This window comes from Nomascus leucogenys, chromosome 22a (genome assembly GCF_006542625.1).
Source record: "Nomascus leucogenys isolate Asia chromosome 22a, Asia_NLE_v1, whole genome shotgun sequence".
In the NCBI taxonomy this organism is placed as follows: Eukaryota; Metazoa; Chordata; class Mammalia; order Primates; family Hylobatidae; genus Nomascus; species Nomascus leucogenys.
In genome coordinates this window covers 100,888,391-101,006,992 of record NC_044402.1, presented here as the reverse complement: position 1 = coordinate 101,006,992, position 118,602 = coordinate 100,888,391, and the positions used below count along the sequence as shown (strand labels likewise).

At 41.1% G+C, this 118,602-nt stretch overlaps 1 protein-coding gene across 1 annotated transcript; it reads right to left on the bottom strand.

Moving 5' to 3' along the window:
- Positions 1 to 28,774: 28,774 nt before the first annotated feature.
- Positions 28,775 to 113,455, bottom strand: AOX1 (aldehyde oxidase 1). The gene is given in 35 exon segments (NM_001280098.1): positions 28,775 to 28,825; positions 29,713 to 29,880; positions 30,646 to 30,834; positions 32,721 to 32,786; positions 36,497 to 36,611; positions 37,834 to 37,886; positions 39,404 to 39,478; positions 40,154 to 40,282; positions 42,452 to 42,547; positions 48,190 to 48,417; positions 56,596 to 56,787; positions 58,238 to 58,324; positions 61,111 to 61,198; positions 62,365 to 62,498; positions 64,484 to 64,608; positions 71,823 to 71,919; positions 75,278 to 75,400; positions 78,006 to 78,132; positions 78,433 to 78,602; positions 83,152 to 83,244; positions 85,294 to 85,456; positions 86,451 to 86,635; positions 87,751 to 87,860; positions 89,829 to 89,922; positions 90,113 to 90,264; positions 93,617 to 93,709; positions 94,401 to 94,545; positions 95,144 to 95,224; positions 96,198 to 96,287; positions 97,209 to 97,270; positions 99,782 to 99,908; positions 102,028 to 102,136; positions 104,157 to 104,253; positions 106,308 to 106,365; positions 113,411 to 113,455. Coding segments are annotated over 35 exon segments (4,017 nt in total).
- Positions 113,456 to 118,602: the final 5,147 nt, after the last annotated feature.

Sequence of the window (118,602 nt, the reverse complement as noted above, 5' to 3'; positions counted from 1 at the left end):
CATGCTCGTTTCCTTGTCTAACTTCACCAAATCCTTCCCGTCTTTATGGTTGAGCTTGAATTTCATACCTCTTTCACCATACGTCCATTGGCTCTCTTATCTCTATCATTTCCCACTAAATTTGTATCTAGTTCCATGTGATTGGCACTGAATCATTCTCTAGTTGAACCATAATCCCAAGTGACACTATAGGTATATGCTAACCTGCCTGCCTGCTTTTCTGCCTCCCTCAATTCATAAAACAAATCTGAGCACCTACTGTGTGTCAGGCATGTTCTAGGGGCTGAAAGTGCAGACACGTTGTCCACTGTCAGGAAGTCAACATTCTCCTAGGGGAAGACAGTCATAACCAGACAATTGAATACATAAGTTATAATTTCCGACACAATAAGTGCAATGAAGAACCAAAGCTGGGCAATAGGGTGATTGTGAGAACGGCTGCTTGCAAGCACCCCCTGGTAACTCATCATGGTGATTACAAAGCATCGCCGTACCAGCAGCTGTTGCTCAGGACCCTTGTTATGAAACTGAAAAGCCTCAGCTAATGAATCTCTACCTTGTGAATTACTTTTCTTTACCTTTCCATCCCATTCTGTACCATGAGGTTGAAAAAAAGAAAATATAAGTATATTTTATATTTATAATTGCTTATGTTTACAAGAACACAATGGTTCAATAGGTAATATACAAATGTTTTTGGATTCTGTTTCATCAGCAAATGTGAATTCACTCAGCAGAGGGAGCTCATGCTTTAATTTTGGGAAGTTGGACAGCAAAGGCTCCTGTAAAAAGAACCTGAAGTAGGCTTCGTGGCTCTCATTTTAAATAAGACTTGTTTACAGTACTTCTTGAAGCTGAGACCATTTGCTTAAGGATGGTTTGATTTTCATTTGCATAAACAGATGCGACATTTTGGGACAGAGTTTTCTTCAATAAGGTTCTGTTTTGCTTACCAGATAGACCAACTTAGACCAGGCATCCCAGCTCAGGAATCTAAGGATTCATCTAGAAAGAAGGTAACTGTCCATAAGTTACCTACGTCTCTATGGCTTTTCCTATTACACCGTGAACTCAGAACATACACTTATTTGACCTGTTTTAACATGGCTGTGATTTGGCATTGAAAACTTACAAATAGAGGTTTTTGCCCTTTGAGATTATAAAACAGATATTTATTGAGACTTCAAAGGATGTTCGAAGGATATTTACAACAAGGTGATTTAGGTTCAAAGGCAAAGACTGAAAGAATGAATCAATTTTTCGGATAAAGAGCCAGCACCATGAAGTTGAGCCAGCACCATGAAGTTGACTCAGCAGTGTTGAAACCACAGGTAAAATCAGCAACACAAACCTACGGGGTGTGTGTGTGTGTGTGTGTGTGTGTGTGTGTGTATAAACTACAATTTTCCAGTTATTCAGAGGACTACAAAATGATGGAAAAGGCTGTTTTAGGTCAAAGTTTTTCTAGCATTAGGTATGCTCTTATTGTGCATTTCTACAAGAAAAAAAGCAACGTTTAAAAAAACCTACTTTTTATTATCAAAGAAATTCGTTTGTAGAAAATACAGGGAAAAGTGTTAAGAGGAGCATAACACAAGTTATTTTACAAGTTATTTACTAGTTATATATAGGTTTAAAATTAGTGTATGTAGCATTTAAGCAGGTATTTTTGTCTTTTCCTTTCTTAAAAATCCCAGATTTTCCTCAATCAAAATTTAAAAGTCACTAAAACTGAGCTAACCCAAAAAAAGTCAACTTTGAATGTATTCCATAGATTGTAGAGAAATATTCCACTAATGATAAAGGAAAATATTTATGTCAAATACACTTATTGCATCACTCTGTAATTATTCCTTTATATAACTACATTTCCCACAATACTATTAGTTCCTAGGGAAGAATTCATGTTTTTTTCAGGGAGATTAATTTACCAGCAGGTAGCCCAGTGCCTGGTGCCTGGTAAAAGCCTAATTAACTATAAAATTAATAAACAAATGCGTATTTAAAAATAGTTTTATTCCACCGGTACTTTTCACCAAAAAATGCTGATCTAAAGAATTGAGTCCTAAACTGTGGGGAAAATACCCATGCCTCTCCTTGTTGGGTAGCTTTGAGACAATTGTTAAAATTGGTTCTTCTGAGTTAGATGAAGGGAAAACTGAAGGAATACCTGGCGAAGTACTGTGGCCTGTGAAAACGGTGCTTGCTATTTTCCAGGGAATGTGGTAGCTGTTCTCATCTGCTACTGGAGGGAAGAAAAAGGCTAAGTACGCCCTGAATCGTGGAGGTAGTTAGAGACAGCTGAAAGACTTCTGGGTGAACAACAAACATTTGTTGAGCCCCAGCTCTGTGTGGAAAATTGAATCTCAACAGAGGATGTACAGTCTTTACCAGGATTTTCTAAATCTAGCAGACATTCTAAAGATCCTATGTGGTTCAGCATTACAATGTCAAATATGATTTCCTCCAGCCACATGATCTCATGATTTGCTTAGTGTCAAATAGCCTGAGCTTGCTTTACCAGAACCATCTGCAACATCAGGATCTTGTTACAGTAAATGAGAACGCACGTTCTTTTACGTTAATCACCATAAATAATTCCAAAATCCTTGCAAGATGGACAATAACTGGATGGAAAACTTTTTTGAATTTCATATCAGGCCCTAAAAGACAGAAGGATTATCACTGGCGGGAAATAAGTCAGCTAGATTTCATTTTGCAAATCACACTATGATTCAGAAGTGATAATTACAGATCCTAACAAAGTGAAATAAAACTATTACAACTGTGCCTTGTTTCCCTCCTCCGTAATTTCCCCTGTATTGGAACTGAGTTTGATCCAAGCAGTAAATCATCTGTGGATTTTTTCACTCTAGAACCCAATAAAAGAAACATCCATTTTATTATTTACTGATGTTTTAAAAGAATGGAAATTTTAACCTCAGAAAATTTAATTGCATTCTAGAGTTGGAATGAGAGGCCAGACTGCTCTTTATGAGCCAGATGTATTAATTACATAACGAGTTGGGCACGGGGGGTGAATTTTAATCACCCTGGAATGCATTTTGATTTATGAGTAGATGCTGCAACTTACATCTCCTTTCGCTAATCTATGTTTTCTGTATACAAAGTGAAAACAGGGGCCTCCTGCTTCCCCATGAACTAAGGTTTCCCATCATAAGAGGAGGGTGCTGGGGTACCTAAGTTTCAGCCTCAGAAGATCTTTCTGGGTTCCTGGAGTGATCCAGGTAGTTCTCTCCCCATGGAAAGTCAGAGACCCCAAAAGAAAATGGGGTCTCAAATGGAGACCCCAAAAGTAAATTCTCTGCCATTCTCTGCAGTAGACAAATGCAGACTTAATGCTGATGTCAATGACAAAACACATAGACTTTATTACAGCTCACAAACTGAACAAGAATGAATGAAACCCACCATGGATAACAAAACACATAGAATAGTGGCCTAATTGATTCATAATAGAATCCATTGCTTTGCATATTTATTTTTCCATCTCTTATAGCTTAAAAAGAACAAAATGGATTTTAACTAAATCTTGACTTATAAGAATCCTATGTATCAGTGATGAGATGTCTAATGTCAAATTTCCAACTGAAGAAATAATTATTGACTAAGTTATGAATGAATATAGTGCATTACTAGAGAATTAACTATATGTGCATTTATTGTCAGGCAAGCATGTAGGATTGAAAAACACAGAGTACACCAGGAGACCCAGGTTCTAACCATGGCCTGGCTACTAAGTAGCTAGGTGAGTTTAGGAAAATCCTGGAACCTCTCTAGGCCCGGCTTGCTTTATCTGAAAATTAGGTATTTGACTAGATGATATAGAAAGTGCTTTTGGCTCTCAGAGGCCATTGAAGTATGGGCCACTGTGGCTCTTCAGCCCCATTGAAGTGTGGAGTAAGGCTAACTATTGTTGAACAGCAGAAATACAGTAAAAACATAGAACATTAGATTAACTAAAGCCGATGGGGACCTTCCTCTCACAGGCCATTATTTTTTCCCAAGCAAGATTGAGGAGTCTCACAGCTACAGTGGAAAACTGGACTTTTCTCAATTAGCAGAAGTAGTTAATGGGCAGAATTTCTTCAAAGTTTTCCTCTTCTCTATTTCTCTAAAACCAATGGCTGTGATAGCTGGCAATAAAATGAAATGAACAAGTATAAAATAAATATTTATGAGGGCAATTTGCAAATAGTTGACCATGCTTAATTGGATCGCCTTTTTCTTTTTTTTCTTTTCTCTTCTTTTCTTTTTTAATGAGCTCTGTGCTCCCAGTTTTGATTCCGTACAGGATCATCTATTAAGGTAATATTTTCTAAGTCTAAAATTGTTACTATTCCACAAGGTCTAATTAAATTTGCCACTATTTTTATAGTGCTCAACAAAAAATATGGCATTCAAGGAAAAGCCCTTGACTTCTGATCACTCCTTCACACTTATTACATGAGTAAAACTGAGAACCACTGATCTAGCTTTACAGAAGAAAAAAACAATGAGGCCCAAAGAGGGAAAGTGAACTGGCCAAGGTGACACAAACGGTTAATGTGAACAGGACCATGAACCCAAGGGCACCAGGCTTCTTGGTCGGAGTCCTCTGAAACTGAAATAGTCCCATGCACCTGGAAGAAGAATGGTTTAAATAATTTCTGCAAGTTACTAATGAACAAGGGAACCATTTCTCAAGTAGGAATTGAATTGCTTAATTCATCTGAAATTAACTTTGATGATACCCTTGCAAAAATACTTTATGCAAAATTTTTTCGTTCATTGTGGGAGCCATTGAGAGGGCAGATCTTTTGGTGGAATTTTCCAGTTTCATAGATCATTTCAGTTCGAATGATTTCAACACTGAACAAAAATCATGGTGGAGAGGCTGCTGGAAATTGAGCAATAATTAAAGGCAGATTAGCTACATGAGAATTGCTTTATCATAAGGTTCTGTAAATGTTGCTGTAAGTTATGTGCTTTGCTGGAAAGATGACAGAGAGATGGGAGCCCCTGGGAATGGATTACAATTCTGATTAATGAAATAATGCATGTGTTCCTCTCATCAGGGGAGGCCAGCGCTTCTCGAAGTGTAGTCTAGGGATTTCTTTGAGGTCCCCATAAAATCTCCAGGGGCCCCAAAGTCAAAATTATTTTGTAATGAAAGACATTATTTGCCTTCATCCTTCTCATTCTCCCATGAGTGTACAGTGGAGCTTTACAAAGGGTGCTTAATATGTGTCATCACAACTGGCTGAATGTACAAGCAGATAACACGATTCCAGCTGCCTTCTTTTAAGCCTGTATCACAGAGATTTACAAAAATGTAAAACAATGCCACTCTTCTCACTGGTTTTCCTATGGAAAAATATAGTTACTCTTCATGAACAATGTTATTTACGCTAATGTGCAATGGGTTTACTCTTGTTACTTTTAAATAAATTAACGAATGAATAAATGTTTAAAAGCTTTTCCAGTTTTAATATCAAATACAAATGTCAATATTTAAAATCCACATAAACAAGGCTCTTTGGGGTCCTTAATAATTTTAAGGGTGTAAGCAGCCTGAGACAAAAACGTTGAGAATCACTGTGTTAGGCATTGGTGACACAATGGTGAACACAGCACTCAACAGTGCCCTCGTGGAGCTGGCTTGAGTTCACAACCTAGGGAGTAAATAGGCAGTCAACTGGGAATGGAAATAGCCTATAGGGGAAGGACAGAGTTCTGTGGGAGCACAGGGTGATCCTCTTGAATCGGAAGGACTGTTTCAGTGAAAGAAATGAAGAAGGCATTCCTTAATCATTGCTTTAGACTTCATCTCTTCCATCTCTTAAACATTCAGCCCCTGCCTTTTAATTGTATTCTCCCCCATCAACATTAATTTATTTATTTTAATTTAATTTAACTTAATTTTATTTTTTGAGACAAGGTCTGGCTCTATTGCCCAGGCTGGAGTGCAGTGGCACGATCTCGGTTCACTGCAACCTTGACCATCCCAGGCTCCAGAAATCCTCCCATCTCAGCCTCCTGAGTAGCTGGGACTACAGATGTGTGCCACTATGCCAGGCTAATTTATGTACTTTTTGTAGAGATGGGATTTCACCATGTTGCCCAGGCTGGTCTCAAACTCCTGAGCTCTAGTGATCTGTCTGTCTCCGCCTCCCAAAGTGCTGGGATTACAGGTATGAGCCACCGTGCTTGGCTTACCAACAACATTTAAAAGTACACAAGCTCCTTCCACTAATAAAGAAGGCCAAAACCCCAAACTTCATCCTCAGTTCCCCTCCATCTACTGCCCTTTCCATTGCCTTTCCCTCAGCAAAATTTGCAAAGATTTTGCAAAATTCTTTTTGCATCACTGTCTCCATTTCTTTCCTTCTCTATCTTCAACACACTCCTACTGCTTTTGTGAAGGTTAACAGTGACATCTGCATCACTACTTTCAGTTCTCATCCCACTTGGTCTCTCAGCACTTGCTGTATTTGACCAATCTCCTTCTCTTTTCTTGAGATGAAGTCTTACTCTGTTGCCCAGGCTGGAGTGCAGTGGCGCAATCTTGGCTCACTGCAACCTCCGCCTCCTGGGTTCAAGTGATTCTCCTGCCTCAGCCTGTAACTCCAGGCAGTTATATTTGATGTCCACTGGGTAAACAGCCTATACCAGTCTTTAAAGTTCCCCCTCCCCTTTCAAATATAACTAGGAATCAAGCAAATTTGGATTCTAGAGGGAATTGTATTTCTGCTGTAATTACTGTACCATCCATAGGAATTTCTTTTTGTTTAAACAACTTTTTGCATATGATTATAAAATTAATGCATGTTCATGTAAAAACATCATGTAGAATTGCTGAAAAATCTACAGAAGGGAATAAAATTACTTCATAATACAACTGTATTATGAAGTAGAGATAACCACTATCAATGTTATGTGTATTTCCGTCCACTCTTTATGATTGCTCTGTATGTATGTGATTATATTATGTTTACATGTTTTTTCTATAAATCTGGTATCAGAGTGCTCAATTTTTAAATTTTTTTCACTTCAAACCATTTTTATTTTCAAATTCTTTTTTTTTTATTATACTTTAGGTTTTAGGGTACATGTGCACAATGTGCAGGTTTGTTACATATGTATCCATGTGCCATGTTGATTTCCTGCACCCATTAACTCGTCATTTAGCATTAGGTATATCTCCTAATGCTGTCCCTCCCCCCTCCCCCCACCCCACAACAGTCCCTGGAATGTGATGTTCCCCTTCCTGTGTCCATGAGTTCTCATTGTTCAATTCCCACCTATGAGTGAGAACATGCGGTGTTTGGTTTTTTGTCCTTGCGATAGTTTACTGAGAATGATGTTTTCCAGTTTCATCCATGTCCCTACAAAGGACACGAACTCATCATTTTTTATGGCTGCATAGTATTCCATGGTGTATATGTGCCACATTTTCTTAATCCAGTCTATCGTTGTTGGACATTTGGGTTGGTTCCAACTCTTTGCTATTGTGAATAGTGCCGCAATAAACATATGTGTGCATGTGTCTTTATAGCAGCATGATTTATAGTCCTTTGGGTATATACCCAGTAATGGGATGGCTGGGTCAAATGGTATTTCTAGTTCTAGATCCCTGAGGAATCGCCACACTGACTTCCACAATGGTTGAACTAGTTTACAGTCCCACCAACAGTGTAAAAGTGTTCCTATTTCTCCACATCCTCTCCAGCACCTGTTGTTTCCTGTTTTTTTAATGATGGCCATTCTAACTGGTGTGAGATGGTATCTCACTGTGGTTTTGATTTGCATTTCTCTGATGGCCAGTGATGATGAGCATTTCTTCATGTGTTTTTTGGCTGCATAAATGTCTTCTTTCGAGAAGTGTCTGTTCATGTCCTTTGCCCACTTTTTGATGGGGTTGTTTGTTTTTTTCTTGTAAATTTGTTTGAGTTCATTGTAGATTCTGGATATTAGCCCTTTGTCAGATGAGTAGGTCGCAAAAATTTTCTCCCATTCTGTAGGTTGCCTGTTCACTCTGATGGTAGTTTCTTTTGCTGTGCAGAAGCTCTTTAGTTTAATTAGATCCCATTTGTCAATTTTGGCTTTTGTTGCCATTGCTTTTGGTGTTTTAGACATGAAGTCCTTGCCCACGCCTATGTCCTGAATGGTATTTAAATATTGCACAAAAGAGATTTTCCAAGATAGTATAAATTCCAATCATATGGTTATGCCATGAAATACTTGAGCAATCCCCTGTTGTTGGACATTTAGTTTATCTCTAATTTTTTTGTAATTATAAGTAACATTGTGACAAATATCTATGTATATAATAAATATTTGACTTACCTTCAATTACTCCCCTAGAGTAGATTCCTGGTGGTGAAATTACTGGGTCAAAGAATGTATACACAGAAATTTTAAATTCCTTGGACATTTTCTAATTTCTACAGCTTTTGTGAGCCATCTCTTGCCGAAATTGGCTCTAAGGGCAATTCTGAACATCAGTTACCAGGAAAAACTGGCACTCAATAAGCAATTACTATGTGCAGTCACTGTACTTGGAACTTTAAGCACCTCATTTATGTCTATGATTTAGCTTTCCCAACAACTTCCTTGAAATATTATCCCAGTTATACCAAGGAGGAAATTAAACTGGAGCTGGAAAGTTACAGAGCTAGGATTCAAGCTAGGTTCCATCTTGCCAAGGCTGGTGTCACCATGCTGGTGCCATGTTTGAATAATTACTATATCCTGCAGGCCTTGTATGTGGGGTCCTTTTCTCCCAGGTAGACTTGGGTTTGCAGCGATTGGGGGAAAATGGAAGGAAAGGAATAGAAGGACTGAGAGAAAGATAATTGTTTTTAGAACTCCAAAAGCCTCTTGCACCAACACCTCAAGCCCCAATAGTCAGGGGTTCATCATAATAGATCAAAGGGCTGCACGGAGGCCAGACAGTATGTGGTCAGCATGATATTTTATGTTTTACAGACATGATATATTTACACTTTATAGTCATAATCCCATTTTACAGATAAAGAAACAAAGGTTTAAAATAAAGCCAAGGTTTAAAACAAAGGTTTAAAGGTTTCCATGATAGTGGAATCAGAATTTGAGGCTATGCATTCTGATAATGGAGTTCATGGTCATAAAACAGGTAAAAGAGGGCAGAAAAAGAAAGACTTATACTTGCTTTGTTCTCAGGGCCTGCTTTTTTCTTGATCCATGCAACATTTACTTTCCCCATTCATTTGGCAGCAAAATGAACTCTATAGAAGAAAACAAGAATGGAAAAATCAGAGAATCCTGGAGTTGTAAAATATCACTAGAGGTGATGATGATGATGATGGCGGCGGTGGTGGTGGCGGCAGTGGTGGTGTGCTATGGTTCAGAGGCTAGGGAGGAGCAGGAAGCAGGTTGCCCCAGGGAGGACTGAAAACCCTGGTGCCCCTGGTGCCTCCTAAGTTAGAACAGTATCCACTGAGTTGCCACCAAGTCACAGAGATTTGGCTCCACTGAAGAATTCTTCCTTCTGCTGAAGCTATGGCCCCTCCATTTATTTCAGTCTGGGAATCTGGCATTGGTCTTTTCTCCATGCTTATCTGACCCAGTGATCTAGCCAATTAAATAGATTCAAATAATCTTTAAATCCACAGGGAAACTGGAAATGAAATGCAATCATTCCTCAGTATCTGTGGGGAATTGGTTCCAGGAGCACTCACAGATACCAAAATCTGCAGATGCTCAAGTCTCCTATATAAAATGGAACAGTATTTTCATGTAACCTACACACATCCTCCTGAATACTTTAATAATTTCTAGATTCCTTTTACTACCTAATACAATGGAAATGCTATGTAAACAGTTGTTATACTGTATTATTTTACTGTTGTTTTTTTTTTTTTGACAGAATCTTACTCTGTTGCCCAGGCTGGAGGGCAGTGGCATGATCACAGCTCACTGCAACCTCCGCCTCTGGCTGAAGCAATTGTCCCACCTCAACCTCACAAGTAACTGGGACTACAGGTGCATGCCACCATGCCTGGCTATTTTTTTGTAGAGATGGGGTTTCACCATGTTGCCCAGGCTGCTCTCGAACTCCTGAGCTCAAGTGAACCACTTGCCAAGACCTCCCAGAACACTAGAATTACAGGTGTGAGCCACTGCGCCTGGCCTTGTATTGTTATTGTTATTTTTTTCTTAAATATGTTGGATCTGTGGCTGGTTGAATCCAAGGATGTGGAACCCACAGATAAGAAGGGCTGACTGTATAGGTGATGATGGAAGGTCCCAAATAATTTCAAATAACGAATGAATGAATTGAATTGAATTGAAAAATAATCAAATAAACGAATAGATCTCATTGTAATTTGTCTTACTTCTCCAGCTCAGGTAGATAGTAGTCATAATATTTACAACTGCTATGCAGAATAATAATTATTTGACATCAATTATTCATGTCAATTTTGTTTACATAGCTCTCTAGTCTCCATTCTTTAACTTTTCTTTTAGATGTACAGTCATGTGTTGCTTCAGGATAGGGATATGTTCAGAGAAATGTGTTAGGTGATTTTGTCATTGTGGGGTCATGGAGTGTACTTATGCAAACTTACATGGTAGAGCCTACTACACAGCGAGGCTGGTTGGTACAGCCTATTGTTCCTAGGCTGCAAACCTGTACAGCATGGTACTATCCTGAATACTGTAGGCAATCGTAATGTGACAGTAAGTATTTGTATATTTAAACATAGAAAAGGCACAGTAAAAATACAGTATTATAATCTTATGGGACCACCATCATATATGCTGCCTGTCATTGGCCAAAATGTCTTACGGAGCACATAGCTGTATTATTTGCATGTCCCCTTTGTTATTCTCTTTCTCACTTTTCCACATTCTTTTAACAATATAGGAATCTAAACATCTCTGGGTATATAATCTCTGCAGTTTATAACGTATCTTTTCAATAAAAAGTTTGTATTTTTAAAATTAATGATTCCATATAGTCTTTCTTAGCTACTTCCTGTAGGGTTGGTTTTTTTTTTCAGTTGAGTATAATAAAAAAAATTTGGTCTTTGTCCCCAGTTGGTTCTTGGCACGGAGCTTTCAAAACACTTGGAATTTTCTGAGTTACAGGGGTGTCTTTTGTTATTCATGACAAGTCTCTGGATCACATCTGAGTTTATGCTAATGAGACATCTTAGGATAGGGCCCCTACATGGATGGCCTTAGGATGGCTCTGGTGAGCAGAGAGACCAAGTGATTGGAGGGTCTTCCACCCACCTGTCTCTCAGGGAACAGCAGGGATGGAGATAAAGCTCTATACAAACCCTTGAACAAGGAGATTTATGACTTTCTGGGTTGGCGAATGCATCTGCATGCCAGGAGGCTGGTGCACCTCAACTCCACCGAGACAGGAGCTCCTGCACCCAGGACCCTTCTGGACCTTGCTTTATGTGCCTTTCCTAGTGCTATTCTTCTGTGTCCTTGACAATATCTTTATAATAAACCAGTAAATGTAAGTAAAGTGTTTACCTGAGTTCTGTGAGCCATTCTAGCAAATTACCAAACCCAAGGAGGAGTTCGTGGGAACCTCCAATTTATAGCTGGTAGGTGAGAAATATTGGAGGCCCAGACTTGTGATTGGCATGTGATGTAGGGGATCTTGTGAGACAGCCCTTAACTTGTGCGAGCTGCCACTAACTCCTGGTAGATAGGGTCAGAATTGGATTAAACGGTAGGATACCAACTGATGTCTGGAGATTGGAGAATTGGTTGGTGTGGAAAAAAAACCCCACACATCTGGTGTCAGAAGTGTTTGTGTGAGAGTGTGGAGAAATTATGTGTTTTTCAGAGCGTGGGATGTGGAGGAAGTGGGCAGAGGAAGGTCTGAATCTAATGCTCTATGATTGCTGTGCATTGCTGAATGGCTACTGATTCCACGCAGCATAAAAGATGAAAATGTTCCTTCTCTCTTCCCCATCTACCATGAGTACTAATCAAAGATGGAAGCACATTCCAAGAGGACATAGGGATTTATTTCACAAAAATGTTTAACTTTGGCTGTGACTCAACAAAAAGTGCTGCTGAAATGACAGTGTGAGAAATAGACTGTTTTCCTATCAACAAAACAAGATGTAAGGAAGATGGCCTAATTCGTTTTCACTTGAAATATGCTATGTTATAAACTTCAGTTTCAAAAAGCCATTGAGGTGCCACCTGTCTGTGTTTCTGAGAAAAATACCTAGTTACCATCACTGCGTTGGGTAAAATGTGAACAATTTTTCTCTAAGACACAATATTGTGCTTTCCTTGAAAACCAATCTTGCATAATGCACATGATGATTTGCGACTTAATATAGAACTGTTGGCTCTGCAGCTATCAGTTGTTTCATACTCACAGGACTGAAACTTTTTCCACTCTCCATAATTGGTCTCTGTCCAGTACAGCAGCATAAATTACCTGGGAAGAAGGAAATATACAATGTTTTGACCCAAAGACCCCCGACATCTCTGCCCTGACATGTCTCCCTTGTTTATAGGTAGGCCTCGCATCACTCCTTCCCCCTAATTATTAAAAATCTCAGTTGTTTTTCAAGACTGAATTAGTGTTATCAGATGGCATTTAGGATTCAGTTCTTGGCAAGGGTGAGGAGAAAGGACAAAGACAGAGGGATTACCACAGTGGGTACAAGTCACATGCTAGAGATGTGTACACCTTGTGACCAGAGGCACTGACTGCTTTTGTTCCAGATTATCTTTTCAAGGATGCTTGTATAACAAACAGTGTCAGAAGATAAAGACAGTGTCTCCCTGCAGAAGAATAAGCAAGAATGCTTACTGTCTAGTAGAATAAATAATGTCACCTTCTGGGAGGCTTACCACCCATTATGAAAGATTTGAGATCTCTAAGTTCAGGGTTCCTCTCCTGTAATGAAACTCATTGCATGAGTGGGCGTCAGCTGGTCCTCTTCACATTGCCTTGTGGGAATTGGGGATCAGGGAGCTGATGCAATCTACTGTTCTAGCTATGTTGTTGCTGAGAGTAATTAAGTCTTTTGTCTCTGACCCAGGAGCTTTGTGTCTTCTGTTGGCATCCATCAAACTGTGACAGGCTAAGTTGTTAGCTTGTAAGTAGGATAAAATCTCAGGCCTTTTCCAGTTTTTGATAGCAGTGGATGGTATTGAAATATCTTATAATATTGAAAAGACTGACCCTGACACAGATGTAGTATTTCTTAGAAAGATTGAAAAAGCATGTTTGGAAGCACGGCTCCTGGGTCTAATCAGGATGTCATTGTATCATCATTATTTCTGTATCTTTTTAGGCCATCGGTTCTCACACAGGCCCTCAAAGTCATAAATGAATATATACACAACACTTCGCACAACACTTTGTGGGTACATGGACCCCTTAAAGATATGAATTAGACCTGAATCAGAACCCCTGGTCAGGACTGATTCTCCTTAAAGTTAAGGACCACACGCCTACTGCTAATAACACAATAGGCACTCAATTAATATTTATAGAGTGGTGCATGAATACATTAAAGAAAGAAAGAAGTTAGGATACTAAAAATGTACATAGATGAAACTAAAATATGAAACCAAAGAGGACGTTAGTTATATTGGAGAAAAAAGAATAACAATAAAGGAGGTCTCGGTAATTCTCCAGAGAAAATGACAAGAAAAACGGTCTTGGGAAAATAACTAGTTTTGATGAGGTGGTTAAGAACATGAATTCTATGACCAAATTACCAGGGTTCAGCTTCTGACTCTTCCACTTGCCTGTTGTACGACATTGGGCTGTAACTTCACCATTTTGTGCTTCAGTTTCTTCATCTACACAATTAGCATATAGTACTTAACAGAGAATAGTGTCTGGTACATGGAAAATACTCAATAAAATTAGCTGTCATTGTGGTGTCTAGATACCAAGCATAGGCTATAGTTGATAAAAGAGGAGGATTTGCAATTTTGGTGCAATGAAGCTACTCATGTCTAATACTCACCACCAACACCTAGAGAGATGAGATTCAATATCGGAATCTGGCAATGAAGAAAGAAGGAAGGGAAGAAAGAAAGAAGGAAAAGGAAGGAAGGAAGGAAGGAAGGGAGGGAGGGAAGGAGGGAGGGAGGAAGGAAGGAAAGGAAGGAAGGAAGGAAGGAAAATCAACACAGGAGGCAGGAACTAGATGATCATAAAACATACACTTGCCAGGTTTATTTACTTACTTGTTTAATTTTTTTAACTTTTATTTTGAATTCAGCATACATGTGCAGGTTTGTTACATAGGTAAAGTTGTGTCATGGGGGTTTGTTGTACAGATTATTTCATCACTCATGTATTAAGCCCAGTACCCATTAGTTATTTCTTCTGATCCTCTCCCTCCACCCTCCAATAGGCCCCATTGTGTGTTGTTCCCCTCTATGTGTCCATGTGTTCTCATCATTTAGCTTCCACTTGTAAGTAAGAACCTGTGGTATTTGCTTTTCTGTTCCTGCATTAGTTTGCTAAGGATAACGGCCTCCAGCTCCGTCCATGTTCCTGCAAAGGACATGATCTTCTTTTTTATGGCTGCATAGCTTTCCATGGTGTAAAAATACACACTTTTATTTATAAGTGGAAATCCAGGAAATTTACAGAAAAAAAGGAGGTAGAGATTATTTGGGTAAGAGCTTAAAGAGAAACAAACAGCCAGAAATTTGCCTAAGGCTCTCTTGTTCACACATTCTGGGCCATAATGCTTGCTGAAGGTAATTGTCCAGACGTACTATTCCTTTTCTAACTTTTTTTTTTTTTTGAGACAGAGTATTGCTCTGTCACCCAGGCTGGTGTGCAGTGGTGTGATCTCAGCTCACCGCAACCTCTGCCTCCCAGGTTCAAGTTATTCTCATGCCTCAGCCTTCCAAGTAGCTGGGATTACAGGTGTGCACCGCCATGCCTGGCTCATTTTTGTATTTTTTGTATAGATGGAGTTTCACCATGTTGGCTAGGCTGGTGGTCTTGAATTCCTGATCTCAAGCAATCTGCCTGCCTTGGCCTCCAAAGCGCTGGGGTTAGAGGCGTGAGCCACAGTGCCCAGCCTTCTTTGGCTTTTGATATCTGCCTCAGTTTTCAGCAAAATGCTGAGACTTTTCTTCTTGTTTATTGAACCCAGCTTCCTCTTTGACTCTTGGATCTGTTTGAACACCTAGTTTCAAAGCATCTCCTGCAGCCCTAGTGTGGGACTCCTTCATACTTCCATCTCCATCCTACCCATTGAACCAATCTTTAATTCCCAGTGGGGGTTGGACAACACAGTCCCTCAGGTCCAATGAAAGGTATGGGTGGGATGTCTCTGAAGCAAATTACAAAATTGGAACAGAAGGATACAGCTGGAAAAGGATCCTTCAACCACCCTTCTTAAAAAAGAGGGGCTAGGCCGGGCGCGGTGGCTCACGCTTGTAATCCCAGCACTTTGGGAGGCCGAGGCGGGCGGATCACGAGGTCAGGAGATTGAGACCACGGTGAAACCCCGTCTCTACTAAAAATACAAAAAAATTAGCCAGGCATTGTGGCGGGTGCCTGTAGTCCCAGCTACTTGGAGAGGCTGAGGCAGGAGAATGGCGTGAACCTGGGAGGTGGAGCTTGCAGTGAGCCGAGATTGCGCCACTGCACTCCAGCCTGGGTGACAGAGCGAGACTGTCTCAAAAAAAAAAAAAAAAAAAGAGGGGCTAAAAAATTCTCTTATGTCTCAAAAGTCAGGGGAATCAATGAGAGGAATGGCTGCCAAGTTAACCACAAACTCTGTGATGTGAAAGTGAAAGAAAGTTGGGGGACAGCATCTTGGGTTTTACTCTACAGGGCTGTGGGCTGTGAAAAGCTAATTTTAGAAGGTACAGAGCAGCAATGGGACCTCTCCCATTGGCCAGAAACTACAAAAAGAGAATATAGCACAAAAGGCATAAGAAGCACTCAGAAATGAAATTTGGAGGATACAAGTGTAAATGAAGAAGAAATAAGAAGGCTATACTCAGATTGGTCTCTGATTAGTAAAAACAAAGAAAGAAGATGAACAAATGATGAAAGCCATGGGACAAAACTGGAGATGAAGGGAAACATGTGACACAGAGCAGTGTCAAGAGGCTAAATATCAAATTGAGATAGATTTTGTGGAAGATACTATCAACAAAAAAATGCATCAAACAGAGAACACATACACAGCTCAAAGAAGATGGAATAATGTTAATAGATGTCAGAGGGAAGGCAAAACTCATTCCTATTTTTGCCTCCGTATTTCTCACAAATGAATGCTTGGTGAACCTAAAGCATCAGACAAGCACAGTTAAAAGAGACTTGAAGCCCAAGATATGTGGAGATTTTAAGAGAGCGTTTAGCCTCTTTAAATTTGCTCAAGGGATCAGAGTAACAAGATGAATTATGTCCTATGACTGTGAAATAATTTGTAAGTGAGACTGTTAAACCATGGTCAATAAGCTTTTTGAGATATCATGATAAACCAAAGTGGTGCTAGAACACTGGAGACAGGCAACCATTGATCCTGGTTTTCAAAAAGATGGGTTATAAGCGAGGTTGACTTCATTCTCAAGCAATTTTCTGAATCTATTCTGGAATGGATTATTGACAACAGGGCCTAGGAATGATGGCTCCTAAAAGGAGATTGGGTACCTCAAGAACATTAGTCTCATTCCCTTTTGGGATTAAAATTCTAGACTGAGACTCTGATCAATGTCATAGACACAGTGCATGGGGATTCAAGGGGCGTTTGACTCACCTGTGGTCCTCTGTGGAAAGGATATAGGAACGTAAATGCATATCACAGAAAGGCCTGTACTTAATTAAACAACAGTTCAATGTTAAGTGTTGATTTTCTCATAGTTCTCTGCTTGGCTTATTCTGTTCAATATTTTAGTCAATAATATATAAAAACAGCAGGCAGTGTTTATCAGATTTGTAAATAGCAGCATAAAAATTTAAAAGTATCTTGATAGGATAGAATGCATATGTGAAATTTAATCAGAATAAAAAAGTTTCTGAAAGGACAAAACAGTGGAAATGTAATTTTTAAAGTCTTAAGGCATTTTAATTACATGCAAGTTTATGAGTCATAGTGTTTTTTCCCAATTCCTATGAGTCTATGATTTCATAAGTGTTAATAACACTTCAGTAACCATTGCAGCAACAACCACAACAAATAATAAAAAAAACCCCAAAGGGTCGCTGCTTCTTTTGGCTAGCTCTAAATACATAATTAAAAGATTTTAGAGTCTTAATATTTCCAAATACCATTCCAGTAACATTGCAATTGCATCAAAGACACCCACACAAAGGCTGTTTCAATAAGCATATGCTACCAAACATATATTACATTAAAATTACCAGAAACAACTGATATGGTGCCAAGAATGTAACAGTCATATGGAAAATTGACTTTACTTTCTGGCTGACTGCCTCAGTTTCCCTTCCTGCTAAGTAGGAATGGATAATTCTTGCCCACACTACTCAAGAGGTGTGAATCATAAAGATCAATCAATAAATCTTTGTTGAGCCTTTTGGTCTGATCCCTTGGATGAAAATGCTCTAGCATCTCTGCTCCTCTTGGAAGGACAATACTCTTCTACAGTTGAAGAGGTTAGTGACTTACCACTCAAGATTTCCATTAATTGCTCTATGGAGGGTTCTGGGCAGCTCCTCAGGACAGTGTAGATGGTCATCACCTTTTCCAGGGTGTAGAACCCATACTGGGGTCTGTGGGCTTTAGCAATTCCTTCCTAAAAGCAAAGGACACAAGGCTCCAGGTGGAAAGTTTAGGGGTAAGAGGCTCTCAGAAATGAAACAGAGGCCTCTGATTGGTACAATTACAGGTAGATCCAGAGCCTGTCAGGTAGCAGCTGGAAGTGCCATGGTTGTTTACATTTCGGATGCCAATGGAGGCTTTCTGGGAAAAAATTCCATTGAGGTAGTTGGGAAAGGAAGTCCTCAATGTCAGCCTAGTGCATCACTTCAAGGGCAGAGTTTAGATTTAACCAAGACCACAGACATAGGGATTACCTACTTTTATTGTGTTCTCTCCTCATTCTGCTCCCACTTGCCCCTCCTCCTGAAAGGAAGTTAAATTGGAGGGACTTATTTCCAAGGCTTCTCTCCATAAAGAGAGCTCCAGCTTTTCCACTTCACACTTTTTGTTCTGACCTGGGAGGGTAACTGGTGTTTTATTCACTTTAGGGCGTTTTTACTAATATCTTCAGTATATGAGTTTAAAAATCTTATAAAAACTTGGCCCTGGCCGGGTGTGGTGGCTCACGCCTGTAATCCCAGCATTTTGGGAGGCTGAGGCAGTCGGATCACCTGATGTCAGGAATTTGAGACCAGCCTGGCTAACATGGCAAAACTCCATCTCTAATAAAAATACAAAAATAAGCTGGGCATGGTTGCACACACCGGTAATCCCAGCTACTCATGAGGCTGAGGCAGGAGAATTGCTTGAACCCGGGAGACGGAGGTTGCAGTGAGCCAAGATCACACCACTGCACTCCAGCCTGGGCAACAGAGCAAGATTCTGCCTCAAAAGAAAAAAAAAAAGAAAGCCTTGGCCCTGAGACAAAGACACATCCGTGCCTCTGATGTAGTGAGGGCATTCCTGGGGGCCAAAGAACCAACAGGCTAGTGACCTTCCTCCCCTGTGACCTTTGACTCAGTGATTTGCCAACAACCTTTATGGAACACCAATTCCTTGTGATGGGAGAGGGTATTTTTAGAATAAGACATAATCTTTATATCCAAAGGTTTATAACTTGGTTTGGTGTGGGGTACTCAACATATATTGTCATTTTTTCTTCTTATTTTCTTTATTTTCTGGCTCCTGTATCAACATCTATAGTCTTGACCAAAGACTGTTACACAGCAACATGCCAAATTAAACATTCAGGTCACAAAATTATTCTTTCTGGCTAGAATTATCAGCATGACTATTTACACAGACCAAACATAGAATATGCATCCTTGTTTTTCTCATTTTATTTTATTATTTTAATTTTTATTTATTTTTAGAGATGAAGTCTTGCTCTGTCACTCAGGCTGGAGTATGGTGACCTGATCATAGCTCACTGCAGCCTCAAACTCTTGGGCTTGTGATCCTCCCGTCTCAGCCTCCCCTGTAGCTAGGATTACAGGCACACACCACTATGCCCAGCTGAGTTGTTTATTTTTTTATAGATGGGGCCTTGCTATGTTGCCAAGGCTGGTCTTGAACTCCTCGGCTCAAGCGATCCTCCCACCTCGGCCTCCCAAAGTGCCAGGATTACAGGTGTGCACCATTGTGCCCAATCCTTTTTCTTATTTTATTATAGGAACCATAATAGATGTGAATCATCCCTTTTTTATGTCTCTGTGGCAGGACCCAAAGCATTCCTAGGGAGAAATTCCTCCCTGAGGCAATGAGATGGTCTGAAGTGACAGGCTTGTGGGGGGGGGTCGCTACCTCGTCACCACTTCCTCCACATTTTTATGGAAGTGTAATAAGCCTCAAATAGTAATCAATAAAGCTGCAGAAGGAAAAAGGAAATTAAGAATGGGTAATATTTCTTCTTGTAAAGGAGACAGAGACCTTCACCTGCCATCTGTGTCCTCTAAAACCATAAGCGATCACTCAGACAATGAAAGAAGCTACCTAAACCCATTGTTATCCTCAAATGTGCTCTTACCTGAACTGGGTGAATCCTGGGTTAGGTGTTTCCTACACCTTCTCTGGTGGTGACGGCAGCTCTACAGAAAAAGTAGGCGGGCACCAGGCAAGCGGTGACAGAGAAGTGACTTCAGAGTTTACACAGTAAAGCCAAAAAGAATTGGCCCAGTGACAGCAGCAGTGTTAAAAAAGAAAAAGAAAATATGTATTTAGATGATAATAATAGTAATTACTTTGATATGAATATAATTAATTGAGTGAGTGTTAGAGCTGGGCCATGACATAAATGATTTTGAATGTATAGTAGTATGGCTACCTAAAAATAAAGAGTCTACTACTTGGAATTAAGAAAGCCATTTTTCTTTCCAAACTATTTTGTTAAAATTAAAAATCTCAGAAGTTGAAATGGTTTCTGTTTGTTCCTATGCCCATTTCAGTTTGTTGGTTGTGATGGTTGGTCAGATAATTAACACATTACCCTTCAAATAATCTCTAGTGTGATTTTATAAAGAGTCTGGAAGGTGTGGGGAAGAAGTTAAATGAGACCAACTGGAAGGCAAGTCGTTCAATAACTTCACCAGAGTGTAAGCTGTATGAGGGCAGGTAATTATTTGACCAGCCATCACACTGACAAACTGAAATGATGCATGACCAGAAGGAAAATGTTCTATAAATGCAAGAGAAATTGCAGTATCCAGAGGTTTTTTTTTTTTTTTAAATTTGCTTTGCTTTCTTAAACAAATAAAAAGATATGATATTTTCTTAGAAAAAAACAGTAAATTTACTTCAGGGTCTGAATTTCTCTCAATGACCTGCACAGAGGAATTGATTATATAGATTGAGTCAGTTTTCCTGTGGCCCATTATTTCTGAATAGTAAGAATCATTTAGAATAGGTTGGTTGGTCTTATTTGCCTGGCTTGATTAAACATCTCTTTAGCAATTATAGAGTTACATGATGCTGTACTGTATTTGACTTTCTTTTGGCAGGACAAATATTTGGCTTTGTTTCAGAGGATAACCAACAAGAATTTGCATTGTAACACAACCCTGGCTTGAAGAAAATAATAAAAATTTATGAAATATTGGGTAGCTATACACTTTTAAAATTCTTGCATTCACAGTTCAGTAAAAGAATGGAGACTTGAACTAAGGGTTTTAATTCTCATCACCACTTGCAAAACATACTCTTTGTTCTTTGATCAAATTTGAAAAGTTAAGTAAGCAAGACCTTGGCAGCAGTAGACAAATAGCATTCTTTTGGTATCCACAGGAAAACATTCATACAATCCACTAGCACCTCCCTTTAACAAAGAAATTCTAGAAGAGTTGCCATCTCCCTAGTGGAGAAAACATGAAGCAGTAGAAAAAAACCAAACTTTGGGAGAAGTCAGATGAAAGCCAGGGTCCCTCTAGTGCTTGTTAATCGAGGGACTTTTGGGAGATTCTTTGGGAGCAGTTGAATGAAAGCCAGGGTCCCTCTAGTGCTTGCTAATTGAGGGATCTTGGGCATGTTACATAACCACTCTGAGCCTCTGCTTCTTTTCACAGCCGCATGTGGAGTGTGTGACACGCAGGGCATGTATGCTCGGTTTCAACTTTACCTCTTCCTCTTGGCCAATGGTACTCAAAACAAGGATATTGGGCTGCACATCAGGCACAGTGTCAAGGACAGTGAAAAACAAGGAGCACCAATTCTAGTTATAGATGATGCCTTAGCTAAATCTCAAGCACTCGGAGCAAAGTGGGCCCAGACAATTGTTTGGCCCACTCACTTAAATGATTTAAGAATCCCTGCATAAAGGAGAACATGTTAAAATGTCAATGAACTGTGAAGTTTATTCCTGGCTTTCTGGATGACTTCTTTTCCATTCTTGCTAGTCAAAAGTTTTGTAATTATTTGCAAATGATGGGAAGATTTGGGATCCTTAATTTGTGTGTGTGTGTGGTGGCAATGGTGGTGGTGGGACAAGAGTTTAAGGAGGCAGAGCTGTGGGAGGAAGTGGGGAGGAAGAGAGAGATGCAGAAAATCCTAGCAAAGAGAAGTCGGTGCCTGATGGCTTGGATACAGGTGCAATTACAAAATATGGTCTGAAGTTATCAACACAAACGCTTTGCATCTGGTAATCCTGACACCTTTACATGCATTACAGAGATTCTGTCTCTTTCTCCATCTCTCTCTCTCCTTTACTCCTTTTTCCGTCCCTCCTTCTCTCCTCCCCTTCCCCTAAGAACCCTAAGAACTACAGATACAGATTGATATAGGTTTGTCACAGTCACACAGCAAATCAGCAACTCACACAAGAGTCACCTGAACCTAGGATCCTCTTGGCAAACATTAATAATAGATTGCTTCTATCATGGTTTCTTTCTTTATATGAATTTATTAATAATGTAGAAAACTTACTTTTCTTCCATTCACACAAAAACAAACCAAGTTCATCTGATGCCTTGGAATGTGACATTATGCCACCATTATTGGCTGAATCTTGTGAAGTTGTATCAAAAGTACCAGTTCCTGTGTCTGCCTGACAGGCTTGCCATGTGCTCCCTGGAGGAGGATGAATAGTGGATGAAGCAGCTCCAGGGGCCATTTGTATGTGCTTCCTGACTGTGTTCCTCCAACCAACTCCTGTCGGTCTATGTTCCCAACGCTTTTGTCTCCCCGCCTTGCTCTGTTACCTCCACTTTCCTCCTCCTTTAAGCCAACCTGGAATTTTAATTGCAATTCAGCCCTTAAACAATGTATATTTCTCCTTGCCGTGGGGACAACCCACTGAAATAAGCTTTCTTCTTCTTCTTTCTTCTTTCTTCTTCTTCTCCTTCTCCTTCTTCTTTCTTCTTCTTCTCCTTCTCCTTCTCCTCTTCTTCTCTCCTTCTTCTTCTTCTTCTTCTCCTCCTTCTCCTTCTCCTTCCTTCTCCTTCCTCTTCCTCTTCTCCTTCTTCCTTCTTCCTTCTTCTTCTTCTTCTTCTTCTTCTTCTTCTTCTTCTTCTTCTTCTTCTTCTTCTTCTTCTTTCTTCTTTCTTCTTCTTCTTCTTCTTCTTCTTCTTTCTTCCTCCTCCTCCTCCTCCTTTCTTCTTCTTCTTCTTTCTTCTTTCTTCTTCTTCCACTTCCTCCCCTTCCTCCCCCCCTTCCTCCTCCCCTTCTTCCTCTTCTTCTTTTTTTTTTTTTTTGAGATGTAGTCTCACTCTGTCGCCCACACTGGAATGCAATGGTGTGATCTCGGTTCACTGCAACCTCTGCCTCCCAGGTTCAAGCGATTCTCCTGCCTCAGCCTCCCCAGTAGCTGGGATTACAGGCGCGCCACCAGGCCCGACTAATTTTTGTATTTTTAGTAGAGACGGGGTTTCACCATGTTAGCCAGGCTGGTCTCAAACTCCTGGCCTGAAGAGATCTGCCCACCTCGGCCTCCCAAACTGTTGGGATTACAGGCGTGAGCCACCACACCCAGCCTTAAACCATCTTCTTAAAGCAGCAACAAGAAGCTGCTTTAGTCAGTGACATGGAGCTAAATCGTGCTATATTTGCAAATGAACTACATTCAGGGGAGTTTCTTGATGATAAGTGTACTTTTTTTCATAATTTGTTTTTAAATTACAAATAGAAGGCTTATTTAAAAAAAATAAAAGTATATAAAGCAAAAAGTGAAAATCCTCTATCCCAGTGTTTACTTTGCAAAAGCAACTATTTTCAGATTCCTTTGCATCTGTACAGAATTTTCCCATGCACATATACATAGATACATACATGCATACATTATTTTTGAAAGTTTCTAAAAAGTGAACGCAAACTATTCATGCTATTTTAAAATTTTCTTTTTTTCAAGTTATAGGTTGGTGCAAAAGTAATTGCAGTATTTGCCGTTACTTTCAATGGCAAAAAGTGCAATTACCTTTGCTAATAATTAGGCTCTCCATGCCTCAATTGCTTTCTGTAAAATAGTCAAAATAATAGTATCTCCCTTGGGGTTGTTGTGAAGTAAAGTGCTTAAAACAGTGCCTGGCACATAGGAAGGTAAGCTGTCAGTAAATGTTAACTATTTGTATTATTGCCATAAATTATTAAATAGTCATCTGTTGATTTACATTACATTGTTTTTAATTTTTTACTATTATAAATAATGCTGCACTGAAAATCCTTGGACTTCATCTTTGGACATTTGAGCAAGTATTTCTGTTGGACAAATTCCTAGAGTTGGAATTCCTGGGTTGGTGGCTACGCATATTGCTGAATCCAACTAAATCGCCTTCTAAAATGTGTTCCTTAATATAACAAATCATGTACACAGCCTTCTCCAGCTCTGAGCATTACCCCTACTGTCCAGTTTTCCAGGATGTGGGAGAAATGACAGTTCATAGTAGGCATTTGTCTTGTTTGATGAGGTTATCCATCTTGCTACACATTTAGTGGGTATTTGTATTTATTCTTCTCTCCTTTGATTATTTTCTCTTAGTAGGTTTTTTATTTATCTGAAGAATTTTATTATATACAATAGGTACTAACCATCCTCTGTTATAAATGCCCAACTATCCTCTGCCAGTTTGAACCATCCACTGGGGACACAACATCATACAGAGTGCTCATTTTCAAGCATCCTGCATCCTGGAGGAGGGAACCCATCCTCTAGCTAGCATTCCAGCTGTGCCTGCGCGAGGTTGTTTCATTGCTCTGTCAGAACAGCTGTTCCAAGAAGGATAGCGTCTGATGTGACCAGCAGGTTCCACAGTCATGCACTCACTCCCAGGCTGCTGTAAAGCAGATCCCCTTACTTTGCTGTAGATTGGCCCGGTGTGATGTTACATGGGATCTTATGATGATTAATCTAATACTGTGTAAGCCCTTAGATAGTGGTGATGGCTAAGATCTTGCAGGCAGGAAATGCAAACCTTTACCCAGAAAATGTTAAAGTGAATCATTGCCCCTTCCAGAATGGAAAGGGTTCATTGTGGTCAGTTTGCCACCAAATGGCCAGTTGGTCTCCTGGAGGGATGGTGTCAAATTGAGGACCAGCTTTGGTCTGTGTTGGGAGCAGATTGGATGTTCAGCATCAGCATCAGCTACATGGCAAGTGGGAGCCCATGCTGTTGGGTCCGTGCACGGCCTCCATCCCTGACACCATTGGGTGAGCACTGACTGGGGTGATGGATGACAGAGTTGGCTAATGTCACATGGCCATGTCATTTGGTCCACTTAATTGTTTAGCAAATCTTTTGCAGTGGGAGCTTCCTGCTGGGTGTTAACCTGTGATACAAAAATCTTCACACATCATGCCCACTTCCATATGCCCATTCATATGCCATCTTGTGCCCAGTCTTGTAATATCAGCTCCCCCCACACAGGCCCTTGACCAGCTGGCCAAACCATTTGTTCCATGTATATCCTAACCTTGGGTTGTGCCACTCCTGTTTTCCACATAATGTGGATAATCAGTGTGCTCCCCAAAGCCCCGCCCATTGGGAAAATTTCCCCTTGCCACCTCTAAGAGGGGCTATACTGCCAACACTGCATATCTGGATTGTACCCAGGTATGCAGCCAACCCTCTTGTGAACCCAGCTCTGTCTTTTTCCTTCTGCATCAGCTTAAGGACCCCTCCACCCTGCCTAGCAGCTCTAGGTGTGAGTGGAGGGAGAGATGCTGAAGCACTGGCGTGGGTCACTGTGTCTGGGGTACCTGTTCCTGCTGCTGGCTTGTTCCCCTCACTCCTGCTCCTGCTTGGTTCTGGATGTTCTGCTTCCTTCTTACTGTATAACTTCTGCTTGCTTGATCTTATGACTTGTGTTTTCACAAGATCCTCAAGTTACTTTTGTGCCTGTAACTGCTGAGCAGTACTGGATAGCGGCAGTCAGACCCAAGGAGGGGTAAAAGTGATAGAACCCTCCAGACAGAGGACACAGGCAAAGGCTCCAGAGTGAGAGCTACAACAGGAAACCCAGACGGGAAAAGGGAAGGGATCATGAGCCAATGCTGGAGAGACAGGCTGGGGCTAGATAACCTAGGGTGCAGGTGCCATCTTAGGGATTTGGGACATTGTTCTGCTGAGATGAATAGGAAGCAATTGAAGGGTTTTAGGCAAGAGTGTAACATGATGATTTTGTGTGCACATGTGCATGTGTGCATGCCCATAAATTCATGTGTATCTTTGGCTTCAATGTGAGAATGGTTGGAAGGGAAGCAAAATGAATGCAGGGAAATCAGGAGGAGATTATTGCAATAGTCAGGGGAGAAATGAAGGTGGCTTGGAGTAACGTAGTGGCTATGGAAATAAAGAGAGGGAGAGGCAGATTCAGGAACTGTCTTTGATGTGGGATTGACAGGATTTCGTGCCTGAATAGATGTGTGCGCAAAGAGAACAGAGCACGTCAGATCATTTCCCGTTTCCGGCCTAGCAACCTGTGGACAGCTGTACAGACAAGGAGATCTGCTTGGGACACATTTGAGGTGCCTTTGAGACATCCAAGTGGCAATGAAAAGCAAGAGTTGGGTTTACAGAGCCAGAGCTTAAGCAAGAGAGTCACCTGCAGCCATGGGAGTAAAGGAGGCTACCCACCAGGGAGAGAGCTTGGGAAAGAGGGCCTGTGGCTCTCTCGAGAATTCCAAATTTACAGAGGTGGGCTGGAGGGGGAGGAGTTGGCAAAGGGACAGAAAGGAGGCATCTACCCTCGACCTTTGCCCTCCCATGACCTGCATCAGCACAGCATCCAAGGCAATCCTTTGCAACAGAAGCAAGTCCATGTCACTTTTCTGCTCTGCAGCCACTTAGATTAAAAGCTCAAGTCCTTATAACGGCCCCCAGGTTCTACATGACTGCCCCCATCCCTGGCTCTGTGCTAGCCACATGGGCCCCACTGCTGCTCCACAAACGGACCAGGCGCACTTGCTTGCAAGAGACTCTGCTCTAATGCCCTGTCTCCCCAGTAATGGTCTTCCTCCAGATACCTGCTTAGCTCACAGCCTCCATTCTCATTTCCTCAGGAGGGCTTACTCTTACCTATTCTAACCGCAACCTGCCACCTGCTCCATCACTCTCCACTGGCCTTAACCTGTTCCACTTCTACTTCTTCCCTTAGCACTCAAGCATCAACCATACTCCTGTAATTTACTTATTATTTAAAAAATTTTTCTGTCTGCCCTTACCAGAATAGGATCTTCTCAAGGACACAGATCTCTATTTTGTTTGCTGATAAATCCCAAGTGCCTAGTACAGTGCCTGGCACAGAGTAAAATGTTCTGTACATACTTGTGGTATAAATGAGAAAATCTGCTCTTAAGGGGAGAGATCCATGTGACTTCTCTCTGCTATTAACGGAAATGGCATTTTTCCTTGACTATGCCTTGCTATTTAGCCTCCCTTTGAGGCTTCCATGTTTTTGGAAAGCCATTGATTGGGATAGGCTTCTTGATTCTCACAACTTCTCAATCTTTCCCACATTTTCTGTTTCTCTCCACAGATACTTTTTTAAAAACTGAGGTATAATTCACATACCATAAAACTCACCTTTATAAAATTACAATTCAGTGGTTTTTAGTATATTCACATGTTGTAAAATTATCACCACTCATTCTAGAACATTTTTCTCACCCCAAAAAGGAATCTCATACCCATTAGCAGTCTGTGGTCCCAGCAGCCTCTGGCAGCCATTAATCTACTTTGTGTCTGTGAATTTGCCTGTTCTGGACATTTTGTATAGATGGAATCATATAATATGCAGCCTTTTGTGCCTGGCTTCTTTCATTTAGACAATGTTTTCAAGGTTCATCCATGTTGTCACATGTAATAGTGCTTTATTTCTTTATATGGCCAAATAAAACTCTCTTGTGTGGATATACCACATTTTATTAGTTGATGGAAATTTGAGTTGTTTCCACTTCTGGGATACTATGAATAATGCTATGAACAGTTATGTATACATTTTTGGGTGAATATATGTTTTAAATTCTCTTGGGTATATACCTAAGATTATGGTAATTCTATGTTTAACTTCTATGTTAACTATGTTTAACTCCTTGAGGAAATGCTAAACTGTTTTCCACAGTATCTACACCATTCTACACTGCCCCCTGCAATGGATAAGTGTTCCCACTTCTCCCTATCCTAGCCAATACTTAACTGCTCTCCATCATTTTGATTACAACCATCCTAGTGCATACAAAATGGTGGCTCATTGTGGTTTTGATTTGCATTTCCTTAATGACTAATGAGTTTGAGCATATTTTTATACGCTTACTAGCCATTTATATATCTTCTTTGGAGAGATGTCTACCCAAATCCTTTGCCCATTAAAAAATTTTATTCATACATAATATTTATGCATGTGACATTTTGTTAGATACATAGAATGTTAAATGATCAAGTCAGAATAGTTAGGGTAAAAACTAAAAATGGAACTACCATACCATCCAGGAATTCTTTTGCCTATTTGTAAATTACTTGCCTTTTATTGAGTTGTAAGAGCTCCTCATGTATCTGGTTACAAGACCTTTATCAAATAGATGATTTACAAATATTTTATCCTATTCTGTGGGTTTCCTTTCAATTTCTTGATAGTAACTTTTAAAGCTTTTGGGTTTTCATGAAAACTTTGGTGAAAGTTTGCTATCTTTTCTTTGGTCCCACTTAGATACAGTGTCTATATTCATTCTGACAAGAGGAAGGTGATAGCAGAAAGGGACAAATGAAAAAATGACAACTTCACAGTTCATATTAGTAATGAAATTATTTAGAAAATTGCCTTTCACTATATGGTATAATTTCTGTTGGTGGACACAAGCCAAGTATGAGTCACATGCAAGTCATCACCCATTCCATTTAGCTGGATAGATCGAAGAGACAGAGTAATGGCGAATATCACCCTAGAGGAAACCAATTAGTGTTTATAACATTGAAAATGATTTATAGATTGCTTAAGCATATCTATCAAATCTAAATGGAATACTTTAAATCAGCTCCATAGAAAACCAACACTGTGAGATTATTTCTGAACTGTGGAAACTCTGTCTTTCAGATCTAGCATCTTCCAGCACAGAGATAGGACAGATTGCCATCTGGGAAGAGGCACTCCATTTTCTCCAGAAGTTTGCATTTGATTCAGATAGGTACATTCCAAGGAACACAGGATCCAGGTTCATCTCTCGGAATCTAGAATAAAAACAAATTTGGATGTTCAAACCTGGGAACTGTTTGTGACTTAGGTGAAAAATAGCAGAACATAAAGTAGGTTAAACACCAGCAGAGGGCAACCAGGGCCATGACAGGTCAGGGAACAACAGCCTGTGAAGTGCAGAGGAAGCCAGGGGAGGACTGGGGAGCTCCTGGGGTTATCATCTCACGCTTGAAGACCACCCAGTGAAAAGTGGAGTGGGTCTCTGTTTCTCCAGAGTAGAAAAAGCAACATGGCGGGGGCTTAGGGAAAACCATGAAGGATACCACAAAGAGCCAGTGTGAGTGGAGGATGGGAGGGGCTTTCCCTTCAGTCAAAGTCAGGGTGGTAACTGTGAACAGCATGACTTTCTTCCACAATTAAAAACCCTGTCCCTGAAAATATCCAAGGAGGGTAGAGATGTCTGCTCAGCATGGGCGCTGTTGCCAGAGGGGAGGGGTTCCTGCTAGCACACTTTCCTGGTGCCCGTTTGGGGTTGGGGTGGAGGCAGACTGTCAGAGGGGCCTATATTCCTGGCCTGGGTGTCCTAGGTTCAGAACACAGTTTCTGAACTTCTATTCCTGACCAAGATGTCCTAGGAAGGGAGCAAAACAGGAGAGGAACATAAAACTAATGGGAATGAACCTTCTTTTGTCAAACAGTATAGAATGGAGCCAAGCAGGGCCAGGCTGATGAAAAAATGCAACCCAAGGGGTACAAGTTCAAAGACCCCTCTGCACATCTGCTCAAATGCCCCCCGGTTTCCCGTCACCTTTTCTGGCAAGAAAAGCCACAGCAGTGGGTTCATGAAAACTTACCAAAAGAACAGAGGCCAAAAATTCAGAATTTTATGATCACTATTTTTTTTCTACTATGCAGAACGTACCATTTTTGTGAACTTGTCTTCACAGGCCATCCTAATCTTCTCCGGGGTCAGTGGACTATTAAGGCTCAAGGGTCCATGCAGGCCTCTCTCCTGTCGTGCTGCACTCACTGCGTCATGGATAGCGAAAAACACGGAACACCCCAGGAACACCCCCGACTCTCCCAGACCCTTGAAGGGAAGCATGTCAACTAGATTATACCTCTCTCACTATGTATATATGTGCATATTTATAGCATATGTGCATATATAAAAATATTACATACTACATATGTAAATTTTTTTTTTTTGAGACAGAGTCTGGCTCTGTTGCCCAAGCATGACACTGGAGTGTAGTGATGCAATCTCAGCTCACTGCAACCTCCGCCTCTCAGGTTTGAGCCATTCTCCTGCCTCAGCCTCCAAGTAGCTGGGATTATAGATGTGCACCGCCACACCTGGCTATTTTTTTGTATTTTTAGCAGAGATGGGGTTTCACCAGGTTGGCCAGGCTGGTCTCGAACTCTTGGACTCAGGTGATCTGCCCGTCTCGGCCTCCCAAAGTGCTGGGATTACAGGTATGAGCCACTGTGCCTGGCCTATGTAAATTTTTTGTTTCAAAAAGTAATTTAATCTTTTGATCCAATATTCCCATTCTTAGAATTCTAGCCTAAGGAAATGACCTACATACAGAAGATGATTAATAGGCATGAAGATGATTATTGCAAGGTGAAAAATTAGATAGAACCTGATGGCAATAGTAGTTGATGTTAAGTTCTAAGATTTGGAATACTAAAAATTTTTATCATAATGTTAGATTAGAATTAAAATGTTTAATAAGAGTTTTTCTTCTGCAATCCTGGTAAAAATCCCGAACAGCCAAGAGACGAATGTAGCCCTCCTGTCACCCAACAGGTATCATATAAACATGCATATTACCCATAGAGCATCACTTACCTTAGATGAATAAAGAGTATTTGAGTTTTGAGAAGGAGGCAACAAAGCAATGTGCAACTCTGTGGGCATGTCACAGATGGCAGGGATTTTATATTGGTCTGGACCACGAGTGTGCAGAATGCCCTGGGGAGAATAATTCAGTTCCTCTATTGTATAAAGTCCCATGCCTTGAATAAATGCACCTTCAATCTAAGGCAAGAACAAAAAAAGAATTTCCACGTATGAGAAAACACAGTCAACACTAAGTAGCATTTCAACTTCATGCTGTTTGCTTGAATTTTAAAATTACAGTTTAAGAGCGTTTTCAGTGTGTCTTGGAGCATGTTGCTGAAAGTTTACCTAAAAGCCATTTAAACATCTTGTTCAGCATTAAGTTAAAAGAAGTTCAAAGTCAGCCAGGCGTGGTGGCCAACACCTGTAATCCCAGCACTTTGGGAGGCCGAGGTGGGTGGATCACCTGAGGTTGGGAGTTTGGGTGAGACCAGCCTGACTAACATGGAGAAATCCCGTCTCTACTAAAAATACAAAAAAAATTAGCTGGGTGTGATGGTGCACGCCTATAATTCCAGCTACTTGGGAGGCTGAGGCAGGAGAATTGCTTGAACCTGGGAGGCGGAGGTTGCGGTGAGCCGAGATTGCACCATTGCACTCCAGCCCGGGCAACAAGAGCAAAACTTAGTCTCAAAAAATAAATAAATAAATAAATAAATAAATAAATAAATAAATAAATAAATAAAAATCATGAAAAAAAGGAGTTCAAAGACAAAGGACTTGGGTTCTAATTTTGGTTTGGCCATTGAAATGAGTGCTCAGGAAGAGTCTTCACAGAGCCTGGAGGCCAAGCACCCTCTTTTTTTGCTTTTTGCCCATGAGGCAGACAAACCCCCCTGACTGATGTGTCCAGAGACCCCAGGGTGCTAGTGAAAGCTACAATCCCATTGTCTCATCCCACCTCCTTGCCCACGAAGTGGCTAGCCTCACATCTCTGGACTGATTTTAGATCAGTCTTCCAAAAACTTTGGTCCATCCCCACTAAGTGAAGTCTTGTCTCTAAAAGCCCTCCACCCACCCCTGGCAGTCCCCAGCCCTCTTCTGCTCTCTGACTGCCTCCTCATGGCCCACCCCTCCCACACAGGCCTTCCCCATAGTCATCTGCCCTGGCCTGATCAGCAGCCATGAACAGGCATGCTAAATTCCATGTGTTTCTGTAGGGTGACTTCCTCCACTCTTCTTTCACCCCAAATGTCATTTCTCATTCTTTCCTTGACAACCTGGTTCACACCCACTTCCTCCCTAAGCCTCCTTTGACTTCTCCACACCACAGATTCTTCCCATTCGCCAATAACACAATGTCATGATGGTGGGGGTGGGGGGGTGGGGAGGGAGGTGACACAAGATGGTGCCTTAGATCAGAGGTAATGAGCTGAATTGCCTCCAGGTTCGAGACACGTAAACCCAGTATATGAAGATTCCAGGTGGGTCCTGTGTCATTGGAGAGTGTGGGACTCTAAAGGTATAACCCACCGACTTCACTCATGGAAATAAGGATCCAGTGTGGGCAAACTTTCTGTTTTCAAGAGAAACTAGATATTTATGACTTTCCAATCTTTTCAACTATTTCAAATTTAAATTTGAAAATGTCTGTGGGTGGAATCCAGCACTACAGGCTGCCTACAAATAGCTACTGCTCTAATGACTTGAGGCTTGTTATCCCAACACGCCTTCAAACTCCTCGCAGCTGAAGCCCATTGTGTGGCTAAGGCTCAGCACTGGGTACTAACTCTACTTATGTCCCAGAAGTTTGGAGCTCATCAGTCACCTGTAGGCTTGGTCTTGCCTCATTCAAGCTCCTTAGTCACAGATTGTATGTTTCTTCAAAAACTACCTAAAACACCTTTATTTCCTTCCCCATTTTAAACAGTAAAACATTTGAGCTCTGCAGTTGGTCTGAATAGAGTTGACTAAAGGGTTAGAAAAATAAGATGATGAATAAGCCTGATGGAATGCTCCCCTGCAGACCCCACTGCACTTTTGGCTTTTACAAACAGAAAGTGAGACACATCAGTTACACATACCTGGCCTATGTCAATGGCTGGATTTATACTGCAGCCAACATCCATGACGATGTCTGTTCTGATGTTCTAGTAATAAAAAAAAAGTTAAAATGTTTATTTTAATGAGGATAAATTAGGGAGAAGAAGCTGAGGAACACTTCCTGCTAGGCTGACTTTGGTATAAAGCCTTTCTTTGAGCCATGTCATTTCAAAAGAAGCAACAAAGATTTTATTATATGACAAAGTTTATTATGTAAAACTTTCAAAATTATACAAATACTCTTAGCCAGCTGAAGCACTTTTTTTCTTTGAAATAATAGGAGAAAAAAATTTTACTTCATTCTGATTCAAGCTGTATGATGCAACAGATTGAGTTTAATTCACCACAACAGATATAATATGTGACACAACAAAAGAAAACATCTATGGCCCTCATGATCCTAGTTGCAAAGCTTAATGGCTGGCATACAACCCAACATACAGGTACAACTGGTGGAGGAATGTTTACTGAACCACAGAGTTCAGGGTGCATCAACAAAAAAGTCTTTGAATTGTCATCTGCTGTTCTAGACTTTTCATTTTTGGAGCAGAGAAGAGAATAAAGTTGACACTACAACTTGCTACTGATAACCTACAAATGAGGAGAAGTACAGCAGGCCCAGCCAGAGTGTTAGTAACATCTTTGCTTTCCAGCAAGTCTGTACATTTTTTTTTAATGTGATGTAATGGTCTCTGCCATGACTAACAGATTGTACGTATAATTACTAATTGAACAAAAGAAATCCAAGAGTTTCCTTATCTGATCTGGGACTTTCATCTAACATTTGAAAATTAGATAATGATCTGGAATGTTTGACAATAATAAAACTTCAGGAACTCACATTTCTTATTTAAAAACACAGTAAAATGTAAAGTCCTCTTTGACATCAGTCAGCAAGACTGGCCTTCTAGGAGATAAGTGGCCTCAGTTGAAGGTGAAAGGAGGAGCTCTAAAGTCTTCAGTGTTAGTGAAGATTCTGCTTTCAAAGCTGTGGGCTTAGGCTGGTGGGGCTGGCTCATGCCTGTAATCCCAGCACTTTGGGAGGCCGAGGCGGGCAGATCACTTGAGGCCAGGAGTTTGAGACCAGCCTGGCCAACCTGGTGAAATGCTGTCACTACTAAAAATACAAAAATTAGTCAGGGGTGATGGCATGTGCCTGTAGTCCCAGCTACTCAGGAGGCTGAGGCACGAGAATCACTTGAACCCAGGAGACAGAGGCTGCAGTGAACTGAGTACGTGCCACTGCACTCCAGCCTGGGCAACAGAGCAAGACTCCACCTCAAAACAGAAAAAAACAACCCACAAAGCTGTAGGCTTAGTGCTGTCTGTCGTGTCTTTTGTTAGGACTGGAGAGAGTGGATCTAGGTTGTGGTAAGCTGCCTCAAAGATGGCTCTGGATAATCCTCACCTCCTGGTATTCACATCCATATGTAGTCTCCTCCTATACTCTACCAGGCCAGCCTGTATGACCAATAGGCTATGGCAGAGATGACAGTTGTCACTCTGAGATTAGGTTATAAAGCTGGGCTTCTGTCTCGGGTACTCTCTCGCTTGCTCACGCTCTCTCTTTTTCTCTTGGGCTGGTCTCTCTGGAGGAAGCCAGTTGTCATGTCCTAAGGACACTCAGGGCCTACAGAGAGGTATCCACATGACAAAGAATGGAGGCCTCTGGCCAACAGCCAGTGAGAAGCTGAGGCCTCCTGTCAACAACGCTATGATGGAGGGAGGTGGAACAGGATTCTCCTGTCCCCATTGAGCCTTGAGATGACTGTTGCCCCAGCCACAGCTTGACTGAAGCCTCATGCAGAATCACCCAGATAAGCCACTCCCAGAGGCCATCCCCTCAGAAGTGGCGTGAGCTAATGAGCATCGACTGTTTTCAGCACTAAGTTTGGGGGTAATTTGTTGTACAGGAACAGATAACTGATATTTAGATGTAGGTTCAAAGTGAGGAAAATTTTGCTGGAATAAGGGCAATTCTATCAACAGGAGAATGGCTGAGAAACAGGCCTTTGGGGAAGGCCCCTGGTAGAATGTCACATTCTGGCCCTTTGCCTAGCAGTGACACTAACCTGAGCTGAGATTTAGCTTTTATGAAGGCACCTGACGAGACTATATGGCACATCTCCTAAGATCATTCAAATAAGTTATAGGAACATGCCTTAAAATTTCATACTAGGCTAATTATTACCTTGTTCTTGGATCTTAACAAGGACAAGGCATATATAGGAATATAAGAAAATCCACATGACTAAGTTGTCACCAACTTTTGCTTTGAGGGATAAGGGATTTAGAAATCAGTTATATGGGCAGGACACAGTAGCTCACGCCTATAATCCCAGCACTTTGGGAGGCCAAGGTGGGCAGATCACTTGAAGGCCAGGAGTTTGAGACCAGCCTGGGCAACATGGTGAAACCATGTCTCTACTAAAAATACAAAAATTAGCTGGGTGTGGTGGCGCAGCCTGTAATCCCAGCTACTTGGGAGGCTGAGGCACGAGAATCACTTAAACCCAGGAGGCAGAGATTGCAGTAAGCCGAGATCAAGCCACTGCACTCCAGCCTGGGTGACAGAGTGAAATTCTGTCTCAAAAACAAACAAACAAACAAACACACAAACAGAAATCAGTTATATGCAAGAACCCGCTCCCTAGTAGTGTAGGGCTGCTAGTCTAACACAAAAACCATGCTCAAAGTGATCATTGTTTTGCCCTAGTCTGAGGTTACCCTATAGAGATCCAGTCTGAATTAGAACCAGACAGGTCAGATACTTCAAAGGGCAGGTTCAATAAAGGTGACCATAGTTTCAGAGATTAGGTTGACTATAGTTTTAAAAAATACATGCTGGAGACTTATTAAATGAAAACTTAAATCTGATCACAATCCAAGAACGCAGGCATAGAGGATATTTGCAAATATCAAGAACTAGAGCTTGCTTCTAGGTACATTTTGGAAGAGATTATCACTAAACTGGTAGCTTGGTCACATGACAGTTGTTAGGGTATCACAGTCCCATTTAATGTATCAATGATCTTTCATTAGTATTGACAGTGACCAGTAAGTGGCTTCTTTTACTCCCAAAGGCTCTGGTACAAGCGGAGAAATTCTATGAGTCTTTGAAGCAAGAGAGACAGAAAGAGGGAGTGTGTGTGTGTGTGTGTGTGTGTGTGGTGTGTGTGTGTGCAAGTGTGTGTGTGTGTATCTCTTCAGAGCATCCCTTGAAAGCATATGGATGCTCTTAAACTATCTAAAAAGCAAGACCAAGCCAGCTCTGTGGCACAATGGATAGCACACTGGACTTCTAAAAGGCAAGACCTAGCTGAGTAAAAGACATAAAAAAGTGGCCACTACCTGCCCTGGGCTGGCTTGGTTCTTGTTAGCAGATTACAGATGTCTATGAAATCCTTCAAGAATGTCATATCTTGGCATTTCTCATAAGAAGTCAGAATTGCTGGTTGTGCCAGCAGTCTACATGAAATCCCCCTTTAGGGCATGTTTCTTTCTTCAAGTAGTTTCTTTCCTGATTCCATTTAAAAGGGCCAGGGAAATAAAGACAAGCCACCATTGTTTTCCATGGCAGCAACCAGACCACCAAGGCAATTGTGTGGATTCTATTTTCTTCTGATAATCCAGGGAAATCACCCTTAGGCCAAATGCACGGTGCTACCACTTACTCAGCTCTCCTCAGATAGATGGCATCTGTGGAATTTAGGTGCATCCTAAGTGCAACTTGAAGACCTTTCCAACCGGTACTGACCTTATGATCCCCTGTCAGGCAGTCTATTTCAACCTCGGAACAGGCAGCTCCATAAACGAAGTATTCAAAGGGATGGCCTTCGCCTTTCTCCCAGTTCATGTCTGACTCATAACCTCTGGAGGAAACAGTGAGTGTTGTTAAGTGATCACGTCCCCTAACTGCAGTCCATGATGACTAAACAGACCCATGAGGATTTATGCAAGCCACAGGAATATACCTGTACAATGATATGCCAGCACGTAATGTATGTGTGATAAATGTGTTGAATAAATAAGTATTTAGTTTTTTCTTTTAAAACTTGCTTTGTCTGATAAAAACATCTAACTACTCCTGACTGGTGCCTCCTTACTCCTGGAGGTTAGCTTCTTACTTCATGAATGTCCATCTTACTGCTTTTGGCTAATATTGGATCATCAGATTTGGGGAACTCAACCTTCATTTTACACCAAACGCTATTTCAAAGGTGCATGCTTGCCTGCTTTGTCTATCTTTCTGGCTCCAGAATTTGCCCCCCTGTGTGAAGGATCAGGTCCCGTGGCTCCCATTCTTTGTCTCTACTCTGGTCTCTCACCACCAAGCTCCATGGCCTGCTCCGTTCCTAACTAATCTTTAAGAACATCAAATAAACATTAATGGTAAAACAGAAGCATGGGTCAGCAGCTTGCAGAACTCTCTACTCTCTCTCCTCTGCTGCCCTGCAACCTGGAGGTGGCCATTAACAATGCTTCCAATGCCTGTTCCTGACAGGCAGTCAGTGCCCATGTCCCACACCAATGGCAAAGTGATCAAACCAGGTAAGGCTGTACATCACCCTGCTCTCAGACAGCTTTCACTCTCCGTTAAAATAATTTAATAAATTGTTTTCCAGATTCAGTGAGTTCCTGTTGTTTCACATCTTAATGTAACATGATTATGGTCCAGTTTTTTTTTGCCAATCCTGAAGGTGTAAAATGGTACCCATCTTATGGGTTTAATTTGCATTCCCCTACCTTTGTTTCTTAAGAGATAGATTGTGTTTTCAACAAAAAGTCAACCACTGCCGAGTATTCCAAGTATGAACCACAGACAGCCTTATAATACCACCCACTATGATTAGAATCATCAGTTCAGCTGAATTTTGTGTGCCTATTTTTCCTAACAGAAGTATTTCTGGATACTAGTAGTTAAATGTCCTTTATAACCACAACCACGGATTAACTAGGAGTTAAATGTTCTTTATAACCATAGGTAAACAGAAGGTAGAAAGTCAACGTTTGCCAAAATTGCAAGGGAACTGAAACTCTTCCTCAAGATATCACTGTTCTTCTCCAAAGCATGTGATCAGAGGGAGTATTTACCTGAAGTATCCAACAGCTGAAAGGCTAATGCTTTCATCAAAAGCAGTCTGTGCCTGTGAAGGAAGAGCATAGCATGATGCAACAAGGATGCCCAAAGAAAGAATCACTCAAGACTTCAATTTTAATTTTACCCTGTGTGTTAAATAAAACTATCAGCAATAGTAACTAGGAAGGACCCAGATTAATCCATTCCTTTTGGCATTCTCCATTTCCACAGGCATTCATGGTTCACAGCTTGTAGCTGTTTGTTCAGCACCTATGATCGTAATAAATGCCCGCTGCGGTATGCTACAGGCTGGACTAAAGTCATCGACATATGTTCCACTTAGGAAGAAATTCACTCAGTCATCTGTAGAAAATTTCAAATTAAGATGGGACATTTTAGAAAACAATGGTTGGTTGGCTGCTTAATTTTAATATCAGGTTCCTGCTAGTCTATAGAGTAAGGGTTCATTTTATAATTCATATTTATGGGAACTGTCAATCCTTTCTGGGCACATTTGTGTCAGGTGAGGGTAATAATTTTGCTAAATGGTACCATTTACACCAAAACTCTGCAGTGCAGAGTTGACTACTATGCAAAAAAATCAGGGTTAGGTCCAAGTCCCTAAGTCTAAGAATGAAGGTCAGAAGCACATCAATCATTAGCGAAGAAAGTGGGCTGAATGGCTGCATCTCATGGTGGTGGAGGGCTACTCCCCATGCTGCACCTCTCTCCAGCTTTCTCCAGCCACACTGACTCATCCTTTCCGGGCTCAGGCAGCACGGGGCAGAGGGCAGAAACAAATATGCCCAGGAAGTATAGATAGATCCCATAAATATGAATTATAAAATGAGTCCTTACTCCATGGAATAGCAGAAACCATTTCTAAGTGGGATCCTCAAATGTTATTTCCCCCAGACCTGTATTCGTAAGGTTGCAAAAACTGACATTCTAGAATAGCCAGCGTGACACACACTCCCAGCTTTTACGGATATTTGTTCCACAACATCTGGTAGTCGATAACCTATTACTTTGAAAAGTTTGTTTGTTGACTTTAGAATGTGTCTTCTTTTCCAACTAGATTATAAGCAGATCAAAGTAGGCAGTTGAATATTTCCATTCCATTGAGTACCTATTACTGGATGAACATATACCCACCGGCTTGGTTCCCTATTTCTAAATGAATGCTTATATGATTTTTACTTTTACAGAGTGGTTCTACTATTGTTTTTCTATTTTAGGAACAGTAGAACCCAAAGAAGGAGAAAAAGCAGATGTACCGTTATTATCCAGACAACCCCTAGGCTCCATAGGATGAAACATTAATTAATTCTGGATTAAAACAGGAGTTCTGGCAGAAGAACCATCTTTTTCTCTAACAGAAAATTTTCCCAGATGCAAGAGCTCCTCCACCACATTGTGGTAGGATTTCCACATGCTAAGAGCCAAAGGGCCTTTTATTGATCATTACTCAATGGTGGTACCTTTGCAAATGCCCTTTCTACAGATTTTAATTAATGCATATTGCTCTTGCTCTCCTCCCACTCCTTTTTTTCTAAAATAAAATAGAGAACCATTGATTCTCACCCAGTCTTTCCAAGTTCCTTTAGGATTCTTGCTGATGATGGGTTCGAGGCGTTTTAGAAGAGTTTGACAGGCATCCTAGAGATTATTTTTAAATTAAAATTATGCTCCTAATTTCATGCAAACACCAAATTCAAAACAACACAATATGTACCATTCTGTAGGCTTATCTAAGAGGGAACATGGAAAAATAAGACACCAACCCTGTATGAAGGTGATATGAAAGGTTTCATACGAGTGGGTGCATGTGTGTGTGTGTGTGTGTGTGAACTGGCCTTGTAAGCCAGGCTAAAAAGTCAGGACTTAATAAAAAACCTCTTGGAAAACCACCAGCCATTGCTTTCAGACATGGCATGGCCACATTTATTTTGTGAGAAAATTCACTCCGGCAGCAGAAAGCTAGAGCAAAAGGCGATGAAGTTGTGGTGGAGAGACAGAAGTCCTGCATCGGCCCTGGGGAGAGGCGGGAGTCTGTCTTAAAGTGATACTAACATAATATGGAAGCAGAAAGACGGAGACATTTTTTAGTAGACTTGAAAGGACTTGCTGATTAGAAAAATGTCAGGAGTGAGGGAGAAAAAGAGGTGGCATTTCCAGCACAGGAGAACCACTGGGTGCTGTACCAGTGACTGAGGCCAAGATGGGGAAGGAGATATGAGTCGGATTAACTCTCAGCATCTTTGGAGCTCCACCCACCCATATATTTGGCCCTGAGGGAGTTAATGATTTGGATGCCACTGCAGTGACTGTTACCTTTACTGCCAACCCGTTGAGATCTGCCACCACAGAACCTCCAGAGATATTTGCATTAGGGACGGTTTCTGTGCTTGTTCCACGCAGGTGGACATTCGACATTGGCATTCTTAATTCACGGCTGACCACCTGGATTTTAAGAGAGAGTTTCCTTTTAAACACTTTTGATTAGTCACAGACCTGTGCACATGCCCACGTGGTAACACATGTGGGATACCCTCATACTCATGACAGGGACAAGGGAGCAGAACCACAAATTCCTCCAGCCACGAAATGTTTCTCATTTCTAAAAATCCTATAGCTAGTCTGGTGGTAGTGTCAGAAAGAGGAGGTAAGGCCCGAGGCCAAGGCAGGAAGAAATGCTTCATTCTTGTTTTTATAATCATGATATTGACATCTTTGAGGCTTCTCCTGCAACCGCACTCTGCAAAATTCTAGCAGAACCTTATCAATGATAGGAGATGTCTGTCTCCTATCCACATTTCTGGAGTTGCCCCAGGAAAAGAATGCTTCTTATGAGAAAGGACAATGGCCTTGGAAAAGCAGCGGCATGAACTTGTGGGTCACAGGAGATGGCGCCAGTGCCATGTGCCAACACAAGGACTTAGCTGGCTGCTTTATTCTTTATTTTTAGTGCTAGAGAGCAAAATCATATTGCTAACTTTAGTTGATCCCAAACTCGCCTCTCTCCTGCTAGCAGCATGGCTTGAAAGTGCTTGCCCACAGCTTCTACAAGGACACAGGCATATGGAGCCCTTCCATGAGGTCTGGCTCTCAGATCATCCACACAGAGTGCAATAGGCTTAGAATATCAAAGTCTCTGGTGATCCATTAAGGAAAACACTGAAATCTTACCCTCCAATGGGGAAAGTCAATTCTCAAGTGACTGAGAGAAAATATGTATTTAACATCTTTATACTCAGAAAAATGTAAATGAAAGCAATAATGAGACACTTTCATTCACTTATCAAATTATCTACAAATTTTCAACAACCCATAATATTCACTGTTGGTTAGGGGTGTCATGAGAGGGATACTTTCTGGAAAACAATTTGATAATATGTGTCAAACAATTTAAAATAGTCACACCTGTGACCCAGAAATTCTACTCCCAGAAGTCTATTTTAAGAAACAATCAATGATTTGATCACAGGTTAGTGTACAAAAATATTCACTGAAGTATTCAAACAACTGGGGGATGGTTAAATAAATCACATATATATCCATATACAGCCATGAAAATTCATGATTGTAAAGACTGCTTAATGACAGGAGAAAGTGTTCACGCTATATAAAATGGGTGGAAAAACAGAATACAAAATTAAACAAAAGCCTGTTGGTGAGTTTTTGCAAAAGAAAAAAAGACAAGATGTAAAGACCCTCAAATAATCATTATTCTTTGTAGTGAAACTGTGTAGGGTCTTTGTTTTTTAAAATGTTCTGCTGCTTCCAAATGTTTTATAATCTATAATGTTACTATTATGATTAACAAAAGAGAAACAGTAGCTTAAAATTAATCTAAAATAAGACAGCCAAAAGCAAACAGATGAAGTTTGACTATAAACATCAAAGGTGATTTATATTAGCAATTGTTTGGAGCCCATAATACAAAAAGGGCATGAAATATTCCAAATACATCAGAATTTACACATTATCTTATTGCCCAAGAAAAATTCAAAAAGGACAACTCAACTGTCACTATATCCAAAGGAAAGCAGCAAATAAGCATATAATTTTCTTTAGCAATAAAACAACTTGAGACTCTTCTGCCACATTCTTTTAGGGGTTTAGTTGCAAAATTGGTTTGTTTACCCAGTTTCTGCTAATCATTTAACAGCATAAACTGTCAAAGCTCAAATCTCCTATCCTTTATTTTTTATTTTTATTTATTTTTACTTTTTGAGACAGGGTCTTGCTCTGCCACCCAGGCTGGAGTACATTAGTGCAATTGGCTCACTGCAACTTTGACCTCCCAGGCTCAAGCAGTCCTCCCACCTCAGCCTCCCAAGTAGGTGGGAAAACAGGCTCATGCCACCATGCCCTGCTAATTTAAAAATCTATATATATATATTTTTGTAGAGATGGAATCTCCCTATGTTCCCTGGACTGGTCTCGAACTTCTTCACTTAAGCAATCCTCTCGCCCCAGCCTCCCAAAATGCTGGGATTACAGGCATGAGCCACCTCACCCAGCTTCCTATCCTGTATTTTGTAACAGAAAATATCCATTCATAGTTTTTCTCTCATGAACAGATCTATAAGCATACACCCAATTCAATCTAGTTATTCGTGTTCTTACCTGAATCATTTTAGTGTGGACCCCCTGCCCCATTTCAATTCCACCGTGAGTGACCAGCACAGAGCCATCAAGATAAATGTGAACCAAGGCGGCAGCCTGAGCAGAAAAGACGAAAACTGTTTCTATGATCTTTTTGATATTATCACATATCGTGTCAATTAAAACATTTTCCTTGGAAATATTTCCCTCCAAGAATCCCGCACCCCCCAGGGTGGAGCAACATTTTAGGTTTCTTTTTGGGGTGGGGAAAACTTGGGTGGGGACTCTATTTTAAAATGCAAAGCAAAGTATAGACAGGTAGAGGGAGAGGGTGAATAATTGTGTGCACACATATTCTCATAGTTGTAGGCATGTCACAGAAAAATGAAAACGGAAATCCATTTTCTTATAATCCCATATAAGATGAGATAGACATTAAAATTTTTTTGCTGCAAAATGACTAAGCTCACCCTAAATCATCTTGGCACAGAACTACAGAGCTTTGGAGTTAGACAAGAACTTGGAAGTAATCTTATCTAACTGTATAGCTCCCCACAAGGATCCAGAAGGAACCAGACTGCTAACAGCATTAAAGGCTCTTATAATCAGAAACATCCAGTCTCTAAGCTAAACATGTTTTTATAATTAACAAGAATGTGCCTTCTTGCATATCTGCCTGTGCTAAACTAGAATATGGGGATATCCCAGAAAATCACAGCAGGAAACAAGGATGGCTTCTTCCCTTTGGCTCTCCAATGTAAGAGCAACATCAGCAGCAATGGTCCTAGAGCAGATGTCCCTCAGCGGTTCCACTGTGGTCCAGGAAAGCCTGCAAGGCAACCTTTACAGCTTTTCAGCAGGGAAGTGCTGACCACATGGGTGTGGTCTGGGTCAGCAAGGTTTCTTAACATCTAAGTTTCTATGCAGAGTAACATAATAATCTAGGATTTATAATGTCAAGGTCTTCAGAAAATTCTGGTAATAAGCCAATGTCAACTTAATAAACCAAAAATTTTCCTAAGCCTTAGTTGCTCACTTAGATTATTTGTAAGCAACCCTGGTCATAAGTGAAAGTTGATGGAACTGCATGTTAATCACCAGATAAACCCAAGAAAAAGACAAGATTTCCAGATCAATTCTCTGCCCATCAGAAGGGCTTTCCAAGCTGCGTGGGGACTGTGGACCACACTTGGAGAACTGTCTCTTTATTTGTATCCAAAGGTTCACATTACCCCTGTGAATGACAACCAGAAACCTCTATCATTCCAAATATGGCAAGTTTGACAGTGAAAATGCACTCCATTTATTTGGTCAGCAGGTGTAAACTAGGGATGTATTGGGCAAATGGGGACGTCAGGATACCCTTTCTCTGAGGACAAAGGCACATATATCCACAGTCCAAAGGAGAACCTTAGACTCTTGAGGAAGGCATAGTAGACATGATAATGACACCCAAGGACCTTGGGAAGATGCAATAGTGTTTTTTACTGTTTATTGACTCGTGACTCCTGGAAACACCATCTTTTGCTCCTGGACATTCATCCTCAAAATAATAAAGGTAAGGAATTGTTTTCCTCTACAGAGAGCCCAGGGCTGGCTGCCTGGGGGCCATGCATCAGATGTCAGGTGATGCCAGCTGCAACAATAGCTCCTAGGCCCCATTCCATGGCACTTCATTGTGCTTTTCCTGAATATGAGCCCCCTGAAAGGAAGGATCACGTCCTAAGGAATCTCTTGGAAGGCAACATAGCAACACACATGCGGTAGGTGCTCAGTAAATGTTTGGTAAGTAAATGTGCAGTAGCATAGCCATGCAATCTGTTTCTTAATCTTGTAGACTCCATATTTGGCCTTCTTGGCTCTGCAAAGTGTGCATGTAATACGTAGTTGGACTTGGCCCATGTGATTAAGCTACAATTATAGTGGACTGTACTTTTCCTACATTGTGTGACCCTGCTGGTGATAGCATTCAGCCTGTATGTCCAAGACAGCATGTCTATCAGATATCACTCAGTCATTTGTTCCATGTGGTGCTGCAATCTCCTTGGGCCATTTAAAATGTCAAATTTGGTTTAGTTAAGTGGCACCACTGTACAGCTCATTGTTAGTGCCACAAAAGATAATTCTGCAAAGCTTCATCTATAAAACAGGCACAACTGGAGAGCTGGAGCACATGGTCCTCCAATATAAGTAGAGGACCTAGTCGGGGAAATTTAAATCTTCAAACAACTACTACTGGTATCAATGAGAAGTTAGCTTCAAACCTGCAGATTCCCCAAATGTTTCAGCCATTCAGACATTTGAGTTCCTACTCTACTCTGTGCCAAGTGCCATAGTAAGGCATTGGACACACAGAGGTTGGTTAGGTCCTGCCTGTGCCATTCAGTGTTCACACTGCAGGAAGTAAGTACACTGATACTGCAGGTTCAGCTCCAAACCACAGCAATAAAGCAAATCACACAATTTTCATTGTTTCGCAGTGCATATAAGTGATGTGTATGCCACACTGTACTCTATTAAGTGTACAATAGCATTATGTCTAAAAAGATTGTACACACTTTAGTTTCAAAATACTCTGTTAGAAAATGCTAACAATCATCCGAGCCTTCAGAGAGTCAGAATCTTTTTGCTGGTGGAGGGTCTTGTCTCAATGTTAATGGCTGCTGACTAACCAGGGTGGTGGTTGCTGAAGATTGAGGTAGTTGTAACATTTCTTTTCTGTTTTTTTTTTTTTTTTTTTTTTTTTGGGACAGGGTCTTATTCTGTCACCCAGGCTGGAGTGCAGTGCCTTCCTTACTAAGCTTAATCATTTCTAGCATTTGATTTCAAGTGAGACTTGTGAATCTTTTTTTCACTTGAACACTTAGAGGCCATTGCAGGGTTATTAAATGACCTAATTTCAATATCACTGTGTCTCAGGGAATAGGGAGGCCTGAGGAGAGGGAGAGAAATGGGGGAAGAATGCTCCTCTGTTTGTGGAGCAGTCAGAACACACAAAACATTTATTAAGTTCGCTGTCTATATGGATGTGGTTCATGGTGCTCCAAAACAATTACAACAGTAAAATCAAAGATAACTGATCACAGATCACCATAATTATGAAAAAGGTTGAAACACTGTGAGAATTACCAAAACGTGACAGAGAGACAAAGAGTGAGCACATACTGTTGGGAAAATGGAACCAATAGACTTGCTTGAAGCAAGGTTGCCACAAACTTTCAATTTGTAAAAAATGCAGCATCTAGGAAGTGCAATAAAGCAGAGTGCAGTAAAACAAGGTATGCCTGCATAACACAGGTGGGGCACATTTGACCCCCTCAGCTGCTGGGCAGGGACTACCTCTGCTCAGGGAGGCACTGTGGGACGATGAAGGCAGTGCTAAAGTTGAATCCTTGTTCTGCCATTTATTGGCTGGATGTCCTTGGGCAACAGAGGGAATCCCTATGGGCTTCAGTTTCCCCTTCTATGAAATAGAGAGATTCATACCTATCTGATAGAGATGAGTTAGGGAATAATCAAGTGGAGATTATAAATTCCCCAGTCCAGGTCCTTCCATGGAGAAGGCACTCAAATATCATGTCTAGTTTCCTCCTCTATTTAGTTTGTTCCAGAATGGAGTCTCTTAGCATGTGCCTTCCAAGGAGTTTGGTCTCAAACTCCTTCATTCAGCCCTAAGGAAATATTTTCAGCACAGAAGTTGGTCAGTTTCCCAGGTGGCCTTCAAGAATGAATTTGTACCGCTGGCTGTTGCCTAGTTTGTTTTCAGCTGAGCTGAATCCCACTTCAGTTCCTATCAAAAGGTGTTTTGGGGAGACCATGTGGTGCAACTAGAAAACCCAGCTTTCAGAGCCACTCAGGCCTGAGTTCTAGCCCTAGCCCTACCTCTACCAGCTGCAGGACCTTGAGCCAGTTATTTAAACCCTCTAAGCCTAGATTTTTTTTTATCCCTAAAATGAGGATACAAATCTTCTAGGTTGTCCCAAGATTAAATGAAACACCTAAAAGTACTTACAACATCGTAGTGCTCAGTAATTGTCACTATTATTACTTTTTCTTTTTTGTAGAGATGGGGCCTCACTATGTTGCTCAGGCTGGTTTCAAACTTCTGGCCTCAAGCAATCCTCCTGTCTTGGCCTCCCAAAGTGTTGGGATTACAGGCATGAGCCACTGCACCTCGCCATATTTTTTAAATCTATTTTTGAGAAAATTCTGATGAGGAAAATGGGTGAGACCTGGTCTATGGTGGAGGCCAGATGTAAAGTAAAGGCAGCCATCAAATAGAGGCAGTGCGCCATGTTTACCCACGGCCAAACGTGAGAGGATTTCCAGAGGATCCATGAACAATGGAGGCTGTTTTTCCTGATGATCCTGACTGGTCTGCTCAAGGACAGACGGCCCCAACTGACCTCTTTGGTAGCTGCCAGCTAATCAGTTTACCCCAAAATTCTATACCAAGACTCAATGCTTACAAATCCTTTTCCCAGTGGTAGTTTTCTTCTCTCTTCTTTTGTAATAACCTCGTTTTTGCTTTTATTTCACAACCACAGTATCTTGACTGTCTCCCACATCTGAGTAAATTGCATGCAGATGACTACATGGCTCTGTGTTATTTTTTGTCATCATAAACAGGCAAGGAATGAGAAGGCTGCAATAAGATCATCATTTGTTATAACACTTCTCTGACCTACCACCTGCCTACAATCAAAGCTGCATGCAAATGTTTTAAGGATGACACCAAAGCTCAACTAGGGCAGTTAGGTGAATGCATGGATATGGGATGGAGGAAAGGATCTTCCTACCCACTTTTCCTGGCCTCATCTGATCCCTTAACACACAACATCCACACTAATGCCCCTCTCAAAGCTCCTCTACCCTGCCATTTATTCCTATTTTGTGATCGCTCAACACAGCTGCCATGCCTTCTTCGTGGCTCCAACCAAGGAGTGAATTCTGCAAAGAGGAGTGACAATTGTGAGGGTCCTGCCAGCTTATCTGTATATACATGGATGTGCGTATGTAATAAAATAGATAATAGGGGTTCCTGACTGCCATACAATGAGCTAGAATGTTGCAGTCTTTCACCAGCCATTAGGGGTAAGTTTTATTCATTCTTAAGAATGAATGAAGTCAAGAATGAAGAGGTGGAAACCGTAACCAAGCAAGGGGATTTCTTTAATCAATGAAAGAAATTAAACTGCAAGAGCAGATTCCCAGTCCTCCCTTTCACAGTTTTAAAAGGTACAAGGTGAATAAACTTCAAAAATTCTATTTAAAAAGTGATTAATTTTTCTGAATTTAATTTATTCCAACCCACCTAGAAGGAGTCGAGCACCCAAAACCTTGCAGCTCCTCGTTCCTATTTCACGGTCCAGCGACACTGAATTGTGGACACTGGAAGAGGAGTCTTGGAGGTCATCGGTCCCACTCTCCTGCTTTCCACATGAGCAGTCTGAGCCCACAGCAAATGGACTCAGCTGCCATTTGCCAACTCCTGTTGCCAGGGCCAGGAGTAAACCTCAGTCTCCCAATTTCCAGCAAGAATGTTTTTGACCAACCATGGGCATGTGAGCAGAGGAGCTCTGGTCTCCTCTGGAGTAAAGCTAGCTTAATTACTTTGACTTTGGTGGCTTTTGTGAAATTTAACAACTGGGCATTGCAACCATATGGCTAATATGACTTAAGGAGAAGTTTCCTCCACACCTCTTGCTTTGTCAGGGCTGCTTCCGGGCAGCATCCTCATGTGTGTTTGGAGAACTCACCTGACCAGCAGCGCGTGAGCCAAGGCCAACAGGATACTTCAGGGGGACCATTGCCAGTCCTTTCTTCTTCCAATAATTCTCTGCATTGAATTTTTCCACAACAACTTTCCTCAAGGAGTAGGAAGACATGGCCATACATTCTCTCCAACACTGGGTCAGGTTCTTGGCATTGATCTCTTGTTTGTAGGGTGTTTGATCAATTTCCTTGTACATGTTTATCATTCGCACCTACGAAAGAAAAGGAGATTAAAGCGGGGAGCGGAAACCCAGCAGACATAGGTTCATCCATTCACCATCCTCCTGGTCAAACTCTGCCCATCCTATAAGGTCCAAGCCAAGTTCTACTTAGTCCTTGTGGAAGCCTTTCCTAATGCACAACATTGTCCTCTTCCTCTACTCACAGCTTCTATCAAACATGCTAGCAATTACTTATGTGCTTTCTATGCTACTCTTGTGCAAGTTTAAAGGATGGAACCTTTCCCTTATGTTCCAGTATAACCCAACACAGTCCATGTACACTGTAGACTCTTAATTCTAGTTGCATTTGGATATCTGCTGAAAGATCATCTAGGCCACATGATTTGGATTACTCCCATGCTATTTTGCAAGATAAGACTACTCACCTCCAAAACAGGCAAACATGAAAGTTTGTTTAAATATAACAAATATCTAGGATGAAGAACAAATTAAAAGATTCTATCCCAGGATGTCTGAAGCACTGAGTAGAATTCTTCCTGCATTCCCAGAATTGGTGACTAAGACCCTAAGCTGAGAATAAAAGGTGCCAGGTATGTCACATTCTCAGCTGAGAAAACTCTTAGCACTTGTGGCCAGCCCCCTCCATAAGCTGACAGAGCCATCACAGACACACTCTCCCCACTCTCCTAAGCAAATTATTAGATCATTGTAAGAGAAACACTAGAAATTAATAAGCCATCCCATTTGGGGGAAACGGGTATTTTTAAGAGGCTGTTCCCTGCTCTAACTTCCCTGGGGATGAAGGGAAGGATGTAATTCTCCTCCATAGTGCTACCAAATGTGGCAGGACATCAGGAGAAAGTCTAGTGGGATGGCCAGGAAGGGAGGGGCAAGGCCTCCCACATGTTCAAGAGAAGCAAAGAAAGTGGCTATTGTTGGGTGAAAGCTGGTAGATGAATTGGGACCTGGGGCCTTCTAAAGACTGCTGGGGCATGAGCAGAGAGGTGTGGTCACCAGTGGAATGCTGTGCCAGCCACCCGCTGAAGGTCCAAGGACTGCCAATTTCTGGAAGAGGTGGCAGAAATGGAGCCATAGACAATGTGCTTGAAAAGTTACATCTGTCCAAAGAGAGGACTGTGATCTTGCTGGGAGAAGTCACAGAGGGAGAAACTGGCTGTTTTCCCTGGTCCTTCTTCTCTTCCTCCTTGCACCAGCATCACAGCAGAAGGCACAGGGGAGGAGAAGGGGCTGAGAGAGAGCTCACCCCATCTCTCCACACTAATTCCACTCCAGGATCTGGGAAGAGGAGCCAGGGAGGGGAAGGTCCTTGTCAATAAACGAAGTTGGGGCTGAGACTGAAGAACCGAAAGGAGAAATTGGATCATCATGGCGGATGGGAGGCAGGACTAGATTGCAGCTCTGGATAGAGCAGCTTGTGGAAGTTCGCCTTGTGAATTTTAGCTCCAGATCAAATGCAAGAACAAAGCAGTAATCCTGAGAGGACCCACAAACCCTCTGAAGTAAGCGGACTACTCCTGCAGGACCCAGGAGATACCCCAAATACTGTGAGTGCCCCAGCTGTGGAAGGGGGAAGGGAGATCCTCCTCTCCCGGACACATACCCCCACTGGAGAAGCTGAAGGTCTGTTTGCAGGAGAAGATTCCAACTTTACCTGGAGCTGAGCCAATTTAGAGAGCTCAGCAAAATGCAGGGGTAGAGGAAGCAGCAGAAAGGCCCTAGGAGCTTGCTGTGTCCCCTAGCAGGCCATTCCTGCCTAACAACACAGGGATCCATGGTGGGGGCGGTGGGAGCAGGGGAGCAGACCAGAGGAGGAGGGGGTGAAACTCCACAGGGAGAAAGAAATCTCTAGCTGAACTTTGTAACAGTTTGAATGGGGCAGAACTCCTGGTCAGAGTTCGGTGGGTGGGAGGGCACAAATCTGGTGTGCAGACTCCACAGGCTGGGGAAGAGCCAAGCCCTTTTCTCTCGCAGCTAGGGGTGTAATACAGGGCAAGTTTTCAAGCCCATCACACCCTCTGCCTGGAAACAGACTCAGGGTTGTTGGGGGGTGCACAATGGGAGTGAGACCAACCCTTCAGTTTGTATGGGAGCTGGGTGAGGCCTATGACTGCTGGCTTTCCTCCACTTCCCTAACAACCTGCATGACTCAGCAGAGGCAGCCATAATCCTCCTAGGTACACAACTCCAGTGACCTGGGAATCTCACACCCATCCCCCACAGCAGCCACAGAAAGACCCACCCAAGAAGAGTCTGAGCTCAGACACACCTAGCCCTGCTCCTACCTGATGGTCCTTCCCTACTCACCCTGGTAGTGGAAGACAAACGGCATTTAATCTTGGGAGTTCTAGGGCCCCATCCACCACCAATCCCTCTCCACACTGCTACAGCTGATGCTTTCTGGAAAGCGCCACCTCCTGGTAGGAGGCCAACCAGCACAAAAATAGAGCATAAACCACCAAAGCTAAGGACCCTCATGGAGTCCACTGCACCCTCCCTCACCTCCACCAGAACAGGCACTGGTATCCATGGCTGAGAGACCCATAGACAGTTCACATCACAGGACTCTGTGCAGACAACTCTCAGTACCAGCCCGGAGCTGGGTAGACTTGCTGGGTGGCTAGACCCAGAAGAAAGACAACAATCACTGCAGTTCAGCTCACAGGAAGCCACATCCATAGGGAAAGGGAGAGAGTACTACATCAAGGGAACATTCCATGGGACAAAAGAATCTGAACAACAGCCTTCAGCACCAAACTTTCCCTCTGACAGAGCCTACCCAAATGAGATGGAACCAGAAAACCAATCCTAGTAACATGACAAAACAAGGCTCTTCAACGCCCCCAAAAAATCACACTAGTTCACCAGCAATGGATCCAAACCAAGAAGAAATTTCTGACTTACCTGAAAAAGAATTTAGGAGGTTAGTTATTAACTAATCAGGGAGGAACAAGAGAAAGGCAAAGCTCAATTCAAAGAAATTTTAAAAAAGTTACAAGAAGTGAGGGAGAAATATTCAAGGAAATGGATAGCTTAAAGAAAAAACAATAAAAGATTCAGGAAACTTTGGACACACTTTTAGAAATGCAAAATGCTCTGTCTGGAAAGTCTCAGTAATAGAATTGAACAAATAGAAGAAAGAAATTCAGAGCTCGAAGACAAGGTCTTTGAATTAACCCAATCCAACAAAGACAAGGAGAAAAGAACAGGAAAATATGAACACAGTCTCCAAGAAGTCTGGGATTATGTTAAACAACCAAACTTAAGAATAATCAGTGTTGCTGAGGAAGAAGACAATTCTAAAAGCTTGGAAAACATCTTCAGGGGGATAATCAAGGAAAACTTCCCCAGCCTTGCTAGAGACCTAGACATCAAATACAAGAAGCACAAAGAACACCTGGAAAATTCATTGCAAAAAGATCTTCACCTAGGCACATTGTCATTAGGTTATCCAAAGTTAAGACGAAGGAAAGAATCTTAAGAGCTGTGAGACAGAAAAACCAGGTAACCTGTAAAGGAAAACTTACGTGATTAACAGCAGATTTCTCAGCAGAAACCCTACAAGCTGGAAAGGATTGTTCCCTATCTTCAGCCTCCTCAAACAAGACAATTATCAGCCAAGAATTTTGTATCCAGTGAAACTAAGCATCACATATGAAGGAAAGATACAGTTGCTTTCAGACAAACAAATGCTGAGAGAATTCACCATTATCAAGCCACCACTACAAGAATTGCTAAAAGGAGCTCTAAATCTTGAAACAAATCCTGGAAACACATCAAAACAGAACTTCTTTAAGGCATAAATTGCACAGGACCTATAAAACATAAATACATGTTAAAAAGCAAAAACAAAACAAAACAAAAAACAAAGTACACAGGCAACAAAAAGCATGGCAAATGCAATAGTACCTCACATTTCAATACTAACATTGAATATAAATGGTCTAAATTCTCCACTTAAAAGATACAGAACCACAGAATAGATAAGAACTCACCAACCAATTATCTGTTGCCTTCAGAAGACTCACCTAACACATAAGGATTCATATAAACTTAAAGAAGTAGAAAAAGGCAATTCATGCAAATGGACACCAAAAGTGGGCAGGAGTAGCTATTTTTATATCAGACAAAACAAATTTTAAAGCAACAGAGTTAAAAGAGACAAAGAGGGACATTATATAATGGTAAAAGGCCTTGTCCAACAGGAAAATATCACAATCTTAAACATGTACACACCTAACACTGGAGCTCCCAAATTTATAAAACAATTACTAATAGACCTAAGAAATGAGATAGACAGCAACACAATAGTGGGGAACTTCAATACTCCACTGACAGGACTAGATAGGTCATCAAGACAGAAAGTCAATAAGGAAAAATGGATTTAAACTATACCTTGGAACACATGGACTAAACAGATATATACAGAACATTTCATCTAACAACGGCAGAATACACATTCTATTCAACAGCACGTGGAACTTTCTCCAAGATAGACCATATGATAGGCCATAAGACAAGCTCAATACATTTAAGAAAACTGAAATTATATCAAGCACTCTCTCAGACCACAGTGGAATAAAACTGGAAATCGGTTCCAAAAGGAACCTTCAGAACCATGCAAATACATGGAAATTAAATAACCTGCTCCTGAATGAGCATTGGGTCAAAAGTGAAATCAAATGGAAATTAAAATATTCTTCGAACTGAATGACAATAATGACACAACCTATCAAAATCTCTGGGATACAGCAAAGGCGGTGCTAAGAGGAAAGTTCATAGCCCTAAGTGCCTACATCAAAAAGACTGACAGTGCACAGACTGACATTCTAAGGTCACGCCTCAAGGAACTAGAGAAATAAGAACAAACCAAATGCAAACCTAGCAGAAGAAAGGAAATTACCGAGATCAGAGCAGAACTAAATGAAACTGGAAAAAAAAATACAAAAGATAAATGAAACAAAAAGCTGGTTCTTTGAAAAGATAAATAAAATTGATAGACCATTAGCAAGATTAAGAAAAGAAGAGTAAAAATCCAAATAACCTCACTAAGAAACGAAACAGGAGATATTACAACTGACAACACTGAAATACAAAAGATCATTCACAGCTACTATGAGCACCTTTGCACACATAAACTAGAAAACCTAGAAGAGATAGATAAATTCCTGGAAAAATACACCCTTCTAGATTAAATCAGGAAGAATTAGATACCCTTAACAGACCAATAACAAGAGCGAGATTGAAATGGTAATTTAAAAATTACCAACAATAAAAAGTCCAGGACCAGAAGGATTCACAGCGGAATTCCACCAGACATTCAAAGAAGAATTGGTACTAATCCTTTTGACACTATTCCACAAGATAGAGAAAGAAAGAACCTTAACTAAATTCATTTTATGAAGCCAGCATCACCCTAATAACAAAACCAGGAAAGGACATAACCAAAAAAGAAAACTACAGACCAATATCCTTGATGAACATTGATGCTAAAATCTTTAACAAAATACTAGCTAACCGACTCCAACAACATATCAAAAAGATAATCCACCATGATCAAGAGGGATTCATACCAGGGCTACAGGGATGGTTTAACACACACAAGTCAATAAATTTGATGCACTACATAAACAGAGTTAAAAACAAATATCACATGATCATGTCAGTGCAGAAAAAGCATTTGACAAAATCCAGCATGTCTTTATGATTAAAACTCTCAGTAAAATCAACATACAAAGGACATACCTTAATGTAATAAAAGCTATCTATGACAAACACACAGCCAACATAATATTGAATGGGGAAAAGTTGAAGGCATTCAACATAATACTGAATGGGGAAAAGCTGAAGGCATTCAACGGGAACAAGACAAGGATGCCCACTCTCACCACTCTTCTTCAATATAGTACTGGAAGTCCTAGCTAGAGCAATCAGATAACAGAAAGAAATAAAGGGCATCCAAACCAGTAAAGAAAAGTCAAACCATCACTGTTTGCTGATGATATAATTGTTTACCTTGAAAACCCTAAGAACTCCTCCACAAAGCTCCTAGAACTGATAAAAGAATTCGGCAAAGTTTCCGGATACAAGACTAATGTACACAAATCAGTAGTTCTTCTATACACCAATGGCGACCAAGCAGAGAATCAAATCAAGAACTCAACTCCTTTTACAATAGTTGCAAATAATAATAATAATAATAATAATAATAATAATAATAATAATACACTTAGGAATATACCTAATCAAGGAGTTGAAAGACCTCTACAAGGAAAACTACAAAACACTGCTAAAAGAATCATAGATAACACAAACAAATGGAAACACATCCCATGCTCATGGATGGGTAGAATCAACATTGTGAAAATGGCTATACTGCCAAGAGCAATCTACAAATTCAGTGCAATCCCCATCAAAATACCACCATCGTTCTTCACAGAATTAGAAAAAACAATTCTAAAGTTCATATGAAACCAAAAAAGAGCCTGCATAGCCAAAGCAAGAGTAAGCAAAGTGAACAAATCTGGAGGCATCACACTACCTGATTTCAAACTATACTATAAGGCCATAGTCACCAAAACAGTGTAGTAGTGGTATAAAAACAGGCACATAGAAACCTGTGGAACAGAATAGAGAACCCAGAAATAAACCCAAATACTTACACTCAACTGATCTTCGACAAAGCGAACAAAAACATAAAGTGGGGAAATGACAACCTTTTCAACAAATGGTGCTAGGATGGCTAGCCACATGTAATGAGAAGGAAACTGGATCCTCATCTCTGACCTTATACAAAAATTAACTCAAGATGGATTAAGGACTTAAACCTAAGACCTGAAACTATTAAAATTCTAGAAGATAACATTGGAAAACCCCTTCTAGACATTGGCTTAGGCAAGGATTTCATGACCAAGAACTCAAAAGCAAATGCAATAAAAACAAAGATAAATAGCTGGGAGCTAATTAAACTAAAGAGCTTTTGCACGGCAAAAGGTACAGTCAGCAGAGTAAACAGATAACCCACAGAGTGGGAGAAAATCTTCACAATCTATACATCTGACAAAGGACTAATATCCAGAATCTACAAGAAACTCAAACAAATCTGTAAGAAAAAAACAAATGATCCCATCAAAAAGTGGGCTAAGGACATGAATAGACAATTCACAAAAGAAGATACACAAATGGCCAACAAAAATATGAAAAAAATGTTCAACATCATTAATGATCAGGGAAATGCAAACTGAAACCACCTTACTCTCGCAAGAATGGCCATAATCAAACAATCAAAAAACTGTACGTGTTGGCGTGGATGCGGTGAACAGGGAACACACTTCTACGCTGCTGGTGGGAATGTAAACTAGTACAGCCACTATGGAAAACAGTGGGGAGATTCCTTAAAGAACTAAAAGTGGAACTACCATTTGATCCAGCAATCCCACTACTGGGTATCTACCCAGAGGAAAAGAAGCTGTTATTCAAAAAAGATACTTGCACATGCATGTTTATAGTAGCACAATTCACAATAACAAAATCTCGGAACCAACCCAAATGCCCACCAATCAATGAGTGGATAAAGAAATTGTGTGTGTATGTATGTATATATATATATATATATGTGTGTGTGTGTGTGTATATATATATATACACATATGTATATACATACACCCATCAGGTAATGGGTGCACCAAAATCTCACAATTCACCACCAAAGAACTTACTCATGTAACCAAATACTACCTGTACCCCAATAATTTATGGAAATAATAAAAATAAAAGCCAACCTATTAATGTTACAAAAAAAAAAAGAACCAAAAGGAGATCAGTTTAGCAACTGAAATGACCAACTTTTTGACAGCTGGCTGAGATGTTCGGGAAGTGGAGAATGAGGGCCTTGATGGAATTGTGGGTAGCAGTTATACCCCCAGTCAATGGAAGCTTCTCATCAGCCAGGGGAGAATGCAGTGCTCACTCCTCGGGATCTTCTGCTTCGGGATTTTGGAGCAGGAGTCTGAGTACGGTGAGGATTGCTGAACTTTGGAGGCTGGGCTCTGCATTAACCAGTTAGCTGGGGGACTTGGCACAAATCATTTGCCCCTCTGGGTCTCAAATTCCTCAACCTGAATGGCCCCCAAAGGCCCTCCCGTCTCTGACATTCCACATGTTTTGTCTGTGGAGCTAATTTAGTATTACCTTCTCAGGGGATAGTCCACATTTGGCTGCAACTTCTGTGATACAAGATTCGGTGATCAGCCCTGCCTGAGGAAAGCCAAACCCACGAAAAGCCGTGTTGGATGGAAGGTTGGTTCTGCATGCCCAACCCCGGCAGCGGAGGTTGGGAAACTTGTAAGCATTGTCCATTTTCAGAAGTCCCATTTCTACCACCTGGAGAAATCCAGAGTTGATGTGATTAAGATCTTCTGAACCTGTTTCACCATCCTACGACCTCAGACCAAAACCAGGCCGGAAATGGCAGCTCTCTTTTCATCTAATCTAACATGCTAAAATATTCCCATGCCCCCAATTAAACACATTTTTGCTGTAAAATAATTTTTAAGTATTTGAATAATTTTTCCTTTGAGAGCATTAATTTTATTTTTGTATTTTGGAGTTAATGCATTTTTTAAGATCTCAAACACATACAAATACATCCATTATCTGATTGATATCTGAACGTATCAAAGGCCCTGAGCACTGGGTTTATAGAATGTAATGAATATGATATCCTGGAAGACAGTGAAAACAGAAAAAAATGTTTTGGCATTGGGTCTAATGTATTTGGTTCTCAATGGGGAGCAATCCTTTCCCTGCTCCTGGGGACATTTGGCAATGTCTGGAGACATTTTTCATTGTTAACATTTTGGTTGAAACTCTTTTTTTGAGACAGTTTCACTTTTGTTGCCCAGGCTGGAGTACAATGGCGCAAACTCGGCTCACTGCAACCTCTGCCTCCGGGGTTCAAGTGATTCTCCTGCCTCAGCCTCCCAAATAGCTGGGATTACAGCCGGGTGTGCCACCACACCTGGCTAATTTTGTATTTTTAATAGAAACAGGATTTCACCACATGGTCAGGCTGGTCTCGAACTCCTGGCCTCAAGTGATCCACCCACCTCAGCCTCCCAAAGTGCTGGGATTACAGGCATGAGCCACCACGCCCGGCCTGGTTGAAACATTTTTGTTTGGGGTTGGGCTGGACACGGTGGCTCACGCCTGTAATCTCAGCACTTTGGGAGGCTAAGATGGGAGGATTGCTTGAGCCTAGTAGTTTGAGATCAGCTCTGGCAACATACTGAGACCCCATCTCTACAAAATAATAATAAAAAAATTAGCTAGGCATGGCGGCATGTGCCTGCAGTCCCAGCTACCTGGGAGGCTGAGGTGGGAGGATCGCTTGAGCCACTGCACTACAGCCTGGGCACAGAGTGAGTGTCTGTCTCAAAAAATAAAAATAAAAAATAAAAAGACTAGAGAGTGGTAATGCCACTGACATCTACTAAGTAGAGGCCAAAGATGGTACAATGAGCAGGATGGTCCTCACCATAAAGAGCTACACACTCCAAAATGTCAATAGGGCCAAAGGTGAGAAAGCTTGGTCTCATGTGTGCATCTGGGAAAAGAGGTCTAAGTATGGGAAGCCAGGGGGTAACACACAGATGCAACTCAGCCAGCATCTCTGGGCTCATACTTTGGGCACCAGGAAGTAACACATGGCTATCCCTGCAAGGATGGTCATTATGCCTTTATAATCAAATATTACTTTACTATTGGACATTTTCTAAGTTAAATCATTTTATGTAACACTCAGGAATGTGAACTTGCTCCTTAAAACACTTACGAATAATGATTCATCCAAGGAGGCGCCTGCATTGCTATAATGCTCCATGTCCAGGGCCAAGATTCTGCCATCATTCATGAATCCAGCCTGGGGAAGAGAACCGACATCGAATGCTGGAACAGGGGCCAAGTCTCTCTAAATTTTGTCATTTGCGAACCCTCCACACATAGGGGAAAGGCATCATGACATTGGATTTGGCAGTGATTTCTCGGATAATATATAACTAGCTCTGTGATCTTAGGCAAGCTATGTAACCACTCAGACTATCTGTGAAATGGAAGTAAATAAGGCAACACATAGAAAATTATAGGCAAGTGCCTGAAACATAGCAAGTACTCTAAATATAACTAATATTACTATCGTAAATAGTATTCATATCACCTTTCCTCACACTACTCTCCATCAGAAAACATTATTTTCTCATAGTTTTAGTCACCATTATGACAATGGCTTCTGTCACTATAATCCAGTCCTTTCAACAAAGTCCTATGGTGGTGAAGGACATTTCTGCTTCAGGGTCCTGTTGTCACTTCTTCCCTCAGCATTTACACAAACAAGCTCTTCATTGTTCTTCCAGATCGGTTCCTCCTTCTAAATTGTCTCTTTCTTTTAAAACCCTCCAAGTCATGTTTGCGGTTTTATTCTTCATTGCATTTTGCCAAGATTTTCACCAATCCTGTTTTATTTTACACTATATTGGCTCTTGGACTTATCTCTTCTACATCTTACTATCATATCTCAGACCCCAATTATTTCATGTCTGAATGCATCAGCTGCCTCCTGCTGGTCTACCAGCTTCCATCCTCTCTCCTCTCCAGACCATCCTGTTAGCCTTCCCAAAGCACCCGTGTTTAATTACGGCACTGAGCCATTCAAAGATCCACTCAGTCTCACTCTTTCTTTTAAGATCAAGTTTAAACTTCCCACTCTGGGACTGTAGGCCCATCTCAGTCAGGTATCACCTAAACCCATCAATCTTGTTTTTTACTACCTTCCAGGAAGTGCTCTGTGTTCTAATTCCCCATCTCCCCTTACTCTTGCCTCTATCAAACATGCCATGTTTATTATACCTCTGTAGTTTTGCTCTTACTATTCCCACACCTGGCTTGCCTTCTTTCTGCTTTCTGTCTATCCATTCTTTTTTTTTTTTTTTTTTGAGATGGAGTCTCACTCTGTCACCCAGGCTGAAGTGCAGTGGCGTGATCTTGGCTCACTGCAACCTCTGACTCCCAGGTTCAAGCAATTCTCCTGCCTCAGTCTCCCAAGTAGCTGGGATTACAGGTGCCTGCCACCATGCCTGGTTAATTTTTTTGTATATTTAGTAGAGACAGGGTTTCACCGTGTTGCCTAGGTTGGTCTCAAACTCCTGAGCTCGGGCAATCCACCCGCCTCCGCCTCCCAAAGTGCTAGGATTACAGGCGTGAGCCACTGCGCCTGGCTTCCATTCTTGAAGACCTATCTTTTACCTTCTCTAAGATGGTGCCTATATATACTCCAACTCATATTCATCTCTACATCTTTTAACCTGAGATTGTTATGTTTTCATAATGACTTCATATATGTCTTATTAAAAAAATCTCCTTCAGGATAAAGTTTACTGTAACAACTCTTTCTCAGCTAAATCAAATTCAAAATACAGCTTAGAGTGAGTGTGATTTGAAATGGAAACATTCATTATCTCCTAAAAAACATGTATTAGTTATGCAGTTTTGTGATGGAGACAATGCTATGCATCTAACAAATCCTATTGTCTTTCATTCTGGGCACACAGGAAGATGACGGTTCCCAGCCTCCCTTACAGTTAGGTGACAGAGGTCTTGCCAATGACATCTGGATACAAGTGAGGTCCAAAACTTACAGGTCTGGTGCCTAAAACCTAAAACACCTACCAGGTGACACTCCATGCTCTCTTCTCTCTCTCTTCCCTGTCTGCTGCCCTCGGCAAAAGATCCCCTTGAAGACTCAGAGTTTGTAGGGCAGTGATACCCAATAAAACTTTCTGTGATGATGGCAATGTTCTGCGTCTGCACTGTCTAGTATGGCAGACACTAACCACATGTGGTTACTGAGCACTTGGAATATAGCTAATACAACTATGGAGCTAACTTTCTCATTGTATTTAATTTGGGTAATTTAAATTTAAATAGCCATATGCTCCTAGTGACCACTATATTGGATGATGCAGTCCAAGGGCACAGTGGCACCAATAAATGGAAACAGCTCCAGTCCCTGAATGATTTTAGAAAGCAGAATCCTCCCCTTTCCCCCCTCAATGATTATATTGAGCTGTTACTTGAGCAAGAAATGACATAGTGAAAGTTTAAGAGCTTTTAAGTTGTTTCTTAGAGCAGTTAGCCCACTCTGACAAGCAAAATTTTTCTTATAAAGCAAAAGAATCACTATTTTCTACTATAAATTTTTTTCTATGAATTTCTGGAACCCCATTTTACAAAAATATCCTTGATATATTGAAGAATGAGGTACCCATTTACAAATAATTGCAATTTCACATAACACAGCTGTTATGAGAATTATTCTACTTTTACCTCTCTTATATGTGGGAATAAGTATGGTAATCAGATGTACTTCAATGGCATACACACGTTTTCTAGTTATTTGCTCTGTACAGCCAATACCAGCTAGCACTAAGTGTTTTATTTCTGAAACTGACATCTTTGAGCTAAGCAGAGAAGCCTCATTGAACCAGCTAGTAATTAAAAGTCAGTGCAACGAATAGAAAGTTAAATAGATGCTCTGTTTGTTGATTTGCTCATTGTTACCCCCAACTAGAGAGTAGCCAAAGGCTGCCCTGTGCACTGATAGGATGTTATATCTACAACATAAATCCTTCCTCCACACCTTCTTGTACTCACTTTGTACTTTCCAAGGTAAGGATGGCGGCCTCCAGTTATTAACATGTCTTCTCCTCGTTCCAGAACACAGCGAACTGCACGGCCATGTCTAAAACAGAAAAAAAGCAAGTGAGGCAAACTCTCTTACCTAGTAGGCATCCTCTGGGGTTTATATAACTCCTAGCAAGAGCCTGAGTGGAGCCTACACGCATCACAGAACAACACAACTATTTCGCGTGCCTATCCTCTGCTGATCTTAGGCATACACAGTGGGCTTTCCTCCCGTTAGGTCAGGCAATAATACCAGGCATTTGCAACTTGTGGGATGGAGGCTTTTGGGTGCCAGGGGCTCCAGGGCATTGCTTTGGGGACATTTTGCATTGTAATAACAACCTTTATTATAGGCAAATGGTCCCAAGGTCTTATTTTAGACGGGCCACAAATGGAAGAATGCAGGTCTAACTACCAAGTGCTCCCTGATAGGAGAGACCTGGAATCAAGGTCTTTTTGCTTCCTGGGATGGAGGAACTGACCCATATTACTCAGCAAACGAATTAAGCCTTCTAGGTGTGCCTTATCCAGAGACAATTTTCCATGAGAATGTTTTGAGATCCTCAAAGGAAAATGGCGATATAAATGAATGTAAGCATAACAAAAGCGAAGTCTCTATTTAAATCAATAAAATATACATATACACACATATACATATATACACATACATATATGTACATATATGTACATATGTGTATATACGTGTGTGTATATGGGACCCCATTTTACAAAAATATCTTTGATATATTAAAGAATGTACATATATACCCAAAAACATCCACATATATGTTTATGTGTATGTATATAAACACATATGTGTGAATATGTATATGTGTGTATGTATATATAGGTACATGGTTCAAAAAGTCATATATATGACCTCTACATATATAGCTCAATCCAACAGGTGCTGAGGACAAGTAACTCCCACTCATTCAGGACCTGTTTTCTGCCCATTTTCTAGGTATTATAATATTTTTTTTCTGTGGCTTTTATTATTTTCAGTAATTGATTCTTATTTTGGTTTCCATAGGACAATATAAGACAAGTAAGTGTAATAAGCTGGCAGCTTGTTTGTGTGTTTGTATAGTATATGTGATACTAAATAATCTTGGCCCAGTTTGTCCCTCATTGATTCTGACAGTGAGAACTTTCAGTGTGACTTCATTTTATTTTTAGCAGATTTTCTCCACTTAACTTGTTTAGCAGAATTTCTCCACTTACTTGTTTGCGGCAAATGCGGTGACAGCTGCAATGATTCCGGTTTTTAACACCTTCCCTCCAAACGCTCCACCAACACGCCTTACATGGCACATGACCTTGTTAGCTGGGAGCTTCAAGGTCGAGGCAACAATGTCCTGTGAACAATAATAGTTCTGATTAATCTGATCCATCTTCAGCAAGGACTTAATTGTGACTGTCATTGCCACATCTATGATCTTAACAAAAAAAAAAACTGTCCCCTGAAATGGGAGCGTGAGTGTGACAGTCACTAGACGTTTTGATTCTTTAATGTTGCACATGATACCCGTACTGTGTGGTTATGCTAAATAATGGGATGATGTCCAACAACCCTGGCACACAGCCCCAACTGATCTCAGCAATACTTGGCTATAATGACATTGCCAAAACTAATTAGTAGTGTTTTCATTACCAGTGAGATATTTTTGTGCTCATACTTTTTTGTATTTTCCCCATGAAAATCCCTAAAGTATTCTATTCACACTAATCCCTAGGCATACGTTTCTTGAAGCTGTGAGATTTTGCAATCTTCTAAGCCTCACTCAGCATGGGTCTTTCCCCTGCATTCTACTGTCTCTACTGGAAAATAAGCACTTCTCAGCCAGGTGTGGTGGCTCATTCCTGTAATCCCAGCACTTTGGGAGTCCAAGGCAGGTGGATCACCTGAGGTCAGGAGTTCGAGACCAGCCTGGCCAACATGATGAAACCCCATCTCTACCAAAAATACAAAAAGTAGCCGGGCATGGTGGTGCGTGCCTATAATTCCAGCTACTCAGGAGGCTGAAGCAGGAGAATCGCTTGAACCTGAAAGGCAGAGGTTGCAGTGAGCTGAGATTGCACCACTGCACTCCAGCCTGGGTGACTGAGCGAGACTCTGTCTCAAAAAAAAAAAAAAAGCACTTCTCACTTCTTGCTTGGATTGCTGCTGAAGTTGACCAGTTCGTCTTTCTTGGATGCAGATTTCACTCGTTTCTGCCATCTTAATGATTAGGGGTCATTTAGTCTTAACAATTGATTCTTACAGATGGGAAGCCTGAGATGGATGAGGTTACGGAACCAATATCCCATGGGGAGTGAAGAGCAAAGCAGGCCTGAAATGGAGTTCCTCTGACCCTCCTTAGGATCCTGCCTTTTACGAGGCCTCATTCTCCGTAGTCTCACATTCCTACTCCTCTGCTAAGAGCACTGGCTCCTTATGACCAGAATCAAGAGCCCCTCCTGCCTCATTTCCCTTATTCTCACCCTGATGCTTAAACCTAGCCTTCCTAAAGCCACCCCTCCATTCCAGCTGGGGCGGTCATTGTGCTATTCCACCTTCCTTCCATGCATGCTGTCTGAGGTACAGGACACAGGCAACAAATGTTTACAGAAGAGGTGAGAAAATAAATTAATGGGTGTCATTTGATCTTGCTGTGGAATTGCCTGGAAGTGACCTCGCTTGTCTTACCATCTAGACAAACCTCACTCTCACTCTGAATCCAAACTTAAGGCTTCTTTGTGGGACTTCCTGGATGATTCCAGCCCTCAGCAAACTCTCCTTTTTCCTAATTTCTCCACCCATGTAAATTTTGCCTTTGCTGATTTAGCACCTGGTTGCATCCTTTTCAATATTGTTTCTTAACTGTTTCATGTGAGTTAGGCACCATAGGCTTTGGAGAGCGGGTCTTCCTCTGTCTTCTCTTGTGTTCTTAACAGTGGTGCCAAGAGCTGAGCAAGAGACCTGCTGATTCCATAACTGGTTTTAAAGCTACAATCCACAAACAAAAGGCTCCCACTTTAATAACACTCTTTTAAAAGTACTGAACTCATATGGCTATTAATACCCAAATCAATATGGCTATTAATACTCAATATTTCTTCAGTCCCTGAAGAAATAATATTTTTTGTTTTGTTTGTTTTGTGTTAGAGACAGGGTCTCACTCTATCTTCCAGGCTGGAGAGCAGTGGTGTGATCATAGCTCACTGAAGCCTTGAGCTCCTGGGTTCAAGCAATACCCCCACCTCAACTTCCCAAATATACTTTTACCTCTAATTGCTCTTGATGTATTTCACTGACCAGAAATCATTTAGCCATGTCCTCTCCACAATGGCCCCATGTTACCTGTATATATTTGGGAAACTGTGTAGACACATAGACATCCATTTCTTGATCCTCTCCCTTGGGAACAACAAGCATGCTTTGGGTTTCCATATAAAAATGTTCTTGACCTCCCATATGTATTTCACCTGTTACAGGAAAATACATAAAAGTCAAGGAAGCAGTCAGAAGAAACAAGTAGTGTCCCCCAGGTGTTATCCCATTATGCAGAAATTCCACTGACAGCGCTTCTGCTGGGGCAGCAGGCTACACAGTGAAGTATAACAAACAACGTTTAGCTTTCAGTCTACTTGCAGATTTGAAGTAAAGTTCTATAGGAGAATCTTTTGTGTCTGCCAATATCTAGGTCACAGAGTCTTAGGGAAAGGTGTATGACTTTCTAGAGCCAAAAGCAGAGGGGTCTTGATTCAGTAGGTCATAAGGAGCCAGTGCTGTTAGCAGAGAAGTAGGAATGTGAGAATGTGGAGGCTTCCAGCTCTAGGACAAGCAGGAGTAGATGTACTGTTCCCTGTCCCTCTTGTTAAGTACAGATAACAACCCTGAGCATTATTTATAAAACAAACATAAGAAGACTCTGAAAGGTGGAGAGAAGGCAGACCAGCTAGGGATTTCAGGACCTAAGGAAAGACACAGCAGTGAGTTCAGTGGGTTTTGTTGTTGTTTGCCTCAGATATCCCAGACTTTGTTCCAGAGGAGCCAGCAATCTAAAAACTCCAACAGGCAAAGAAATAAAAAAAAAAATCCTCAAGAAAAGCCCACTCTCCCTAGCCAAAGGACCAGAAAAGGGGAAGACTAGAAAGACAAAAAAGTTTAGACAATAAGCACTCTACTCCAGGCAAACACCATGGAAAAAAACTGCAGCCCCATCCCTACTGTGAAGGTTGAGTAGGAAATCTATAGTTCCACTCTCATCAGGCTGCAATGAGGTGTCCCAGCCTCTCTATTGCGGTGCTGTCAGTGGATGCCACATGGGGAACCTGGACTTACAACCCCCACCTAGCAGTAACAAGGCATCACCCCCTTCTTCTCCATCAGCAAAAGGTTAAAGTAATCTAGTGAAACAGAATATTCTAATAAAATAGAAGATTCAAATAAGATCTGAAGTCTTATTACATAATATCTAAAATGTCTAGGATACAATCAAATATCATTCATACCAGGAACCAAGAAAATCCCAACTTCAATGAGAAAAGACAATCAACAGATGCCAACACTGAGATGACACAGATGTTGGAATTATCTGACAAGGATTTTAAAACAGCTGTAATAAAAATGCTTTAATAAGCAATTACACAAACACATGAAACAAATGAAAAAATAGAAACCTCAGCAAAGAAATAGAAAGTATAAAAAGAAAAAACAAATAGACATTTTAGAGTTAAGAAACACAGCAAAAATTTAAAAAGTTCAAGGGATGGACTCAGCGACAGAATAGGGAGAACAGAGGAAATGATTAATGTACAAAAATATAGAACAATAGAAATTGGCCAATCTGAAACGCAGAAAAAAATAGACTGGAAAAAAAATGAACAGCACCTCAGGAACCCATTGGCTATAACAAAAGATCTAACATGTGTGCCGTTGAAGTAAACTATTTGAAAAATAATGGCTAAAAATGTCCCCAAATTTGCAAAAGACACAAATCTACAGATTCAAGAAGCTGAGTGATCCCAAATAGAATAAATCCAAAGAAATACACTCCAAGATACATTATAGTCAAACTTCAGAAAACTAAGGACAAAAGCACCATGTTGAAAGCTATGAGAAAGAAACACTACTTCCTCTATAGGAGAAAAGTGCTTTCGTGGTGAAACCCTGTCCCTACTAAACATAGCAAAATTAGCCAGGCATGCTGGTGGGTTCCTGTAATCCCAGCTACTCAGGAGGCTGAGACAGGAGAGTAGCTTGAACCTGGGAGGCAGAGGTTGCAGTGAGCTGATATTGTGCCACTGCACTCCAGCCTGGGAGACAGAGTGAGACTCCATCTCAAAAAAAAGAAAGAAAAATAAAAGCACTTTTAAAGACAGCAGATTTCTCTTTAGGAACAATGGAGGCCAGAAGAAGTGGTAAAAATTTTTCTAGTGTGAAAATACCTGTCAACTCAGAGTTCTATATCCAGCAAAAATATCTTTCAACAATGAAAAGGAAATCAAGACATTTTCAGATGAAGGAAAACTAAGAGTTTGTTTTAAACGGATTTACCCTGAAATAATGGCTGAGGGAAGTTTTTAAAACAGACAGAAAATGATTTTTTTAAATGAATAAATCTTAAAATATCAGGGAGGAAGAAAGAACAACAGAAATAATAAAAATACTAGTAAATACAATAGACTTTCTTTCTCCTCTTGGGTTTCCTAAATTGTGTCTGAAGCAAAATTATAACATTGCTTCATGTGATTATCAATGTATGTAGAATAAATAAATAAAATTATCAATTATATTATAAAAAGGAAAGGGATGTAAAGGGAGGTAAAGCTTCTACACTTGACTTGAACTTGTAAAATGTTGAAACCAGACTGTGATATTTTATATATGTAAATATTTTATATGTATATAAATTTTATTTTATATATATGTATGTGTATATGTGTGTGTGAACTAGAGCTACCACTGAAAAAAATTGTACAAGGAGATATACTAAAAAATACTATAGATTAATCAAAATGAAATTCTAAGCAAATATTCAGGCAACCCACAGGAAGGTGGGGAAAAGAATAAAAAGCAGAGGGAACAAACAGAATACAATTATTACTGGCAGTCATGTTAATGGAAGGCAGAACTTTTAAAAATTAAAAATTTACTCAGTAATAGTGATTTACAAATTGTTTGAGGATTCCCAATGAGATGATTTAAATTGCAATACGGACTTCCTATCTTATTGAAAATCTGAGTTTAAAAAAAGAGCACAGAAAAATGAATAGATTCTGCTTCACTTATAAAAATATAAACATTAAAATTCCACAAGCTCAGATCTTAACTTCAATTTAAGCTTTTATCAAATAGTCTAAAGATCCATGTCATTGTCACTGGCTCAAATTCAAGCTTGCAGTATTATTGATTCTGCCTATCCACTTAGAATTTATTTTGTTAAGTATTCATTTTATTTAAAATATATAGAGTTAAAAAAATTAGAGCTGTTCCTGTTTAAATCTGTAAAGAAGGCAAAGTTTTAGAAACCTGTTATATTGCACTGCCTACCCCTCAGCCCCCACCCATAGTGCCCCCTCTTCACCTTAGGGTATTGCTCTCAACTCTCTAGGTTGGAAACCAATTTGATCAACTAATCCCTGAGATAAAATGTTATCCCAGTATGGGTTTAGGAGTGATTCCTCCAGGCATATTTACATTTTAATAAGAGGCCCTTAAAGTCCCAAATCTACTAAGATGTGAATGTGTCTATCTGTACCATGCCCAGTAGGATAGGTTGTGGGGAAAATCGTCTCAGTTTCAGGGCTCCCTGGGTCTCTCGCAAATCCTTCTATACAGATTGTTCTCTGTGCTCTCCAGTATAAAGAACATCCCAGCTAACAGAATTTTAATGAGATAAATGAGAAGCAGGATAATGTAGAGGAAAGAATACTAACTTTGGAGTTGGGAAAACTCTTAGATTTGATCCTGGTCAATCAGGTAGCCTCTCTAGCCTCAGCTGGCTCATTTGAAAATGGTAATCTTTAGCATCCTCCGGTGCTATGACACCGGGATTAGATAGAGTTGAAATATATCTTCGCAGCAGATAAGTGCAAACAATAATAGTACTCCCTCCAAGAATGCATTCTAAGACCTGATATAATGCTCCACATATTTTATCTTTTAAATATTTTTTTTCTTGGAACACCTATCTTCTTTTTTTCCTTTAACTTTTAAGTTCTGGGGTACATGTGCAGGTTTGCTTCATAGGTAAACGTATGCCATGGTGGTTTACTGCACAGATGAACCCATCACTTAGGTATTAAACCTAGCATGCATTAGCTATTCTTCCTGATGCTCTCCCTCCCCTTACGCCCACTCCTACAGGCCCCAGTGTGGGACACTTATTTTCTTAGAAGACAGATAAAGTGTTGCTATGATAATTAATTCCAATTATCTCACATTGAAATATCATGAGATATTATGAGAAACTCATAATCCAAATGATGATAGCAGATAAAGGAAAAACTAGACTCAAACTCGTGAGTCAAGAGGATGAAAATTGGTTTTCTTTTGCCTTCCCTTGTCTTTCCCTTCCCTTGTCTTTCTTTTTCTTTTTCTTTTTTTCCTTTCCTTTCCTTCCTTCCTTCCTTCCATCCATCCATCTTTTTTTTTTGACAGTCTCTCTGTCGCTCAGGCTGGAGTGCAGTGGCCTGATGTCATCTCACTGCAATCTCCACCTGCCGGGTTCAAGCCATTCTGGTGCCTCAGCCTTCCGAGTAGCTGGGATTACAGGTGTTGGCCACCTGTAATTTTTGTATTTTTATTGGAGACAGGGTTTTGCCATATTGCCCAGGCTGGACTCAAACTCCTGGCCTCAAGCTATCTGCCTGCTTCAGCCTCACAAAATTCTGGGATTACAGGCGTGAGCCACTGTGCCGGCTTCCTTTTTTTTTTTTTTAAATAGAAGGAGTCTTGCTACGTTGACCGGGCTGGTCTCAGACTCCTGGCCTCAAGCAATCCGCCTGCTTCAGCCTCACAAAGTGCTGGGATTACAGGCATGAGCCACCACGCCCGGCTTCCTTTTCCTTTTTTTTTTTTTTTTTAATAGAAGGTGTCTTGCTATGTTGACCAGGTTGGTCTCAAACTCCTGGCCTCAAATGTCCTGCCTTGGCCTCCCAAAGTGCTGGGATTATAGGCGTGAGCTACTGCAGTTGGCGTTTATACTGAAAAGTAGTATAAATGTCCTTTTTAATATTCCCGTATCATTTTTATACTTATCAATGGGGTATGCAGCAATAACAAAAATTCAAGTAAGAGGCAGACTAAATCAATCACCTAATTGAATTAGATAATGAAAGAAGATGTCAAGGAAAAATACAACAATGGTATTTTGCACAAATACTCATTATGTCAAGAAATAAACATGAGACAAGGAACCCCCCTAACTATTGATATTTCCAACATGCTCATACCAGGAACGCTCTATGATAGAAATGTACCCTCCTTTTCTCTTCATTCCCATAAATAAAACTCACCTTTCCAGTGTTTTTCACATTTTACTAGCCCTAAGAATTACCTGTAAAACTTGTTAAGACCAATTCCTGGGCTGTTTTGGGTACTCTACAATTCTAAAAAAGGGCACGGGAATCTCTAGGTCTCATAAATATCCTCAGTGATTCCTATAAGGAGAAAATCTTGGAAACACTGGGTTTGATAAATGAACACCTGCCAATGTATCTCACTAATAGACAATATTCTAATAATCATTGCTCACAGTTATTGATTTGTTACTATATGCCAAGAACACATGATTATCTCTTATAACCTTTATAATTCACATTTGAAATTGTTTTTACTTTATCCACGTAATATTAAAACAGGGAGACTGAGCCCTGAGAAGTGCCCTGCCAGGTTACACAGCTAATAAGACACAATGCCAAGGAAAACTGGTAGGTGACAGTTCCAGGTGTCTTTCCTACAGCTTTCAGGTAACATTTCCAATCAGCCCCTGACACACTTCAAGTTTAATGCACCTATAGAGTTGAGACATGATGGGCTTGGAACTTAAGAAGCTGGGCTGATTGGTGACATATTACACAGCTCTGGCTGTGCACTCAGGATGGGATGTGTCTTAGGACTCTTCCTATTCTTGTGATCAAGGTTGGTGAGAAAAATTAAGAAGATGGGAGCTGTGTTTTTTGTTTGTTTGTTTGTTTGAGATGGAGTCTCCTTCTGTCACCCAGGCTGGAGTGCAGTGGTGCAATCTCGGCTCACTGCAACCTTGCCTCCAGGGTTCAAGTGATTCTTGTGCCTCAGCCTCCTGAGTAGCTGGGATTACAGGCTCCCGCCACCACTCCTGGAATTTTTGTATTTTTAGTAGAGAGGGGTTTTCGCCATTTTGGCCAGGCTGGTCTTGAATTCCTGGCCTCGAGTGATCCACTCACCTCAGCCTCCCAAAGTGCTGGTATTATAGGCATGAGTCACTGTGCCCAGCCCAGAAGATGGGAGTTTTAAACATGCACTAGAGGCCAATGTCCTGGAAATTCACTTAAAGACAGACAATGCCAGATGATTTCTCTGCTCTGAGATGTGGCACAGACTGCTCATACCCACCCAATAGCATGTCTGTAAATCAGAGATCTTGTGAGGCAGGCATTAGTACAGCTTTCACAGCAGCAATGACAGCAGAGTGTGGTGGGGAAAGCATGGGTTATTTAAGACTTATGATGAACCTCTTTTTTCCTCTATACAGGACATTATTGAGACAACTGGTGAAATTTGAATAAGGTGTGTAGATTAATAGCATATGTGTTAATATTCTGATTTTGATAACTATGTTTATGTTAGACAACATCCTGTTTTTAGGAAACAAACACTGACTATTTAGGAGTAAAGAGACATACATCATGTTTACAATTTACTCTCAAATGTCTCAGAAGTGTGTGTGTGTGTGTGTGTGTGTGTGTGTGTGCGTGTGTGTGTATAATTGGGGAATCTGAGTGAAAAATATTTGGGAGTTTCTTTAATGTTTCTGCAACTTTTATGTAAGTTTTAAAATATTTCAAAGCCAAACGTTAAGGAATTGTACTGGAAAGCTATAATTAACTATTTTCTAAGAGGCAAATTTAATTTTAATTACATACATACATACAGGAAAGAAGTCTGGAAGAAAGAGAAAGGAGAAAGGGAAGGGAAGAGGAAGGGAAGAAAAAGCAAAGAAGGAAGAAAGGAAGAGAGGGAGAATCAGAGAGAGAAAGGATGAAGAAGAAATGTGGGCTTTGGAAATCCTAATAAAGCCTATCAATTCAATGGCCAACTCTGTTATTTAGTAGTTGTTGTGTGACCTTGGTCACACTCCATAATTACTCTGAGCCTCCATTTTCCAGCCTATAAGATTGAGATAATAATACTCTCTTGCAGGGTGGTTGTGAACAGGAAAGGAAATGACATCTCTAACAACCGGAGCCTTGATGAGGGAAGGGGGGTCAGGACACAGGGGCAGGGTCTTGCCTCCCCTTTTGCCTCCCCATTGGCTCTTGGCCTACCCCAGAGACAGAGGGAAACACGTTTGCAAATGAGGTGCCTGTTCTGCCTGTTCTTGAGGAGCAACAATCCCCTAGGCTGCCAGATGATTTCCAAAAGACAAAGGAAGCCTTAAACTGACATGCTTAGAAGGCTTCCAGGGTCGCTTACTCTTCCTTTAGTTTTTTACCTTCAAGAATTTGATCAACCACTTTAAATGCTTCATCAACATTTCCATATTCCAGTTTCCTTTCTGGCTCGAAGAAGGAGTTGTGTTGTATACTTTCCTAGAGAGAGAACAAAAGAGTGAGGCAGCTTGGGCAAGAGACCCTGCCCTAGGGGGGCAGGCACAGCCCACTGCACATCTTCTGAGCAGGGGCTGTTTCGACCTTGACCTTGTGGTCCTGTGCGCTTTCACCATGACCCTGGTGAGCCAAGCTAAGAATCCAACTGCAGAGAGACTCCCCGGTGAGGAAATGTAAATGTGCCTACTGAGTCCGAAGAAATAATATGCACAGAAAAAAACTGGCATCTAAGTGATCCCAGAATGAAACTAGTATTTTCCAGGCAGATTATTGTCTTCATACCACAATCCATTTCATGTAGCCAAGGCCATATAGCACAGGGCTTCAGAGCCTGGGCTCTAGACCCAGTCAGCATTGTGCACATTTTTCCCACTTACCAGCTTTGACTGTGGCCTATCACTTCACCTCTCTTATCATCGTCTGTAAAATGGAAGTAACAGGTGCGCATATAGCTCCAATAGGATCGTGGTTGGTGAAGATAAAATGAAATAAGACGTGAAGAGCTTACACTGCATATAGTAAACACTCCATAATTGCTAGTTGAAGAGACTCTAGTGATTGGGATCATGGCGGCTCTGCCTGCCAGCCCCACAGTCCTTCTTTGTGGGTATGAGCATTTCATTTGCACAGGGCAGTAGAGCACCTGGGACCTCCAGCTCTGGAAGTGAGATTTCAGACAAGCCCTGTCTGGGTGCTGGGTGTACAAATCCATTTATACACTGGCTCCTATCGGCTCTCCCTGGATGCCCAGTAATGGGGTACAGTGGTGCACCTAACCAGAGATGTAGTTACAATAACATAGGCTGGTTTTTAGCTATCCCTGAGAATTTATCTTGCAGTAATCCATGTGTCCACTGGCAAATGTGGTGTGCCAGCTCCTGCTGGCATTATGTACTGTGGGTTATATTGTCCATCCATGAAATTCCATTCTGTTGGTAGATGGGGATTCTCTTACCTGTTTCCTTCTGGCCACCAGTAGGTGTCTAGACAACACCCCTTAGAGGGATGTGCTATTTTGATTCTGCCATTTCCCCCATTCAAAAATTGGGTTGGTTTGTTTACAGCACCGGTGGGGCCCAGGTTCTTTGACAGAGTGTTTGTTGATTGTTTTTGTTACTGACTAGCTATGTAACCTTGGGTAACCCTGTCTTTTAGTTTCCCCATCAGAATGGGGATGAAAATAGTTTTTACCTCATAGGATTGTTGTGAGCATTTAGTAAGTTAATGTGTGAAACTGACCTAGAACCATGTCAACCACATAGTGAGCTCTGTATAGGTCCTAGCTATGCTCATGTTGTTGTTGATGATGATTATTCAGCACAGATTCCGGTAGGGAACACATTATTTTTCCATTATGGTCATCAGCCGTACCCCTTGATTCCAGAGTTTTGATTGTTTCCCCATTCAGTCTACTAAAAACTCAAAAAGCATGTGCCAGATTAAACCTTTGTGATAGTGACAGAGATATATTTGTTTTTGTTCTATTTTGATTGATAACACACTTCCTATTGGAATCCGTTCATGTGCTTTTCTTATTAATCTAAGATTAAAGAGATTCCAGGTTGAAAAAAAAAGCTAGATTTTATAAATCCTATTTTTAAAAGTTTAATCTTTTTCAACTTCACTGGCTGCTTGCTCTTTGAGTAACTTTGAGCCAATTTTCCAAATTTTTCTTAGTCAGGAAAGTGATAAAAGAACTGTAATGTATAGGGAGAGGGGCATATTTCCCTGCTCTAAATTTTGATTAAATTCGCTCTGATCCAGTTGATGATCTTTAGACTTTGAGAGCTTAATCTCTGAACACAATGTGAGGCAACTCTTTCCACAAAGCCAGAGCTTGTATCTGATGCTGGGGTTTTCTGGCAGACAATCACAAGTCTGGTTGAAGTGGTGAGGGTGGGGGGAGTGGCATCTATTATATTTGCTTATTGGGGCTTTTATTTGGCTGGAAGGTAGGGGGAGCGGAGAGTAGATATTTAGCCCCTGATATTGGGCAAAGATTTATAAACAAAATATTGATGAAGTATTATGTAAATAATTTCTAATAAGTAATTCTAACTCTCCAGCAAAACTTCAGGGGACAGAATATATGAAGCAAGAGGAGCATGCAACATTAAATGAAAAGGGCCTGAGAAAGGAACAGAGTGTTTGAATTTGAAACTGGCCAGGAAAATTTGGGAGGCCTAATCACACTTCAACTCCAATTAGACTTCTACATTTTTGTCTTTTTGACATTATTTTATTTTTATCTTAAAATGTAAGAAAAATTCCCAGAGACAAACTCTATGTTCGTAAGCATCAAGCAGCATGGCAGGAAGCACCCCCAACACCCAGTTCTCCTGGAGACACTGATCGTGCCCAGGTTGTTTCCTCAATTCTGCCTCAGGCCATGCTGGTCACCCAGAGAACAATGTGTTCATTATGCTGTGAAGCTAATATTGTGTCCCAGAGCACATGCAGCCTGTATGGACTGAGTCTTATCTATTTACACTGCCTCCCCAGTGTTCATTCTTTCATCATTCAGGAAATTATAAGAACCAACGGAATGCACACAGGAGAACACCCTATCATTTCATGCAGACGAGTCTTATAGCCTTTATAAAATTTCAGCTTCTTTCTAAAAATCAGGATAGAAAATGCAATTCTCCAGTTTAAGTTGCCAAAATACCTGTAGGCATCATACGACTTATCTCTTGAAAAATCTAAAAATCGTGTCTCTGACACTCACTGCATGGAACATCCTGTTGGTCCTCACCATGTGCCTGGGTGAAGGTGGGTAAAAAGTCATAGAGCGGATCCACTTTCCTGGACATCACTGGTTCCCATCCAACATCCCCTCCCCTTCCCCTTTCCAAACAGGGCTCAGATTTGTTTCAGTTTCCTACACTCCACTACATAGCCCACTTACTTCAGAGAAATCTGACCCCAACTCCTACCCCTAGAAGTAACCAACAGCTCCTCCATTCCTCTGCGAGTCATTAATTTGGAGATGGATATGTGACCTAAGTGGCTTAATTAGGCTGGATCCCAGGATTTGTGCTTAGAATGCTGGGCAATAGGGTTCCTCTTACTCCTTGAACATGAACAAGGAAGTCCAGGTTGTCCTGGCGGCCATCTGTGTGACCACAGGAATCGAGCCTGTATCGTGGGCAGCAGAGAAGAGCGGCAGAAAGAAGCCGTGTCCTTGGGGAAATTGTTAATACTGAGACTGGTTAGAGGTTAATAAAGTCCCTGTGTTTTGGAGGCCACTTTGAGCCACATTTTCCTGTTACAGTAGCCAAAAGCATTTTAACCGATATTTGTTCTGGTTCCCAACTGGCACCACCACGGAATTCATTACCTTGATTGTTAGTATCAGCGGCTCCAAGTCTTGATAGACAATCTTCACTCGCTTAGCAGCTCGCTTTGCCTGAACCTCAGAATCGGCAAGCACGGCACAGACAAGCTGACCCACACAGAACACCTACGACACAGAAAGACCCTTGTTGTCAAGGAGGGCAGGCATCAGGTCCTCTCTTTTATTCATTTTCTTCCTCCCTCCTAATACTAGATTACAGTAGGGCTAGGGCTAGATACACACAGATGTGACCCCTCCACATCTGTCCATGAGCATAACCACAGCTGGCCTCCTGACCCTAGGCGCTGGGGGAAGTTTAGATCCTTGTGCTGTATCAAAGGAGCAGAAGTGATGCTGTCTTGAGGACAGCAGGCTCGGCTCCAGGCCAAGCCTATGAGGCTGTGTGAGGGCCAGCCTGTCCCATGGCTTGACATGTGGCTGTCACACGACAATCAGAGCTGTTCTGAGAGAGGCAGCCTCTGCCTTCATGGACAGGGAGGACCAGGAAGTCACAGCTCATCTCAACCGGAGAGAAAAAGGGGGTGACCTGGGAAGGGGAGTCCCCTGTGATAACAAAACCCTGATGGTGAGCACATCTCTCCTCACAAACTGTCTTTTCATGAAAAGATGTCCTAGCCAAGACGTGACCAAGCAGACAGCATCCCCTTCCTGGGGGGGCTGGCAGCTAGGATTATTCACCTGCAGGTGGGGTAGCTGGACTCAGGAGTTCACACACGGACCAGAGCAGAAATTTAGATGGGGAAAAGAAACCTTAAGACTTGAGAAAGGTAAAAACAGTCTGGACTGTAAGAAGTCACCATGATTGCTGAGTTCGCTCTCCTACCTTATGCTGTGATTCACAATTTCAATGTAATCACTCATTTTAAAAATCGACTTTGAACTATTATGTCTTTTCCACAATGAACATAAAGTAGTTTTATCATCAGACAAAAAAGGCATTAAAAACATAAAATCTAGCATGAACACAAAAAAAGTTTGTTCGTTGGAGGGGGGCAGTGAAGGAGAGAAAAATGAAACAAGAATGGTAACATGTTGATAACTGTTGAAGCTGGATGATGGATCTATGGGGTTCATTGTATAATACTTTCCCATTTTTGTATATGCTTACAATTTCTACAATGAAAAGATTTTTAAAAGCCATTAAGTGCCATAAATGAATGTTTTAAAAAGCATTAAACCAACAAAGGCAATCATTCACAATGGCACTCCGAAGACTCCTGATTTTGCTCCTGTGACCTGGCACATAGATGTGGCCCCTGAGATGCTTATGATCTTCATAAGCATACCTCAAAGAGCAGGTACTATCACGCAGCCAAGATCAGTTTCACTTGTTTAGTAAACATTTATGCAAAGAGCTTAAATTCTCACCGTCTCTGCCAGTGCTACACAGCCCTGCTCCGGGGTAGTTTCAACCTTGAGTTCAAACTCAGTCATCAAGCTTTTATTTCTACGGACAATATCTTCAAGGGAGTATCTTCCAGGAAGAGCCAGAGGAAGGGACTGTTTCAAATTATGAAGCCCTTTTGGGTAAACACTAAACTGAGCAGTCTGAATTATACAGAAAACCTGCTGACTGCTATTCTTGCTGTAGCCAAAGTTTTAATCATTTGTAATTTTCACAAGGCAACAATGTTATCACTATACCTCTACTCATTGACCCTGCAGTGTGTGAAGCAGTGTGTGGAATACACAGATGAATCAGACATGGGTCCTCACTCAAGGAATTTATGCTAGGTGGAGGAAATATATAAGACATCAAAATAAACAAGCTTAACACAAGGTAGAAAGTGCATTAAAGGTCACTTCATTTTCTCCTCTAGACTTTAAGCTCCATGACAGTAGAGATCATACATATCTTGTTCAGCTATGGTGACCAGACATCATAGATGCTCACTTTTAAAATGCCAATTTAGGCCAGGCGTGGTGGCTCATGCCTGTAATCCCAGCACTTTGGGAGGCCGAGGCGGGCAGATCACCTGAGGTAAGGAGTTCGAGACCAGCCTGGCCAACATGGCAAAAACACTCTCTACTAAAAACACAAAAATTAGGCATGGTGGTTTGTGCCTGTAAGCCCAGCTACTCAGGAAGCTGAGGCAGGAGAATCGCTTGAACCTGGGAGGTGGATGTTGCAGTGAGCCAAGATCATGCCACTGCACTCCAGCCTGGGTGACAAAGAGAAACTCCATTTCAAAAAATAATAATAAAATAAAAAATAAAAAGCCCATTTAACACATGGAAATATCAATGAGTCAGAATAAATTGAGAGAGAGAGAGAGACAACAAACAGTACTTCTGGATTGAAGAATGAGAAAAAAGCTTTCATGGTGTAGACACCACTTGAACTTGTAGTTGAGCTTTGACCACACTGAGACTGGGACAATAATAAGGGCTTCTCAGGGAAGGGATTTCCATATAAAAGTTATCATTAATCCATCTTCATTTGTCCATTTATACCATTAGCAGCATGCCATCTCATTGTTAGAAAATGTAAAACACCAAATAATCTTTTATATAACTAGTTAATGTCTTTACTTATACAGAAAGTGAATATATTTGAATTCATTTAATATTAGAATATACTTTTATAATAAGCATTCTAAGAATACTGGAGTCTTTCATGGTGTGCCAAATTAGATGGTATCTTTAAGAAAATATGAAGCACCATTAACTGAGAAAGTTATTTTTCAAATAGAAAGCAAAAATGCAGTACCTTATCTGTCGCCAGAAATTTCTCAGCTTCGGTAAAAAAGCAGAAGGAGTTGACGTCACTAAGATGTTCTGCTGTCATGATGTCCACCACACCGGGCATGCTGAGAGCTTCTGACAGATCAATAGACCTAGGTGATATACACAGCAGAGCTCCTGAGAGCGGCCATAGAAGCTGAGAACATGGTTAATTGGAGAATAAGATATGAGAGAGGTAAGAACTGTCCAACAGTCTCTGCCAGACAATTGGGAAAAAATTCTTGGGACAATGAAATTGTAGTAAATCCTACATTTCGATCCCATTTCACCTCTGGTCTGCATTGCATATCACCAACAAATAGCCTATTTCTTCACACCATTACTTTTTACTAATGTGACTTAGATGAAAAGACAATCATTTATGCCCATTGAGTAAGAATTTTATCACTTACACAATCTTAGCATGAGCTCTTGAACTAGTCACAAAAGTCAAGAAAAGTTCCTGGTCCACCGGAGGCATGTCATCACAGTAGATGGCCTCCCCAGTGGCATGTTTCACACCAGACAGATGCATGATAGGGTGGCCAATTGGGTCTTGAGGATGCTGCTTTGGGCCTATATTCTGTTTAATAAATAACCAAAATATACTTTTACATTTCTGTAGAGAAAGTAGGAATTATTATTATGCACATTTCCCATAAGAAGGTAGCTATATAATTTAGACTCAAACCAGAATCCTTTTGCATATGAAAAAGCACTATTGGGCTGGGCACAGTGGCTCATGCCTATAATCCCAGCACTTTGGGAGGCTAAGGTGGGCAGATCACTTGAGGTCAGGAGTTCAAGACCAGCCTGGCCAACATGGTAAAGCCCCGTCTCTACTAAAAAAACAAACAAACAAACAAACAAACAAACAAACAAAAATAGCCAGGTACGGTGTTGCATGCCTGTAATCCCAGCTACTCGGGAGGCTGAGGCTACAGAATCGCTGGAACCTGGGAGGCGGAGGTTGCAGTGAGCCAAGATCACAGCACTGCACCCTGGCCTGGGAGACAGAGCGAGACTCCATCAGAAAAAAAAAAGTCACTATTAATAACACCAAGACAATAAACCTACTACAGTAATTCAATAAGCCAACTGGTATGTCAATCCATGATGTTGTTCTTATTTTTCACTTTTTTTGAATGTGGACCCCAAACATCTCAAATGGAAATTCCATTTGTTTAAGTAAACAAATTTAAATCTTTCTCTTAATACAAAATTATGTCCTCTTGCTAATGCTTATGTATCTCTTTAAATTTTATTATCAAAATGACTTTACTGTTTCTATATAAGCATGACACATATAATATTTTACAGAAGAGTATGATGATATCGTGACTATGTTTGTAGAAAATACTGAGGGTATTACTTCAACCAGAATAGCTTTCTTTTTTTCTATTTTGAGTGAGGAAATATAAGAAATAATTGGCAAAACTCTTAACTTAGACAATCCTGATAGAGAATGAAGCCAAAGGGACCTGCAATTGGAGTAATGATCCACTAATGTTGCTCTTTCTTAGAGCCCCATGGAGCAGAATGTCTTGCCGGTGGCTCTGTAAATACCTTAAATGTGTTTCATTAACCAAAGCAGACATTAATCAGCACAATGTCTGCCCTGGTGTTTCAAATATGGGAATTTATGGCTTTCCCAGTTGGGTGTGTATTGTGAAAAGAATTAAAGGTATGAAGAAAGGAGAGCGAGTGAAGAGACAGACATAAGGCCAGGGTGAAGGTTGTGGCTGAGGAGTGGCCTGCTAAGCCCTGGCGGGTACCCCCATCTGTAATTCACTGTGTCAACACTGCACTCGGTACTGGGACTGAGGCCAGACTCCCTGAGGCTTTCTTTGGAAGATTTGGGGGTGAGGGGCATGCAGTCATGTTGGCAAGGTTGAGGTCAGAGAAAAGCTATGGACTCCTCCCCTTCCCATCCTGCAGTTCACAGGATCACCCTGAGCCCTGGATCTTCCTTTGAGATGAGACTTACAATGCCAGGCTACACATCATATGGCAGGAGGGAAGAGAGAACAAGTCGCCAACACATACTGGTTAAAAATCTTTACTGGGAGAAAAAAGAAGAAACAGGCCTATTTCCAACATAGTGTCCTTTAAGGCATCAGAGCGGGGAGAAAAGCTAAATTCTTTTGTATTTGATTACCAGAATGTGCAGTTTGAGAAAGCCTATTCAGCACATATGAACAATAAGTTAGACACTTGAATCCATCTAAAATGGTATTTCATTTCACTCTTCACTGCAGGGTTTCCTGTTTCAAACTCCGCCCTGGTCCAGTGAAAGTTCTCCAAGGCTCTTGCTCTATGGACCAACTGAAGAGAAGCTGTCTGGATCCCCTTGATTAACACATTTCCTTTTCATGTAGATGTTTTGCTTTCGTTTCTGAACATTTGGATTTAATTCATCTAATCCCACAAATGGAGGAGACCTCTGGTTATAATGAGAGCTTTACTTAAGACAGCTGTGAAATGTACAGTTCTCCAGTGCCCTCTGCTGCTCCAGAAACTCGAGTAGAGTGCTCCCCACTCACTACCCAACTACTTAAGGGCCTCAAAAAAAAACAAAAAACCTCCGGCTGGAGATAGAGATCAGAGATTCTCCAGGCAGGTGGCAGGGCTGGAATATCAGGAGAGAATGGCAGAGTGGCATGTGTTATTTCAGAACATGTTCAACATTGATTGAAAAGAAAAAAACCATATTGCTTTCATAATATAAATGACAAGAAGTTAAATGTCAACCAAATTGTGGCTGACAACTGTGCACAGAAAGTAGTGTAATTTCTACAATTAACTTGGTATAAGACGTGTGTAGGATGCACTTATTCCTATTTTATATAAAATTTATTGTTTTGCTGCAAAATAAACACGGTTGATAAGCATTTATTGTTCTAATTTCATATTTCTTTTACTTAAATGTAAACTTCAATTTTGTAGTTACTATAATACAGTGCACAAAAAACGGAGTATTGACTAAGTTTTTGTTTTTTCATTTTTGGTTATTGTTGAGTCATGCTGACTTTATAAGCTAGAAAGCAGGAGATTATCGAGAAAAATAATTTAGACCTTGGCCCAGGGCTCCATTAAATAAAGGTAGATATTAGGCCACAAATGTAGGGGACTAGAGAAAAGTTTACTTATTGGGGTTCAGGCATGAGCACAGATTGGAGGCAGTCCCAACACTCCAGCTCTATTGAGGTAGCTCACACTGCCCTGTCCTCATGGCAAAGGACTCCCCTCAGTTCTCCTCTTCCCCCTCTGCTTCGAGGAGCTGAGATAGTGATCAAAAGGAAAAACCAACAATGAGGTTCTACCAGGTTGGTTTTTCATATGTTGCAGATGGTAGGAATTGACTTCCTCTGCAAAATATCCCCCAAAGTGCTGAGCTGTGATGCTGCTTGGGCTCTCAACCTGAACCACATTTGAGTGAAAAAAAATCACCCACATCTTCTTTTTAAAACCCTAAGATTTTTCATCCTGAGAAGCAAAATTCCAGGTAATTCATAAGCTCAGACATTAAGGAAAGACATTCATAGGTATCGTAATGGGTCTGGGAGTTAACTGACAGAACACATTTCACTGTAACCAACAAAACACTTCACCACATTGAAAAAAAGTCTTTTGAAACCATGTTGTGTGAGGCCTGCCAAAAAACTGAGGAAAAATTCCAAAAAATGTCTTTGTCCTACAGTCAAAGATATCATACTTTTTTTTTTTTTGTGATGAATCTACTGGTGAAAGATGCTGTCTTCAATTACCTGCTTCCGCTTAGTAAGATACTACGGAAGGAAGAATGTTGTCTCCTCAAACTGGTGATCTTTTGAAGCTGTGTCAAAATGCTTTCAAAGCAAATGAACTGATTTAGGGGAAAAATGCTCTTTGTGAGTGCTGACATTGCTCTAGCAATGCGGATGTTTGTATGTGTGTGTGAAAAACCACGGGCAAAACAAAAACAAAACTCATCTATATGGCAGACACAATGCATCTAAAACTTTGTTTTGCAATCAATGATAAACTCTCATTCAAGATCATGCACTATGTGAAGATTTTCCTTTTTCTTTGGATGATTTCAATATCCATTAATTTGTTGTTGTTTCTTTCTGAAGTTTATTCCATTGTCTAAGAAATATTAGGGTATTTATAAGCCAAAGGGTTCAACTATCATATTTGAAAAGAACACCGGGGAGATGGCCGCTGTTTTTAACTTTCAAAATGATCATTTTCAATGGAGTTTGGTGCATTTTAATTTTTAAACATATTGAACCTAAAACCTCAAGGAATACACACCAACATCAATGTTCATTATGACATACTATAAGCTTTTACAACTAAATCCAACAAGAGATTCAGTGAACAAATGCTTTAAAAAGCCTTTTCATGTTCTTGACTTATTAAAACTCTCAAGGTCAAGTTTCCTGATAATAATTTCAAGGGAAAACACACCAAATTGTATCCACTTCACCAACAGGGTGACTTCAGGCAATATTTTTATGATGTGGCAGAAAATTCCATTTGAGAGTTAGGAATCCTGTTTTCTAATAGTCGGCCTTCATTAGGAGAGATTACGAAAAGCTCTTAGTACTTACGTTTGATTCAACTCTAAAATGTAACTCAGAAAAATCACTAGGCGAATAGGGACTGAGGGAGTAAAATATCTTAACATTCAAGCTAAACAAATCAGCAGTTCTTTTTAAAAGCATTATTGAATTTTCATCAACCTCCAGGGGCTGTGTGTTTTCCTCTGAAAATGAAAGCAAAGCAGCCCATGGCCCTGCCTCAGAGCGTGGCTTTATTGGACTCTGATGCCTGCAGTGCCCAGGGCAGAAAACACGTGACAAGGTGGCCAGCTCATGCGTGTCTGTGGTACAAGGCCACAGTGCTAAGCACGTGACCTTTAAGACCCAAATCAACATCCTTCTTTACTATTACCACTGCTAGATTTGTCTTTAATCAAAATTCTTCATTGATTTTGGAATTTTAATTACCCCTAAAGGAGGTTGTGAGTTTACCAGAAGTGGAACTTGGACTTACAGAGCTTGAGTTTCACGGAGAGACAGTGAGAATGTCCAGGTCAAAGCACTATACCCAGACTGTGAATTTTTAAAAACAAAAATACTACTCACCTGATACTTTAATGTACTGCAGTGATGTTTGGAATGAAGATCTTCTAAAGCACTTTCATACTTGTCTGCAAGGCTAGGATAGTGAACTGGGTCCTGAAAAATAGAACCATTGCAGATATTTTAAATGGTTTGAATGCGCCAGAATGATTTTGGAAGGGAGGCTAGCATGAGTCTTAGCAAGCATCTCTACTCTGAAGTCTCACATGTATTAGGCACTCGCCCTATTCAGAACCCCAGAAATACAAGCAGCTCCCTGACTCAAAGACATATACTCTGGAAGGTGCATACGTACTTCCTCATATTATGAATAGCCAGATGAATACGGTAGGTAACTGGCTTCCACCAGCTCTATGTTTCTTATAATTCTCTCATATACTCTCCTAAATGATATGAGGACTTACAAATGGATCCAACAAGAAGATAGAAGCTAAGTAAATAAAATGGAAAGGAAGAAAATACTTAAGCCAGGAAAACATCAGAGTCAAAGTTCACCATTGCAAATAAGCATAAAGGTGTTCCATGTTGCCCGCCAGCTGCGTAGAAAGGGGGACACAGGTTGCATCCTTGCCGCTGCCCCACAGCGGGAAGGGTTCTGGGTTCCCAGCAAGAACATTCCTCAAGACTGAGGGAAGTGAGTCATTCGGTTCTTTACACAAGACTGTGAACATTGCACAGCCTAGAGCCGAACGGGGGGAAAGGCTTTCAACAATACACCTGGGGGTTATTTTTTCTAATTTACATAATTTTGATAGAAAATAAAACCAGCTAGGTGCCATGGCTCATGCTTGTAATTCCAGCATTTTGGGAGGCCAAGGCAGGAGGATTGCTTGAGTCCAGGAGTTCAAGACCAGCTTGAGCAACACGGTAAGATGCTGTCTCTACAAAAAAATAAAGAAATTAGCTGGACATGGTGGTGCATGCCTATGGTCTCAGCTATTTGGGAGGCTGAGGTGGAAGGATTGCTTGAGTCCAGGAAGTTGAGGCTGCACTGAGCTATGAGATCACACCACTGTATTCCAGCGTGGGTGACAGAGTGAGACCCTGTCTCAAAAAAAATAAAACCAACAAAAGCTATTATTTTTAAAGAGAGGAGAAGTATAAGACTACAGGGCAAAAGTTTTAAATTATATCACTTGAGTCACCCAGAAATTATATTAGTTTGCTACTAATTGGAAGAGTCTATAATTGGTTACCTGGTGACAATATGTCACTTATCTATGATTTCAAGCTTTCATTCTTAAAAATGTGATACTATCCTTCTGGTTCCTAGTTGCTCTCACCTACACTGAGAAGATACTCTCAAAAGCAAGGATAAGAGAGGACTTTGTGTCTCCTATTTAAAGTGACCATACTAACTTCTATACCACAGGAAGACTGTGCTTGGCTTCTAGTCTATTTTGGTCAGCTGGTTATAACATGGGGTTTGTGAGGCCAATGAGGCTCAAGTCTCCTTTGGGTCTAATGGATTTATTCAGAGAATTTTTTTTAGTTGTGTCCTCCCCAGCCAACAATCTTGTAGCTTTAATTGTTTGCCCTAAGAGAGACCAGGCAAAAGAATGCATGGATTGTCACTACTATTATTATGACTACTACTACGAATTTCCTCTGAAGCAGGAGGATAATACTATTATTATGACTACTACTACAAATTTCCTATGAAGCTTCATATGAAGCTCTTTTCCTACAATGACGCATTTCACAATCATCTTGTGCAGTGGCTGCCATCATGGCCACCTTACGGGCTAGGGAAATGAAGCTGAATCTGGAAAAGAACACCAAACACATGAAGTCAACCTCAACGTGAAGGTAATATCTCAGGAGGAAGAAATGCCCTACAGAGGGAAAACATACTCAAATCATTAGCAAGTTTTCTGAACATGATCTGGAAAAACTACCAGTCAGAAACAAAATAATTGAGTGGTGTTAAATACAAGCTTGCTCAACTCTTGGCTCTACTTGCAATTCTTCCCTAAACTCATACCCACCCACAGACAGGCTGAGGGATGCTCAGCAAGTGCATGTGTTTCTAATGTGGATTGTCTTTTTTATTCTACAGCTATTTGGTAGGGAGTCATTGCCTCTACTTTGGGTGTCATCATAGCTCCCTGTACTGGGGAAGTTAACGTGTAACCAGTTGTTTACCATCTTTTTCAAAATCTGTGACACTTCCAGGTAGAACTTGAAGAGGAAGCTGATGATGAGAGTCCTCTTGAACTCCACCTTCCCACCTGGCGCCGAGCCCAAAAGGGAGACTTCATCCAGAACAAGCCTGCAGGCTGTATCCAGCATCTCTTCGTTCCAGCGCCTGGAAAGTCCAAAGAGAAGACTCCTAGCCTGACAGGGTTTATTACCCCATATCTTCATCTAATGGGTAAGACAAATAGCCATGGTTTAATACAGGAAATAAGAGTACAAGCTCTGGATCAGGCAGCCCGAGTTCAAACTGGCCCACCACTCTCAAGGTGGCTAGCCTGGGTCCCGCCATGTCCTCACCTGTAAAAGGGGAATATTAGTAGAACCCAACTCACAGAATGATCTAGAGAAATAGATGACAACTCATATAAAATCCATACTCCAGGAGTAACTGACCCTCATACCACTAGGACATTTATTGCATGCCAAGATCTGCTTTTAGCACCTTATATGTATTCACTCATTTAATCCTGTCAACTGCCCTGTGAGGTAGGTATGATCACCCATCTTTGACAGATAGGGAACCAAAGTACCAATATAATTAAGTAAGCTGACTGAGACCATGGAGGAGGGTAAACTGAGATTTTTGGCCAGTCTGGCTTTCTCAAGTGTTAAAGCTTATGCTTTTAATCACTATGCTTTGTTGTGGCAGCTCATACCAAGTAATGCTCAAGAAATATTAGCTATTAGTATCATCTTTAGATATAGGAAGTCAGGTAAGCAAATGCCTTTAACAATTTATTATAGAAAAAACTCACATATTTGGTTTTTCTTCATGGCAAATTATTCTCCCAAAATAAATAATACAAATTTGCACTGCTGGGGGAGGGCTTCTCTGTCTGTCTGTCTCTCTCTCTCTCTCTCACACACACACACACACACACACACACACGCACGCACACAGAGTGTATAATTCCCACTTCAGAATTCACTAACATCAAGACATATGGAAATAATAACAAAATCTTATTGGAATTCCCAGCCATTAAATAGAAAGGTATGGAACACTTTTCTCCTTGTAATCACATCTCACCACAAAAAGGGCTCCTTTAATACTTGTCCTTAGACTCCAAGTATTAGAGGAGCCCTTACCTCTAATGCCTTACCTTCCAATGAGTTCCTGGCAGGAATTCTTGGCACAGATGGCGGTTGAACCAACGCCTCCATATGAGATGCATAACTCTCTAATAATGCCATCCCCTTCTCCAAAAAAGACTCTCATTCCTGAATTGACTATTGCTAGTGCATTCTCCTGTCGTTGGGCTTGTCGGAAGGCTGACACAAATTCCCACTGAAAGAAACAGTTAAATGGCACATGTAGAAACACTGAGCATCACCTATGCACTGGGCAGTCTGTGTGTGCTGAGCGTCACCTATGCACCAGGCAGTCTGTGTGTGTTGAGTGTCACCTATGCACCAGGTAGTGTGTGTGTGTTGAGCATCACCTACGTGCTGGACAGTATGTGTATGTTGAGTATCACATTGATATCAGATATGTAGCCCCCAGCATCTCCAAAAAATCAGTCTCTGTTGTTGAGGCCACCCAGTGTGTGGTTCTTTGTTATGGTAGCCCTAGCAAACTAATACATCCCCTGAGGCAGGCTTGATTATTCCCATTTTACAGATGAGGAATCCAAGGTGCGGAAGGATTCAGTAATTAGTTCAGGCCTTGAAACCAGGATTCAAACCTGACTCTATCTCATGCAAAGCCTCATGTTTTTTCCACTAAGTTCTATTGCAAATGTATTTTTAGGCTTTTTTCAAAACCCAAGATATAGGTAAAGGCATACTCTTCATGTCATATTTAGGGAGAAAGGCTTATGGGACAAAAACCTGTTAGAAAGTTACTTTAGAGCTTGAGGTAGGGGGAGAAAGAGCGAGAATGGCAGAGATAAGGCCGGGAGTGGTGGCTCACACCTGCAATCCCAGCACTTTGGGAGGCCAAGGCGGGTGAATCACCCGAGGTCAGGAGTTTCAGACCAGCTTGGCCAACTTGGCAAAGCCCATCTCCACTAAAAATACAAAAATTAGCTGGGAATGGTGGTGCGCACCTGTAATCCCAGCTACTCGGGAGGCTGAGGCAGGAGGATCGCTTGAACCTGGGAGGCAGAGGTTGCAGTGAGCCAAGATCACGCCACTGCACTCCAGTGTGGGCAAAAGAGCGAGACCCGATCTCAAAAAAAAAAAAAAAAATCTCCTAATTCGAGGAATGATGGGGCATGCGTAATACAAGGAAAAGGCAACTATTCACAAGTCTTAAAATAATGACCTCATACCACTTCCTGAAGTTGAGCCTTTATCTTCCCCATAAACACTTAACCCTCTTTCTTATTCCACCATATGCTGGAATAAACAAGCCATAGCATCACAGGTGGAATTGGGAAATTGACAGTGGGATGTTCTCACCTTCCTTGAGTAGGGGATGTTCACTGAGACCAAGATTTCTTGAGGCTTAAGATCTGCATTAGGGCACTTGCTGAGGAACTGCTCGTTTAAAGGAATCTGTCGTTTTCCTTCTGTGGAAAGAAATGACACTTTCCCTGGAATCTGTTTGGTCTATTAAATAAACTTCCAAAACTTGGGAAGTAATTCCACCAAATACCTGAGGAAACTGGTTGTTCAGGGAAACAGGTGCTCTTCCTATGCTTACCAAATCTTTTACCCTATAATGCATCTTGCAATGTTTCTTCCAGTCTAGGCCCCATCTCTTTTTGTTTTCCTTGCTTTCTCATCGATAAAAACGTTGACCGGGTGTGGTGGTTGACACCTGTAATCCTAGCGTTTTGGGAGGCCAAGGCAGGTGGATCATTTGAGGTCAGGAGTTTGAGACCAGCCTGGCCAACATGGTGAAACCCCTTCTTTGCTAAAAATACAAAAAAAATTAGCTGGGCGTGGTTGTGCACACCTGTAGTCCCAGCTACTCAGGAAGCTGAGGCAGGAAAATCACTTGAACCCAGGAGGGAGAGGTTGCAGTGAGCTGAGATCATGCCACTGCACTCCAGCCTGGATGACAAAGTGACACTCCATCTAAAAAATTTTTTTAAAAATAAAAAATAAATTTAAAAAATAGATGAAAAGATCTCACTGAGTAGCCCCGAGTTTCAGGTAGAATAGAACCTTAGCAGTCCTCTTCCTGACAACACAATTCACTTAAAGTTTTACAAGTAGGGAGCAAATATTAATATCTCTTTTGATATTCTGATCAAGTCAGCCAACAAATATTTATTGTTTATAACCAGGAACCCCACTAGATACAGTCACGAATGAGAAATTATCTTTAATAAATTTGTATACTAGTGAGGTGTTATCTTACTTTTTTATATCTTATTCCAGCACCTGAAGGATTTTAGTTCTTTAATCATTATATAAGGAAGAGGAACAGTTTAAAACTATAACAAAATAATGAAAGCTAAGAAGCTTTTGATGTCTATATTCACATCACAAAACCTGTTTCTCATAGTATAACTTTTAAGGGGATGTTACTCAAATTGAAAACCCTGAATGCAAATCTTCCTCTTTAAGATAGTTTTGTGATCAAGCACTGTGGCTCATGCCTGTAATCCCAACACTTTGGGAGGCAGAGGCGGGTGGATCACTCGAGGTCAGGAGTTCGAGACCAGCCTGGCCAACATAGTGAAACCACATCTCTATTAAAAATACAAAAATTAGCTGGGCATGGTGGCATGTGCCTGTAGTCCCAGCTACTCAGAAGGCTGAGGCAGGAGAATCGCTTGAACCCAGGAGGTGGAGGTTGCAGTGAGCTGAGATCGTGCCACTGCACTCCAGACTGGGTGACAGAGCAAGACTCCATTTCAAAAAAAAAAAAAAAAAGATAGTTTTGTGGTTTAAATGATATGAAGAGTAAGCATTTAACAATGCAGACAATAGAAAATGAGTCCATATTTTTTAACGAAAAAAAAACCCACAAATTTACAGAGGACCAATTAGAACTTCCTAATAATTTTCAAGCAAGTTGGAAGAAGCAATAAATTAGATGTTACAGACTCAGTTTTAATAACAAAAATCAAGCAAATAAATACAGAACGAGGCCCAATCATTTTTCACCTGAAAAAGACCTGTATGTTTCCAACAATGATAAATTAAGTATGAGCTCAAAGCACGACATGGGTGCCACAACACTCCTGTACCACCTGGAGAATGTCTTCAACAAAGGGACCCAATAGTTCTCAATAGCATGTAGTTCCCAGCAATAATCAGATCACATCCGGACATTAACCAACACAAACATGTCCAGTGTAGGGTGACCAGTATGAGAAAAAAAAAAAAAAAAACAGAAAGACACAGGGGAAGAAAGCCTGTGCTATTAAGACAAGACTCACAAAATTTCTGGTATCCAGAAAAGCAGAGAAATTTATTGATATTATAGGGAAAATTCATTTTCAAGACGGGACTTCCTGCCTCCCCAGAGAGAAAAAGGGGTAGAGAAACAGCTTAATAATCTCCAAGTAGGGGCTGTCACTTACCTTTTGATAGCAAGTTGAGGGTACAGTTACCCACAGCCAGGATGGGATTCAGATCTGAATCTGGATGCCTGCTAATGATGTGTCCCCCTAAAGACTTTTTAAAATAATGAGTTATTTTCATTTCAGTTATGTAATCATAAAAAAGCAAGTGCTAAAATAAGGATTAAGCAAGGCTTTGGAGAACTATTTTTTTTGTCTGTTCCCAAAGAATGAAAATGTCATGATTCATCAGGGAGAGTCACCCAAGGGATGCATACCAGAGTTTACTGTCATCAGATACATACAGCCATGTTCCTGATCTGGGACCCAGCCAGAGTTCCCAAATGCTTCAGGAGAGCACGGTACATCTGTGTCTTCTCTTCTGGAAGCTTCTGGACTACATCAGCCAAAATGTCCTTCACCTGGGCTAGGCTGAGACCAGCACCAAGGGTGAGTCCTGAAATGAAGTCATTTGTAAATAACACAGTGTGATCTCTGCTGACCTGAAAATGTACATTAGACCAAAGCTACAGACATAGAATCTTTATACTGGATACATGCCGCCCTGCTTATTGGTGATGGTGGTGATGGGCAGTGATGGTGGTGATGGTGATGAAGGTAATGGTAGTAATGAAGGTGGTGGTGAGGCAATGGTGGTAGGGATAGCAGTAATGGGGTGGTGTGGTGGCGGTGATGAAGGTGGGGGTTATGGTACAGGCGGTGGCAGTGATGTAAGTGGTGGTGATGGAGGTAATGAAGGCTGAATTCTTTGAACACTCACTCTATCGAGTATTACGTTGAATGCTTTAGATAATCTCCTTAAATCTGAACATACCTATGAGATACTAATAGCCCCATTTCACAGATGAAGAAGCTGAGAGTTAAGTAACTTGCCTAAGATCTGACAGCTAATATATGGCATTGTCAAGAGTTAGATTTCAGAGGCTGTACTCCAAACCCACATTTCTATTGTTTCTTATCATTGCCATTAAATCAATTTCCTCTACAGGAGTAGAAAAACCAGTCTGTAAGTTGTTTAATACATAAACTTGCTACTGTGGTTTTAAAGAGCAAAGACTGTGTTATATTCACCTTTATCTTCTGTCCAGCACTTAGCACTGTATCCTTCATTGAATAGTTGTTACATTTCTCTGATATTGCAGACAGAAGAAGTTCTTCAGTAAAAACTGAACTATTCAGACAATTAGTATTTAGATTAACTTTAGAGAATTCTTCCCTCAGCCTTCCTCCAGAATGTTATCATTCTTTTTTTTTTATGCTTTCTGTCCCCGTTTTCTTTTTGTTTTATTTTACTTTAAGTTCTGGGATACATGTGCAGAATGTGCAGGTTTGTTACATAGGTATACATGTGCTATAGTGGTTTGCTGCACCTATCAACCTGTCATCTAGGTTTTAAAGCTTGCATGCATTAGGTATTTGTCCTAATGCTCTCCCTTCCCTTGCTCCCCACCCGCCAACAGGCCCTGGTATGTGTTGTTCCCGTCCCTGTGTCCATGTGTTATTGTTCAACTCCCACTTATGGGTAAGAACATGTGGTGTTTGGTTTTCTGTTCCTGTGTTAGTTTGCTGAGAATGATGGCTTCCAGCTTCATCCATGTCCCTGCAAAGGACATGATCTCATTTTTTTTATGGCTGCATAGTATTCCATGGCGTGTATCTGCCACAGTTTCTTTATCCAGTCTATCATTGATGTGCATTTGGGTTGGTTCCAAGTTTTTGCTATTGTAAATAGTGCTGCAATATACATAAGTGTGCATGTGTCTTTATAGTGGAATGATTTATAATCCTTTGGGTATATACTCAGTAATGGGATTACTGGGTCAAATGGTATTTCTGGTTCTAGATCCCTGAAGAATCACCACACTGTCTTCCACAATGGTTGAACTAATTTACAACCCTACCAACATTGTAAAAGCATTACTATTTCTCCACAGCCTTGCCAGCATTTATTGTTTCCTGACTTTTTAATAATCACCATTCTGACTGGCATGAGATGGTATCTCAGTGTGGTTTTGATTTGCATTTCCCTAATGATCAGTGATGATGAGCAGCACATCAAAAAGCTTATCCACCATGATCAAGTTGGTTTCATCCCAGGGATGCAAGGCTGGTTCAACATATGCAAATCGATAAATGTAATCCCCCACATAAACAGAACCAGTGACAAAAACCACATGATTATCTCAATAGATGCAGAAAAGGCCTTTGATAAAATTCAATATCTCCTCATGTTAAAAACTTTCAATAAACTCGGTATTGATGGACCGTATCTCAAAATAATAAGAGCTATTTGTGACAAACCTATAGCCAATATCATACTGAATGGGCAAAAGCTGGAAGGATTCCCTTTGAAAACTGGCACAAGATAAGCATGCCCTCTCTCACCATTCCTATTCAACGTAGTATTGGAAGTTATGGCCAGTGCAATCAGGCAAGAGAAAGAAATAAAGGTATTCTAATAGGAACAGAGGGAGTCAAATTGCCTCTGTTTGCAGATGACATGATTGTATATTTAGAAAACCCCATCATCTCAGCCCAAAAACTCCTTAAGCTGATATGCAAATTCAGCAGTGTCAGGATACAAAATCAATGTGCAAAAATCACAAGCATTCTAATACACCAACAATAGACAAGCAGAGAGCCAAATCATGAATGAACTCCCATTCACAATTGCTACAAAGAGAAGAAAATACCTAGGAATACAATTTACAAGGGATGTTAAGGACCTCTTCAGGAAGAACTGCCAACTACTGCTTAAGGAAATAAAAGAGGACACAAACAAATGGAGAAACATTCCATGCTCATGGATAGGAAGAATCAATACTGTGAAAATGGCCATACTGCCCAAAGTAATTTACAGATTCAATGCTATCCCCATCAGGCTACCACTGACTTTCTTCACAGAATTAGACAAAACTACTTTAAATTTCATATGGAACCAAAAAAAGCCTGTATAGCCAAGACGATCCTAAGCAAAAAGAACAAAGCTGGAGGCATCACACTATCTGACATCAAACTATACTGCAAGACTACAGTAACCAAAACAGCATGGTACTGGCACCAAAACAGATATATAGACCAATGGAACAGAACAGAGACCTTAGAAATAAAACCACACATCCACAACCATCTGATCTTTGACAAACCTGACAAAAACAAGCAATGGGGAAAGAATTCCCTATTTAATAAATGGTGCTGGGAAAACTGGCTAGCCATATGCAGAAAACTGAAACTGGACCCCTTCCTTACACCTTTTACAAAAATTAACTCAAGATGGATTAAAGACTTAAATGTAAAACCCAAAACCATAAATACCCTAAAAGAAAACCTAGGCAATACCATTCAGGACATAGGCATGGGCAAAGACTTCATGACTAAAACACTAAAAGCAATTGCAGCAAAAGCCAAAATTGACAAATGGGATCTAATTAAACTAAAGAGTTTATGCATAGCAAAAGAAACTAGCATCAGAGTGAACAGGCAACCTACAGAATGCGAGAAAAATTTTGCAATCTACCCATTGACAAAGGTCTAATATCCAGAATCTGCAAGAAACTTAAATAAATTTACAAGGAAAAAACAACCCCATCAAAAAGTGGGCAAAGGATATGAACAGACACTCCTCAAAAGAAGACATTTATGTGGCCAAAAAATATATCATTCTTATAAGAAGAGAATCTCTGTGTGTATTATAATTAGGAATCATTCTTTTTCTGCTTGTCTGCTGGGCAAGGTAAATAAATTGATTAATGCATCTTAACTAAGAAAACAGGGACTTGAGAACTCACCATTATATGCATGGTTTACAACACTCAGTTCTTCAATTCTATCAGGAGAAATTATAACTGGGTGAAAGACGCCTTTAAATTTCACTTCAGGCCCTAAAGAATCAAAAAAAAAAAAATCAGTAAGACTAGAATAAAGGAACTAACTGCCTTTTAAATTTGAAATTATTATTAAACTAATATCTTTAAATATCTAAAAATTATGTATCTTTCTATTCATCTGTTTATTGCCAAATCACATACAGAGAGAATGGCTGGATAGATTCTCATCAAACTTGGAAGACTCTGGAATTGTCAACCTTGAAACTTGGGCCATATGGCATACTCAAAATTCTCTCTGGGAAGACTTTAAGCTCCTCAAGATGAGCATACACTGGATGCAACAGGAAGACCCTGTAGCGGTTGTTTAAGTAAAACATATTATACCTATTGAGACACCCTGAGAGAGGAAACAAACAGCAATTTGAAATTTGAGGCCCAGATTAGTCCCCAAATGGAAAGACAGGACAGCTGTCACTGGAGCTGCCGCTGCTGGTTTGCTATGGAGCAAGCCCCTTCGGTGCAACTCTTGACACTCCTCCAATAAGAGGCAAGAGGAATCTACGTAATAATAGTTGGAAAGTCTCTTGAGCAATGCTCAGGAAGTCTAGCTCAAATGATTGAAAATGCTATTTCAGACTGCTTTTCCTGAGAACACATGTATATGAAGTTTCCCCAGCCCACCCCGGCCCCATCCCAAGCCCTTTTCCTCAGTTTCCCTGTAAGAAATCCCTGGGGTTCTACATACCCACAGAGGTGTTTCCCATGACAACAGGTGCCTGGGGATACTTGAATTTAAATTCCAGCAGTTCCTTCAGGGTCACAGGGGAAAACCACATCATTCTCTCACTGCCAAACACCCTGGTCCTTTGCGACTGTTTCTCAGCCATTATCTATTGAAAAAGCAATAGGGATTCAAGGTACCCAATGATGCCATCTCCACCTGTTTCCACTCAATCATTAGCATTGTAGAAACAGAAGGAGAAAATACATATCTTCTAAAAAATAAAGTACAAAGTGACCTAAAAGTAGAGCTTTACAAGGAATTAGAATTCAGAATAAAAGTAACGATGGTTCTTTACTCCTGGGAACTGCTTGGTCTGTCTCCCTTTGGTGCTCTTGTCTCAAAGAACATCATTTTAATGTTAGCAAATATAGTAACATGCTGAATCTTGTTAAATCATTCTATGGAGGAATAAACTTCAGCAAAAGTGAAAGTAGGAAACATATCTATACCTACACATACTGTGATTTCACGATTTTATAGATGTTATCTGCTGCTTCTTACAGTCAACTCAGCTGTCCCCCATGGTGACCCCACCCCATTCCTCCTCCTCTTCCGCAGTCCATACTCTTTAGACCTTGAGATAAGGATGACAGAGAGGCCTTACCTATTTGTCAGTCAGCTTTTGAGAGAACCCATAAACAAATACCCTTCCTGATATTTCACCATGAATTCTTCTAGGATGAGCTCAACATTGCTTTACTCACCATTAGCTCAGGAGGAAATATCAGTTCCTGGGTTGGATCCAATGGCAGAAACTCCTCTTCTGCGAAGAGTTTTGGACTTGTCTTAAAAAGAGAATGTATCAGAAATTACTGTTATCGAGCAACTTTAAAATCCTTTGTGGGGCCGGGCGCGGTGGCTCACGCTTGTAATCCCAGCACTTTGGGAGGCCGACGCGGGCGGATCACGAGGTCAGGAGATCGAGACCATGGTGAAACCCCGTCTCTACTAAAAATACAAAAAATTAGCCGGACGTGGTGGCGGCCGCCTGTAGTCCCAGCTACTCGGAGAGGCTGAGGCAGGAGAATGGCGTGAACCCGGGAGGCGGAGCTTGCAGTGAGCCGAGATTGCGCCACTGCACTCCAGCCTGGGCGACAGAGCAAGACTCTGTCTCAAAAAAAAAAAAAAAAAAAAAAAAAAAAATACTTTGTGGAATAAGGACAAAAGATATAGACACATGGTCAGATACAGCAAACCAACAAAAAAGTCCACTGGCCAGCCACAATCCCTGAGCTCCAAACCAAGGGCTCTAACGCAAACCTCGTCATCAGCAACTCAGTGCTGATGCCAATGGGCCTCTGGAGGCCTCAACTCCCTGTACCTTCTCTTTGGAGTCTGGGGACAGTAGAAGAGGAGACAGCAGCAGCAGACACAGCTGGAACAAGAACGGCTCCCTGAACCTCTCCTGTCTCTACTTGCTCTACCTGTTCTTTCATTTTCATGACATCTCCACTTTACTTCTGGCCCTTGAAAAATAACTTGAAAAAATGCTTTTAAAAGCTAAGAGACACTAAGGAACCAATGTGTTTTCCCTCCTGTAGATAACAGTATTTAAAGGGGAATAATATCTGGAATGAGGACAAAGTTGCTACGATATAATTTTTTTTTTATAGAGAGATGGAGTGAGAATGGGAGAGGGCACATGTTGACATACCTCAAATTAGTCAAGGCTTGGGTAGCCATTCGTTCTTCCTAAGAGTATGTTGGCTCCTGTTCATGTCCTGAGAAAGCCTTATAAAAGCTTTACATTTCACTGACCTTACTTCCTTCCTCAAATTCTGGCAATCCATTGATTCCTTGATCCAAACAGCAAACCCCATTTTCTTTACTTTGACAGAAGCCCGAAGTCTAGTGGACAAAAAACAAATCACTAGGAATTTATTGCTGATTCTACTAAGTAGTAAATAAAGCAGGTGACTACCAGTTGAAACATAATGCTGAATCAATATCGTTAGATGCCATGAAAGAGAGCCATTTGTACTTTAACATATCCAAACCAACATTAATGAAAAACTTGAGCTTATAGGAAATTTTGAATAGCAGTGATTACTAAATAAGTTAAAAGACATAAAGATCTTATAACTAAGCGTGGCACATAGCATTAAATAGTAAATATTAATAATGATTAATTGTTAATATTGTTAGTATTTTAAATATTAATAATAAATATTAACAGGTATTGTTATTGTCATCACTGTTCTTATCTATGACATACTGAATTCATTGTTTAACTTCCAGAGGTCAATCTTATATCCTTCATTTCAACTTTGTTTGTTCATTTATTCATTCAGCAAATATTGAGTAGCTACTCAATGATTATATGGTGACTGGACCCGGAGACATACAGCCTCTACCGTGAAGCAGCCCACAGTCTGGTGAAGACATGGGATAGCAAATGATCAGTTGCACCACATTGTGACCAAAGCTGTGACGGGACATGTGTATGCCCATCACATGTTCTCAGAGGGCTATAGGAACACCAGGCCAGGGTACCTGACCCAGGCAAAGAGGTCAGGAAAGACCTCTTGGAAGCAATGACACACAGCCAGTGTCAAAATGCTCAGTTGTTCATTATGTGACCACCAAGGCAAGCTCAATGAATGAGGTTAAGTGCCCTGCTCAAGATCAAATAACAAACAGCAGCTAGAAACCTGGAGATAAGAAGTAGCCATGTATTAGTAAGACGGCTGCCCCCTTAATCACTGACAACCCCTACCATTTCGTTTCACTGGGGAAAACATACTCAAACATGTGGTCCTTTCCACTTACTTTACAGAAAGTCTTGCATGCATCAATTATGGGCCTGTATCCAGTGCAACGGCACAGGTTACCTGAAGGAGAAAAACCCAGCTCTGTTAGCCAAGTGACCCAGATAGAGGCACAGTCTACCAAGAGTGTGATGGAAATAAGGACTCTATCATAGAGAAAAGATCTGTTTGACATTTTAGTCCACCTAATCTACAAAGTCAGATCTTTTCAACAGCAACTTGGGATATTTCATAAGAATCCTGAGGCAGATTTTAAAAGCTCAGGTATTTGTACTTTCTCCTGTAAAGTTGTTATGCCTTCTGCTTGTGGCAGGTGCTCAACAACACAATAATTTCAAGCCAAAAACTTGCTCTACAGTCACATTCAAGAGCTAAGCCTTATTTTTAAAACAATTTTTTTTTTTTGAGACAGGGTTTCATTCTGTTGCCCAGGCTGCAGGTGCAGTGGGGCAGTCTCAGCTGACTGCAACTTCCACCTCCTGGGTTCAAGCAATTCTCCTGCCTCAGCCTCCCGAGTAGCTGGGACTGCAGGTGTGCACCACCAGGTCAGGCTAATTTTTGCATTTTTAGTACAGACAGCGTTTCACCGTGTTGGCTAGGCTGGTCTCAAAATTCCTGACCTCAGATGATCCGCCCACCTCGGCCTCCCAAAATGTTGGGATTACAGGTGGGAGCCACTGTGCTCAGCCAACCTAATTTTTTTTTTAAAGTAAAATCCATTTTATTGAGCTGTTATTGACATACAAAAAGCTGTACAACTTGGTAAATTTGGAGATAAGTCTTACACCCATGTAACCATCACCACAGTCAATGTTATAAACATATCTATTACCTCTAAGTTCCCTCCCATCGTTTATTTATTTATTCATTTATTTTGTGATTACTATAACATCTGCCCTTTTAGCAAATGTTTGAGTATACAATACAGTGTTAACTATAAGCATTATGCTATACAGTATCTCTAGGACTTACTCATTTTGCATAATTGAAACTTTTTACCTTTGACTAATACATCTTTGTTTTCCCGTTCCCCAGGCCCTGGTAATCACCATTCTATTCTCTGCTTCTATGAGTTTGACTACTTTAGATTCCTCATCTAAGTGGAATCATGTAGTATTTGTTCTTCTGTGCCTGGCTTCTTTTACTCAGCATAATGTCCTCCAGGTTCATTCGTGTTGTTGTAAGTGGCAAGCTATACTCCTTTTTCTAAGGAAAAAAACCCTCATTCTTAACACTGTGACAAAAAAAAAAAAAAAGGACTCTAAGCTTCAGCTGACAGAAAGATCAAAGTTATTATACGGCAGCAAAGGTAGTTATTAAACAGTGAAAGCAGTCGGGCACATTATTTACTTACAATAAATCATTAGGCCAGCATTTCTCTCACAGTGTGGTCCGGTATTCCTCCTCCACCCCTAAATCTGAAGTCTTATTTAAAAAACAATATTACTGAGTCAAACTCTCTAGGGGTGGGTCCCAGGAATCTTCATTACCCACAGATTCCCACGTATGACCTAAGTACCCTGAAATCTGAGAACCCCTTATCACTTGTTTATATCATAAACAGCCAGGAAATCAAACTCATGATAAGATCTAAAGGAAATCAGGCAGAAGACAGTTTATGAGCGATGTGTCTCCTTTCTACGTCCATTTGTTCTGGTTTTCCCTGGAACATCTTTGCAGAGTAAGTGTACATATGAGCTTTAGGATCATGTTCTCTAGCAGAGAAATGAGGTCTTTGGGAGGCCTGAGACAAAGACAAATGGAGCCATGGAGAACTTCACCAGAAATAGGACCTGAGAGGATATCACTTAAAAAACTTGTTTAGAATCTGTTGATGAGGATAACCCCCGCCACATATACACTGAGCTCCTGAACTTGACAAAAACGCTCTAGGGTGGATAGAGATAGTTCTTTGCAATAAGTATCAAGTATCACCATAAGATCTCAGTCTCTGACTTTATGCTGTATCCATCGCAGCCCCCTGATGCTGAATATGGTCCTGAAAGCACCCACCCACCCAGTAGGGAGAGTGGTGAGGTAGCAGCATGTTGAGATAACAAGACTCTTCCCAAGGGCGGATGAATAACTGGCTTTTTAATGATTATAAAAACAAAAAAGACTTCAGAAATACATCAGCCAAATGTAATGTGTGGGTCTGGTTTGAATCCTGATTTGAACAAACCAACTCTTCCACTTATTGGGGGTGTAACTTTGAACAAATCACTCTCCCTAAACTTCAGTTTCTCCATTTATGAAATGGGGATATAACAACAGTATCTATCTTATAAATTTTTTGTGAGGATCAAATGAGATAATCTTCAAATAGTATTTAATACAGTGTATGGCACATGAAAGGTATCCAATATTAGCTGTTGTTATCATTATCATCATCGTTTAAAAATAAAAGCACGAGGGGAGGCTGAGGCACAAGAATTGCTTGAACCTGGGAGGCGGAGTTTGCAGTGGAGCCAAGATAGCGCCACTGCACTCCAGCCCAAGCAGCAGAGTGAGACTCTGTCTCAAAAAAATAAATAAATAAAAATTAAAAAATAAAAGCATGCACATGTAACCTACCACCAAGGGCATCAGTTAACTGATCCAGAGTGGGCTCTGGGTGGTTCCTGAGCAGCGTGTAGATGGACATCACCATCCCAGGTGTGCAGAAGCCACACTGGGTGCCGTGACACTTGGCGATCCTCTCCTGGAAGCACAGAAAGGTTAGAAATGCAGAATTTTGGGCCCCATCCCAGGCCTAGTGAATTAGAGCCTGCATTCTAGCAAGATCCCCAGGTGATTTGTCTGCATGTTAAGATTGCAATAGTGGCCCTGAGAGCCCTTCTCAACCCAGGCGCCTCCCTCCCCAGGGCTGGGTTGTTGTGAGGCTGGGCCTCATCTGCTTTTGAGCTTCACTTAAGGCAGTGGTTACCACTCTTGAGAATCATCAGGAGAGTGTTAAGATTTCAAGCCCCACACAGCACCACAAACCAACTGACAGAGTCTCTGGGAATGGGGCACAGGCATACATCTTTTAAAGATCCCACATGGTTGGTTTCAATGTGCAGTTGTGGTTGTGAATTACTGAGGTAAAGGAAATCCTTTAGAGAAATAAACCAAATTACACTCAAGTTGAGAAGTGAAAAAAAAATAAATAAAATGCTTTTATTTCTTTTATACCTTTCCCTCCCCCTAGCATTTTTGCTTTGGAGTCTAACTTCTAAGGTTTAAGTCGATTTTGGAAGCTGTCTTCTGGTAACATTGTAACAATGGGAGTTCCAGGTCAATGAGGAAATGAAAGGGTGTTGTATGCCTGTGTACGACGAGGTCTTATATGGGCATCCAGGCAGAATTCTCTCCCTCTAGTTAATGATATTTCATAATGATCCAGGCAAAATTCTCTCCCTCTGGGTAATGATCTTTCAAATAAACAGAATCCAAGATTCCTTCAAATCTAGAAAATTTGAACTTGGGTCATTTTCTTTGTTGCTCCTATCTTTTCATTCTTCTATCTTTTCTCATATTTGATCTTCATTAACTTCAATAAAAATGAGGAAAAATGGCTTTTTTTGTTTTTTGTTTTTGAGACAGAGTCTCGCTCTGTCGCCAGGCTGGAGTGCAGTAGCACGATCTTGGCTCACTGCAACCTCCACCTCCCGGGTTGAAGTGATTCTCCTGCTTCAGCCTCCCGAGTAGCTTGGGACTACAGGTATGCACCACTATGCCCAGCTGATTTTTGTAGTTTTAGTAGAGACAGGGTTTCACCACATTGGCCAGGATGGTCTCGATCTCTTGAGCTCGTGATCCGCCCACCTCGGCCTCCCAACATGCTGGGATTATAGGTGTGAGCCACCACGCCTGGCTTAGAAATGACATTCTTATGGGCAATATATACATAAAGACTCAGGTGTCTGAAGATGCCTTCTTACTTGAGTCTAAAACTCTAACAAGGTGCTTCTTTAGGAGAAAAGCCAAAAAACTTATTGACAACTCCTATTATCTGTCTTCCAAACAAGCTCTAAATATAACAAAGCTTTTTGGTAGCTGAAATTTTCACTCAGCCTTAAGATCTGTTATTTTCCACTTTATAAAAAAACCCATAAAATTATATCCCTCAATGCACATGGCTCTTCTTTCTCTTTCTTCCTTCATCCTTTCTTTCCTTCCTTCCTTCCTTCCCTCCCTTCCTCCTTCCTCTCTCCCTCTTTTTCTCCTTCTCTTTCTTATGACAGGGTCTCACTCTGTCACCCAGGCTGAAGTACAGGGTGCAACCATGGTTTACTGCAGCCTCAACCTCCCAGGCTCAAGTGATTCTCTCACCTCAGCACTCCTGAGTAGCTAGGACTACAGTTGCTCACCACCACACCTGGATAATTTTTGTACTTTTGTAGAGACATGTTTCACCATGTTGCCTAAGCTGGTCTCAAACTCCTGGGCTCAAGCAATCCACCTGCCTTGACCTCCCAAAATGTTGGGATTACAGGTGTGAGCCACTGCACCTGGCTCTTGTTTCTTTATGAGTTTGGAAGATGTCAAATAGATAGGTCCCATCTAATTAGAACACAGAAAACAAACCCACAAATGTCAGGGCATTCTTAGAGAAGAAAAGGTTTTCTAGCCTTCCAAAAGCATATTTCCAAGGAGTTAGTCAGAAACACTCACATATCCCAATATGCCAGGCTTCGCTCTTGTTCCCAGCTAGGTTGTATCTGTTGGAGTGGCCAAGGCAGCAGGCCCCAGGCTGCTCCACTCTCTTATTCTCAAGGACTCAATGTCATGAGGTTTCTAAAGCACAGAAAGCCTATAAGGAAGAGGCACATCCTCACCTGAACAGGATGAATTCTGGTGTGGGTGCTTCCTATGCCTTCTACTGTGGTGACAGCAGCACCATACAGAGAACAGATGGGAATCAGACAGGCATTGGCTGGGTGATGCCTTCAGAATGCAAAAGAAAAGCACAAATTACAAATTACATCACATACCGTGGGAAAGGAGCCAGGCATTCACTGAGCTTCTCCACTGTGGCAGGTTTTTGTATAATGTCCCCAGGTTTTACACATACATTTCCTCCTTAGCTCAGGCCCATTTTATAGAAGTGGAATCTGAGGATCAGAGTGATTTACTCAGGGTCACAGCCAGAGTGTCAGAGGCAGGATTAAAATTAGGCCTCCTAATTCTAATTCCAGAATGGTGTCCACTTATCAAAAACTGTCACAACTTTGATGGTTTTTGCTCTTGAATGAGGGGTTGACATTCTCTAGTCACAGGTAACCATGCACCTATGGCAGGCCTGGTCTCCATTAGCAACCAGAGCAGCTAGCCTTCACCAACACCTCACTGTCACGCTGATGAACGCATAAGTTAAACATTAAAGAACTGGAGAAACTGATGCCTTAGTACAAAGGCCAGAATGTAAAAACAAGCCATTAAGAGTCGTAAGAGACTGCCACTCTCATTCTAAACACCAAAGTAAACCATACAAGGAACATAATCACATTTTCAAAGCTCATCAGATGCTGAGTACACCAAGAAACTTTATGAGCAAAACTTAATAAATAAACTAAACTCTGATGTGACAACCCTTTCATAAGAGAGAAGATACAGTTTCTCTCATCCCTGAGATACAATTATTCTCTTCCTGAAATTGAAGGAGGAAAAGGAACCTGCCTTAAACAGGAGTAAGGAGAAACCAGACCAACTTCCAACAAATTTTGCATGGTTGCATGTGGGCTGATAACAACAGATGGAAATACAAAGCTGGGATGCATTATCTCCAATCTCTTCCCCACCAGAGATCACTGAGTGCCAGGGGTAATTCCCCAAACATAGGCAGGGAAGGAGAGCTAAAAGAAACTTTCCAAGCATACTGGTCCTTAAACAAAGAAGGCTGGGGGAGAGACAGGAGAACTGAGAGAAACCCTAGGTACTCAGACTTCATAGAGTATAGGGTAGTCACCACTCCCCAGAGGCTAACGACAGAGCAGCATGGCTGCGACAGATCTCTCAAAGCATGGAAGGTGATATAGGTAAGCAAAGAGAAATCCCTCATAAACTAAAAAGCTGACAGCCAGGCTGTAAAGCAGGGAGGAACCTCTCAGAAATCAGACAGCAGGTAGTTTGGTATGGAACACAGGCAGATATCTGAAGCCTCACCAGTGCTCAGATCCTTAGCCTTCAAGTGAGATCTGTGAAATGATGTAAAATGGTCTAACATTAGCATAATTGGAGTCCCAGAAGAACAGAGGGAAGAGTGGGTGGCACAGAGTAAATATTTGAAGAGATAATGCCTTGATAAGTTTCCAGAAGACATCAACACACAGATCCAAGAAACTTGGCAAATGTGAAGAAGGATAAATACCAAACATAAACAGATGTTAAACATAATGGGAAGCCATTGGGGGCTTATAAGTATGCGAGTGACTTGATCTGATGATAATTAAAGCAGGTCACTCTGGCTGATGTATGGAGAATGCACCAGATGGGAGGAAGGAGATAAGTTAGGGGCTGGAAGAGTAATAAATGAATGTGATGATGGCATTATCCTCCACTGCAATTTCAGCCCTGCCTTTTCTCCCCAGATAGGGAGTTAGGGAGCCATTTAACTTTTGACAGGGGATTTTTTTTTTTTCTTAGAGACGAGTCTTGCTATGTTGCCCAGGCTGGACTCAAACTCAAGCAATCCTCCTGACAGCCTCCCAAGTAGCTAGAAATGTGTGCCACTGTGCTTGGCTTTGACGGGGAATTCTTTGACCATATGTTATCCTCATTGATGCTACATTTTTTTTCCCAACACATTCATATTCCTGGGACCGTGTCTGCCTTGTTCATCATTGTACCCCCAGTGGCCATTTCTTTTCACATGGTAGGTACTCAATATATATTTACCAAATGAAGGAATATAACCAAGTTCAAAATTATAAAAATTCATCCATATCTGGACTTTGCTGCATGGTACCTTATCCTCTTGGTGATGGGGTTATATTGTGATATCATCACTGTACAGGCACCACAGCCTCCTCCTCCACAGCCATACTTAGTTCCTGTGAGTCGAACTGGAAGAGGTATAGTTAAAGATCATATGTGTTATGTAATTCTGCCACTAGGAGACGGTAACATCACAGACTCTTAAATGTTAGTTAAATTCAATACATAGTCATCAAATAATGTGTTTATGTCTTAATTACTATTATAGCAACTATAATAATCTTGTAAATTCTTGATTTCCTTTTGTGTGTAATATCTTGTATCCTCCCTTTGAAAACAACTGGACCTCAGGTTGCCAAAAATAGGGCCAAACTGAAAAAAGAAGAGTCTATATATGTAAGGGCTTGAGTATTTGAAGGTACGAACACATCGCACATTTATTCTCATCCTTATCTCTGTCTTTGATGACACAAAGCAAAATATTAAATTATAGATAATTCTTGGAATATTTGTGTCATGTTAGCCATGTTTGTGTATTTCTCTGCCTTTCAGTGGCAAAAACTGCCATCTGTTCCCTAATATCTGTTCTCTCATTACTCCTTAGAAATAGAAACCCTGATTTTTAGCCACACACATGGCTTCCCAGAGTGAAAAACAGACTTTTCCAGCCTCCTCTGCGGCTAGGTGGGGTCATTAACAGTGCTGGCTAATAGGATGTAAATATTAGTGTTGTGGTGTATGACTTCCAGGAGAAGAGTGTCCTTAAAAGGAGAGGGGTGCTTCTTTCTTTGTTCATTACTTCTTCCTATCTGCTGGAATTCAGACATGAGGGCTGGGCCTCCATTAGTCATCTCTGATGGTGGGGAGAAAGCTGTGTGCTGAAGAAGGTGCTGCTTGGTTCCTCAACAACGTTGTGACACTGCTTTACCAGCCCTGATCCACCTACCTGTGGGCTTCCTTTATGTGAGTGTGATACCCATGCAAACACGCCTCACAGACCTCCCTTCAACACAGAGGGTAACTGACCAAGGGACCCCGTTGCTGCACTTTAATATCGATTACTCCAGTTTTCATTAAGACCATGCCTCCCATGGACTGCTCTCCACCAATGGCTTAGTGCTATGGAGAGACATGGAGTCCTTGTCAACCATCCCTAGTGGTTCTGAAGAACATGCCTTAGACTGACCAGCAGTCTAGGGCCCTTCCACTCAACCTTATCTCCAGGGTCAGACTTACATGGTGATCAAATGGCTCCCTAAGCCTCCTCTGATTCACTCCCTACTTCCTTTCCCACAGGCATTTCTCCTAATAAAATCCTGGCACATTTAATCTCATTTTTGGTGTCCACATCTTGAAGAACTTGATCTAACACAATGAGAAAGAAAGAAACTCCTACCTTCTATCTTGTTTACCATGAGGTGGAGTTTTCTGTCACTCACAGTGAACCAAACTTTAAATATTATACATAGGTACTGTGGATAATCAGGAAGTCATGTTCATTGTTTTTTATGTCTAAAGATCTTGCATGACTTTCATGAGCATGTTTCAGAAACATACTCATGTGTCTGAAAAATAATTATTGATGCTTTGGAGTTATGTACTCTTTTGGTAATTTTACTCTCTCCAGGGGGAAAAATGTACACACCCCCATTGAAACATAATTTTGCATATAATTCTGTAGTGTCTTTCACTGTCTGGTAGCCCACTGGAGTTCATGCATAGCAAGCTAAAAATCCATTCCTTAGATGGCATTTATTTGGCAAGTTTTTCTAGGATAACATTTTCAGGTTTAGTTCTTCCATTTTTCTTTTACTTTCATTTCAGGTGACTTTTGTGCTCTCTTTTCCTAATGGGCATAATAATTAGTCCTTAAGGACAGAGTATAAATATTGTGAGTCTTAATTCTAAAGGATGCTTAATTAGGTTCTTTTAACATCTATTAAGTTTCCATTACTAGTTTCTCCATTTTATACAGAGACTAGAAGAAAATTGGTTCTTCTGACAGCCACATTTGTGCACTGCCTATAAAATGATAGGACTTTCTCAAATATGAGCATAAAACCATGATAGTAGGGAATATGTCTCAGTGTCTCTAATGTATATTTGAAATATCATTTAATGAGGAAATTGGAGTTATACAAATACACACACACATACACAGTCAAAGTAAAGAAAAGGATACGCTTCTTCCTCAAATAAGGCAACAGCATTGTTTCAGGATCGACATTTTTTTCTATCACCTATACCAAAGGGAAAATAAGAGTTAGTTGAGAGAGCTAATATGAAATTCACATTGGTAGGATCACACTAATTTGAGGGAAATGCATGTTAATTAGCCCTTTTACTCATATTTTCAAGTAGATTTCAGCTTTATGGAACACTGTGATATGCAAACCACCTCTCTTATGTGTAATCTTGAGCCCCACCACAATTGTGCTCCTGTCCTTGGTCCTGAATTATCGCTGTTCTCTAAGGCAATTGTTGTTTCTGCTAACAGAAACACTACCTCCTGTCCAGTTGTTTCTAGAAAGTTTAAAGCAGGTGAGAGTAAAGACATTAGTAGAACAGTTCAGACTTGGGGGAGGGGTGATGAAATAAGAAAGGAAAGGAGGGAGGGGAATTGCTGGAATAGAATAGCCTCTGAGAAATTGATACAGTTAATTTTTAAAAAGACTTGTTTATCTTGTTCAAATAATTGTGGTTTCCAGTAAAAGATAACCAGCCATGGCCCCAATCAGATAAACAAAGGGGAAGATAAAACATGTATGCTAAGTGATGCAAAACTGTGCAGCAAGGACACACTTAGGCAAGCTCATGGGAGCAGCCTGGCAGCATAGCAGCAGAACAGCATGCTGTTTTTTCTCAAGGATGACATCAAAATGTCATGATTGGTTATGTTTTCCAAAGTGATCATGTTTTCCCTTTTTTCACAAAAAAAATGACATTTCTTTTAGATTCATAGAACACATAGAAGCATGACTTGCTTTGCCATTTCAGAAGCTGAATTCATCTTTCACCATATTACAGTAATTTTCCCTCCTGGGAGGTAGTAGGTGAGGAGTGGACATATGCTTATTCTAGGGCTGCTGCCTCACCCTCAATTCTAACAGACTATATGCTAGGCAAGGTGTGGCATATGCCAATTGCCAAGGTGAGATCTGTGCCCTAGAAGAGTCTGCAATATAGAAAGATTGGTGTGTGTGTGTGTGTGTGTGTGTCTGTTTGTGTGTATGTGTGTGTGATAAGAAAATATATGGGGTACCTCTCAGGTATCTTCAACTTAATTGGCTCTCAAATGGAACTCTTTATTTTATTTTCCAAACTTACTTACTCCTTCCCTTCTTTTCCTTAACCTTTTAATGGCCTCAGTATCTGCTAGGTCATCTAAGCTAAAAAACCTGAGCTATTTTCAACTTTTTTTTCCAATCCACCACAATCAGTGTCACCAAGTTCTTCCACTTGGGCTTCCAATGTTACTCTAAACTCCTTTCTCTTCTACTGTCACTACCCATGAGCCCATATCATCTATTGTCTGAACGATTATAAGACCTGCCTGACAGTTCTCCCTGCCTCCACTCTTGGTACCTGCAATATCGTCCTCTGCACCACGACCAGAGTGACTGCTGTAAAACTCAAGCCTAATCGTCTCATGTATATGCCTAAATTTAACGTGGCTCCTGGCTGCCAAACTGCCATTCCAGGAATTCCTGAATCATGGAGATGCTTGTTAAAATGAAACCGCTATGGAATCAGGATTTCTGGTAGAGGGAACCAGAAAATGTGCTTTTTAAATGAGTACACTGAGTGGATCTTAGGTGAATTTATAACCAACTATTTCTGGAATACAAGAAGAAATTCGAACTCAGGCCACACGGATGAACTGGACAGTCCAGGGGGTGCATTGGACTTTCACCTTCACTGCATTTGCATGCAAGGTTCCCTCTGTCCTGAAAATCCTTCCTCTCTTCTTGGCAGAATTTTGTATGTCATTCACCACCCTGCTCAAGTGTTCTCTATGGAGAGTGCTGCCACCTAAAATACCCTTCCCCATCTCAAAGTAACCATCCTCCTCTTTGTTCCCATGGCTGATGTCTTCACCTCTTCTTTTATGACACTTTTTATACTGTATCATAATTATTTGTGTGTGTACAAGACTATCTCGATCCTGAAAGAAGCCATCTTCTGCTATTCTTCTTTATGCCAAACACTGAGCTTGGTGGTGGGGATATATCACAGGATGTAATAAGTGTTAATTAATGAAATGAATGACTGGAACACGCTATGTATGATTTGGTATGAGATACCAAGAAGGAAGGAAATAATTTCTCACAGACTTGGGCATCTGAACAGATGAAAAATAAAGAAAAACACAGAAGTTATCAGTGGCAGAAACTGTAGGTTGTCTATCCTGGCAAGCATTCTCCTTTCCTTCCTTCCCACTACTTGGAATAGGGATGAAATGGCTAGAACCACAGCAGTTATCTTAGACCATGAGGCAACATGTTAATGGCAGGAGAGAAAAAAGAGAGAAGAAACCTGGGTCTCAGATAACACCATAAAGCTTCTGCCCCAACCTCACAATGTCTGTTCCTAGATATGATGGTAAACAATAGAAGCCCCGTTTTAATGGATAGACAGGGTCTGGGTAGCCTAGTTAGTAAAGAATAGCATTTTAGGCTGAAGAATATTTCTATATTTGAGGAAGGAATTCATGGAAGAAGGTGGTCATGCTTGTTTGGGTATGTGTTCCAGGAAATGTTTCAAGGGATTGGAATCTGGCTCAAAGTCTCACCAGTTTGAAATGTGTTTTTGTTGTTGTTGTTGTTGTTTTGATGTAGTGAGTGTTGTATTTGGAGGAAGTGGGGGCAGAGATCTAGCACGCATCTTGTCCTGGCAGCTCTGGGAATGAAACAGGGAAGTTAGGACTCAGATGGAGGCTAGGAGGTATAGAGGGGATGGGTAACAGTTATTCTGGTTGACTCTGGATTTGAGAGATGTTGCCAGTTCTCAGGTCAGGGTCATTGCATGTACTCAATCTCAGCATAGTCTTGAATCTGAGGGTGGAATCTGCCCCTCTGTATCACTGCCAGCCCTTTTGAAAGAGTCCAAGTTCACACTGTACTTGGTTAAGAAATCACTTTTCTCTGTGTACAGCCAATGACTAGTGCCTGAGGAGGCCCTGCCAGATCCAAGACAGAGTCAGAAAGAGAAAGGAAGAGAGAGAGATGAGAGGGGAGAGAGTAGAAAATAAGGAAGGGGTAGAGGTGCATATGAAGGGACAAGGCTGAGAGGTAGAAGAGGAGGAGAGAAAGGGGTGTACATTGTGAGATGCAGTTAGCAAAGAACAATAATCTACAGCAGCCTCAGAGGAGAGAAAGAAGCCTCAGGGAACAGCCATGAGGACACATCTTCCTGAGCTTTAGGTTGCTTTTAAAATTCATTTTGCTTGTTACTTCTTTCTGCCTAAGCTGCCTCCACCTTCTCCACTTTTCTCTGAATCATTGCAGCCATTCCAGACACCCAGAAATTTCCTCTCTCAGCCTTGTAAACCAAGAACCTTAGAGAATGCTAGCCAATAAACTGCTCTTTCCAGATTCCTACACCAGTACCAAAAGTCTATGCTCATTGTGCAAATAATGCAGGATGACTGCTTCTTAGCATCCTTGACACCTCTAAGCAGGTTCTGGCTCTACTAATGAAACAGGTTATTTTATAGTCCAGATAGTAACAATTGTTTCCACATATCAATTTACAATCTGTTTACTGTATACACGCACCCTGCTAACCACTCTCCATGTAACTTAATCAGCCCCAATTTCAAGGGAAAAGGTTTTGTTATTAGCTCCATTTTGCAAACAGAGAAAACGGAAACTCAGCGATATTAAGTACCTTGCCTGAGGCCCCAGACCCGCCAGGTGGCAGAGCAGATAGCACAGGATTCAAACCCATCCCCAACTAGTTGCAAGGCCCATACCTTTGATTTCCACACCTCATTGCCTCATGAAATGACATGTTTCATTTCCTGAGTTGAGGTTGTTTTGTGGCATCTATGGTAGAATTTATTCATGGGCTCTTCCTCCCTTAAACTCCATGTTAAATGGGTCATCTGTTCTTCTGGGGGCCTTGGTAGAGTGAATAAGATTTCAGAAATCTCTCTGCAACTAGGTCCCTGGCCAACGTGTGCTGTCCTTGCCTCCAGATGTCACTATCTTCTGCCTGAGGACAACTTTTGGTGACCTGAGAAAATTTAGCAAAAAGCAGAATAGAAGCCAATCATGTCACCTATTGTCTCCTAAGTGGCTTCACTTCTAAGCTTCCTTTTCAAAGGTGAGTTTTTAATTCCAGAGATTGTGTTTGACTTCAAAAGCCCTCTTCTAGGGTGGTTTTTCTCTCTTACACCCTTGTCAACAATCCCTTACTCTCTGGAACCAAAAAGTTCATGCTAGACTGGACACAGTGGCTCAAGCCTGTAATCCCAGCACTTTGGGAGGCCGAGTCAGGGAGATCACCTGAGGTCAGGAGTTTGAGACCAGCCTGGCCAACATGGTGAAACCCTGTTGGGGTTTCAAAAATACAAAAATACAAAAATTAGCGTGGTGATGGGTGCTTATAGTTCCATAGTCCCAGCTACTCAGGAGGCTGAAGCATGAGAATTGATTGAACCTGGGAGGCAGAGGTTGCAGTGAGCTGAGATCATGCCACTGCACTCCAGCCTGGGCAACAGAGTGAGACTTGATCTCAAAAAAATAATTAAAAAAAAAGCTTATTCTAGTTCTTTCCATGTAAGTAATCAGGCTTGTTTATTAGTACTGAAGCACACACCTAACAGAATTTAGAAGGGAGGAGAAGGAAAGGGAAAAATTAACACAATTTCTTCTAATGGGTAATTGCAAAAACGGAATCAATATCTCCAGATTATACTTTACAAATAACCACAGGACATTTGGCCCATAGACAAAGTGAGTCCATAGATAAGAACTAGCTTATCTAATTTTAAAAATCAATAGAACACAAATTGTTGTTGGCCATTATGTTAAAAATCCCAATATTTGTTTGGAAGTGGGGGAAGGAGAAGCGAGGAGATGTTAGACTCAAAACCCCTGTTTCTTCATTTAACCCAAACCCTTACCATCACCTATAAAGCCCTAGTAATCTGGCCCCTGCCCATGTTGCCAGCCCCACCAACCTACCTCCTTAGCACACAGAAATCCTCCCACCTCAGGGCTTTTGCACCTGCCATTCCCACTGCCTGGATGCTCTTTCCCCAGATGTTTGCATGGCTTGTTCCTCACTGCATCCCAGTCACTGCTCAAATGCCACCCTTTCAGACAGGCCAAAACATCCATCCCCTCTAAGTATCCTGCACGCTCTCTGTCCCCACGCTGTGCTTTATTTTTTATATTAGCACTTCTCACTTCCTGACATTACACATTTCCACGTATTTATATGCTATCTCTCCAGCATGATGTAAGCTCCATGCATGCAGGGACTTGTTATTTCTATGCTCTGCTGTATCTCATAAGCCTGGAACACTGCCTGGCATACGGTAGGCCCTTAACAAATAAGTGGATTGAATGCTCATGATCACTCTTTACGAAGTAAGTGGTATTATCCTTTTTTAACAGAGAAACTGGGCCTCTGAGAGGTTAGGTTTTCTCAATCAGAATTAGAATTGGAATTGAAGACCTGTTGGTCTAAACAACAAAGCCAGTGTTGTGTTTACTATACCATTCCATTACACAAAGGAAGAAAAAAATGACATAATGTCAATCATCTCACCCCATTGTCATATTTCACCCTCACAGCAGTCCTGTGAAGGGGTCCTAATGACCCGCATTACAGATCAGGAAAAACAAGCTCATCTTATCCAGTGTAGAACCCAGGCAGCAGGGGCAGACAAAGTTTTTGAGGGGCCTAATGTACAATTTGGGGGATCCTCTTTAAGAAACATAATACAAAACCACAAATGAAATTAGGCTCAGAGTCTTAGAACAGGCCTCACAACTAGGGCCTGGTGCTTCACCCTGGTTAGCTTCCAGGGGAGGCAGCTGGTGCCGGTCAGGAAAAGTGTTGTGGCTGCCCTTAGCCAGAAGCAGGGGTCACAGGTGGCTCTGAATGAACCCGCACCAACACGAGCACCAGGGAAATCAGGTGCCACTGCTCTTGCTTGGTTATTAGCTCTGTTTTTGTTGTTTTTAAGAGATAGGATCTCACTCTTTTGCCCAGGCTGGAGTGCAGTGGTGTGATCACAGCTCACTGTAACCTTGAACTCCTAGACTCAAGCAATCCTCCCCCTTCACCCTCCCCAGTAGCTGGGCTGCAGGCACGCACCACCACACCTGTTTTTGTTTTTTTTTTGTAGAGACAGGGTTTCGCCATGTTGCCCAGGCTAAACTCGAACTCCTGGGCTCAAGCAATCCTCCTGCCTCGTTCTCCCAAAATGCTGATTACAGGCGTGAGCCACAGCTCTCAAGGGAGCTCCTTAACATTCATGCCTCAGTTTCCTCCTTCAGAGTAATGTCAATGAAACTGGAACATTAAGAGTGAGCAGAGTTGATGCTCACATTGAGGGGGGTGTTTTAAAGTATGCCCACAGGGCTTTGCTGCTCCCAAACATAGGACACTGCCTGGAACTGTCCCTCGGGTTGCGCAGAGCGAGCCCAGCTTCTGAGGGGACAGAGCCCCCACCCAGCAGTGGAACCCGTGAGGACCTTGGAGCCCCCAGAGCCTGACTTGGGTTCAGCTCTGCCGGGAACTAGCTGTGAATTTGGAAAGTAACGATTTCTTCATCTGAGAAACGATGGGGGTGGTTTGAATGTGTTCGTCTCTACGGTCTTGTCCCGAATCTAAGTTGCTCTCTGCGCTTCCAAACGCACCCCGCGAGCTGAGGCTCAGCCATCTCTGTAGGCTGCTCTCAACGTACTGGGGACCTTCCTGTTATCGGCTGGGATTGAAGGAAGATTTGGGAGTGCTAACCCTGATGGGCAAGAATACTTTCTATCTTACTGTTTAGGGAGGGCGTGTGGTTGGTAATCATCTTGTGAGCCTTGGAAGGAGAGGAAAGGGGAACATGAGGAAGGTGGGGGCCCAAAGATCCAGGACAGTCCCTGAAAACGCAGCCTTTATCTGTCCCAGAGGCGGGGGTGGGAACGCGAAGGCGGTTCAGGAGAAAGCCAGTCCGTGCCTGAGTGCCTTAAACGAAAGGATGGGACGAATGGCAGGGGCTCCTCTCTGCCCCGGCCCTGGCAGCAGGTCTAGGGGCAGGGGCAGCCCGCGGGCGCTCACCTTGCGGCCGTTCACGTAGAAGAGCAGCTCGGACGCCCGGTCCATTGTGGTGTTCGCGCTGGTTCGAGGGCCCGGAGCGGGAGGCGGCGGTTGTGGGAAGTAGCCGGAACCTGGAACCCAGCGGCACCGACCCGCCGAGTGGGGCGGGGCTTGCTGGAGCCTAAAGTCCAACCCATCCACCCCAACGGAGAAAGCCTTGATTAAGATCCAACGTTCCTGAGCTCTTTGCCAGGAAAACTCTTCCTGGGACACCAGCACGTGTGTGGGCGTCACTAGCGCCCTCTATGTGGGCGGAAATCATCCGGAGATGAAGAAGATGACCCCTTCATCTCCTCGCCAGTGGCGCTTAGCGTCTGTGTCACACCCTCTTGCGTCTTAGCAAATATTGTAAGTCCTGGGACATTGCTTTTGATGGTCTTATGTTATTCCATATTTTAGGTAGTGTTCCAGCTGCATTTAAGTCTGGGAACAGTAGTACCTCCCCTCCAACCAGGCCTGCTGTAGTCCTGGACTCTTAAGTGTAAACAATCATATTTATTCCAACTCTGCAGGAGCGGATCTTAGGGAAAACAAATAGGTTTACAACTTGATCTTATAGAAATATAAGGGTGGTGCAAAAGTAATTGCGGTTTTTACCATTACTTCCAGTGGCAAGAACTGCAATTAATTTTGCGCCAACCTAATAATTACTGTTTTTTTTAATTAATTTAATTTTTATTTAAGTTTTTAAAAAAATTTTATTATAAGTTTTAGGGTACATATGCACAATGTGCAGGTTTGTTACATATGTATACATGTGCCATGTTGGTGTGCTGCACCCATTAACTCGTCATTTAGCATTAGGTATATCTCCTAATGCTACCCCTCCCCCCTCTCCCCACCCCACAACAGTCCCCGGAGTGCGATGTTCCCCTTCCTGTGTCCATGAGTTTTCATTGTTCAATTCCCACCTATGAGTGAGAACATGTGGTGTTTGGTTTTTTGTCCTTGTGTTAGTTTGCTGAGAATGATGGTTTCCAGTTTCATCCATGTCCCTACAAAGGACATGAACTCATCATTTTTTATGGCTGCATAGTATTCCATGGTGTATACGTGTCACATTTTCTTAATCCAGTCTATCGTTGTTGGACATTTGGGTTGGTTCCAAGTCTTTGCTATTGTGAATAGTGCCGCAGTAAACATACATGTGCATGTGTATTTATAGTAGCATGATTTATAATCCTTTGGGTATATACCCAGTAATGGGATGGCTGGGTCAAATGGTATTTCTAGTTCTAGATCCCTGAAGAATCGCCACACTGACTTCCACAATAGTTGAACTAGTTTACAGTCCCACCAACAGTGTAAAAGTGTTCCTATTTCTCCACATCCTCTCCAGCACCTGTTGTTTCCTGACTTTTTAATGATCACCATTCTAACTGGAGTGAGATGGTATCTTATTGTGGTTTTGATTTGCATTTCTCTGATGGCCAGTGATGACGAGCATTTTTTCTTGTGTTTTTTGGCTGCATAAATGTCTCCTTTTGAGAAGTGCCTGTTCATATCCTTGGCCCACTTTTTGATGGGGTTGTCTTTTTCTTGTAAATTTGTTTGAGTTCATTGTAGATTCTGGATATTAGCCCTTTGTCAGATGAGTAGGTTGCGAAAACTTTCTCCCATTCTGTAGGTTGCCTGTTCACTCTGATGGTAGTTTCTTTTGCTATGCAGAAGCTCTTTAGTTTAATGAGATCCCATTTGTCAATTTTGGCTTTTGTTGCCATTGCTTTTGGTGTTTTAGACATGAAGTCCTTGCCCATGCCTATGTCCTGAATGGTATTGCCTAGGTTTTCTTCTAGAGTTTTTATGGTTTTAGGTCTAATATGTAAGTCTTTAATCCATCTTGAATTAATTTTTGTATAAGGTATAAGGAACGGATCCAGTTTCAGCTTTCTACATATGGCTAGCCAGTTTTCCCAGCACCATTTATTAAATAGGGAATCCTTTCCCCATTGCTTGTTTTTGTCAGGTTTGTCAAAGATCAGATGGTTGTAGATATGCGGCATTATTTCTGAGGGCTCTTTTCCGTTCCATTGATCTATATCTCTGTTTTGGTACCAGTACCATGCTGTTCTGGTTATTGTAACCTTGTAGTATAGTTTGAAGTCAGGTAGTGTGATGCCTCTGGCTTTGTTCTTTTGGCTTAGGATTGGCTTGGCGATGCGGGCTCTTTTTTGGTCCCATATGAACTTTAGTTTTTTCCAATTCTGTGAAGAAAGTCATTGGTAGCTTGATGGGGATGGCATTGAATCTATAAATTACCTTGGGCAGTATGGCCATTTTCACAATATTGATTCTTCCAACCCATGAGCATGGAATGTTCTTCCATTTGTTTGTATCCTCTTTTATTTCATTGAACAGTGTTTTGTAGTTCTCCTTGAAGAGGTCCTTCACATCCCTTGTAAGTTGGATTCCTAGGTATTTTATTCTCTTTGAAGCAATTGTGAATGGGAGTTCACTCATGATTTGGCTCTCTGTCTGTGATTGGTGTACAAGAATGCTTGTGATTTTTGTACATTGATTTTGTATCCTGAGACTTTGCTGAAGTTGCTTATCAGCTTAAGGAGATTTTGGGCTGAGACGATGGAGTTTTCTAGATATATAATCATGTCATCTGCAAACAGGGACAATTTGACTTCCTCTTTTCCTAATTGAATACCCTTTATTTCCTTCTCCTGCCTAACTGCCCTGGCCAGAACTTCCAACACTATGTTGAATAGGAGTGGTGAGAGAGGGCATCCCTGTCTTGTGCCAGTTTTCAAAGGGAATGCTTCCAGTTTTTGCCCATTCAATATGATATTGGCTGTGGGTTTGTCATAGATAGCTCTTATTATTTTGAGATACGTCCCATCAATACCTAATTTATTGAGAGTTAGCATGAAGGGTTGTTGAATTTTGTCAAAGGCCTTTTCTGCATCTATTGAGATAATCATGTGGTTTTTGTCTTTGGTTCTGTTTACATCCTGGATTACATTTATTGATTTGTGTATGTTGAACCAGCCTTGCATCCCAGGGACGAAGCCCACTTGATCATGGTGGATAAGCTTTTTGATGTGCTGCTGGATTCGGTTTGCCAGTATTTTATTGAGGATTTTTGCATCAATGTTCATCAAGGATATTGGTCTGAAATTCTCTTTTTTGGTTGTGTCTCTGCCAGGCTTTGGTATCAGGATGATGCTGGCCTCATAAAATGAGTTAGGGAGGATTCCATCTTTTTCTATTGATTGGAATAGTTTCAGAAGGAATAGTACCAGCTCCTCCTTGTACCTCTGGTAGAATTCGGCTGTGAATCCATCTGGTCCTGGACTTTTTTTGGTTGGTAAGCTATTGATTATTGCCACAGTTTCAGAGCCTCTTATTGGTCTATTCAGAGATTCAACTTCTTCCTGGTTTAGTCTTAGGAGGGTGTATGTGTCCAGAAATTTATCCATTTCTTCTAGATTTTCTAGTTTATTTGCGTAGAGGTGTTTGTAGTATTCTCTCATGGTAGTTTGTATTTCTGTGGGATTGGTGGTGATATCCCCTTTATCATTTTTTATTGCATCTATTTGATTCTTCTCTCCTTTCTTCTTTATTAGTCTTGCTAGTGGTCTATCGATTTTGTTGATCTTTTCAAAAAACCAGCTCCTAGATTCATTAATTTTTTGAAGGGTTTCTTTTGTCTCTATTTCCTTCAGTTCTGCTCTGATTTTAATTATTTCTTGCCTTCTGCTAGCTTTTGAATGTGTTTGTTCTTGCTTTTCTAGTTCTTTTAATTGTGATGTTAGGGTGTCAATTTTGGATCTTTCCTGCTTTCTCTTGTGGGCATTTAGTGCTATAAATTTCCCTCTACACACTGCTTTGAATGTGTCCCAGAGATTCTGGTATGTTGTGTCTTTGTTCTCGTTGGTTTCAAAGAACATCTTTATTTCTGCGTTCATTTCATTATGTACCCAGTAGTCATTCAGGAGCAGGTTGTTCAGTTTCCATGTAGTTGAGTGGTTTTGAGTGAGTTTCTTAATCCTGAGTTCTAATTTGATTGCACTGTGGTCTGAGAGACAGTTTGTTATAATTTCTGTTCTTTTACATTTGCTGAGGAGTGCTTTACTTCCAACTATGTGGTCAATTTTGGAATAGGTGTGGTGTGGTGCTGAAAAAAATGTATATTCTGTTGATTTGGGGTGGAGAGTTCTGTAGATGTCTATTAGGTCTGCTTGGTGCAGAGCTGAGTTCAATTCCTGGGTATCCTTGTTAACTTTCTGTCTCTTGATCTGTTTAATGTTGACAGTGGGGTGTCAAAGTCTCCCATTATTATTGTGTGGGAGTCTAAGTCTCTTTGTAGGTCACTAAGGACTTGCTTTATGAATCTGGGTGCTCCTGTATTGGGTACATATATATTTAGGATAGTTAGCTCTTCTTGTTGAATTGATCCCTTTACCATTATGTAATGGCCTTCTTTGTCTCTTTTGATCTTTGTTGGTTTAAAGTCTGTTTTATCAGAGACTAGGATTGTAACCCCTGCCTTTTTTTGTTTTCCATTTGCTTAGTAGATCTTCCTCCATCCCTTTATTTTGAGCCTATGTGTGTCTCTGCACATGAGATGGGTTTCCTGAATACAGCACACTGATGGGTCTTGACTCTTTATCCAATTTGCCAGTCTGTGTCTTTTAACTGGAGCATTTAGCACATTTACATTTAAAGTTAATATTGTTATGTGTGAATTTGGTCCTGTCATTATGATGTTAGCTGGTTATTTTACTCGTTAGTTGATGCAGTTTCTTCCCAGCCTTGATGGTCTTTACATTTTGGCATGTTTTTGCAGTGGCTGGTACCGGTTGTTTCTTTCCATGTTTAGTGCTTCTTTCAGGAGCTCTTTTAGGGCAGGCCTGGTGGTGACAAAATCTCTCAGCATTTGCTTGTCTGTAAAGTACGTTATTTCTCCTTCACTTATGAAGCTTAGTTTGGCTGGATATAAAAATCTGGATTGAAAATTCTTTTCTTTAAGAATGTTGAATATTGGCCCCCACTCTCTTCTGGCTTGTAGAGTTTCTGCCAAGAGATCTGCTGTTAGTCTGATGGGCTTCCCTTTGTGGGTAACCCGACCTTTCTCTCTGGCTGCCCTTAACATTTTTTCCTTCATTTCAACTTTGGTGAATCTGACATATATGTGTCTTGGA